Genomic DNA, 109,093 nt, shown 5'->3' on the forward strand with positions numbered 1-109,093 from the left:
AAGTCAATTGCTCTTCTGGTGAGCTTCCGTCGAACATCCGATGAACTCTTGGTAATGCTCCGGCGGACTCCCGGCAAGCTCCTGGACTTTATGACGATCTTCTTGGCAAGTTCCTACGAGCTTTTTTGGTAAGCTCCTGGACTTCTCGGTTGGTTATGGCAGAATTTTCGACGAACGTCCGGACTTCCGACGAACTCTCGAATTCCCAACGTTATCTCGATCTTGACTCCGGCACAATACCTGCTTTATGTCTTACTGCTATCGTAGTTAATCCTGCATAGATTAGATCAAACAAATTACAATTGATTTCATCGTCAAAATATGTGATTCAACACTTAGTATACGTGGGTCAAGCCTAAATCAAACCCTTAAAATTATATTATTGTTTATTTACTGTGTATTGAAATATAAGTCAAATTTTATGATTTGATAAGATTTTGGTTAAGGAATTTTAGTCAAATACTTGGATATGTTCTTATTATAAGATTTTGATTTGATATGTTTATATTATAATTGGAGTCGGAAGTCTTGAAGTAGCTCTTTTATATTTTTTAATATTCAACATCAGATTTTTCAACATGGTATCAAAGCTTTTTGATCTTTAATATGATATTAGAGCCTTTTTAATTTTCTAACTTGGTATCAAAAACTTATCTAAATCCTATTAAAAAGAGAAAATGATTTATTGAGAGAAACAACGCTTTTTAGAGAAAGAAATAGGATATTTAGAAATAGAAACTACATTATAGAGAGGAAAATAATGTTGTTTAGAGAAAGAAACCTACTCTTAGATAGAGAGAGAAAAATTGAGAAAAAAAAAACTATAGAGAGAAGAATTCTTGAAGTAGTGGTCATAATAATGTTAATAAGAAGATTATAGCTTCCTTCAATAATATAATTCAACATCAAATTTCTTGATTCACTAATAAGAACAATGACCATTGAAGTATCTAGATGAAGATATTTTTTAATTATCAAGATATTTTAGATATTATTGATAAAGGTCTTACATAGTTTAGTAAAAAAGAAGATTCATGCACCTCAAATCAAAAAGTCTAACTGAGATGTCACATAAAGAAAGATGAGGAAACTTTTATCCAGAAAAGATCTACACTGCTTAAACTTCACATGATACTTGATCCATCTTTCAAAGGATTTATCAAGGCATGACTAAGATGAAGAGATATATGTATAAGCACTAAAATCAAAGTTGAAAAGTTTGAAGATGAATCAAACTGAATCTATCTCAGATCATTTTTTTTTCTTACTTTTGCCATTACAAACTAGATAAAAAAACCCAATAGTAAAAAGATTAGTGACGTTAAAATTATGAAAAAAATTGAAATCATTAATATATAAATTTGAGCAAGTAATTTGTTTGGTTGATGAGTCCAAAGGTGTTAAGGAGATAGATATCGATGAACTGATGGATTCTTTGATAATCTATGAATAAAGAATCAATAAATATACATACTATGAGCAAGCTTTATACTCAAAAGAAGGGGTAGAGGCAAAGATAACAATCAAGGTAAAAGTATGGGCAGATTGAAAACCGAGAGGATAACAATCAAGGTAGAATCAGACTAGTCGGAATTGATCTTCTTCTTTCCCTTTTTTTGTTTCTTTTTTTCCTTCTTCCCTCTTCTACATCGCTGCACTTCTGCCATCTCTCATTTCGAAAAGCAAGTAGAGGAGGAGTAGGGGGACACGAACTAGTTAACTTAGGTGAATCAATTTAAAAAAGAATTTTTTTTAAAAAATATTGATTGAAATAAAGAATAAAATTGAGATTTACAACAAGGATGTCAATAAAAATTAATTAATGAAGATTTTTTAGATAAATTAAATATGAAATCCTTACTAATAATAATAATAACTTATCCTCCATCAAATGTTCTTTACCTATCATGCTTGTGAACGATGATGATGATGATGATTTGGTGTTGTCCATCAATTGCTATAGCTCGACGACGACGACGAAGGACTTGAAGACAGAAGGTGGAGTAATGTGCTCTCTAGCTTTGTTTACTAATCTTATCCGACACGAAGGTCAACTCTTCATTAATTTTGTTGAGCTTAAAACGACTTATCTAAAATGCTAAAGCTCAAGCTATAGACCTAACCGAGTCACTCATGGGATTAACATCATCATCATCATCATCATCAAGAATCCACACAATCCTAAGACATGTAAAATCTCCCCTAATTGTGTCTTCGCATCATGGCATGTTCTTTAATCAATGACCCACCAGGAGAAATGATCGAAAGAATTTCTATTCTTTTATCATTGTTCCTCATCAAAACTTTAAACGAATTTGGAACTTAATCTAACTTTCGTCAATTGGCATCTATGATCATATTTATCAGCCAATTCCCAGGAACGCAACAATCAATATTCACTGCTCATACAAGTCGTCACTACAGGAAACCAACGTTACATCCAAGGAAACCTCACTTTCATTTTCTTTCTTCCAAACACCACCATTTCCAGAATTCTATCCTGGTCATTTTTTGAACGCCACAAACCGATATCTTTTCCTATGTAGCTGATTCACTTTACCCACAATTGGTTTAAGCCTATTTTTAGGCCTCAAATTCTATCAAGAAAAGAAAGCAGAAGACAATTAACTTAAGATAGACTTTAACTAGTCATTTCACCAAAGGAAAAACGTGCGTCCAATAACAAACTACAATATGGCACTTTTGCATACGCAACACTATTCCCTAACCCAGACAAACGATGCATCATCAAAAGTTGGCCGTCCAGTTTAGGTGACCAACCTGGGGCTGCTGATAGGTTCCAACCTGTGGCCCTGGCCCTGGCCCCGGCGCCGCCACCCCAACCCCAACACCTCCACCGATGGCTGGTGCCACATTATGATGTACCAACTGATGTGGGGACGCCATGGAGGCTGGTTGACTGGGATGGTACAAACCAGGGTACTGCACATGTGAAATCTGTGCTGCAGGACCGAAAGAACCATGACCAGCATGTGGGGGCAAAAATGCTGCATGTGGTGCTTGCCCTGATAAGTTGTAATATGGTGCTGACTGCAAGCTTGGATGCTCTCTTTGTGTCTGAATCCAGATGTCCGATGTCTCCGCCTATAAAAAACATACAACAACTTGTTATTATAAAACAAAAATAGAATAAAGAACTGAGCACAACCATATTATGAAAAGGTTGAGGTTCTTTTTTAACTATTTTGAGCCTGAAGTTGTAGCATCCATCGGTGACACAGAACTAAACATGAATTCAGGGTATAAAAATTGGTACAGAGATTTTCAGAGACTAAGAAGGCAATAGACATCCTTCGTGTCACCCTCCATACTAATTTGGTGTTCGGAAAATATAACATGCAGACACCTATCTCAAAAAATAAGAGGTGATTTCAGCTGGTGCAACAAATAAATTAAACTACATTATGGTGTCCTACTCTTTGCTAAATCAGTTAGATGAAAAATGTTAAGCGCAAAGCCAATAACCTGTTGATTTGGCATATAGAGACCGTGGTCTTTATACTTGATTCTAGTGATGTCATCAGGGCCTGCTGTACTGCCAACAGCACCAGGGGGACTAATGGTGAATCCAGCTGAATTATTGTAGCTTGCATATGCTGTAGGGCTACCACCAGGTACTGGTTTATACTGTGCAGCTGCATACTTCATACTGGCAGCAGGTATCTGCGAGCTTCCGCCTGGCATCATAAGATAGTTGTTCCCATTTGAAGGGTGAGGATATGCAGGATTGCTAGAGTAGTTCGGCAACGCAATCGGTGGGACGTAAACTGGAGAAAAGATGTGACGATAAGGTACAAAATTTGGATAATGTGGGATGTGAACTTGTGGATACATCTGCGGAAGTGACTGCTGAGGCTGATGAGCTAGTTGTTGCTGTTGTGTGATACCATTGGAGGATAAAGGGCTGAAGCTGGAAGCAAGTGAGTTCAGGGCCTGCACCAAAAAGATACAGAATACAGGCAGAACCAAATTTGAGCAAAAACAAGTAAACCTTGGATAAGGGCAATATACTTCATCCACATAATTAATTGCAAAAAAAGGGCATCTTTGAGAACCTATCATGTATTCTTTCTTGAATGACTAGGCCTGAATAAACTGTTGCTACTAATAAAACATATCAGGTCTTGTAAGTAGAAGAGATTAATATAAGCAATAAACTTGCACAAAGAGCAAGATAATGCTGGAAAGAGAAGACACCTCAGATGCCGAAGTTAAGTCTTGTGTATGTACATTGTCTTCCAACACAGTTCTAAAAAATGGGACATCATAACCATTTTGGTTGTTATATGCCTGTTTCAAATAAACAATGCAGTTGTTATTAGGAGTCATTAATAAGAGCAGGTTAAAAATTCACCAACATTTGTCAACCAGAAGATCAAAAGTTTACTCAAATATCTAGGACTTCTATCACATGACTAGCCTCAAGTTCCCAATTTAAGACAAAAGCAGTCTGAATCCTGAGTTTCAGTGTGCATGTACGTTTTGACTCACCGAGAAGCTCGACAAGCTTTGTGGATTTTGCAACTGCTGTTCTTTTGAACTGTAAGGAGGACTGCTACTTTGGACCAACCCAATATCTGCATAACTACCAATATTTTGAGAACTTTGCGAATCATCAGTTGCAGTTGGTAGTTCCTCAGACTCTGAAACCGGTGCAGGGTAGTCAGATTGAGGGGTTCTACCTTGGACTACCAAAGTATCCTTATGGCCAGCAGCAAAGACATCCACGGTAGAGACAACCGGAACTGAAGCTGATGCACTACAATAACCAAACCTAATGAGACAATTCTTCCTACCTTGAATTGAAAAAAAACATAATCATATCTAAATCTCAAGATATAAGATTCAGATCTAATATTAATAAATGAGAAATTCAGTTTCCTATCTGTTCAGAAATGGCTTGCAGTAAAAAAACAAATGATGAATCTAGAATAAGTATTAATTTGTTTGAAAAAAAATTTCATAAAAATATGACAGGGAAGATGATGAAGTGGTAGTAGCACCTTACAGAAGGTTCATCAGTGAACTCATCTGCACTTTGAGATTGTTGATTAGCAGTTATAATTCCTTTTGAGTCAAAACCTGCCTCAAAACTGCCAAAAGTCAAGCATGTACGCTCCGACTCTGGCACTTGAAGATGTTGAGGTATGATCACGTGTTGATTTTCTGATATACTAGCTTTTGACAATTTCTCAGACAGTTCAGTAGCATCTACCAGCTTGGTGATACACAAATTATCAGCAGAAGATGGAGAGACTGAATCAGATACAACCACACCTGGTATGGCAATATTGGGTTTCTGAGTAGATTTTGGCTTCCATTCCATGTTGGTCTGCATGGCTGCAAAGAGAATATTTAAAGTGATGATAAAAGTAATAATACTATGTTATCTTCGTATGCGCCAACTAATAAAATACAAATTAGTAGAAATTTAAACAACTTATCAACAATCAAATTAACTTTTGTAGTTATCAAAAGAACTTTTAACACATCCAAGCAGAGATGCATATCTCCCAAATGATACTCCATGAATCCATCAAAGTCACAACTAAACAGTTTCCAGGAGAAAAGAGAGCAAACAATCTTTGATCCATCCATCCTATATGATGATCATGCTTTTATGCATATGCGAACCGCTGATGTAGGATGAGTTCATGACAAGGATGTCATTTTTTTCTTTTTCTTTTTTTTGTTTTGTTGAGAATGCAAGGAAGAGAAACAGAAAGTAAGAAAATAATAATAAATAATGGAAAAACGTTGAAACACCTCACACCTCCATATATTTTGCATACCATCAAGAAAAAGAAATGTTTTAAACCATTTACATATAATATGAGAAAAGAATTCATTCATTCATCGATTCCTTCAATGCACCAATTACAAATCATTTTCCTCTTCTATAAACCCCAAATAGAAGAAGAAATGCAAATACAGACATAAGAAAATATTACAGTTATGATAAATCATCTGCTACATCTTTCTTCAAAGAAGATATATTTGCAAATATAATATGCAGAATAATCTTCATTTCCGTGGATATATTTGACAAATAGTCTTTCCCTTGCAAGATGATGAGATGAAATATTCAATAGAGAGAAGCTTTAATTTATTTCATCTTTTCCTTCTCCTCGGACAATATAGGAAATTGAAGTAGAAATATTAGAAATGTTGTCATGCGACAACTTATGACACTTGTGAAAATATTCTCTAAAATAATAATATCTATTCAAATAAGAAATACATCAAAATGATCTACATAACCACCAACCGCATTCGTTGTTGTATATGCAGTTGATTTTATGTGGCTGTATATGCAGTAGCATATACATGTCCATGTGGACTTCATTAGCAAAGCCCACATCTGCAGTCAGCCATATATTGGGGCAACAAGTCCTACAGATACAGCAAATGACTGCATATGCATCTGCAATTGCATATGTATCCACATAGATTGCATTTCAAAACACTGAATAATCTTAAAAATTAAAGGAAAAACCAATTTAGACATATTTTAAGATTTCTCGTTGAGGCCGATACCACATGGTAGTTGATGGCAGAACATTTACGAATGCTGTACACTATTTACTTTCAACACACATGTAATATGCATGCAAAAACAAGATCAATGTTAACACTTAACAGGATATTTGGACACTAACATATTTCACTTACCACAAGATAATGATTATTTAGGATTGCACAAACATAAAACAACATTCAATAGGTGTATTCACCAATACCACGAAAATAAAGAAGCATTAGTGATAGCATGGTATTATTCCCAACCGTAATAGAACATAGAAGTGTATAACATAATAACAATTCTACAAGACTACAAATATGGAGAAAAATTAATAAATTCTACAAGACTACACATATAGAGAAAAATTAATAAAAACTAGAAAGATTAACCAGTACATGCACTTCATGAAGATAAAGGCTTCAGCAAGGTGATATCAATGAACAATTGGATTCATCCTGATCACGAAGCATGTACCTTTCTGATTACCCATAAACTGTTGGTGTTGCTTGCTATTGTGTTGGCCACTCAGAACTGATCTGCTCATGGATGTGCTAGGCAAATTACGCACCAGGGCAGATCCTTGGTTTAGATGATTGCTCTTAGATGTGGCATTTAGATGACCAGATGGTTCTGTCTGTGGAGAAACATCTTTTCCCAATGGAGGATTTGAAGAGAGATTAGAAACTGATGACTGAGAAACCCGACGATCAGAAGACCGTCTCTGAGCACCAACAGCTCCTATGTCACGCCGAATAGCCCCAACTATTCCAGCTGATCTGGAGTCAGCAGATGGTACATGAACTGGGTCTAGAGATGAAGAGTACACACCTATAATAGAATTGCCTGATGCCACTTTAGAATGAGCATGAGAACTATTTTGTAAATCCTGTGCTTTTGATGAAGAGACAGTTGCCTTTGTATCTTCATGCAGAAATGGTCTCTGACTGCCACTTGGGCCTGCATCTTTGGCATTATGAGATACAACAATAGACTTGCTTGAATCTGCTGATAGAAAGTATCCGTCTAAATTTGAGGCTACAGACAGCTCTTCATCAGATGGATCTCGGGCAGTGCTACAGTGAGAAACAACAAATGAGGCTGTGCATGAAGAGATCAACGCTTCTTTCTAATAAAAGTAATTACACACAAGATGAACACATTGTGAATGCATGGAATAACCACTGGCCTGATTGCAGCAAATATACTTAAGAACAAATCCAAATTTCATATAATTACAGCACTAACCTAACAAGCTACATAGAAAACATAGTAAATAATTTAAGCAGTAATGAAGCATGATTTATGAATATAAAGCTGACATGGAAGCATAAACTTGGAACATCATGCATTGTGAAGAAGCAGAAGTCATAACAAGATCAAAGAGAATAAATTAGACCAATATAACCACAGTTTGATGACTTCCTGGACACAAAATAGTGAGTGCTGTAAGAACTCTCGAAATAAGAGGACATTTTTAATGTTAATCTCGACATATAACATTTCATTCACACTATTATTGATCATCAGAGAATAGGGCTGAATCAAATTTGATGCTTTCCAATCAACAGTCAGATCAGAATAAAGTCAGGCCCATATGATTCCGTGGAACTAGTGCCCATAAGCTACTATATCTTCAAGAGAGGAAATATCTATTGAGCAGCTTGGATTATAGGACCTAGAAATCCTCATAAACCTACTATAGAAAAAAAAAAAAAACAGAATCCAAGAAGCTCACGTCACTGGACCAAGAAGCTCCTTGCATTGGCAGTACAAAAATCCTTTCATCTTATTTTATGGCACCGATAATTAGTCTTCTTTAGAAAGCCATGGCTTCTGATGTCTTATCCAAGATTGTCATGACAGCATTTCACTCTTGACACCCCAGATCACTCCGGCCGATTCTCTCAATTGCTGAAATAATTTCTCAAATGCAAATATTGATGCATTTAACCACCTACATTTTTCCCCCAATCTTTCTGATACTGACTTATGACCATCTTTGGCAACATTTGTTTTCTATATTTACTAATCACCATAAGTCTAAAAATGTGTCATTTAACTTTATTGCATCTCCGGAGATCTTTCAACCAATCTAATAAAATAATATGACAGATGACCGTGCCACTGATGATAGCAATACTCTCAGATGATGAAGTAAAGATAATCAATTCTGAACAATAGCAAAAAATAAGATAACCACACCTCTTCTTATGAATGTATGAAGAAGTTTGATGAAGTGTTTCTTGCTTGACATCCTCTTTTGCATTTTGATTTACTCTGTTGTCTCTCACAATACGAAATTGTCTGCTGATTCCTGCATGTTTGAACATAATTTATTGCACCAAAAATTGGTGTACACATGTTTTAAAAGAATTTTTCTAAGTAAAAACATAGGTCGCTAACAATAATACATAATAAATCGATCTTTGCAGAACATGAACAACTGCATTTCCAAAATATTGAAAAGAGTGACCTAGCGCACCAGATTCTTGCCAAGGTGAGTTCCATGTACACCACCTTATGCTTACAAGCAAAGAGACCATTTTTGTGACTCTTGAGCCCTAATCAACAGGGTCACAAAGAGGCAACCATACTGTGATGTCAAACCTTATGGCCCTTACCCTTTGAATTTCATAAGATTATTCAGTTTGGAACCAAAAAAAAGAAAATCAGAACCAAGAATATGCCAAAAAAGATGTTATAAAAAATTTCATGCTCACTTTCAGCCAGGAGTAGCAACAACCACTTAAACAAGATACTTGAAGCATAATAAAGTTTCAAATAGAACATATACTGATGATGTGCTATTTTTTAGATTTTGAACCTTGGCAGAGTTAAATGCTTTTTATCCTTGGACTCCCAAATGAAATCAAGATTCATGATAATTTGACTAGGTCATAACTCATAAGCATAGTGTAATTTAAGGATGTAGAAAAATAACAAAACAAATCAGAGAACTGTTGTGATGCAAGAGGCATAATCTAAGTCCCTACAGCAGCAGAGAGAAAGATTCAGCATAAGAAGAGGTTGCGGAGACAGAGTCGCAACAAGAGCAGAAGCAGCAGAAGTCCAATCTTAAGCATAAATCCTAGCTGAAATAGAGCTATTCAATCCAATGTGGTTCGCAGAAGGTCTGAATTCATGATTCTAAGCACAGCCAAAAGAATAGAGGGGGTTCTCACAAATTAAACAGGAACCCAAGAGACTCTCAAAGCCAGATGGTTAAGAGCCACTATAACTCTTGGGACAAGAAAGCCTAGTCAGAGCCATATTAGGACTCCATCAGCAGGCAACAACCCATTGCTATATAACAGCAGAGCTGGCCAAACCAAAAGCCTTATAAGGGTCTTCCTTTGAGGGGAAAAGTGGCTTACTCATCATTCTACGTGGATAATGATTGGGGCAATAGTAACCTAACAAAATAAAGTCATGTAATCCTCTCCTGAAGTATCAATAACAGCAATAATTCTACTTTCGATCTTCGGTGCTACTTCTCATCCACAAAGAAGGGAAGCACTGGCTTGGGTTTGTAATCCCTAATAAAAAAGGATTGAATTTAGGCTGGCTAAAGTAAAAAAATCTTTCAAATTACATAATAAAATTAAATTTAATCCACTCCAAATGGCATGATAACGACATGGAACATCTATCTCAAATCCTTGACTCTTAAAGATTTGAAATTATCTTATGTCCATGTAGGTTTCTTTTCTCTATACATCCATGATGTAGATTAGACATACACCATGTGCCACAGGCTTGAAGACCAAAATCAAATTACAGACAAATGAGAAACTAATTTATGAAATAATTTGCATGCACAGGAAAAATATGTGAAAATTATCTGACAAAAAGAGGACCAAAGAATCTGTTGGAGGCTCTTCTAATTTACTTCCAAGCATAAACAAGTGAAAAAAAAAAACATAAGCAAAAGCAATTACAAATGCTGGAAGGCAGTTGGTCAGCACCTGAACACATAAGAAGAGTGGTAACTATCAAAACACATCCTGACTGAGCCTAGAGAATGGAATAGGTTAAATTCCATGTTGAAAAAGGAAAAAAAGATTACACGTTAAAAAAGAATATGCATTGACAGGAGCCTCGTGCATTCAGCTGCACTTTTTTTTTTGGATTATCTTAGCAAGAAAACTTGACAGGCTCAGAAATTCATTCCTTCCAGAACAACACAGAAATGCACTTAAAAGTAGTAGAATAAGAGAATCTAATAGAGACTAGAAGACATTCTTACAAACAAGGTAGTGCTGGAAAAAGAGTTACCATTAGTATATTATGTGATAGAAAGAGATCAGATAGTAAATAAACAAACAGATTAGTACACAAGGCTCCTGCCAATGTCAGGTCTGAGGAGGATCGTCTGTCTAAAACCTTTTCCCTACATGTGAAGAGCCTATTTTCATCACTCAAATGTATCAAATTACACAGAAACAGATTTCCTGTGGTGCAAAGGCTCACCCTTAATGAAACATGGAACAAAAGAGAAACCCGGTAGAACCCTGATAATTTGTGAAAATAAACCTGTAATGATACCACCTAAATATGATACTGTTCTAGACTTTTCAGTTTCAGGATTCCAGTATCCCATATGTTACACAGTATCACCACTCGAAAAATCAAAAAGCAAATAGGATGAAGAAAAGACGGAAGCTGAGAAACTGAGATGTTGGATTACTAGGAACTGAATTTCGAGTATAATCTCCTTTGTGCATATTTTGATCCCATGATGTAAGAGGTTTCGCCCACTGTACATTAGGTTCCACATGCCTTCTTGTATCAGCTAAGCCCCTGTAACCTGTAGGCTGAGGTCATGACAAATGTCCTAATAAGTAAAAACATATAAATATACAAAGATCGACAAAGAAATTCCAATCTATGCCATATGCACATGAAGCCAAACAACTAAAAAGAGTTATATGATCACAGAACAGACCATTTGGATCATGATTCAGTGTCCTAAAAAAAGGGTTCAAACATAGAAAGCTTTGTACATGACACTACTCCAAATTGAGGGTTTTCTGTGACATGTTACATTCAATCAGTGGGAAGAGGGTAGAAAAAGGGATTGGACACGCAAAATCAAGCACCACAGATTACCTTTCCTCTTCATGGAGAAATTAGCATAATTACCTTATTCTAAAAGCACATCATCCTTAAGTCAAAATCACCATTAAAACAAAATCATCGGTAGAGGTTATAAAGCTTTAAATACGAAAGACTGCCTAAAAGCTTAAGCTATTTCAAAACAATTCTGTGCAAAAGAAAATGTTGGCAAATCTAATAATTGTGTGCATGGTTAAATTATTTTTTTAATATGACAAGAAAATTGTTAAAAGCAGTAGATTACACTGGGAAATGGAACAAAAAGCAGAAATGTCAATCTAGATACAAGATAGTTTATGTAAGCATAGAATACCTCTTTCTTCCTGTCCCTTTTCCTTTTTACCTCATGAAATGGATCTGTAAGGTACAAAGAGAAACAATATGCTTAAGCCAGATTGGAGAATAAAAAGTGAAATTAACAAATACTAATAGCACAAACATCAAACAGACATCATCAATATCATTTTCTTCTTCAGGGCCAAGAAAGGAGATATTCGATGATGGTCCATGACAATTTTCATCTCAACTCAACAGCCTTGTAAGGAACAAAAATGTATCAGTGGAAATTTCCAATTGAACCAGTTTGAGCAGCCAAAGCCCAAGCTTATTCAATTACTAATGTTACATCAATATGCCATTTGTGCAACTCTTTTAACTTTTTACGACAGGAATAACATACATCTACCAGAACAACTAGAGGCTGGTCTCCAGACTGTCTATGTTAAGTTAGGTAAATTTCTTGCCATGGCCCCCAGTTAAATCAAGGCACAGTTAATACGTGCCAGTCCACTTACATCTTAATAAGTTTCCACATAAAGTTGCAAAAATAATAGATATCCTATTAATGTTTACAAACTGTCAAGACTCCCAAAAAAGTATCCCTTCTAAAGTAAACTGCATAAATACCCTTATCAATTTTTTGCAAAGTGTCAGCACATAACAAAAAGATGGGTAAGTCTGAAAAAATTTGGAAATAATAAAGGTGACCATGACATTTGCAACTTTATAGGGTCATACAAGAAATTTTACATATTATAAGGGTAAGTCTTACACTTCAAACTCAAATAGACATCTGCCTCAATGTGCTCCATTCTTTTTAAAACAAGTGGTGATCTAGGGTAAATTATCATTAGCATAAATGAAATCTACATACTATAATTATTCTTAAAAATAATCCCATACTAATAAGCAATACTCTTCTTTAATCTCCCCTTGGGAAATAATAGCTCTACTAAAAAACTTTCCTTTTTCATACTTATCACCAATATTCTTTAACTGTATCATTGTAACTTCAGTCAGGTCTATTATGGTGGCAGAGTAAAAAGTTCCTTCTTATACCTGAATCTTCTAAAACTGACATATACAAAGGAGATATGAAGATCGTTTGGTTAAATAAGGTGTGTTTTTTAGGACTGGCACAAGAAGAGAAAAAAGGGAGACCTAGAAAATTTTATTTGTAAATAATATAGTACTGCTTTTAGTTCAACAGTGCTGGAAGGAGAAGAACCACATAGCCAACCCCAAGTAGTTGGGACATCATGAAACGTTGTACTCTAGATCCTGTAAGATGTACCATCTAGTTGCTATTATTCCAACAAAGACATTACCCTTACCAATACAATCAATTGATAAACATCTTTCTTGAAACACCCATTAAGTTCATATATTGCTAATGCCAACAGATGACGAAAATGACCAAAAGAGCAACTACAAAAAAAAAAAAAAAAAATCATTTATTCCACTCCTATTGTTCTCTTGCCAGCAATTGGTTCAACATGCATAACCTCACTACTTATTCTACAAGTAGAATAACCTCATTACTTATCATCCATAACCACATGTTAAGATCTAAGAATCAAGATGACTCAAATAATTCATTTGAGCATAAAGTACTCAAAATCAAATGGAATCAACAATCTAACAATCTAGTTTCTCTTCAAACTTTTGACAATCTCCCTCTACGACCCCCTCTCCAAACTCACAGAAAAAATAGTATTACTTTTGGAACCCTATACAAGTTAAGAACTCATTCTTCGTCTTCCTGCATCAACAGAATACAAAGGAACAAGTAAATTTATATTTTAATCTTTTTCATAATAAAAGCAGTAAATGCAAACTCATGAACACAATCAAACGAGATGAACAGTTACTGAACACGCACTTCCCTGTAGCACACCGACCGCATGAATAACCGAGTTTACCCATATCTGACGACTCCTAAAGAACAAATGGTTTGTAGACAACATTTACAACAGTTCGAATGTCATGAGATCACTCCAAAGTTGCACCAGATAAAAGCAACAACCAATAAGCAATATAATGTGCAACGATCAAATCAATTTCACAAACCACAAGCGTCGCAAATTAGAAGCAGAGCGAAATGAATGCGGGATAAAGGGCGACCTTGGTTGAGCAATTTCTGAGCGGTTTCGTTGGGATCCATGTTGGTCTCCTTGAGCACGGCGTAGATATCGGCGTCGGAGTGGTTCCCGACGATCTCTTTGATGGATTGGATGGTCTTCTGGATGCGCAAGGGGACAACCTGACCTCCGCCGTCGACACCCGAGCCCATGACCATCTCTGTCGAGATTGGCGGAGTGGGAAGCCAAGCACTGCGGACGCGGCAGCGAAATCCTAGCAAAGGCAATAGGTCAAAGGACCTCAATCGAGAGAGAGATTGGATTTGGGGGAGAGAAAGACAGCGTTCTGGGGAAACGAGGGTTTTGGAAGCGAAAGAGACTTGAAGCCCTAGAAATTGCGGAGTCGTCGCAATTAGTTGAAGTTGGTGGGGATATTTTTGGGAAGGAGGGAAGAGAAGAAGAAGTCGAGGTCGGTCCGACGTTTGGTGCCGTTAATTGTCAGCGTTTTGTGCGCATGATTACGCTAACGCCGTCTGTGGAGACCCAACGATGCAAGACCACGGTTCGCGTGCCACCATGTCATGTTCCGCTGAAGGAGCACCCTCGTTTTCGACCTGCCGGTTCAAGTCGCTTTTATTACTTTCCGCCGTCTCCCCGTCGCCTTAAGAGAGTGGGACCCGCATGGGACCCACCGTTTCAATCACAGGAAAGGTAGGAAGGACGGGTAAGAACTGACCGGCGGAAAATAGATATATATATTATTGAGGAAAAAACAAGTGCTTTGGTCGTATTGGAGTTCTGAATTTCTTTTTTTTTTTGGAAATATTATCTCAAAATTTCGTTAAACACGAAAAAAGAAAGGAAGTCTTTTAAATACTTGCAAGTGTAATGCATCATACTCATAAGAATCATATTTTAGTATCATCATATGTAATTTTCCTTTTTATGGATTGAGTTATTTGAACTAAGTTTGATCGGATGTGGTAGTGCTAATCTCCACTTAAATATTTTGGATCAATCATTCAAGTTCAATAAAATTAATAAATTAATTATCTCGTAAGACGAAACCGTGACAGAATATTTATGACGTGGGAAGATCTCTTCATCGAATTTATAATGCTACAGAAAATAAACCCACATCAGTCTAACAGCGAAAACTATGCAAGAACGGAGAACATGTTAACAACACCAGGATATGGGTCTTCTACAAAGACATCGACCATCAATATCGACATCTGCTTCTTGACAAATTAGTCCAAAGTGTACACTCGCTTATATCCCTCACTCATATGTCATTAGTCACACGACTGCAATGTAGCACGTTCTTACAAAGGGTGAGACCGAAAGGAACTAAAGCAACAGTGGCGTGAAGCTGATGGGTTCTGTAAGCAGTGATATGTTAGTGCACCACAGGCTTTCTGGAAACTGGAGGAAAGCAACCCGTTGTTAGTTCGTGCTGAGACAAAGAAAGGGGGTCTTGCTTTGGAGCAAAGTGCATGAAGAAGACACAAACACGCAGGTAGCATCGATCGTCCCATAGAAACAGCTAGTGCAATGATGCATGTTTGCTTGCTTCCGCATCAAAGATACTGCTCTTGTATCCTGGCACGGTTCTCCTCCCACCACAACCTTGCACGCATCTCTCCAAACCTCTCCCGGCTGCCAGACAAATGAGGGCAAGAAAAGCAGAATCAAGTAATGGAATAGAATCACACAACTGGAAGGGATTTCAATTTCCAAAAACAAAATGTCATCAAACTAGAGTCAACCTCTAGTATTATATCTAACAAAGGTGAACGAGTCACCCAGCAGATCATTGACCAAGCAGCAAGTAGACAAGGCCGTACTGAAAGAATCGAATAGCAACTAAATCCCAAGTTTATGGTCATAAACTGAATATGTTTGTCAGAACCCATCAGTAAGTGTCATGAATCAACAAGCCAGTCGCTAAGGAGCTAAAAAAGTGCTGAATTCAAAGATGACTGTAAGATTACCACCACGGATCTTACCATAGTGTAAAAGGCTAAGAATTTAGTTGAAAGCAAATAAATTCATCCATGGATTGGCCTGGAAAAGAAAAGGAATAGTCTGGCAAAGAAACATGAAAAGTAAAATAATCATCCTAAACTTGATTGAATCAGACGGATTTAGTGTTCATTTGAAGTTACAAATAATTGTTAATCTATCAAAATTGCTCCAATTTAGATAAGAATCAAGAATGTTCACTTTTCATTGGAACTCTACGACTATCAGCAGATTAAACAGATCAATTAAGAAGTGAGTTTATCAGAGATGGGCACAGTAAGATGTGAGGTTTTTACAATCTGTTATTACGTGAAGCTAAATCTGAAAAGCTAGAAAGTTACCTACTTATTAACATGTTGCACATGAAATTTCTAAAGTTGCGCAAAGCTCTCATTAAAATTGCAGCACACTTAAGTTGAGTTCAATGATTCAGTCGTTCCAACAATTAACTAAGTGCAATGTCACACGAACATGCCTAATCTCACAAGTTGTTCAGAAAATGTTTAATGAAACAGAAGTTGCAACCTGTACTCATGTTTGACAATAGTATCTTGTAACCAATTACAACATTGTAAAACTAGCATTCAAAGATCTGGTATTGAAAGGGAACATGCAGCTGAAAGAAGATGAATAAAGAGAAGTGAGACTAACCTGAATCGCACACGGCGGAGTTCCCTGATACCTCCGGGTAATTCACGAATCGTGATGTAGACACCAGGTTCATCTTCTTCCACCCATTCCCTCTCTAGATCACTAGCATTGCTAATTGACGCGGAAAGCTCTCCAGATTGGTCCACCTCCTCAGGTGATGAGCTTGTCCTCAATGAAGCATCCATCGATGACGTTTCTGTTTTTGCCCCACTGATACTAGATAACTTTGGAGTTGAAGTGAGGCCTCCAGAGTCATAATAATGGCGTGCGTGGTGTGGGTGGTGAAGGCCATGGCCTCTGTAGCTTGGATGTTGCTCGAGAGAATCTGATGAGGAATACCCCATCCCACCACCACCACCCATCAGTGGCCTGAGAACATTGCCAGGGAGACGCTCTTTGGTCAGTGGTGGTGTCACTGGGCTGTCATCCTTTGAGCTCTGGCAAAATTATTCAAGCAGCAATGAAAAAAGGCCTAAAGGAAACATGACCATGATGGATATTCTGCACAATTATAACTGGAAAGTATTGATATCAGGCAGTCTTCTTTCACCTCATCCTCAGACTTGGGAAGAGGCATGGCCTGCCGATTTAATCTCTGGACATTGTAGAGTTCCATGACCTTGTCATAGTTTTCAGCCCACCACCTCTGGGCTTGCCACTTGTTGAACATCTGCCGGCTACGATAGTCATAGACCACAAGGATTGCATTACAAGCATGTATAAAACTAATGAAAACAAATTTAATTATGAACTAGTAATTAACTATAAAGAATTAGATATCAAGATCTCAATTATGACCAAATAAGAAGATAAGCAATTAGGCATATCTTGATAGTACCCAGCACTTCAAGTAGGTTGAATTGTAAATGACAAAAGGAAAAACATAAGTGTTATCGGCAGGTTAGTTAGAAAGCCTATCAGATAATTTAAGTTCATATTGCAGTGTGACTGAACAATGTCCCTCAATACTACAACTTGCCGCAAATGCAGAGAAGGTTATATAAGCAACAAAGAAGTGTAACACACATTCCTCCATGTCATGCGCATTACTAGCATTTCCTCGGTCGAGCAATTTTGTAAGCAATTCTTTGGCTCATTTTGGTAGACCACAGCTTTCCCCTCTGATGTTTTCTGCTGCTGATCAATCAGCTCTTTAAGTAATACTTTTTCCTTTTCCAAAAAAAAAAAAACAAAGAAGTGTCATGTACAAGGCACACCGTGCAGCATAATCTGTACCGACCGCTGAATCATCTAATAATAAAAGGAAATAACCTACACAGTGATAGCACTTGCATGTATCAGCTTAACCAATGTGATCAAAACTATGTTGTAATGATCTTTTCAGATGAATGAATTCTAAACTTCTGAACCCTGAATCACTTCACAGATGCGCTAGCCCTCATGAACAAAACTCGGCATCTGCTTCATGATTAATTCATCAAAGACTTGATCCAAACTATACTGATTACGGTGTGCTCGTGTACTCATAATTAATCATACTTTCTGTTAGATGGAATGCAGCCTTTCAAACATCTACATTTGAAATTGAAGAATTTGCAGGTTTTTCATTTGTTTCCATGCATACGACATATGCATCACAAGACACAAAGTTGGTTGCTGTTTGGGGATCCGCCCGTATCCTACTTTTTCAAGTTGAGACAAATTAGATAACCAAACATCTGACTGTACTATGTTCTTCCGTAAACCAAATCTAAAGCAGACATACGAGCGGATCCAAATCCAGAGTTAGCATAAAGCCTTCGCCTGACCTGCTCCGCTACAGTTTATTTAAGCCGGTACAATGGGGAACTGAGTGGAGATCATGATGATGTTGCTGGGGCACGGGAGACCCACACGCGGCGTGCATGTGACTGACCCATGAACAGCTTCAAGGTCACGAGGAATCTCCAGCTCATTAAGAAAGCTCAACTGGCTGTCACGGCCTACAGAATTCACTCTAAGCCTTAAATAATGCCCGCAGAGCTGAGCGACAGCTCCATTGAAAGGCAAATTAACCACGGTGGGCCCCTATCAGCCCAAAAGAAACGCCTTTGGGTCATAAACAAAAGCGAAAAAAAAAAAAGAGAAAAAATTGTGACCCACTTGTTTGCTTTTTCGTTCTGATCCGAGTTTTTAGTTCTTTTCTCCTCGCGCCCCGAAGGAGGTGGTGGTGGGTCTTTTGTCGTCATTATAGATTTCCCTCGGCGCGTGAAGCCAGGCCCTCGCCACTAATTTACGAGACAAAAAGAGCTAAAGAACAAATTTGGAACCGCAAGGCACAGCCTCGAGACCAGGACCTGGTTGACCCCTGGGAAAGCATTCCAACCGGAATCCAATCTCCTCCGACTCTCTTATTAGCATTATCATTATTATTACAACTTCCTGTACCTTCACATTCCCATCTTTTTCTTGTGCAAAAAGAGTAGTCGAATGTCGAAAGATCACCGAACAAAAGACTCCAATTTGCACACGAGACTCAAACGGAAGAAATACATGAGATTAAAATCCCCGTTTTGCTCTTTCCGTGGAATTGGTTCATAAAATTTGCAGGAAAGTTAATTTGAAAAGTAGATCGTTTGTGAAAAGCCTTCGATCTCATAGAAAACACCGGTTTAGAAGCTATCTAATTGATTCGGCTCATGGGATCTTATTCCGTTCCTTGCTACTCTGGGAGTAGCGGAAAAGCGGAGTAGTTTACAGGAGGTAACTACTAGATCTCCGCCCGTCGGGGATGGAGGCGGTTACCGCACTCCCGGGTCCCACGGTAGCCGAGATCCACGCGAAACAACGAGGTGCGAAGGGAAGCGGAGTACCTGAACCGGATCCTCTTGAGGTCGTTGCCACCCTGGGGGAGTGAGAAGAAGGTGATCAGAACCCCAGGCTCCACCTGGGCCACCCATTCCTTGGGCTCCTCCTCCTCGCCGTCCTCCAGGAAAGCCGACGAGGCCTCCGTCCGACCGCTCACCGACGGCGTCCTCTCGCCACTGGAAAGCGCCTTGAGCCGCGCCTCCAGCTCCCGACCCATCGCCGCCGCCGTCGCTCGCGGCGTGGACGCCGCACTCCCTCCGGCCCGCCGGTACGCGTAGTGGAACCGATCCGACCCCGACGCTGCCTCCGAGTCCGCGTAGCTCCCGTGGTGATGAAGGTGATGGCGGCGTTCCCCCGCGGCCGCCCCGGCGCACGGCTTGCAGTGCCGGTACGCCCCCGACGCCTTCAACGCCATGTCCTTAATCTGATCCGAGTAAATAAACAGAGTTTACATCACATCCGTGGAAACAATTCAAGCAAAACCTTAAAAAGAAACCGAGATCAAGCGATCCGTGACCTGGGACGTGAGGGCTTTGATGGCCTGGCGGGTGCCGGGAGTGCCGGCACCGGCAGCTTCATCCTCATCGGGTTCACGGAACGGCGATCCACCGCCTCCCCCCCCGCCGAGCTGCTTCGAGCAGGCGATGCACGTTAGCATCTTCACGAAGCGGACGGAGCTACCGAGACTGCAAAACGCGAGTAATGTAGGAAGGGAGGGGCGGATCGGAATGCGCGAAACAGAGGATGAAGTTTCTCGGTGGCCTTCTAAGACACCGCAAGGTCGTCAACGGCGGCTTTGCTTGAGAAGATAAATAAGCCCAGAAGGTTTCAGATTCGAGCAGAGCCGAGCATAGTTTTGAGGGAGACGGAGATATAATGGTTTTGCAGTAATTTCCTTCAAAAAATAATAATAATAATAATAATAAAAGGGCAAAAGAAAGAAAACGGTCGTTTACCGGCTGGTGCGTAGTACGGCCGGTATCGGCAGTGGTTGGTGTGTGCTTTGGGTGGGGGGGCGAGGCAGGAAGCAAAGGACACGTGGCGGGTGGAGTTATTGCTTTCCGATGGATGGCTTACTTGGAGGAGGGAGAAGGATTAATTGGACTTGTTGTTATTGATAGATACATTCATTATTTTGCACATAAGACATGTTTAGTGTAATTAAATTTCAAATCTAAGAGGCTTTTTTTATATACATAACTTTAATGGGATGATAAATTTGATGGAGTGTGACGCCGTCGCTTAAAAGAAATAAAGGCTACATTTGAGAGTGCATTATTGATCGTCACCTATGTCTAATGACTCAGTGTCACATCGTGGAAACACATCCTACTCATAGGTGATTGTCTCCTATCGATTTAACGTATTTCCTACATATATTATTGAAGACTTGTCAGCTTATTAATTATCCCTAGAAACATGTAGTTATAAAAGATAAATATGAATTGGATATTTGCTAGACAAAGAAAATAATATTGATTTTATTATTTATTATACAAAACCAATAGAGAAAAGTTAGAGTTATGGTAAAAATAAAATCGGATGATTTTAGATATTTTTTATTATTTGAAATTAAAATCATCATTTTTTACTTTTTTTATATTTATTATTTTTAACTAATTTTAAGAAGTTAAATTATTATTTTTAAGTCCAATCTATTCATATTTAATTTGGAGAGATGAAATGATCACAAAAAAAAATCAAAAATCCTTAGGGACAAAACACAAAACTAGGCTATCAAAATATGTCGCATCCATGGCCATCTCGAGGTCTCCCTCGAAATTGACCTCTTGTACTTGAATTGGCCCACCTAACACTAGAAGGACATTGTTTAACTTGGAAGCATCCCCACATATGACCAATGAAATGGGTAGAGTCAAAGATATGTAGCACCCAAAACAAATGTGACCTACTATTCTCACTAATTAAGCATTGAAATTTACTTGACATTGACATGTATTATATTCTCTCTCTCTCTCTCTCTCTCTATTTTTAGCATTAGAAACCTGTTGGTAGAAGATTTTGAAACCAAATAAAAAATATCATATATCAATAAATAAATAATATCATATATCAATAAATAAAAAATATTTTTAGTAGTTTAAATATAATTATAATTTATAAAGTACTTATCAACTCTAACAAAAACATAAATGGTCCTCTTCCTCCGAAGGCTTATATTTTCAAATCCATCATTCACTCTACAAAGGTTACCATCAAAGTTTGGATTATCAATGATAAACTTAAAAGATAAATATAAAATCAATCATATCAATAATATAAATAATATATAATGTTTTATTCACATTTGACCCGACTCTTCCATCAATTTAAACTTATGTAGCAATTCTAATTTAATCAAAGTTCATTCAATTCTACTATAAGAGTATTCCTTTTACATATTACATCTCTTAATGTAAAATACATTAAACATATAAAATGTAAGTCAGCATTGCAGTATATATATATATATATATATATACATATATATATATATATATATATATATATATATATATATATATGTATGTATGTATGTATGTATGTATATATATGTATATGTATATGTATAAATATGTATATATATATATATGTATATATATATGTATATGTATATATATATATACATATACATATATATATATGTATATATATATATACATATATATATATATATACATATATATATATATATATATATATATACATATATATATATATATATATAAACACAAGATTCAATTTCGTGTTTATCTCTCAATGATATTGAAAAATATAGAATCTTTAAGGTGACAAACCCGATAAAATTGTATTCGAGACGTATTCAACAAAGTCTCTTTAATTCCTAAGTCAAATCAAGAAATAAGATATTAATAGAATGTTTAAGAGTATTAGAGATGATTAACCCAGAGATGATGTAAATATTACGTGTGGAGGAATACACCTCAGGAGACTTTTTGGCCATTTTAAAATATATTTATATTTTTAATATATAGTTGAATAAAGAGATTTGAGTGAATATGCAAGAATGGAATGTTCAGTAAATAATAGATAAAAAAATATATTTTGTGATAAATATTCAAAAGTTAATTGAGTATTTTGTGACAAATTTATCATTTAATATTTTTCGATATTTATTTAAAATAAATAAAAAATAAATGAATGTGTGCAATCTTATAAAAAATTTATATGATCCAAATATGCAATAAATAATTAATTAAAATTTAAAATAAAATAAAATGTTATCTTTAAAAAAATATAAATCATATTAGTTTCTCATTAAATCTCTTTGACAGAATTGTAATTTTAGATAAAATCACATGATTTCGAAACATAAAAAACTATATCATTTCATAAATATTGAAATATGATTTATATTTGAGCATTTTCAATCCAACATCAAAATCACAAGTGATTTTAAAAAAATACGAAACGCTAGTTTACATCTGAAAATATGTGTTAAATTCTTAGTACATATTTTAAATACGTTACCAAACATATTATTTATGGTGTGACTTTGGAATCATTATCCTCATATAGATCGTTAATTACGATGCAATTAATAACGTCCAAGAAACATTATCATATTATTTATAAATCATATAGTACATATTTTAAATACATTATCAAACATATTATTTATGATGTGACTTCTAAATCATTATACTCTTGATGAACGCTAATTATGATGCGATTAATAACGTTCAAGAAACAAGATCATATTATTTATAAATCATTAAGATGTCGATCCTGTGACACAGGTATCAATCATATATATAATACGTAGAATATAAAGCACGATGAATAACTAAATATGTCATTCTGGAACCTGTACACAAGGGGATGATCTAAAACTGTTCTTCAAGCCACAACACAACCGAGAGAGCAAGGAAAATAAATATATTAAGAAGAAGAAGAAGAAGAAGAAGTACGAGCTGGGCATCCAATCCATCGTCAGGTGTACATATTGTGGGCAAGCATGCAGTGTGGGAAGCGCATTAAATGTTCGTTACTTGAAGGATAAGCTTCAAAGGGTTCACGTGGGAAGCATTGAATTCCTACCATCAATTCTCTCGTCATGTCTCGCTGCCATCTCGCGTGCGCACCGTCCGCCCAGTGTAGTAGCAACGACGCAGACTCCATTTCTAGAGAAGTAATTACGAGAGAGAGAGAGAGAGAGAGAGAGAGAGATTATTCAATGTGTTGTTGATCATGAAGTCGGGTCAGTCCATTTTGTTGCAGGAAATGTGGGATCAGTAAATGGGATGATGACCGGTTGAGTACGAAGCACCTGATGTCAATACATCAACTCTATCGTTACCGATCCAACGATGAAATCGATTTTAATTTGTCGGGATTAACATTCGTCAGATCAAAATTTTATTATGTAACCTTTCGATTAATCATATAATAAATAAATAAGATTAAAATTAAATTATAAAAATATAATTATTAATTGTAATTTAAATATTTTAATCAATGATTTAGATCAAACGAAATTTATCGATCGATTAACCCATCAGAATCATGAATAAACTTAAAACTATAAATATTTTATATAATAAATAAAAATAAAATAAAATTTAGAAGAATTTTGAGATATACGATCGTCGTAAAATAATTGTGAAGTAACTCGAGTAACATCTTTTAATAAATTAAATATTAAATAGAGACATATAAATTATAAATCAGTGAGCCAATAAAAAATGTAATAATAATAATACGATTCAAGTATCTTTTTTATTTATTCTCTGTGTGATATGCTGTATTACGAAAGGTTTTCTTTTTTCTATCATTGTGATATGCATGGTTTTTTTTTTTGAATTGCCAATATTTGACCTTACATTTCCATGTTAAATAATTAGCATGATGCATCTCACAAACTTGGATGCACGTTGACAAAGTTCATCCTTTCTTCTTGTGTGAAGAAAAAATATATATATTAAAACCTATTTTAGATTTTATAATATTAATTAAAATAATGTTGTACTTAGAAAAAAAAAAAGAGGAGTCATGCATGAATGCATATATTTCGATATTTAACAAGTGACGATGGAATTAAGAAAAAAAAATTAATAGAATGTTATATAATCAACAAGGAAGAGCAAAATGTAATGGAAAATTCTAAAGAACAAAAGTATAATGGTAGTATCGTTGCCTATACATTATTTCATAAGTAAATAAAAATATTCTTACTGAAATATTTAATTAAAAATATATACTTAAGATTAAGAATAAAGATCATAAAAAACTCATAGACATGAATTATAATCGTAGAACATATTTCGAGAATAGATAAGGCTAATTTAAAAAAAATTAATGTTTTTCTCTAACAATATATACTATTATAAAAGTTTTCATATTATCGGGATATGCCGATATGCCTTCGGAGTATTTTAATTAGGGAAGCTATATAAAGACGATTAAAAGCAAGAAGAAATTACCATGTGTTTATCTTTCATTCGCCACCATTTTATTTTTTTTATAGTTGTTTGTGGAAAGACCGGTGGAAATAAATAAGACAGTTTTACTAAATCACTTTCCTTTCAAAAGAACATCTGTTCAAGATTCCTATTTGGTTTTATTGTTTATAATTCAAGAGAAAGTAACGAGAAGGAAGTCAAGGTTTATTACATTTGATCGTGTCATGGAGTGAGTGATTCATGTTATGAGTTAGTAATTAGTGTCATGTAGTTATTAGGGTAAGCGGGTCATGTTGTCTGTGGTATGATTTGTATTCTAAAGTATTGCGTTATCGAATGCTTATTGGTTGATATAGAAATTCTAAAACATGGATATTCGAATATAATATCGTCGGTTGGACGTCCATTCGATATTTTATGATTATAATTTTATAATTATAATGATTAATGATTTTGATGACTCATTGTATTAGAATAATGCTCGACAAGTCTGTAAAATCATTATTGTAAATTAATACTCCACCTAGTATTGATGATTAAAACTTAAGTTTGTTAAGTATGACATTGATTTAATCTTACAAAACTCCTATCGAGTCCTCATATTTTCTTATACATAATAAATGTTGACTCTATAACATGATACATCACATAACTAAATTATATTTTAATGCACGAACAAATTAAGGTAAAAAGTAACTTGCATGAGGGTTAAACGATGTGCAGTGACATATACTCGATGAAACATGCAGAGTAAGTGAGTGGGACATGCATATTTTAGAGAAGTATGAGAACGTGACGGATCTTGTATGAGTATCTTAATGAACAATCAACCTATTATACGAGAGGTATCATAATAATAATCATATTGAGTAGGTTTATTTAGTCTAAATTATGACTCGATATCGTGATATTAGTACGCGTTCAAGAAAAGATTGATTGATAATTAAAAAAATTCATGCAATGACTCATGAATATGTTCGATAACTCGGTATCATGCAAGAGTGTCAGTTGATGATTGATCATGACCAACCTACGGTGATTAGGAGCAAGAAACCTAATATCATTTAGCCCAATATATTTTATTTAATAAGAAAAAATATTTCAACGTGATTTGAGTTTCATAGAAGTTTTTGATCTTTACATAGATTTTGAAGGTGCAACATAGGATAATAACAATGAGAAGTACGAAGACTGTGTGATTTAGCAAGTACAATTGCAAGAGATAGAATCATCCGCAAACTTAACTTGATGAAAGATGCAGAGAATATTTCAAATTGATTTTAGATTTTTACCTCTTAATATTCCATAAGCGATCCACATTTTTATGCTCCATTTGACATTTACTTTTATTTATTTATATGGTGTGAGAATACCAACGGGTTGAAGTTGATGATAGTTGCTTCTCCTCGCTACTGCTCTCACGCGTTTACCTACCTCATGATTGGATGTTTCTATGGGGTCCACTAAGCTTGCCGGTTCGCAGAAACGGTGGCATTCGTCGTGTGACGACACCGTTGTGGTTTTCCTTGTAGGTATAACATAATAATAATAATAATATAAAAATGATGGGACCCAAACATCTCCCTTCTTTTGCTGCTCCGGATAAAACAGCTGATCCGAAGACTCGTCCGAACTGGTGCTTGCATCATTCCTGACACGACCGTCTGCTCAAGCTGTCGTTGACCTACCGCTGTGCGACACGGTGGCGATCAATGTACCTAAAGCGCGCCACGAAACATGAATACGTCAGCTGCCATTGGTTATGCGTCCATGGGCCCCACGTTTCCATGCCTTGGGAACTGACACTAGTCTCGTGTTTGCTCCCTCGGCCCGGACACGAGAGGCGCACCCACAGCCACGTGTCGCAAGGTGCAGGGCACCTGTCAGGTGGGTCGTGGTTCACGGCAAAGCCAACTCCGGGAATTCCATTAATCGTACCACGGTGGGTCCGGTTCTCTTTGGGACCCACAACAGAATGAATGTTTTGATTGGTGGGAATGGAGGGTTATGGTCGTCGCTGTTCACTGAATCCTCACCGTTGATCAGACTTCGTTCCCTGAGACCATAACGGGTTGCTATTTATTAGAAAAAGAAGGCTTTATATTCACCACTTTTTGCGGGCTGTTCCTCCTCCCGCGGCGGCCTCCTCCCTCGCTGCCGCCACAATCCTTCTCCCCCGCCGGATCTCTACGGAAACCTAGGGTTAGAGTTCGTCCGATCCTTCTGCCTTTGGATCGATCAGATGGCGATGCTCAGGCGGAGGAAGGGCCCTCCGGCTCCGCCGCCCCCGCCGCCGTCTGAAGACCACTCCTCCGCCTCCCCCGTCGCCAGCTCTCCCAAGGCGGAGGTCAATGAGACAGAGAAGGCCAAGGCGTCGGAGAAGGTCAGAAAGGAGCGGAAGGGGCGGTGGTCGTGCCTCGACAGCTGCTGCTGGTTCGTCGGGGTGATCTGCTCCGCGTGGTGGCTGCTGCTGTTCTCCTACAACGCGATGCCGGCGTCGTTCCCTCAGTACGTGACGGAAGCCATCACGGGCCCGCTTCCCGACCCGCCGGGAGTGAAGCTCCAGAAGGAGGGGCTCAAGGCAAATCACCCCGTGGTGTTCGTGCCCGGGATCGTCACCGGGGGGCTGGAGCTCTGGGAGGGGCACCAGTGCGCCGACGGACTCTTCCGCAAGCGCCTCTGGGGTGGAACCTTCGGAGAGGTCTACAAGAGGTAGCAAAGACAACCCCCTTTATCTACTTCTATTTATCTGCCTTAGGGTTTTCTTCCTATTTGGATTCCATCCAAAATTTGGATTTTCAAGATTCAAGATTGCTTCGAGAAGCTAGGAAGGAGTAATTTTTTACAGAACTGGAAATTGCCGTACGTGCTTTCGTAGTTGCTTATCTTTCAGAATTTGAGATTTTTTAGTAGATTGCATTAGTAAAAATAAGATATTCCGCATAAATGTAAACTTTGTTGGCTGCAGACAATTCATTAGTCCATAATTTTTCTGTCTCCTGTCTTGATTCGAAACTACAAGAAATATTGTAGCAAGACATTGTATAGACTCCATAAACACTGTCACTTCTTTTCTTTTTCTGATATTCTAAAGGACCTCTATTTAAATCTTTCGAATTGGATTTGTTATGGTTTTGTAGTATTTGACAAAGTTGAGCAAATTAAAATGTTAAATCAATAATACTTCAATCTATGCTTGATTTGTTGGATGCTCTGCTTTAGTTGAACTTCTTGTTCAGATCAAGTTGGATTTTTATGTGATGCTCCAATTTGGACAGTAAAGGACTTCTTTTTATGAATTTGGGAAAGGCCTTACTTCTCTTCTATAGAGTTTTTCTAGGACTCAGCATTGTCTTCTGTTTCCTTGTTTGAATATATGTACAACTAAGAAATATTTACTTGATACTATTACGTTTCTAAATAGGATTTCTTCTGTACTTGTATCTTATGTTTTGCTACTGGAATTTTTAATTATTGGTACTACTACCTGGTATTTATAAGTGTGCCCTTCAATTATAGTTTTAGCTTTGAGAACCTAACGTGTGTCATTCTAGTTTACTGTTTAAAATTTTGAATATTCTTCTTGGGAACAGTGTTCACTCGTAATAATCAAATTTCCTAAAATAATCTTGTATAAGATTGATTTCCTCAACATCTTTGTTGTATGTCCTAGCATTTTGTTTGATCTCCTCCTGCTTTTGCACAATCTTAAAGCCATTGGCTGGCTTCTAAGTTTTCTCCAACTGTTAATATGCTCCTTAAAAATTGCTTCAGTTCCGGTTTTATCTATTCCTAGTTGTTAGATATTAATAATGAGCATATTAATGCGCTCTCATGGCTACCTGTAGAGTCAAGTTTACATTATATATATCCTGTCATAAAACCATGGCAATTCTTACTGAAGAAGAGCCTAAAGTTGATGCAATCTGTAAACTACAACTATTTTTGACATTCATTTTATTGATTGCTTCTGTTCCTCTCAAGACAAGCAGTAAAGTTTTCCTATCTTCAGTAGTATTCCTGTTATACTCATCATTGTTTTTTGATATGCAAGTATAATCAACTTTACTGTTTTTTTTTTTTTTCTCCTTTTCTTGTTGCTTCTTGCTCAGCTAAGATACAACTTGCAGGTTGCCTCAATAAAATTATTGATAATCTCTAATGAGGTTCTTTATCCTTTTAACTATATTTTCTGATAATAAATGGTGATTTTTTATTTCTTATTCGGTGGTTCCACGGTCTCAGACCCTTATGTTGGGTGGAACATATGTCGCTGGATAATGAAACTGGATTGGACCCTCCAGGAATAAGAGTTAGGCCGGTTACTGGGCTTGTTGCCGCAGATTATTTTGCTCCTGGATACTTTGTATGGGCAGTTTTGATTGCTAATTTGGCTCGCATTGGTTATGAAGAGAAGACAATGTACATGGCTGCATATGATTGGAGAATGTCATTTCAGAACACAGAGGTTCTTACATTTCCTTAAACCATTATATTCATTATTTTGTTAGTGTCTGCTTTGTTGATCTCTTATGGACTCTTTTTTTCCTCCTGCGGATAATTTTGTTTCTTATATCCTATCTACCACAGTCTCTTGTCCAACCAATTACAATCTCTTTACCGTTTTCCATCTCAAAATTGGTTGTGCAGGTACGTGATAAAATGTTGAGCAGAATAAAAAGTAACATAGAACTCATGGTCTCTACGAATGGTGGAAGGAAGGTGGTAGTTATTCCACATTCCATGGGAGTCTTGTACTTTTTGCATTTTATGAAGTGGGTTGAGGCACCTGCTCCAATGGGGGGGGGTGGTGGTCCAAACTGGTGTGCAGACCATATAAAAGCAGTTATGAATATTGGAGGGCCATTTTTAGGTGTTCCAAAAGCAGTTGCAGGACTATTTTCAGCTGAAGCAAAAGATGTTGCTGTTGCAAGGTAGTTGTCATTTTAACTACCTGGATATTAGTTATTCAAAATAATTTCCATCGGTTATGGATTTTTTACTTGTGGCTGACTAGGGAATAATATATATTGTTTCAGAAGATATAAATGTTGTTCAGATAACTGAGTATTTTGTACATAACCACTGATGCATACTAGTTGTAGTAGCCTAGTTCCTGTTATGTGCCTACTATTAATGCTGCTGTTCTGTATAGTTTCTCTGAATCGTTATACTTCTGGTAGGATTGCTTCTGACATAAAGTATAGTTGGTTATAACCTCTTGGAAAGCAACTTTTTCTGTTACATTTGATCTTTAAATTTGTTAGTGCAATACTCATTTTTGTCAGAGTCAAGAATACCAATTAAGATGTGGTGTACAGAGTTAAGAGTAGGAAGATTCGATCCCAAATCGATCAATTGATGAAAAATGTAAGATTGACGGATCCAAAACACTAGAACTGTTAGAAAATTCTCTATCTAAACATAATAATTACAATGATTTATGACTCATATTAAATATTAAAAAGAAATATGCTTGTTTCATTACACTTCAAATTATTGTAAAAATTCGGTATGCTAAATCTTTAGGTTGTTTTTCTTAAGTGTAGAAACATATCCTCTTGTACTGGCTGAACTGGTCATTCTTGTGTCTGTTTACTCTGTTCTGCCATTTTATTGCTGCTAGGTAATATTTGTACCAACAATGCAATGATGGCTTCTAAAGCTCTATGACCATTACTCGTAGCATTCATCTTCCAAATTCCAGATGTGGTCCAGCCAACCTCATGAGGACAATCTTTGCCTCATCTTCTACTCCAGTGGTTATAGAAAGCACGAATAATAGTGACAGGAAGAAAGATGTAAGAGGAGAGCGCAATACTAGTACGAGAAAGTTGTGGATATGCCATCGTATAGAACACAGGGGTGAATGCTTACGGAAATTATTAACTATTTGTTTGAGATATCATTTATCGGAATAATTGGCTTATAATTATGCTGCAGCTATGTTTCTGGCAGCTCTCCTCGATGACTTCATTTGTGCCGAAGCATTGGAAGGAGATACCAGAATAAAACATTCCTTCTTAGAGGCCCGTTCTCATGGGTTTGTCATTACTTGAAAAACAATTACTTGTAACTTGTACGAAAAGTCCTACATAGCATGACTAGCTGTAGCTGATCAGAGACGAACTAAAGCTGTCAGATCTAGATGCATGTGAAATCATAAAATCATTAATGTGCTGAAGGAAGCTTAATGAGAAAAAGAAACAAAAAGGATGTAACATTTTGGCTTTTAATAGATGATTTGTTTGTTGAACGAAGGCTTGTCCTTCCTTTTAAGTTTATGTCCTTTTTCCAACTAACGAATACAATAACCTTATGATTCCTTTATGTTAGGGCCATCGCACCTGGTGTGTTGGATTCTGATTTTTTGGGGCTTCAGACTTTACGTCATGTTATGCGTATGACTCGCACATGGGATTCAACTATGTCCATGATTCCAAAAGGTGGTGATACCATTTGGGGTGGTTTTGATTGGTCGCCAGAAGGCGGCTATGAGTGTAGCCCCAAGAAGCATAAGAACAATGATTCTCATGCTTCCAAAGATGTTGATGGGACTTCCAAGCATAAGAATAATGATTCTCATGCTTCCAAAGATGTTAATGGGGCTTCCAAAGATGTTGATGGGGAGACGGTTAAATCTCAATCACAAAGTGTCAACTATGGCAGAATTGTTTCTTTTGGGAAACATGTTGCGGAGACACCTTCAGCCAAGATACAGCAAATTGATTTTCGGGTAATTATACACTGTAACTGGTTGGTCCTGTTTCCCAAGAAGGCATATGCATTAGCATGTAGGAATTTCATTATTGTTTCAGATTTAACATATGGCTACAATCAACCTGTTAATTTATATTTTCTTCTGGCAGCTGTTTATCTTGCTCATTGCAAATTATCATGAAACATTGCGTACACTGAGAGCTTCATGTTAATCCAAAATAATTGAAGAAACATTGTTCATCTAATGTTAAATTAGTCAGGTTTAGCATAAGCAAGTCACCACCTGAAATATCTTATAATTGAATAATGGCAAGTGCCTCCGCTGCTTGTTGGTCACCCACAATACCAATGTTCAATTTATCTCCTGTTTTTTTGTCAATTCAATATTTGATAATACTTGTAGTTATCACTATGATTCTGACTGTTGCAAACGCAAATGCTTGCAAATAGCAATTCAATTACAGCTATCTATGTGCCTGCATATATAGTTGCTAATTGCAAGTGCGATATAACACGGTTGTTTGGATAGCTGCAAGTGATGTGATATGGTGATTCTTTGATTTACCAGTTGAATTTTGGTTTTGGGAGGGAGAGGGAGGAGAAAAATTACCTCTCCCAACTATCACGAGGTTAATGTTTTTGTTTGTGCAACACTTATTTATCGCACTCATGCACAAAAGAAGTCAATTGTCTCAAACGTTTGCAAGAATGATTATCAGAGTCATGCACAAAAGAAGTCAATCTTCTCAAATGATTGCAAGAATGATTTTCACACATGCACAAAAAAAAATAATCTTCTCAAACAATTGCAAGAATGAAGGTCTTGGGCTACTCCACACGTGCATAATTTCTCAAAGGGGAGTTCAACACAAACTATAATAAATGTTGGGATTTTATTATAAGAAATAAAGCTTATAACATGATACAGTGCTGCAGTGGCCCTAAGAGCATGGATAGAGGACATCGTCACCCAAACATTGTGCAGGAGCGAAGTGGTCAATGTTTATGAATTTTGCTCTATTTCCTGGCCATTTGGTTGATACGATGGTGGTTCTTGTCTGTTTACTTTTCATTTATTGTTAGTTTCACTTGATTCAGGAATTACTACATCATGATCTTCTTAGTTGTCAAGAATTTGTCTTTGCATGTCATATTTTAGATATCCATCTCTTTAAATCTGATGAACTGTTTTATGGCTTGCATAAATTCGCAAGTTCTGTCATTGCTTGTGATCAAGCTAGTTGGATTAATAAAGTCATATTTTGTTAAAACTCATTCTACATGCTTTTACAATGATGTATTCTTCTGTAAATACAGGGTGCAGTTAAGGGAAACAATGTTGCCCATTCAAATGCTTCATGTCGGGAAATTTGGACGGAGTACCATGAATTGGGGTGGGCAGGAATCAAAGCGGTTGCTGACTATAAAGCATATACAGCTAGTTCCCTCTTGGATCTTCTCCATTTTGTTGCTCCAAAGATGATGCAGCGAGGAAGTCAACATTTTTCGTATGGAATTGCTGATAATCTAGATGACCCAAAGTATATGCACCATAAATATTGGTCAAATCCCTTGGAGACAAAGTAAGGCTCCACCTTAAAATAACCCAATATCCTTACATTTTGCTTGCTGTTTGGCCTATTCCTCATAAAAATTACTTTTAGTAATATAGTAATTTAATGAAACAAAGATCTCCCAGAAATTATCCAAAGTTACTCTAAAAGTCTATACCATTTACACAGTCTATACAGTGGGTTTAGTTCTTTATTTTTTATTTTAATTTTTAAAGAATTGGAAATGGATGGTTTACATTATGTATTCTGGCTGAATGCTGCTGCTCCACTAGTGCCCCAATTATTCTCCTTTGATACCTCATGTTTGTCCATTCTTCTGGGAATTCGATATTTTAGGACAAAATTAAATTGTCCATAACAACGAGAATACAACTAATATTTCTCACCAAAGTACCATTTATATACAACCTGTATATATCATAGAGGAACTTTATGATTGTACTGATAGCAAGATTATGCTCCTGATTTCTTTATGCTTGTACAAATCACCATGTTTAATCTTATCCTTTTCAGGTTACCAAATGCTCCCGATATGGAGATATATTCTCTTTATGGAGTGGGAATTCTTACAGAAAGAGCATATGTTTACAAGTTATCCCCTTCTGCTGAGTGCTACATTCCGTTTCAGATTGATACCTCAGCCAACGGTGGACATCAACAAAACTGCTTGCAGGGTGGTGTTTACTTGGCTGATGGTGACGAGACCGTGCCAGTGTTAAGTGCAGGTTACATGTGTGCAAAAGGATGGCGTGGAAAAACCCGGTTCAATCCCTCTGGTATAAAGACATACGTGAGGGAGTACAATCATGCTCCTCCAGCAAATCTCTTGGAAGGCCGGGGCACACAGAGTGGTGCCCATGTTGATATAATGGGCAACTTTGCTTTGATAGAGGATGTTATCAGAGTAGCAGCAGGAGCCACTGGAGAAGACTTGGGTGGTGGTGATCAAGTGTATTCTGATATATTTAAATGGTCAGAGAAGATCAACCTACGCCTATAAATTCAGACGATAATTCCCGTAAAGTGAAATACGCCTATAAATTCATATTTTGGTTGGAGCTAAACCTGGAGATAAATTTGAGAATAGCAGGAACACAATTTGACAGCAAATCGAAATTGACGTTCAAAAGCTTGTTGGAACCTTGTGACGCCATTGATGTTGGATTGAATTGGTTTACCCAACTTGTGGGACAACTCAATGGGGGAATCAGATTACTTTTGTATTCTTTTGACTCAAAATATTTGAGGACAGCTTAAATGGTTTTATGACAATGTACAGACTCTTGTTGATTATGAGCAACCAACGTGAAAAGAGTTGATGAGTTCTCGAAGAAGGAGATCCAAAATTGAACATGTGGAAGATGGATTAGATGACGATCTTATGACATTGTAGATATGAATGGGGAACCAAAAAGAATCATAAAATATTTTGCTGACGAAACAATTTACAATATAGCATGGATCATGAACTCATTGCTTAGCTAGCGAAAATGCTCAATGCAAAACTGACATAACGAAATAAATAGCTATTATCTATGACTCCAGGCCGGCATACAATCTCTCCTTTTTGGCTTTTAGCTTCTCGATCTCATTAATTTTCTCCATTATCGCTTCATGACTGCTGCCCAACAGCTGCTTCTCCAAAATCGCTATCTGCCTGTCGATGCTTTTGATCTGTCAATAAGATAAGAAGAATATAAGATAGTGAGCGAATTGATAGATGGGAATGGAGCGACGATCGAGTGAGAATTAACCTTTCGGCTAGGCCAGCGGGCCACTCCATTTCGACGGCAGGCGTGCTTGATTGCAGTGGAACAGAGCTTGAGCCTCTTTGCAGCGTCTGCTATGGGGAGGTGGAAGTAATCTGCCAATTCCTTCAGGCTCATGTTGTGTGCACGTTCTCTCTGTCTCACCACACCCACCCGAGTCAACATACGAGTAAGAGAAGCACTCCTATTCCCCACCAAAGCATGTTTAGATCGACGGATTACTATTACCTGCGCAGCGAGTCCAGTCTTGATCTTTGCCCTGGCCGAAGCAACCATGGGGGCTTGTGCTTCAATAGAAAGAGATGTGTTTTCCGTAGGAACAGTACCTGCTAACATAAGGGAAAAGTTCACACTGAAGCGAAAGCACGTACGTGTGCATGCATGCATAAGTGCCTCACCTGGAGCTTGCTCCGATGGCTGCAACCATGATTCCATGATACTGTAATCTGGCAATTCCGTCTTGACGCCACCACAGAGGGCGTTGTAATATGGTGTCGCTGTGTCCTGCATGATGACGGAGCCATCAGCATCCAACAACATAATGTACATCTTCAGAAACCCTTCAACCCACGCGCCCGTCTGCGTGCTAAGACTGCAAGAAATGAAACCACCATATCACCGTCGAGGCCATGAAGTGGGTTTGCACGAGGACAACGAAACCAAGTCTTACTTGATGTAGTAGAAATCCACAGTGCCATGCTGACCCATCTCGCCCTGATGTTCTATCTCAAATATCGCATGGGTGAAGAAGCCTGGACCTCCATGGACCACAACCTTCACATTCTGAAATCCTACAAGCATCACACACGGAGGATTACTAGAACGTAACTGCACCTTCCGCTCTCCTTTCCAAGAAGATGAAACGTAGGGTTCCGACATGCGTACCGTTGGAATGAACCAGTTCTCTTAATACGCAGCAGTTGGTGCAGTCCAACTGGCCCGGCTGGAACTGGACGAAGACGGGATCGACGACCTCGGTGTTCCTGGAACTACCCTCTCCGGAGTCGAAATCCTGCACACCCTGGAGAATGGACTCGTAGTTGAGACCCCACACGGGTGAATCATCGTACGCTGGTTCCGGAGTTTGGTCCAGCCGCGCAGGGTGGTGGTCATTGGGGAGCGGCGGCGGCGGCGGCGGCAGCGGGAGAGGTTCCGGGTCGGAGAAGTTGAGATAACGGAGGATGTCGTCCTCGGCGTCGGATCGATCAGGCTTGTCCATACCACAACCCGGCGTTCCGACACAACGGTGTGCTGTGGTGGCCGGGCCGGAGCGTGAAGGGGTGGACAAGGTGATCGACGTCAGTGTGTGGAGAATGAATGCGAGTAGGGCTCGGGGGTTAAATAAGGCGGGAAAAGTGACGGTTATGGGATCCTGTAAAAGGAAACCAACCAACACTGTGTTGTCGGAGACGGACGCGTCTCCTGAGACGCTCGTTTCGGGTTACTTCCTGCTGATCCGCAGCCTCTCCTCATCTTATCATTCTCTATCGCCTTAAGTGTGGTCGTGGTAAGAGCTGATTTGTCATTATATTATGGAATCGTTTAAGCAAAGAGACGGCCTACGGCTCACGAGGCCACACACCCAATGGAGCGGGGCCATGCCACGCGTCCAATCTTTATTGGGGTCTATAAGAAGGCCCATCAAGCCCTCGCGTCCGCATATAATATCCTGCTCTGTGGACGCGGCCGCATAGACTGTAGTACGAGAGGGTTCGCGCCACAATGCTCGTCTCATGAAATTAATTTGTATTGTTAGGAAAGTTGTGTTAATTAATGGATCCCTTCTTTTCTATCATCTATTCGAAGTCATTAATTATCTTACTCGTACTTGAACGACATAAATGAATCAAATAGTATTCCTCGACTAACATTTCATCTCTTTTCTTCACATCCTCGCTCTCAAGAATTGTTAATCGTAGCCAAAGTAATCAACTGATGAGTGTTTACCCACTTCACTATTATTATAATGAATTTTGTGGATATTGAATCTGATGGGAGAGTCTTAATATCCTTTTCAAATGGCTTCTTATTAATTAATTATATTGATTTATTATCCTTTTCAAATGATGATTTAATATAATAAATAATAATTAAATTAAAAAAAATTAATTTATTTAATCAAAAGTGATGATAAATTTTAAAAATTTATTATAATTAGTGACTATATAATATATGTTCAACTAATGTTATGATGAATTTTGATTATTTAGTGCATCAGAAATTCAAAATCAACTAATATCAAGACCTAACGCGTCTCGATGTTGGAAAGTAATTATTTTTTCTACAAAATTATATCAGTGTTAAAATTAGTAAGTAGTTTAGAAAGACTTAGAAAAAATTAAATATAATACTAATTAGAAAGAGTAAGAATCATCAATTTTGTGCATCTAAGATTTTTTATTTTATTTTTTTAGATCATTTGATTTAAAAAGTAATATGGTTATATGAAATCATCAAACGTTACTCAAACATAAATAGTCACTTGAACTAGTGAATATTATTATTAGTGTAATTACATATTCTATTCTTATGATGAGATGTTTAACGACGTATCCAAATTGATATAATAGATAATATGATAATTTATAGTCTAAGCATTAGGCTCCTTATAAAAAATACATTACAATGAGTTGAACATAACAATAAGAAACTAAAAATAATAAATCATACCTCATCTAACTCATCTAAATATTTCTTCTTCCTTTTGAGATATAGGTCCTAAAATCAACAAATGAAGCTCTCACAAGACATCTAACTCAATGATCGGAGCTAATTTACAATGATTCGTGAAGACCAGCTAAGTCAATTAATTAGCACGTAATAAACTCAACACTCTTCACTCAATTACTCTTTCATCTATAGTTTGGGGTCTTTCATTCTTTCTAATGGCATAAATTAATAATAATATAGAAACAAATCTTGACAGAAGCCCCAACTCTCTGCCTATTCCACTTCCCTATCATGCTGTATTCCTACGCTTCTGAGGGAGTGATGTGTGGAAGTAGCCGTCAAACAAAGGAGAGTGATCTAATTTTTGGTTGGATTTATAGTTGATTTGATTCAAATAATGTGTCATTATAATAATGGTGTCACATTTAAGAGTTAAATGACTAATATTTAGGATCTTTTATTAGGAGTTAACATATCAATTAAATAGTTTAAAATTTTAATCCATAACAAAATATAATGAGCTAATTATATATTACCTCATATAATTAGTTATTCTTAGTATTTTCGTTACTACACTTTCAAAAATTATATTGAGATTTTTTTTTAACTATATAAAATTATCTTTTAAACTCTGGGATCTTAATATTTTACTTTGATAAGTATAGAAATCTTAATGTATTTTTTGAAAGTATAAAGATTGAAATATTAAAAGAGACTAATTATAAAGGATGATTTATAATTTATCTAAATATATGATATTGATTAGTATTTTATTGTATCATTGAGCATCATATACGTCACTTAATCTAATGAATAACTCATTTGTGAACATTATATATATCATTTAATTTAATAAATTACTCGTGTGAGCGTCATACGACCTAATATATAACCTTAACATTGGTTTTGGAACTGTAAGTTTTTGTTTTGTCAAATTGATAATGGGAACCAAACGGTTCCAATCTTAACTCATATTTAAAAAAAAATTATAATTTTTAATTTTATAATGCCTCTCCAATTAGCTATTTATTTAATTATTGAAAAGACTAGATTCATCAATTGTAAGGGCATTTAGGGTATTTAGGTTTTTTTATAATAAGTTCAGAACTGAATTGGAGCTACTAATTCCAATTTCAAATTTCAAAAATCAGATTCCAACCATTACAATCGATTCTATTTCTGATCCAGAATAACCAAACTGTTAATCTAGTTTAATTTCAAGTTTTTGACCATTTCAGTTTCCATTCTAAACCAATATTAATCAAAGTCTAGTATTAAAAAAAATATCTAATTTAAAAATATAAAATATATAAAGATAAAAGGATAAATTCTTGGAAAAAAATCTTATGTTTTGATAAATTCTCGAGGAAAGCCCTTTTAAGTGAAAATATAATTTTGTCGATCTATCATCAGTTTGCCTCGTTCTATACCATAGCCCTTTCCTTCTTACATTATTCTTACCGTTGTCGACTCTACTGGTCCTTGTTTTCCTACGTTATCTCTACTTTTGTTACGTCGTTGGCTCTCATCGAAGCTACCCTTGCGTTTCTCACCCTTGTTGTCCTCACTTGTGGCATGAGTGGTTAGCACCGTTATCCTACCTTCCCTCACATCTGTATTGTTCGACTTGCCCTTACCTCCATGATCCTTGTTGGTACTCGTTGGACTCACACTTGTAGATCCCTATTGATAACTTTCAGACCTATCATTGTCTTCGTGGATCCTTGTTGGACCTTGCTAAATTCACATTTACCTTAGGGGAGGTGACCAGCAGATTAACCCTGTGTGCCTCGCCCATATCATTCTCGCCTACAGCATAGACGACTAGCAATGAAGACATAGGTGACCAGCAACCCATCCGTGAAGGTAGCTAATGACCCGTGTGCAGGCAAACAACGAAAGCATAAGTAAAGAAACCTACACAACAACTAAATAACAAAAATAACTAGTAATAGAAGCACAAATGGAGGCAATTAGGTGTAAAGCACAACAGTAAAATTATCATTTATAAACAAAAAATACTTTACGAAAATTAAAAAAAATGAGAGCCCTCTACAAGAATTTTTCTAAGGATTTTTTCTTAAATTCAACCAAGAAAAAAATTAAAATATTTTTTTATTAAATATGTGACGTGATTGATTGATCCATCATTTGACTATGAGGCTTCATTCATCCAATTTTTAATTATTTCAAAATTCATATAATCAATATTTTGCAACATGCTTCCTCCCATAAATGGAGGGCAAATATGGCTATCCACGGTCCATACCTTTTACATCCACTATATCTATGTCAACTATTTACATTGAGTACACAGTGTTCCAATGCCTCATCTCTTTGAAGATAACCCTATCATATTTACCTTTTGGTGAAATGTGTACTATCAGCTCGTGGATCAAATGGTGACACTATTGGGAACCCCTCGGCACGTGATCCCGGGTCCGGAACTCGGAGCCATCAACTCGTACGGCAAGACCCCGGCGCCGCACCGATTCCGCCTCGCCGGGTCGGCGTTCCGCCTCGCGATCTCCGACTCGGCCCGCCTGACCTCCGACGCGAATTCGTGGAACGCCTCCACCATCTCGCCGTCCCCGGTCCACGTGTAAGGGTCCGGTCGCTCCCCCAGGTACTCCTCGTCCACCGAGTGCGTCGACAGCGTGTCGATCACCGTCATGAACGTCGTCGCCTGAGTCAGGTTTGGCAGCGCGGACAAGAAGAACTTGGCCGGGTCAGACCGGAAGTGCTCGTACTCCGGGTCGCCCTCCACCGGGATGAGCCGGCGTAGCACCGGCGGCCGGTTCGGGATGTAGCCCCCGAGCGGGTACTGGCCGAAGTTGAGGGCCGCGTGCTGGGCCGAGCTGAGCCAGATGAGGGTGGTGAGGAAGGAGCTTAACGCGGCAGGACTCGACAGGCGCGGCCACCACGGTGCGTAGCGCTTGTCAGCGTGGCCGACATTGACGGCCTCAGCGTACCAGCTCTGGAGCTCGTAGTCGGACTGGATAGACTCGTCGTCCGGGTAGTAGGCGGCGACGTAGGTCTCGACCCACGACTGGATCGCCGACCAGAGGAGGAGGCCATCGGTCGCGTACGGGTAGTCTTCGATGACGAGCCTCAGGCCATGCGGTTGCGTCGGATCCTCCACCGCCATGCCTCTGCCATCAACACGACGACAAAGACAAGAAATCTTTAGCTAATGTTTCTTCTCTGTAGTTATTAGCGAGTTAATGAGTTCATTGTTGCTGAAGTAACGATGAAACGCTACACTTGCCTTCTGATGAGATCCGCAGGGAGTCCTTCCTGATCGAAGCGCCAATGGTTGCGGTACGCGGCAGCACTGATCTCCATGCAAACAGGACCAGGAGTGAAGCCGGACTCGATCACTCCGCCACCATTGATGAGGATTTGGCGAGCCAGGGCATTCACCTCCAATGTGTATCTCATGTGGGGCTTCAGTAGCTTGAAGATGGGATGCATCGCACTCAGTTGTCGATGAGCTGCCAATATGAATGGCTCTATGCACGCGTGTGTCTTCAACCTACAAGAAAAGCCACATGGCCGCATGTCATTCTCTGTCCATTGGGTATCCATCAAAGGCAATGATCAGCGACCGCAGACTTACCAATGATTGACGAGCTGGTGAACGCCGGCGTCGTTGGAGCAGACGTGTGCCTTGGCGAGCTGCCACAGCCAATTGCTTGTAGCATCGGTTGGCGGCGTAAGGACACGCTTCGCCCGAGCGTCGCCGGGTCTCACGGGCGGCAGACTCAGCTCGATGGCGATCGGCTTAAGAGTTCCCGACTCCGTGAGCAAGAAGATGGTGCGGGTGCCGTAGGCTTTTCGCCCATCTTGCGCATTGATCCGATCAAGGAAAGGGAGGTACACATCATGGAAGTCTAACATGAATAGCTTGTTCGCCTCCACTGCCTATTGCAGATGTTTCAGTACCCAAAGGATGACATTTTTGATTCAGCAACATTTGAACAAGTAGGAGATACCTGTTGCAGAGACATGCCATTAAGATGGCTGATGATGTGTTCTTCTTTGATGGCGGATTCAGGTGGACCATAGATAGCGGGGTCTAGCTTACTCACAGGAGGAAACACCTACAAGAATCATCGTTCACTGAGGATCTTTTCTCCACAGGTTTGCAGCATATAAATGGATGAAACCTTTGCCAAGGGATGCATGGGATTACCTGAAGCCTTTCTATGTTGACAGGGTTGATGCCTGCTACAACTTGACGGGCGAACTCGTCGTCGCGCAGCCATGCGAACTTGTCCTCTGTTGGTTGCGTGCCAAAGAGAGAACCAAGGATCAACAGATAGAACTAGAGAAGAAACAGTATTCATCATGGCGCTGAAGGCGTTGAGCGTGCTTACTTGTGATGATGTGGGGCGTATCGTATCGGAGGTGGCCCTCGGTGGACTCTTCAATCTTGGAAACGAGTGGGATCTTGTGGAAGAGCTGATCCTGCAAGGTCTGTTTCAAGCGAAGGCCTTCCTTGAAGAGGTTGTCCACCTCATGGAAGGCCTTGAAGTCATGGCTCTCCGGGGAGAAGGAAGCGACAAGCAGAGGCACGAGGTTGTGGAGCACTGCCTTTTGAGCCCCTGCTGTTAGCATCGCCTGCTTGCCCTCCTCGAACCGCTCATCACGGGGCACGTACATGGGCAGCGGATCCTCCACCCTGCTCTCGACGTGCCTATCTGCAAACGATAACGTCGAACACATACGAAATAAGTGATGTTCTCTTCACGCACTGTTTAGATTATTGAAGGAATCGCACGGCCAAACACTGAGGTTGGTGGTGACGAAGTTTCAGGACCAATGACAGGTTCAAATCCAGTTCAAGTTGTAATCAGAATTAATGGTGTCTGCACAGATTGGTACTGTTTCCAACTTTGAGCTTTTCTTAATTAATGGAGTACTACGGAGTTTACCTGTGCTTGTTGGGGGTCTCCCTGTCCTCAATCTCCTCGGGTAAGGCATCTGCTCGCCTCCAAGCGTTGGCCTGACAAAATCGATCCCTCTGTCGGGGTTGCCCAAGTCGTTGTACGTGTCGTAATCGTAGATTCTGTCGGTGAGCTTCCTCTCGCCCTTGCCATCCCCCCTCAGCTCCTTCAGCTCCCGCTGCCTCAGCTCCCGCAGCCCTGGCGGCGTCTGTGATGGCAGATAAGGCTAACATAAAGGAAACAGCCAAAAGATGCTGTCAGTAAGCACGTGTTGATGGTTGGAAGTGTTGTGTTCGACAAAGCCTTGCAATCATGGATGAATGGGGGGACCTTGTTGCTGAAGAAGACCCTCTTGTGGGGGTGGATTCTGGTGGGCTGGACCCAAGAATTGCACGGGAAGTGGACGGGGCCGCAGGCGAAGCCCTCGACGACGATGCTCTCCAAGAAGAACTCCCTCTGATGCCGGTTGAGCACCGTGATCGCTCCGGGCTCGCCGAAGCTGGAGTCCACCGTGAACTCCGCCGTGTAAACCACCCGCTCCGCCTTGGCCTTCTTCTTCTCGAACCATCCCCTCAGCGCCGCGCTGTTACTGGCCTTGGGCTTCCTCGTTCCTTTGGACATCAGATCGAATTAGATTCCAAAACGAACGAAACAATTCATTCAAACCGCCGGAAACAAGAGAAAGATGGAGTAGCCTACTCAAATCGATCTCGGCGCTGACGAGCTCCAACACCACATTCCTTCCGATCCTATCGGAGAAAGCATCGAGCTGGTTGGCGACCGTGGCCATAAGATCCTCCTTCTTCTTCCTCCTCACCGTTACCGCCGCCCGTACCTTAAACCTCACGGGCCTCTCTTCCGTCTCAACCCTCACGAACCTCTCCGTAAGTATCGCTGCAGACACCGGTTGTCGCACTACTCTCCCGGCCGCGCTACTCCTCTTCTTCAGAGGGAAGCAAGCCGGGGAGAGGAATAGCCTGCTCTGTTCGCCTCCTCGAAGCAGCGGCGACCTCGAAGAAGGAAGGAGAGGAGTCCTTTGGAGCAACGAAGAGGCCAAGATCTCCATGGAAGTCGCCATTTAATGTCTACCTTATCGACGGGAGCAGTGCAGGATTCGGCACTCCTTTTTATCTCTTTACCTCCTCTCCGTTTCTGTCAGAGACGCCTGAGGAAGGACAGGGGAGGTGAGAAGAGAACATTTATAAGGGGAGGAAAGGGTACAACAGGGAATTCAACGTAGTTTGCACGCTAGCGCGTCGCCCACATTATTCTGCGCTCACAATAAAGACGGGGAAATGGCAGCTTCGCGGCATCGTCGTCCGTTGAAATCGTTGGGAGCAACTGCTCATGCCCATCGAAATACCAATTTAGCCCCTACCATGAAAACAAAAGGAGGAAAACAATATCAGCATTGCATTTTCCACCGTCCATTCCATCAGTACAACCCCAAAACCAGCTTTATAATAAAAAAAAATTAGTCAAAAAATCATTTTTTTCACAGAAAAATAAATTTATTATTTCAAAATCTTAAAAAACCCTCCCTTTATCTACTAATTACTAGAGTGGAACATGGTTAATGAGGCTTCATCTATGTCTTGCCTGAAACATAGTGACTCACATTATTGCGACGTGCAAGATCTAGAATAATACTAAGAAAAATAATAATATCCCAATGATTGGGGAACAGTACATGTGGTGTGGCCGTGTTCTTCGCTGGCGGTCGTGCCTTGTATAATGGAAGAATTCGAAGCAAAATCTAGTGATGGCGATGGAGAGATTCCATGATTTTATGAGCTACCTTATCTATTAAATAGAAAATAATAAATTAATTAGCGGTAGAAAAATATCTAATGAAGTGTATGCTAACAACTTTAATATAATAATCGATGCTTGTCGAAGGAGAAGATGGCAATCTTTTATATCAAATGATCGCGAGGTGCTATGAAAGATTAGATATGATAGCGGATATTAAATTTATTTGATATGTTTAAATCAAGCTTAGTATCTGATTTGTTAAAAAAATATAATAAAATCAAATCCGGGCTTACATTTTAGTATTTGAGTAGTTGACGGAATATTAGTAGAGAGAAGTTGATAGGTATCTTTCCCTTGTTAAATAATAATGGATATATATTTTTAGGGACATCAGTAGTTGACTTGCTTGAGATTGGAATTGTACTTATATTTGGATATTGGTTTGTAGTGAGATTTGATTTTGAGTTTAGAGACATTTTTAATTAAATTCAAATCTTAATATGATCATAATTATGAAAAAAAAAATATTTGATCAACATATCTTAAAACTTTTATTAACATCATTGCATATTGTAAGTGTCCAATCCTAAACCACTTTAGAGAATACTTTTTGTTTGGTTCGTAAATGTCATAGATTTAATTGAAATTATTTAAAATGTAAATGACAGTAGTCCGCAAAGGATTAGTCAAATTATTATATGTGTATTTACAAGAAAGAATTTGAAAGAGAAAATATACCATCATAATTAGCAACGATCATTTAGTTGAGCGTCAAATCATTTGACAAGTAATTAGAAAACTAAAATATTAGTTATAACACATATAAAAGATTAAACTAAAAAATAAAACATGATTTATATGAATATGAGAAAATAAAATAAAAATAATTTAAATAAAATATTAGTTATATCTCATCTTATTTTTTTTTTTATCAATAACATAATTTATACTTTTACATCTTTAATAAAAATATGATGTTGATGATGAATATGCCTAAATTTACAGTCAGTGTGAAATTATTCCTGAGATATAAATGTGTTATCCCTTTAAATTCTAGACGAATTCATCTCTTACGAACCAAAGCATACTACCGACCATACTTTTGGGCCACGTGCCACGATTAACTCGTTCCTCACAACATGTTATTATTGGCCAACCAAATGTAAGAAAACGATTATATACAGTAGCTTTACAAGCACGTGGCGGCGGCGGTGTTCCATTCACACGTGCTGAGATGGTGGAAGGTTCGTCGCCAAATGGTTCGGATCGGCGGCGGCCGGTTTAACGCGTACAAACGGTTCGACACCGTGTTATCCGTTTTCGACGGAGATCCGCGTTGACCGGAATCCGCCGCACGTGGCCCCCTCCTCATCTTATTGAAATTAAATATTTTATAATTAATTTAGGTGCTGTTATTTTGATTAGTTAATTTCGCGTAAAAATATTTAAATATAATTATTTGTCTCATATATGTGTATGTATTTATACCACCCAGGCAGATCATAAGGCCAGCTGAAATGAAATCGGTGGAGCAAAAATAAGACAACAAGCTCTTCACTCTCGGTGTAATTTATTGAGAGCAAAAATACTTTATTGTAGCAATAAAGTATTTATACTACTTTATTGCTACAATAAAGTAGTTGATTGAGAGCTTTGTTCTCCACCCTTTTTGACTTACTAATCCTTCACTAGAACAGTAGATTTTTGGTCTACATCACAGGAATGGAGAAAACATCGAATTTTCTGGCTTTCTATCGTCTTTCCTCATCAGCATCCGACCCGTTGTTTAGAAGCAGAAGATGGAAGTACACAATTCTTTAAGTTGGGCGGTGGAGATAAGAAAGGAAGACCAAAACTTCGTGAGGCAGAAAGGAACAAAGAAGAAAAAGGAGGAGATTGCAGCACCGGCCTTCCTTTTCAAGGGCGAAAAAGTTGCAGACGAGGAGAAAAGAGCATCTTCGTCTCCGTCCTCACGTGGAGGAAGACGCAGCAGAAACCAGCTGCCATGGAAGAATAATGAGCAGCTTTTCCCTGAGATGTTTGGGAATTGACAAGCTGTAGACTTAGAACTCCACGATCTCACTGAACCTTCAAGTACAGCTTTCGTTCGCCATCGACGAGTAGCTGTGGACATGTGGGGATGCTTACTTTTGCAACGGTGACGTATTTTGACTACAAGGATTTCGGTGATGCGTGATGTTTCGGCTCCCTTTTTTATTCTTAAAGAGGCTGCAACGAGCAACACGAGCCTCCGAAAGATGAAGCAAGCATCGCTGTTACCTCAGCCTGAGAGCAACTCCAACTAGTCGTCAGGATGTTTGTCATATAGTATTAATTGTGATTAGCGCACAAGGTGAGGATGTAAAATGATGTCATGTTGACAAGAAACACGATAGTAGATAAAAACATTTATGATCAATCTCATCATTTTTAAGAGGGTAGAGTGTCCCATGAGATTATACTAAAAATATTATCAACTTGAATCTACGAATCCATTTCATGGAGAAACTTAAAAGGTTCAATCAATCAACAGCATCAAATGAATCACCTACGCAAGGTAGACTTGCCCTATTGTCTAACTAGAGTTCGACGCGATCGAAATTATTAGGGTTGTATGCTGTGAAACCAAACACGTCTCATCTAGGAAGACCACACATCTCATACACCCCACAAATAGGTGAAACATTGTAATCAACAGCAGCTTCTGCAGGGCACAAAGCCATCTGATGAGAACACATTATTGCTCGGTGCTACTCCTAATTAAGCAGACACCAAACCTTCATGATGTGGTGATCGATCGAGCCTTGTCATATATAGCCACCGTCTCCTTTCAGCTAACCATCTGTGTGGCACAGATCTCAGCTTTGTACATCAAGTTACACAGTGATCCGACCTTCCTTTTCATGGCCTGTCACATGGGCTGCAACAGTGACCTACGTGAGAGATGAGATGATGCGTGTGATCATGAGTCCTCTCTATGTGTATAGTTGTAGCAGCATGGATAGGTAACCTAATTTGTTTGAATTTTTGGAACCATATGGACTTGCATTTGTCCACTTGATACCATAACCAGTTGCTGATCGAAAATATCTCAGCAAGTATCATGCTTTGATTGAAGCTTGGGAGTACATAATTTCCATGGTAAAGTAGGTAAAGCAAAGGACTTTTAGGAGGATGGATTGCATGCTGTTCTCATTTACGGAAGAGAATGTGGAAGATGGACGACAATAGAAATGATACCTACATCTCAGCAGAAATCTAGAATTCATGGTTAGGATGTTAAATAGATGACTAGTGTTGCTGGAATGTCAACAAAGACGGAGGGATTAAATAGAGGAAGCCATTATTTGACTCGGAATAGTTTAGGATACCGATGCCTACTATGAAGCTTTGACCTTCATTGCCTTCGCGCGTGGTTGTTCTCAATCTTTTGATATGTTACGGACCACCTCTCCTTCAATCAATTCCACGATCTTAATGGTATGATGTTGCAGGTTTGACAATTACCCGCAGGTTTAGATCAGTCTAAAGAAAAGTGCTCAGGTCAACTGCACGATAATCTCTACGACTAATGTGACACGAGCGAGATCATGATCTGCACGTAAGCACCACAAAACATGCGGCGGCGGTCACGGCCACGCCATGGCTGACGTCCTCCTCGACGCCGTCGGTGCATGGACGCGCCTTCGACATGGATCGATGATGTGCGCAGCAGCTGCGCGGGGTCGTACGTCAACGCCATTGAATTTAATGTTCAAGCATGGGGCATGAGAAGAAATCTGCTGAAGGATGGGCCATTATTGCACTCACAGACCACACTCTTGATATTGAAGATTGACATTGATATTGAAAAATGACACTTGATAGTACCTTATTAATACCTCTGTGATTGATACATTGGCACCATATTAAAAGAGAACGGTTTGAATCGATGAAAGAACCATTAAACTAATTTCAGATGTTCGAATAAGAAATCCAATTAAATATGCAGTAATATTTGAAGAACTTAAGTTGTCATCTTGAACCTTCAACCTTGATTCTCACAAACACTCTCCTAGTTCTCATGATCATCTATCCCATTATATAATCTCTCAAGTATATGATCACAGACAATTCATTTTTTATCCATACAATTTCTTTTAAGATTCAACATTACTTGAATTTTCTGAATACTTAAACATCGAAAGAAATTTATCATGCACGCTCTCAATTTAGTCTTATAAAGTGGGTTGATGTTCTCATTCTTAATCAGCTAGCAACATTCTCAAGAAAAGACCATGGTTGAAGCATCCTTCAGACAACCAAAATATATCATGTTGCATGCTCTTACATGTATATTTGATGGACATAGGCAATAACTCATTGGATTATTTATACTTTTTGTCACGGTCAGAATTGATCCATGATGATCATAATGAGATAATTAATGAGATGAGGTATGTGAACACCCAAAGTGAATGATGATCCACTGACTAATTGTGATTTGGGATGAAATGAACACCACTTGTATCCTCATAGCTTACACCAAATCGATTGATGTTGAAGAATCAACTGATTAGCTATGATTGGGGACGAAATGCCTTTTACATTCACAGCTTACTGATCTTGCCGAGTAGCAGAAGTTGACTTGACTTATACACATAAAACACTGCTTCGTCAAGCATGAGATCAAAGCAAGTGCGAAGCCAAAACTCCAACGAGGACCAAAAATAAACCATAGTTCATGTGCTTTTTCAATCTCATGATAAGTTCGAGTTATTATTCATGATGTGGTGTTCTTGCTGGAATTTTAGGCACAGTTTTAATTAGCTTACATTCAGCAACCTAATATAAGTACTATATTCAGCAACAAATAGTAAAAGTGCCTGATAGATTTAAGTACATTCATATATGATATAGTACAAAGTATACTTTTACATGTGGGTTTTAGATATATGTCAAGAATCATCATAATAGAAGCCATCGGAATAACAAATAGATGTGGTTATGTTAATCACTACAGTAATAATAGATTATTTTTCTATGTTTAATAACTACAGTAATATATTGTGTTACACTATGAATTATAATCATAGTAATAAGTGGTTTCATCCTGCAAATGATAAATTCACTATTTATGTATTTTTTAGCTTACATTAAGCAATCCACAACCGTTCATCCTTATGAATCTTAATCGATTGCTCTAGCAAGGGCTGATGAAGCTCACATATATCTTCTTCTTGTTTGCAGTAAATGATCTCTCCGGCCTCGAATCAAAGCAATCTTTGTGAGTAATCTTTGCATCAGTGGCCGTAGTTACTGCGGTGACATGGGTAATAAGGATTGAATCATGTGTGCTTGAACGATCGTACTCATCTACAGAGCTGGAAGCAACCTGGCAAGCTTTTACATGCAATAAAAGCCGCACGTTCCGTCCATCGCTTCGCTCCCTCAGCTCCAATGATGACTGCTGCCGTCGCTTCGGGCATGACATCTGTTATCCATGTCCTCCTGCTCGCGGATCGGCAGCACAGCCTAACAAAGTTGCCGCTGCTACTCGTGCGAGAACCGAAGCCATCATCGGAGCCACAGACACAGTACGAGACGACAGGGTACGGCGCTAGTGCTTCCTTGGGGACGACGACGACGACGACAGCGCATGCTCGCACGTGGGCGGAGCACGCGTGGGGGACAGCGTCAGACATCGTCCAGTTTTTAGCTGTCCTAAGCATCATCATCGGAGATCTGTTTCCCATTTCTTCCGCTCGATCTTACTCCATTTCAGCCGAGGGGATTGGCGTTGATCGAGAAATTGGAGGACGAATGGGGTATGACATAATCACACTATAAAGCATCAATGAAGGCGTCTGAAACAACTCTTATCGTCTCGCATCTTTGCACCGCCGCATTGATTGCCATATTAATTTGATGGGTATGATTTTGATCGTCCGTTTAAAATGGATAAATTTGAAGGTATTACTTTATATCACAAAGACTTTAATAGTTCATCTTAAAAACATAAATTTAAAATTTATCTTTATTATTTATTTTTATATTAAAAAAATAATAATTTTATAGAATTAATTAAATTCTTTCATCGAAGTTGTCATTGTTAATAGATTCAGGCTGCATGACCCCACGAGAAAAAAATCTTGCTAAAAGACTATGAGGGAGAATAAAATTGAGGGAGAGAGCTCGATATGTTCTCAATCTATCATGATGATTCTTTTTTTATTAATTGAAAATTAGTTTTATGATATTTTGTATAGTGGTAAATGATATTATTTGTTTCGATATAAATAATATTGTTTGATTTCGTCTATAGTGAAAGCTCCATGGAGGCCCTTAAGGGTATTAATCAAAAGTCCTAGTTGGCATCTCTGAGTTAAAGTAGGTAATCAGGATAATTTATCATAAGATTCTGAGCTAGAATCTCTATCGATAGAGCATATTGTGATTAATGTAAAGGTGTTGATGCCTTATAAACTAATTTACCGATGTAAAAATATTGATATCTGCTAAATGTGATTCGATTTAATTTACGAAGATAGATGTGCTTGGTTGGCAAAATGAATATGTAAGATTGATAGATTTGTTTTGACTAACATTGGATATCCTACATCATTAGATTAGAATTGTAAGACTGATCGATTAATACAAATATAAATATGAATAACCATTTAGAATCAACACATTGACGTGAGTTATTCCACTCTGATTTCGTTGGAGCTCATTCACTTATGTCTACCAAAGCCATCCTTACAATAAAACCAGTATAATTTGTGTTTCATCGGGACAACATATGATTAAGATTTTTAATGTTATATGTACAAATTAGCCCGTATCTTATAACCACTTTAACAATTTAGAAAGATTTTAAATAATATGGACATAATATATGTAAGATGGATAATCTATTATTACGTATAATAATCATTAATGTTAGTGGTCAATGAACATTTACACCATGACGGAAGTGTCAACATAGTTTTGGTTTGATCTCAGATGCGTAAGGTTGCCTACACGGAAACTCGGGTGGCGGAAGTGAGCATCGAATCGAGTTGAGTTCGGGCCTTGTCGCTTGTTTCTTTATCGTTAGCTCTTGCACACAAGCCGAGGTCGGGAGAAAGATTTTTTTGACTCTGACACCTCCGAAGTTTAAGTTAGTGTTGGGTGGAGTAAGAGTGCATTGAATGCTCAAAGCCCCCCTTGGCATTGGTCAGAGAGTTGACTTTTATACCTGTGAAGGAGAGTCGATTGTATATAGTTCTTTAATGACTATTAACTCATCGAGAGGATGATTTGTACCATACGGACAAGCGTGGATCGACTTGTACAGACTCGCATCATGCGATGCCGTTCCGAGCTTTTCGGAATGGCTTTGCGGTATTCGACGCTGACTTATACGACATCGAACAACATGAGGGCATGTGATCACCTCGTTTAGGTCTAAGGTGTTGTGTCGTGTCAGCCCGAAGGTCATTTTTTGGCCTTGTCGTGGTTGTCGTCTGCTGCCACATGGATGGTGATGAAATGTATCATATAATTACTTATAATAGCTTTAATATTCTTCACTATAATTTAGTATTTTATCAATTATATCGATTTGTATAAAAACATAAGATCTTATATTTATTAAAATTAGTATATTTAATTTCGTATACAAATTCAAAATAAAAACCAATTTTCTAAAGTTTTGTCCTCGCAGAATGTCATGAAAATTTCACAAGACGCTGAGAATAATTTAAAATTTTTATATTCTTAATCTCAAACAGAGACTTATGAACATAAATCACTAAATATATATATATACCTCCTCCATTTACAACACTGAACACAGTTGGAGAGAGAACTCGTTCTCACAAGAAAACTCATGCATGCATGGCCGAGTTGCCTTCTCTCACAGTAGACTTCAACTGGCATCAGCTTCAAGAACAGACGGTTTCGATTTATTATTTAAAATTAAAATATATATTTCAATTTTTTTTATCTTAATTGTTTTAAAAATATCATTCTAATTAATCATTTATTAAGTTATTAGAATGGACAGATTCGTTATTTGGAGAGGTATTTGATCATTTAGATTTTTTAAATAATTTTCAGATCCGATTTGAACCAAAAAAGAATCACTAGATCTCGATTTTGATTTGCAACTATTGAATCATTAATCTGACTCGATTTTGATTTTTGATCGAGTTGTGGCTTCTTCGAGTACCAACCAAGAGAGAGCATAGTGACGTTGACAATAATGACTGCTCCATCCCTTCCTAAACACACCCACACTAGATAGGTACACGGACAAGTGCTTGTGTTCTGCCATCGATGTCTCGACCCAAAAGCCACGTACATTATCTCCTCCATTCATGACACCTTCTGGTAGGAGGGACCTTTCTCTCAAGAAAGGCAGTGGATAGAGGAAAGAGACAGTGCCTTGAGCTGTCTGAATCGCATTCAATTACTGTTCGCAGGATTGCCTGTCGGTTGTCTTGTTACAGTTAATGGTCCATGCAACACCAGCCAGTGTCCATGGCGGAGGTGATTACCGACAATGATTATTATTGCCTCTATTATTTATTTGGATACTACATATTATTTTTTGTTGTTATCGAGGGTATGAAATTAATATTTTTGATAGACTTAAGCAGGTAATATATTTTATTGGATGTAACATAAGAGAAATGTACCTCTCTCCCTCTCTCTCCCCGGGCGGCCATGCGGGTGCGTGCCTCATACGCCGCAGTCGTGTTCGGCCTCTTTGGAGCACTAAACCAAACAGTCGACATGGATGCGTGGCCCGGCAGCGGTGGCCGCGCTCACGTGCGGCGGTGGCTCCACCCCCGGGGCGCGGCTTTTGTGGCGAAGGCGAGAGGTACATGCATCACTGGGATCTCGAAGCCGATGGCGACGGTCCGTACCGCCATGCACGACAGGGAAATCTCCGGCCGTGCTGCCCTGCCTTATGATATGTAGCTGGCGTCGCGGCCTCATCTCAGCAAGTGCTTGTTGTGTCGCCATCTACGAATGAATTCGCGAGAGTGGCGATCATGTTGTCGTCGGATCCCCGTACATCATGATGGATGGATGGATCGAAATCTCGTCTTGGCACATCTATGTCGTGACTGAAATAATGATGCATTAAATGTATCACTGAAGTGTTAGGAAGTACTTTGGAGAAATAAAAGCGTAAGAAGTAATCAATTGAATGGATGAATGCCAAATTTAGTGGTCAGTGATGTGCTTTGAGATTAATCAAATGTCCATTTTTTTTCAATGAAAGTAATAAAAATGAGATTCAATTCTTCGATCTTGATATTAGTTTAAGTAGCTAAGCTAACTTCGTTGGCATTCTTATAAAATACTTCGATTGGGATTTTTAACCTTGAATATTTAGTGAATAAGTTTAATAAACTATTATTTGAATAATGTGTGGTAAGTGAGTCTAGTACATTATTGCATAATGATGTTATGGATGCTTTAGAGAATATTTTCTTTATTTGTCAACAAGTTTGAGTCTATATTGAGGATATGATAGGTTGCTAATTTATAAAATTTTATTGATAGATTGAAGGGGATTGATGCATGAAGGACCATAATGAGGCCAAAGAGCATAGATTTATCTAAAAAAAATTCTATTTATAATATTATGACCCTATCTACCTTCCACGCGGAGGGATATTCTTCATATCAAATTTGATTCGCATGATTCTTATTAAAATGTGATGTTGATATATGAGCATCATCGACTAATTTCTTAAGACTGTATTGATTTAGATTCACAAGTAAATTGAAGAAAAAAATTACTTAGAGGATAGGTGATGTTTGGTCATGCTCTAACTTGAATCTTAAGCATTCTATCGAACTTAATATAAGCAATAACTTTTCCACATGTCTTTCTCTCGTAAATAGAAATCTAGACTAAATTATAAGTGAGAGATCAAGATACGATGAAGTGAATTGTAGGAGTGGTGGATTAGTAGTCCATTTGCAAGCCCCACATTCCTAACACATTCTTATTTCGGTGCCAACTCAATTTGATTAGGTTTATCTCATTTATTACGTATTGATGTGTCAAGATCCATTTAGAGTTTGTGTTGAAAAAAGAAAAAATATCATAATTATGTCGGATAATATACATAGAAGGATAAATCTCATAATGGAATCATATTGAAACTCTAATGAGTAGGGTGGAATATATCCAATTATTAGTCAAGCTAATTTAACATCCTTTAACTTTTATATTTGCTTTGACATCCTTTAGCAAATGTCATATTTTTACACTTTATATCGTATTCGTGAGTGGTCTTTTCAGTTATCCATGATTATAATATGAATTTATTTAGATTTAGTCAATGTAAGTTTGAGAATTATAAGAAAATATCTTCTCTTGATCACTTAATTGCTTAAAACATTAATGTAACAATAATAACAATAATAAGATCATAAAGTTTCAACAATTTAGGATCGCATGAATCTTTTAGGGTTATTGAGATATGTAAATAGTCATATTTCTAGTAAAATAAAAAAATATTTCAATATTTATTAATAATTTTTATAAAAATATTTTTAGGTCTCATTCAATTTCTCTATATATCACTAATAATAGATCTTTCTAAGTACATATTTATTAATAAAATCTCTTAAAATTATTATAGCTTATTATTTAATTTGCCACTGCACAAATCCTATTGTGTATACGTTAATTATCAAGGTTAATAAGTCTAGATTTCCTTCTTATTGGGGAGGTACATGGAGAAACGAGTTAAGCATCATATTACATATTTGATAAATGATTTATGTGTGCTAACTGGTAAAGATTTTGACAGTTAATTGATCACAAGATCCTAAGTTTGAATTCCAATTTTACAATTTACCCCCTTACAAAAAACCTTATAAAATTAAAAAAATATTTTTTTTACAGATAAAATAAATAAAATTTGATATGGATATAATGACACATGATACACTATCATTACCTCACCATCATCTCATTGTTAATCAGATAACGCACTGTCGTTTCTATCCTATAGAGTTAATTACGTAAAAAAATAATTCAAGTAATCATTACTTGATATTTTCTTAGGTTTAATCAATTTAAATATACAACAGTTTTATATATTTAATCATGATCTCAAACATAATGGTTAAAAAATCTCAACAGTTTTTCAACAACTAAATTGGCTCGACTCATTTACTCCATTTTCAACAACTAAATCTCAGCTGTTTATGATGAAGGCAAGATTGGACTGTATTATTTTCTATTTTTAATATCGGAAATTATATTAAAAAAAAGGATAAACAGTAAAATAAAAATAAAATTCAATCTAAAAATATTATTATAAAGGACTCGCATTGACTTGTGAATTAGGATAATTGATTGACTTAATAAAATTTATCCCAATAGTTTAGGTTATAACAAATCATGTCAAATGATATAATAGTTAGCTTAATCACACAAGCACCATATCATTATTAGAGATTATGAGTCAAAATGTTCAAAATTAACATATATTACGTCACATATTAATCCAATCCAAAAGTTTAAATTATTTTATTGTGGGCCAACCCTAACCGGAATCTTTCAATTTTCTTAAGCTCCATCTCTTTTTAATCCATCTATCACACATGAATATTTTTGACAGTTTCCTCTATTCATATATAGATTGATTTTTTTTCTTTATTTATAAGGATTTAAATTTTCATTTGTGCACTTCAAATCATTTTCATTCAGTCAAACTATAGCTTGATTGGCTCAATTTTTTTAAAAAGGTTAATTTATATAGATTAAATTTTCATTTTGGAAATCAAATATTTATGAGGATAAATTAAATTGATCAAGATTAATATATATCAATTTAATCCAAAAATTTAAGATATTAGATTATATACCAATCTGACAGATAAATTTATTTATTTTTATTTCACACATATAAATACTTCAACCCGCTCAATCAAGTGTCTGTGGAGGATTATAGTCTCCACAGATGCCTGGATCTATCGATGGCTCTATGAAAGTGACTGTGCACATTACTATCATGGCCATGCTTCCATTGGGCCCTGCCAGGTTGCAAAGGATCCGATACCATTATTATTGCTATTATGTTGGTTCGAGCCGTGGGTGCGCGTGCCCGACCATGCTGCAGCTGCTTATTACCGAACCAAATCGAAATCATGGACAGGGTCGATGTAGCACAGCAGTAGATACATAAACCCAAACAGCCCGACTCTCTTCCACTACTACACACTTTTAATCTGTTGCATAACATAACATAAATTAAAAATTAAGTCACTCTATTTATTTAATTTGCCCTATTAATTATCATTCCATAACAAACATAACCTCTCTTACCAAGGAAAATAAATGTTCCTATGTAATTATTTCTTTTTCTCGTGGATTTTTTGGTTTTTAATTTTAGTGGCTTATTATTTTTCTCTAGTGGATCAAACCTTGAGAGATCGCCCGATTAGTGCTGACGTCGGTGGTCCCGTACACGGGTAGCTCATCACGGTACCCTCCTCCTCGCATCACCACCGTCAGATTCTCCAGCTCGAACAGATCCGAACTCGACTCGCTCCCCCCGTCCTCTCCTTCCTCTTCTGCCTCCGCATCCGCCCCCGCCGCCCTCAGTAGCTCCTCCACCCTCGCCGCCACCGGCGCCGCCGCACCCTCTGCGTCGTCCTGGAGTCGCTTGTGGCCGCAGGGGCGGGAGTCCTCGTCGACGATCACGCTCACTGGGTAGAACCGAACCGACCGCTTCCCCGCCTCGGCTCCCGACGCTCGCCGTCGGTCTGCCATCGCTGGTGCCTTGCTCAGGCAGGACCGCCTGCAGCTCGACGCTGACGACGAGCACGCCGAGTCCTCGCTGTCTCCGCAGCCTGCGGCCGCCGTCGTCGCGACTGCGAGAGTGGGGGTCTTGGGCTTCTTAGGGCTCCCGGCGGAGGCGAAGAGCGCGTTGAGGAAGCTAGCCAGCCGGGCACCCGGAGACGCTGGCGATGGCGCCGCCATCGATGCCGCGTCAGGCGTCCGGCTCTTCCTCAGACCCCTGAGCCCGCTACGGATCGAGCCGCACTTGGCCTTCTTCGTTTTCTTCTCCGGTGTAGGGTGATGGGGCCGAGGGATGCAGTCCGACCGAATGGACTCGGCATCGGACGATGAGGAGAAGCCGGTGGAACTACTAGTTCTGCTGGCAGCGGCGGCGGTCGTGGTTGACGAGGACGAAGAAGAGCAGGAAGTGAGAGTGAAGCTGCCTCTGGCGATGGAGCCATGGCGGCGGTAGTCGGTGAGGCTGGATCGGTTCGCCGCCCGCTCGCTCGCGGGGGACATCGTTCTGGACCGGCAGTGGCACCGGTCAATGCAGGGTACCGGCATGGGTTGCCCCTCTCGCTTCTTGTGGTTGGAGGAGAGGTCGGGCGCTCGAAGGTGGCCGTTGTTATCGGAGTGTTCTTCGTCGATGGATCGGTAGATGGCGTCGAGGAGAGAGGAGGAGAATGACGGGTTCTTCGATCGGCTTCGACGGTTCGGCGGTCTCTCCCATCGCTCCATCCGTCCCTCTTTCCGTATGTCAGTGGCTAACGGTTTCTTGTTCCTTTATAGGAGAGGGACTTTCGTACTGTTGTATCCCGTCACCTCTAGTAAGCTTACTCTAACGCCGACCTCGTCGCGCTTGAACGAATATATATATATATATATATATATATATATATATATATTAGATTCTAAGAAAATGGAGGTGATGATACCGGAGGTGAGATGAGGTAACAAAAGTATCCTTCTCTTGAAAGAGGCAGCTTACCACTTATCGGCAACTTCCCATTAGTCAATAAGTGGAAGAATCGCGACTGATAACGAAGTTTGAAAGAGATTGTTAGGTGTTAGAATTTATTTTGTTTGTTTTTTCCTACCAAGTGGAGGAATCGCGATTGCAAGTTATTATTATTTCTCACGTACTCAATTATGTGTAGTTTCTCATTGTAGTTTTTACTATTAGTATTAATATTGCCACTTAGCTGCTTCACCATCACATTCGTATAGGATAGTTAGGAAGCGACTCCGCATGGGTACGGGCTCAACCCAAGCCGGCCCAGTGATGCCGGCCCATCGGACCTGACGTAGACCAGCTCAAGAAGGCTGGACTTTGCGGTCCAGCCTATGCGAACCAGATTTGATCCGGTCCAAGCGGGCCAAATTTAGTTCGATCCAGCCCAAATTCACGTTTCTCGGTTCGAAAAGCTGGTCGAGTGGTTCTGAACCAAACGGGAACTAAGATCTGATGATTTGGTTTCAAACTAATCAAAAAATAAATAAATAATCAATCAAATATTAAAATGAAGAGTTTAAACATCCTCGTCGAGACCTAATATAACTCAAATCAAAATTTAACATGGTAAATGTAAGACCTAATATAACTCAAATAATTTTTTTTCTATTTACTCTTATAAGTCAATCTTAATATTATCCACTTTTGATGTACGATTAATTGAAAATATTATATTATATCTCAATAATTTATTTTATATTTTAGATAAATAGATAGATAGATACATAAAGAGAGTCATTGGATTTAGCATGTACCAACATGACGAGGAAGAGCCGGATGTTAGGTGGCTGCCATCCGAAGTATCCCAAAGTGCTTGCTTAAGGATGAAGGCATCATGCACATGAGAAAAAGAAGGAAACAGATGCAGTCGTTGGCATCAAGCTGAAATCTTTTGTAAGGGGATCCAAAAAGAGGGAGTCAGTGAGAAAGTTGACGACATAAATATTCTATAGCCATTAACTGGAGGCCAAACTTTGTTGAGAGCCGCAGCTTTTCTCGCCTCTCCTTTAAGAATCTCGTGTTCATTCCTGTAAGACCAAAACATTGCACCCCAAAGGCACCAAGAAAAAGCACCTGCATACAGTGAATTGATAGGGGGAATACAACACCATCCTGTGCCATTCGGTCATCTTAGACCCGTCTCTTGACACAACGAATTGATCGACTTATTCTAATTCCATGGCAGTATATAAATCTCAGCTTTTCTTTCTCTCTCTTATTCTATGCCAAGGGAAAAAAAATCTTGGAAATTATTATCATTACAATAATACTTCCCTTAGACTACACATCATCCACTGCGGCCTTATATAACCGTAGTTATAAATAATTTAAAAACAATGATTTTGTTGAATGTTCTATTAACTTGGACTTTTTATTATGAGTATAAAAAATTATATTAATAGAACAATCTAAGATCACAATTATATGAAAACCATGGAAATAAAATAAAATAAATATTCATCTTATTCAGGGGAAAATATCATTGACATTTTAGTCATGACGTGGTTCAGATCTGTATATACAGAGTTTTCCGATGTTCCTTCGACATCAAAAGACAAAGCTTGTGAGGTGTCATTTATGCGAAGATCGAGGTCAAGAGATGTTTTTCGACATGATCCCTTTGATACTCAGATTAGTGATTTGAGATATCCAAATATAAATTCGAGTAGTTCCAAAAAAGAAAAAGAACTTTCCTTTCATTTGAAATATGTTTTTATACCTTAAAAGATGAAAAGAAAGTTTGAGATTACCTTCATAATAAATGAGAAAGGAAACTTGTATTTTTCTAATTTGAATCTTGGTCCACGTAAACAAATGAGTGGAGGATGATTTGGATCGTGTGAGAACCATATATCGATTCACGTTAGATTTCCTATCAAGAGCTTTTCCTTTTTTATATATTTATTTTTTATTTCTCTATCCTTAAGAGTTGTGAGGATGTTATTTTATAAAAATTTCATATATCTTTATGTTTTAATGGAAGAAGTATGTAAGAAAATAAATATTATGAGCAAGATTCTTACAAGATGAGAGGAAAGATAACAAAATATTTTCAAAGTTTATGTGCAAAATTGTATAAGGTGATTTGTGCACGAGCTAATCAGGATTAACTCAAGAGAACTTATAGTTGATCTTACATAATGAAAATTTTTTTTAATAGACTTAGAGACTGAGTGTCACGTCACATAAATCTTATGTTTACTTTTCTAATATTATAATTTAATTATTGGTTATTCATATTATTCTTTTAGTATCAAGATGTGGTGGGCGGATAATGACAAAGAAGTTTAGTATATTGGATCAAGTGAAGAATTAAAGGACCACACTATGCTATTTAGGTGAATTCGTCCAAGAACATTTACAGTTCAAGTTCCAATAGGTTTCTTGTGCCTTAAGGACCAGCTTCTCCACTCCCCCACACGTCACCTTATATTATTCTTCTGAGGGCCAAGGCCCAATCACACACACACAAGTACAGTATCGTTCCCTGTTGAATTTGCCTTAATCATTGCTGCATTCGAAACCTTTTGGGTTGGTGATAGTCTTTTTGGTTTCTCTCTCTCGTGCCTATATAAGAGGGGTTGCAGTGAAGCAAAGTTGCAGCAAAGAAGACCGACCCGAAGTAAGGTATCTCAGAGAGAGAGAGAGAGAGAGAGAGATTGTTTTCCTTTCCAAGGAAGAACAAACACCAAGAGCTAAAAGCACCAGTATAAGCTCTTGGTCTGATTCATAGTTCTTCTCATAAACAATCTTGTCCCCTCTTCTTCTCTCCTTTCCTTCTTTTCTTTTATGATTGTCGAGGGTGTAGCTGCAAAGGAGCACCATGGGAGGCACCTTAGATTTCCTCTCCAGCTTGCTCGGCGGCGGCCACAGGTACAACAAGAGGAAGCAGTTTCAGACTGTGGAGCTCAGGGTCAGGATGGACTGCGAGGGCTGCGAGTTAAAAGTTAGGAATGCACTTTCTACCATGAAAGGTTCGACCTTCTCCTCCTGTACTAGTAGTCCGTCGAGCCATTGTTATACCAACTCCTGATCTACTTCACTTCCACCGGGTGATCTCCACAGGAGTTCGATCGGTGGACATCAGCAGAAAGCAGTACAAGGTGACTGTGACAGGCTATGTGGAGCCACACAAGGTGGTGAAGAGGGTCAAGTCCACCGGGAAGAAGGCTGAGATCTGGCCGTATGTTCCTTATAACGTCGTTGCTCGCCCGTATGCTGCTCAAACCTACGACAAGAAGGCACCTGCGGGGTACGTAAGGAACGTGGAGGCGATCAGAGTCTCCAGCCAAGTCGTCAAACCAGAGGACGAGCTTGCCGCCTTGTTCAGTGATGACAATCCAAATGCCTGCTCCATTATGTGACTCTACCCGTCTCAACTCTGCTTTGCGGAAGAGTTACTGCAGTGTAAGGAATTCACATAATAGATCATATTTATGTAGCAGTTCGATACTCCAGAGTTGGAAGTAGTAGCGATTATGTTTTCTAATAATAAAGAAATAAAAAAAGAAAACATGTGATGATAAAAATACAAAAAAAAAAAACTACCGGAGTCACTCCAGCTCCTTATCAAATCAAAATCAAAGACTCCATAAACTAGATTGGCCCGACATCAATACGTTTAAACAGCTTATAGTCAACGCTAAGAGGTTGACCTCCATAGAAGATCCTATACTCGATAGAGCCGAGCAATAACTTGTGCTTTTCAGGGCTGGGCATAAGTAGATGTAATATATTAAAAGACGCATCTCCATGAGACTTCACCGGGAGCCTATAACAATCCTCACGTATGGATGAGGATGGCTGTTCTGCTGTGACAAGGAATTAAATGGTCATAGAATATTATGCCGCCATCACAGCAATTTAGTTGGTTATAGAATACTATGTTGCAAACTTTGTAGTGCTAACAAGAGGATGTGCTGAATAAGCAATTGAGTATCGTAAATTTTGTTAGAGGATAGGCCTTCAATAAAGTTAAATAGCTTAATATAACAGGACAATAGGGAAAACCACAAGCAAAAGTACATCTAAGCGGATCAATTTATCATATATTTTTTAATATTTTTCACTTAATCAAACAACCGATAAAATATATCAATACCGTAGCTTTACCTTGTCATCGTTCACCACTTAATCTTCTCCTAGACATCAAACAAGAAAACAAACTGCTAACAAGAGGAGCAGACAGATAACCCGCAAGAATGACTGACTAGTTTTTTTAAAAGATGATCCAAGACAACCAACCACCAATGCCGCAGCAACAGTAGCCACTCAGAGAGAACAATTTCGACGGTAAATATTTTCAAAGACATAAACATTGATGAATCAAAGCCACAGCATCTTGCCATCCTGCTCAGGTGTCGTGTAACTTTCTTTTTTCTTAACATTGGAATTCTTTTTCTGTTCTCTTTCTTAGATTTCAGCAGGATCTACATGGCATCAAACACTTGGATCTGTGATCAGATAAAATGATCGTTTTTATAAAACATGTAGAAAAAACATAAGCAACCGTAATAATCTGGCATTCATAAGCAGCCATAATACATGACACATATTGAATCACATCAAGAAGAAAATATGGAACACTAGGAGAAAAAAATATAACATTTCCAGGTTTAGCTTAAAATACAGGAGTGATAGGAGATCAAGTCACCGAGACATTACTTTCTGTAAGCATGAAGCAGCACTAGGATGCTAAAAGCAAGAAGTTGAATTGTAGCTCGCTCACACATTTGTATCTGACTGGAAAATGTGCATCATAAGATGTTATAAGAACCTCGATAATTATAAAAATAAGCAGTCTTCGCCAAAGCTAGAATTTAGAACTCATGCGCCTTTCCGATGCTCTAATGGGAGCCATGGTCACCGCAAGTCTGCTTCCAAGAAATTCTCAACCTAACCAATACATTTAAGCAAAATACTTAACTTTTTAACAAATGCTGGATAGGAAAAGGAGATTCTTAAACAGAAATCCTCCAAATAATAGGGGAAAGAAGAAACAAGCACCTTTCATCTATATCAAAATTCAATTACATCCAGTTACACAAATGTGGAGTTTCCGGCAGCTGGAAGTGAAACAACTTTTCCCACTGCCACTGTTTTCCCTGTAAAAGCAGCTTACAAAGTAAACGACTGCCACAAGCTCGAGTCACATAATCAGTAGCTAGTAGCTGTCATTTTACCTTCAGTTCGAAGCGTGAATCTCCCAAGCTGGGCGAAATCAGAAAAATTCTCGATGCATATCAAGTTATTCACCTGAAAATCAAAATCATTCATAGTTAGAACTGTGGAAATGCATATGGTTGTCATCCTATTTTCGGTATTAAAAGGACTTGGACCTGAATGCGGCACACAACAACAGCACCATTCTTAACAAAAAGAGGTTTTCGTTTTGGCTTCCTCTTTTTGGGATCAGTATCCTTCTTTTTCTTTGTATCAATTTCTTCTATAAGTTCTACAATTTCACATTCCTCAACAATTGCATGGATGTGCAATACGGCCTTGTAGCCAGCAGTAAAGATAGCCTGACAAAATCAAGGTTGGTTTTGTTTTCTGAATAAGCCCAATAGCGACAGCCATCCAAAAGGGAAACACTTACATTGTCCAGCAACTCGAGAATCTGCAATTGAGCTTTAAATTCAAATACTGCACCTACTGGATTTGCTGCATGACATTATTTTAAAAAATCAGCAGTATTAGTATTGTAGATCTTCTGATTCAAGCAAATTAAAAATAAAAATATCCTTCAGTCAGATATACAAAAAACAGTGATGTCAGTAAGCCACATTAAACCCAATTCTTGCTGTGAGTGTGCTTTGATGTTTTGTGGGCTAACAGGTGTACGGATATCAATTCATAAGTGACCTACATTTCTGTTTTGGTTGTACTTCGATTTGGATTTTATTGGATCAACATTTAGAAAGCAATTTTAGTGTGTGGGGCTATGGTTAACCGGTGGTATGCTGCTAAATATTTTAAACATTAGGTACTTTGAGAATAGATTAAAAAAACCTTTAATAACTCATCTTGTCTTTGGTAAGCAGAAAGACTAATTAAGGCTTCTACTTTTCTCCAAAGTTCTGTTTCCAAGAAAATAAAGATCCTCAAATTGTAAGAATACAATTCATCGAATTCCAGTACAGATATAACCATAGTTAGCATATGATAACAAGAACGAGGATGAAGAATAATCTTCTACATCGAAGGAATCCAAGAGGACAAAAATAGACATCAAGAAGTGTCCTTGTGCATGATCCAGTTTTCTGGTCTGAGGTCTACCAAAAAGACACAATGCAAGCGAGATGTCCTAGAGAAAGAAATGAGAAATACATAAACCAACTAAAGCAGCAGCAAGTCCAACATCACGAATTTGTTTTCCTTCACACCTCAAGTATCCTTGGCAAGTGATACATGAAAATAATAGCAACAGGACCAAACCTATGCTTTACCACTTTGAAGGCGTGTTTATTAATTAAAATGATTTCAGTTCTAAAGTTCCAAGGCATTTAAGTCACTGATTCTGTTTGGTCAGAAGAAAGGTCCATGATACCGAGGATATCTAGGGTCTAAATTGAACTGCAGCTAGAAAGAGTAGATCAACATAAAAACTGCTTAGCAAAGGGTTAAACTAGCATACTTTGACAGGCCAGTGTTAAATATCACCATTAAGGCGAGCATAGAGGAAAAGAACGATCACAGGTGGAACTCGGGTTCATGGAGGAATAAGATGAGTTAACTCAAGGGAGAGAAGGCTGAGATTAAAACAGTGTGGAGAATTCAGAACTCCAATTTCAAATCACCCCCTGAGCTTGTGAAACTACCCAGTAAGTGGCTTGGAGGATATCAGGCCTACATAGCATCGGTGCACTAGACTATTAGAGAATTTGTGAGGCTTGCATGAAGCAGGAAGTAGCCTAAATATCTTGGAGATCACTTGCTCCATTTGTTGAACAACCAACAAAACCAATACTGATTGAGATTCTGACAGATCCAATCCAATAAATCAAGAGAATGGACAGACAAATGTTCAAATGGATCCATTTGATGCAGAAACTTTACCTCTAAAACATAACAGGACACTAAGAGAATCCAACGAACAACTAAAGGGTGATACCCTCATGGAAAGACACTGAAAAAAAAAGAAACAGAAGAAGTTAGGAGATGAGAAAGAAGAAGAGAGAGAAGGGAAGAAAAACAAAAAGAGAGACAAAGGTAAGAAAAGAAACGAATATAACTCACCCTAAATGCTTCAGAAGAAAACATGGAAGGGTAGGCCTTCCTTGGCAGTGAAGGGACATAATGAAATAAAGAAAAGAAAGGAGAGAAGATAAACAAGGGATGGGGAGGGGAAAGAAAATATAAGGGTAAAAGAAAGAAATCAATGCAAATACTCCATGCATATACAACTCCCGAATGCTTCAACTTCGACACACTAAAATAACATCACCAAAATCTAGAACCCACCACTGTGCTACACAACTCACCTCAAGCTACTTTAAAAGGAACCTTTCACAAAGTTTAGGTACTCTAGGCCATGGTATGCAATTTCGAATAGTACCGCCCGATACGGGCGGTACGTAATGGTCCGACGACATATCGATACGCGGACCGCTTGCTACCGGACAGAACGTGCTACAGTAAGAGGAAGAAATATTTAAAACTACTCGATACGCCCTGATGTACCACTTGGTATGCCCTGGTGTACTGCTCGGTACGCCCTAGTGTATCAAGCGGTACATGGTACCATACCATACCGTACCGTACCGAGCCAACCTCGAAACATCGGTACGGTACGATATTGCATACCTTGCTCTAGGCAATCATAGAAGAAAAAGACTAGTTTCAAGTATCTAGTTAAGAATCCCAAGTATGCTTAATAGTTAATACAAACATCAAATGCAACGTAGTTTTAAGTTGTGAATGCCATTTGCCCGTGCATTTAAGTCATAAGAAATGGAGCTAACAACTCCATGTATACATAAACCTGCATATACAAATAGACAGGTATATTTTGATAGGAAATTAGTTCTCATCCTAGTATAACCAGACTCGATAATCAATATCCCCTATCGACCTAAGACTTAATTCCCAGCACAACTTGAAATCCAGTTTAACTGATGGCCCTAAGTCAACAAAACACAAATTCATAGTTGAACCCCCAACATTATGCTGAGTGTACGAAGCTAGGTATCTTTAGTGGTCACAGCAATTGCAACTTTATATAAAATGATGATAACAACATATAGGAAAAACCTAAATAGTACCAAAAATACAGCGCAGTACATACAGTATTCAGGAGACATTACAGAAAAGTTAGACAGTAATTTTCTTTTTATCACTAAGAATATATTTTTCTTTTCAAACTCAGTCTGAACAGCCTAGATGCTGAACTGCAGGGTTCCTATTTTCAGCATGCACACATCAGGAGTGACAAGTAAACAACCCGAAAAACTACATAAAACAAGCAATTGTACTTGATGTTGCATTACTTTCTTCTTATTTTCTCTCCGTACTTCTGCATGTATCTTGTGTCATTTAGGTATTTCACCACAGGTTTACCTTGATTTTGTTCCCTCCTAGAAGATGTCACAACATATATGCCTCACAAATTAAATCTTACATTCATCTATATGAATACCTTACCGGGTGCTTCTGCCCTCTTCAAAATGACTATATTGATTAATACATGCCCATCCTGTTCTGCTCAAACATGTTTTGGCTTGTAAAAAAAACACAATAATATCAAACACAGATATGAGAAGTAATTTCACATAAAATGCAGCCACCTCAAGTGTATTTTGTTTAATTTAGTATATATGGTGTTGGGAATCTCACTTACAAATATTGCAACCATTCACTTGTCTATGTTAACCTATGAAAGTTGAAATAGTTGGTCAAGAATTGAATGCATGCTCATCTTTGAAGTGCTAATCAAGCAATTAAGCTAAATAAAATTACAAAGACTACCAATCCCAAAGTAGTGATACATACCGACACTTGAAAGGACAAAACCAGCCAAGATGTCCTCTTCTTCAATGCCTGATAATCTTACCCTGACATTCTCGCCAGGACCAGCGCGTTTTACTTTATTTTCATCGCAATATATAGCAAGAACTTTGACACTAGCCTATACAACAGCATATAAGAAAATTTAATTACTCCAAGTTCACTAACTGCAACTTGAAAATGGTACTTTTAGGCGGCTTGTAACAAAGAAACACATTATACCTTGTTAGGCATAACCAACAAACTATCACCTTCCCGGATACTTCCGGACTCCACTTTTCCCATCACTACAATTCCCATGTCCTTGTATTTATCAATAATTGGCAGTCTGCATATCAAGAATACTCAAATTTTACACGTCAAATATTGGGGACCAAAATTTCACAAAATGAAGGAAAAGAAGATGAAAGGATTGTTTACACCCACATGAAAAAGAAGTGAGACCAAAACTATGTGAAATAGAAGACAAATATAAGACAGTTAAAAGGATGAAGTGGTTACGGATATACATACATACATATATACACACATATACATACATACATATAGATACATATATATACATATATATATATAAAGCACCATCATAGTTTTTCTTTTTCCTTTTGAAGATACAAATTCTGGAAGTAATCAGAAATGCAAAGTGTCGAAGTTCATTGGAGACATCAAGTCATGGTTTAGAAAAGGCAGTAATTTTTGCAAACCTGAAAGGTCCATTAGGATCACGGGGTGGAACTTCAACAGAATTGAAAACTTCAAACAGGCACGGACCGTCCCACCAACCACAGATGCTTTTCTCAACTCTGGTCTTCATGTTGCTACCCACCAACCCAGATATAGGAAGGAATTGAACATCTGAATAAGGAGCATTAGCAACATAGAAATTTAATTAAGGTCTATTAAGTGAAGGAATCAGTTATTTTCTCAAATAATCAACAAGTTGCATCCTGCAACTGACATTGTTCAGCAAGGTTTCCATTCCAACCTTCTAACTTAATACACAGGTCTCCCTAGTTGACTTGCAGATTTTAGAAGATATCAATCAATTGCAAAATATCAGAGCAATCCAATAAAACATAAAGAACTATATTCATGATAAGCACAAACTAAGCAAATTAATACAAATGAAATCGTAACTCTTATTTTTTCATAAATATGCCTTAGACTTCATTAATACATGCTTGGTCATTTCCACATTGTACCATAACCTACATTTCCACTGACAAAACCAAACACAACAAAATTGGAAGGCTTGCAGATGTCAACAGTTTCCAATAATGTGTCAGGCATGCCCAAACCTCAGGTCTGGCAAGGTATGGCTTTTGTGGTGATTAAATTCATGTATTATAAAATTTGTTAACTATATATTTATGATGTATGGGCAATACATGTGTCGTCTAATTGTATCATAACCTACATTTCCACTGACAAAACCAAACAGAACAAAATTGGAAGGCTTGCAGATGTCAACAGTTTCCAATAATGCATCAGGCATGCCCAAACCTCAGGTCTGCTTGGTACATTTCCGTGTTTAGTGCTGTGACAATGGCACCTTACACGTTCATGTCAGTCACATGTCCAATCATGCCCCAAGTTTACCTATTTTCTAATTTAGCATAATAATCATTTTGGTAGTTATGCTGCACCACTAGCAAGGTATGCCTTTTGTGGTGATTAAATTCATGTATTATAAAATTTGTTAACTATATATCTATGATGTGTGGGCAATACATGTGTCGTCTAATTTTATGTACTTTTGGAAGTTCTTTATCAAACTAGGATACTAGGATCAGTTATCATTCATGGCCAACAAAATCAGTTCCAGTAAAAACATTGTTGATACAAGGAACTCTTGTCTAGCCCAATCTCAACTATCATCTCTCATCTCCTCAAATTCATCAACTGTCTTCGCATTGCCCTTCTCTTTCCACTTATAGTCTGGTGGATGAACTACTGCTATGTTATTTTAAATGGCATCAGTTGAATAATGTTACTTTGTCATTATAAACACACTATTACTGATCTCACATCAGGAATTCAGAGCTCATGATGATTAGAATTAAGTGGAGAAGTATCACCATCCTCGAATTACAAGCCAGCTGAGTGCAATCAGTGGCTTTTCACTTGCTATTCTGTAGGAATGATTGAGACTGATCGGTTGTTCAACGGGCCACGAATCTAAATCAGATAGCACGGTTCCAAGTGAGGTCCATGCCAGTCTGGCTTACACTTAAAAAGAGATTTACGAAATATACACATAGTTCCAGCTTAATTTAAAAAGTTGCAAACTTGCCACGAGAACTTTTAATATTAAGATATGCAAAAAATCTAATTCTAAGTGAAAATTAAGTAATAAACATGTTGGTAGAATTCAAATTTACTCTGACTGGAAAAAAACCAAACAAATCATGAAAGAATATTTAAAGAAGACCAGGTGAAAAAAAATAGTATTATCAACCTTTAAAGAAGATCAAATGCTAGAAAAAAAAAAAGAGTGATGATGTAATTCCGGTCTTTTGAAGCTTAAAACAACTCATGAAAGTAGAGAATATTTGAAAAATATTCTCAGGAGTCCACTGACAACAACCATTGGCATGAGTCTAATCATATTTCATCAGAATGCATAGAGCATAATTTCATGAAAGGGTAGGGGGTTTATCAGAGAAAATTACTGTAAGAAAAGCACAGCCTACAAGATTACACCTAATCATTTGCAAATGTATATATAATTTTTTTTATTTTGTCAATTCTAGAAATCTCATACATGCATGTCAACACTCTCAACTCAACTATCCTAACTTTTTGTATATATTATTTTTTCCAATTGTCCGATACTTTAATCCTTTTTTTTCGAAAACACTTTATTCCATTTTAAGAGCTACATTATGATCAAACAAAGCTCCCAATATCCCTCTCCACTTTAATCACTCTGTTTTTACTCTCTAGACAATGTTTTCATCAATCCGTCCTTTCTGCTGTAAAACAGATCCATACTTGTAAAGAATCCATAATAATTTATACAGGATTTAGGACATAGCTAGCAGCAAACTAATTCTCCAGAAAAATTAAACAAGATGTGATGAAACAAACAAAACCGACCCAGTCTTGTACCAACTCTCTTTGTTGTTCCATTTACAGTTGATACTTAGTTCAGCCAATTCACAAGACAGAAATGTCCATAAACCAGATGCTCAAGATGCCTCAAAGAGGAAGCCAAATGAACATAAAATAGTACCCAAAAACATTAAACATGCAATACAAAAGTTCGTTTATGTTACCTTTCTTTACATTGTAACCAGAAGACCGTAAAAAGGGAACAATCTTAGATTCGATCTCATCAAATCTGAAGCATAATAAACCAACAACAACATTTTACAATTTTAAAGGTAAAGCTCATTTGGACTGCAGCAAAATGTTATAAACAATAAATTGACCTTTCTTTTGACCATCCCACAGTAGGATCATCCATTTTGTTGACAACAACAATCAACTTAACAACACCCAATGTTTTCGCAAGTAGCACATGTTCACGGGTCTGCCCACCTTTTTCAAATCCAGTTTCAAACTCTCCCTTTCGAGCAGATATGACCTATTACCCAGAGAAAGGCCAAAGTATAGGACTCATAAAATTTAAAACTTCACACATGCTAAATAAATATGTTCATATACAAACTTACCAAGACGCCAATATCAGCTTGAGATGCACCACTGATCATGTTGGGCACATAGCTTTTATGACCCTGCAATAAAATTTGAACCTTGTGAATTGGCTACATAAGCAGTGAATTATACAATTATTCTAAAAGAGAATACATGAGTACTCAGAAAATGTCAAGAGGAGAGTCACAGCATGTTTCAAAACAAACGAGTATGAAAGTGAAAAACAGGCCCAATCAAGTAAAAGCATGCATAAACCATACCACAAATAATAGAAATGCTCGGGGACTGAACCGTCAAATAACAATAGCATTTGAAAATCAAGTTAAATGGACATTTCTGGTTTAACAACAAATTTTTTGGTAACTATATTTCTTTTTTTATCTTATTAGACTCCACAAGGGTACAAATCATAAGATGTCCTTCAATAGATACATTATTTATGAAAGAATAAGGCAACAGGAAAGTGAATTTTCTAAATAAAAGGAATTACCATGACTGGTTGCATTTCTTTTTCTTTTCATCTTAATTTAGCCAAATAATAGATAGCAGCATTTCCCTTGAAGAATATATCATGTATAGGAGAAAATGCCAACAGGCAACAAAATCTTCTAACTTTTCAATGCATTTCCATCTTTTTGAGATTCTAGTCAACATGTGTGTCACAACATCGTCGAATGAGAATGCAATAATTTGCATTATCAATAAATTTTAAGATTTTCAATCAAAAGACAGTCATGCACTTTCAGCAAGGTTTTTCATATTATAACCACTTAAAATTAGCTTGTGTTCAAAATTTGGTGTACAACTAATTCAACATGTCAATACTTGTTGATAAAATGTATACCAGCAAAACTAGTTCTTTTACTCTGGAAAGAAACCATCATAAAGATAAAAGTTGTGAAAACAAAACATATAAAGAGAACAAGATTTCTTCGTAAGCACATGTCAAAGAAACGAAAAACAAAGAAAATAAAAGAGGAAAGCTTCTGGCTAAAACAAATTGATTTCAGGTTTGCAGTGCAACAAAAAACCATAGGATTACAAGTGTAACAACTCACAAAATAAGAAAAAAGATTACTCAAACATGTACAAGAGAAGTTACCGGGGCATCTAAAATTGTGAATCTTGTACTTTCTGTCTCAAAGTGAGCTCTGCCAACTTCCACAGTTATTCCCTATAGACCATATGAAACAAGAAAAGGCAGAACAGCTCACTAATCAAATTATTTGCCAAGCAAAAAAGAAATGATTAATCATCTATATGTGATAGTATCTCCTTTACAAGGTCACCATTTCTAATATATCACAAACTATAATTTATAAAATTATTTATCCACATAGTTTGTCATTTCTTATTCACAAACCATTAACACCAGAGAAACCAAAGTCCTAAAGCATAGAAGAACTGAACTTAATAAATAGTGACAGATGATACACAAATCCAATAAGTACAATGGTAGAGAAATAAAGTCTTGGAATAGATTGAAAGCGAGCCAGATATGAGAATGCAGGTAATAATCAAACCTTTGTCCGCTCTTCCTCGTTTGTGTCCATAATGTAGGCCATGTACCTACAAGATCACGCAACAGGCCTTGTAATAAATCATTATTTCAGAATGATTCAATTGAATGCAGCTTGCAGACCATAATACAGTGGAAAGTTAATTAGTTCCACATGGTAAACAGAAAAGAAAAGGTTGGACTAGTTATACTAGGTGTTGGCTCATAACCTATAAGGTTAAATTTTTAACTGTACCAGTGTCTTATTACCATTTAATGCATGCACCAACTCCCATAAAGAGTTGTGCTAGCAAATCTGGCATCATAGCCCATATTTAGGTTCAGGCTTCGTGGATGTCATGCAGGCCAACTTCTTGCATGGTCAAAGCTAAACTAGTGCATGGTTAAATAAAAAATGGCATAGTCAACCGATGGATTAAGGGGTGTGGTTATGGGTTTCAGTAAACTCTCACATGAACAATAGATTATTAGGATATCACAAAGTTGATTGGTACAAGGAAAATATATATATAGTTGATTGCTCCCACATGGTTAAGGAATAAAAATACAAGGAGTCCCAAAAAGGTTCAATCATGTCATTTTGGCAAAACATTACCCACAAAAGGTCTCCAAATAGTTGAATTAATAGCCAAACTAACCATTCTGCTTCCGTATTTTTGTATTTTAAAAGTTGTGCAAAATGAAACATCTAATAATTTTAGAAATGGGAAAATTAGATATTTTCAAGTGTGGTAATGTGAAATCTATATATTAATGAGCTTCTCTCATATAAAATGCTGTAATACTTGAAAAGATACGAGGTAGCAATTCATAGCTATTCTAAGGATTGGGTTATTGATACAGAATGCAGAGAAGACACGAAAGGAATTAGTAACTACTAGATTTTAAATACCTAACAACTTCTAGGTAATTGAACATTGTTGATAAAAGCATAGATTATCTTCTACTTATAAAAGGAATTCAAATGACAAAGAATAAAAGCAAAGCCTGTAGCAATCACTTTAGGTAAAATGTTTTAGCTAAACTCAACACCTTAAATTCAGCTTCAGCTGAAACTGACAAATTTAGTTCAAATATTTTGAACCTAACACCTTTTGTTATTACTAAAAACACGAGGAATGAAGTTTGTGGGTTAAGAGAATACTTTTACGATACAATGAAATCCACAAAGGAAATAGTTTTATATTTATCAATCAAGGAAAGCATATTTTAATATGGAACTAAGGCTTGCATAAAATAACAGAAGACTCCATATTTATTGTGAACAGTACTATATAAAGAGGTGCAAAAAATATTTTTTGAAATTGGACTACTAGAGAACCTATGGTAGAACACTTATGTGGATAGGGGCCGTTGTATTTGTTAAAGTTTCTGACCCAAAATTGTTCAAACCAACAACATGACAAAACATGGCTTGATCTTAAAAATATGCGGTTTTCTAAAATGGTCTAAATTGTGCCAGTCATGATCCTTTTTGAGAAGAAAAACTAATTTTGGAGGTATACGTAAATGAAAATGAAGGAACAATACTTGAAGAGATTTCAAAGAGAACTAATCCAGAATACTTAAGCCACGGGATCTAGTTCAACAATATCAAGAATTGGCCTCCTGTCAAATGAATTAAGAAGGCCCGACATGCCACCTGCTCAAGGGCTACTTGATCCTTGCAACTCTACGCAGCAGATATGCACAACTGGACTACCTCATGCTAGCACTCCTACCTAGCCCCTACACACTGCTACCACTAAGTTGCTTCACAGTGAAACATTGACTGAGCTAAGCGGACAGACACCACTGCCCCTACCCTGCTGAGTCTCAAGTTCGATGTTCTCATGGCCTCCTTGTGTGCACACTGAGATTTTAGGGATGCAAGAACCAAGGCTGCAAGCTTGGAATCTTCATCAACATCAATTCGCTGACTCTCATACTCATTATAAACAATTATCTCAACTGTCCAAGTATTCATGTCCTTATGTTGCGCTTTTTGCTACAACATTAGAGCTTTTCGAGATGAAAGCTTGTCTGATCTGCTATAACACCTTTGTGCATCTGACAACATCAAAATATCCACCAGCCAAATAGTGTTTGAGACAGGTTATTCCTCCACCCAAACCAATGTTGTTTAGTGTAAGAATTACCATAATGGTGGTTATCCAAACGACAGGAATGATATCACGCCAAATTGGCACTCTATTGCTTTCCAAACTTAGATCTGCATGTATTTAGGCTATATCATTAAGGATCTAAGACAATCCACACAGATGCATGTCGGATCCACACAAATCCGCAAAGATTTTCGTAAGCTGCAAACAAATCCACAATATTTTTGTTCAGAATCATTCAAAAGTATATATAACATTCCTCTGTAAACTCGACAAGAACCCTAAAACTTATATCTAGATCCATAAAATGATGACATTATAGAGAAAGAATAACAAGAATACAACTCCATTTAAAATAAACTGAATAATTTCATATTTGAGATTTGGATTTCCTTATTTCAAACAAAATGAGATGATTTCTTGAGAATGAACCTTCAATTGCCTATGATAGTCCTCGAATTTGAGAAAAATCAAGTTTGGGAGAGAGTTTTTGGTGACGAAATGGGAGAAGAAAGATTTGAACTTGAGAGGTGAAGAAATGAGAGGAAGAGGGCTCAGTGGGTCTTTTTATTTGGGACAGGTTCACGCTGGATGTTTCAATCTAGTTAGACCAACAAATATTGCATCGGCATTTGAATCATTCATCTATCCAATATTCTTAATTTTTCACTGCTACTCCCTTGTTTTTTGTTTCCCAATTCTTCTTCCCACAAGGAGACATAATACTCATGATGGATTAGCAAATTCAACATGCTTTAAGAAAAAAAATCTACATGGTTTCTTTCTCCACATAATATTCAGTTTAAATTATCTATTATTGGTTTCAGAAAATACATAAGCAAAGAAGATCGTGGTTGTTTCAAGAACTAGCATCTCCCTATTTTTGCTTCTATTTCTCCTAGTTCCTCACCACTTCTCCATGGGCTAACTAGCAACCTCCATATAGTATGATACATATGCAAGATCCTACTCTGATTCCCTTCCCACCAAGGAGAGAAAAATACTCGGGGTGGACCAGCAAACTTTGCAAGCTTTATTAAAAGATTTTTGTAGCAGCAACAAACATCTTCAAATAAAAATATCAAGTATTGCTTGTTCTTTTACACCAAATTCAGTATAAATTATTTGTTATTACTTCCAATTAATAGTTAAGAAGATTCATTTTGTTGTTTAAAAAGCCAGCATATACTCCATGTCACAGGCATCGAACATAAGATGTAATGCAGCTTAATATTCATTGAAATATTTGGTCTTTATGTCAACCAGCCATGAAATTTTGTGCTCCCATCAGAAATTTCTCTTTGAAAATAATCAATATCTATTACTTAAATGAGTCTAGATATAATTTGGATAACCACTATATTTAGGTTGACTAAGAATATCTGAAACTAAATCAGATGAGAACAAAACAGGAGGAGTGCAACTGAGCACAAATCATGTTTAAAGCTGACTCTTAATAATGGCATCTGATTTGCTCAAGAAAGACCGTCCTCCATAACTGACCTATAATCACTAAGCTATTCAAGAAAAAATGTGAACTCAAACTTCTTGCCTGTTAGGCATCTGAAAAAGAAGATATTTTAGTTTCCTCAAAAATCATGAACAATACAAACACAAATAACGATCATGACAACACAATGGGATAACCCAGGAAGATAAGAATATTTGTTTACTGTGATTAGTAGTTAATACTGCTTAACTGCACTGGACTACATTTCTTGATGAAGCAGAAGTATATATCTCACGATGTAGAAAATGATGAAATCTATAAACATGTATCCGAATCTATTTTAAAATATGCTGAAACTAGTGACTAGTAGCAATTGTAACAAGCCAACTTCATTTGTCCCTAACACTGGGGAAATTATAAGTATATGATATGCAGATTAGAAGATCATTGTATGACCATACAATTATCCAACACTTTTTTCTGATGATTACATAGTAGTTCATTAACTCAGCAGCACCTTAATAAATAAATATCATAAATTTGGATTATAGCACTAGCATACCAGCTTTCTCGGCTTTTATCTTTAGCTTCCTTTTCATATTTCTGAATTGTTCGGTCGTCAACCTGACCACTCAGAAAAAGTATCTGTCCCCCAATTGTAGACTTCCCAGCATCTGCATCCATTAATATACAATATTGAGAAAGAAATTGTAAACAATTACTAGGTTTCAACTATATCTAGCTGAATAGTTCAGGAACATTATGCAGCAAATTTTGAACTAGATAAACCCAAATAGACATCACCCTTTTTAAATGGCATTGATATATCAACAAGTTTAACAGGTTTCAAAGAAATACAATGAACAAAGAACATGTGAAAATTCACCGATGAAGGATGCTGCCCAATTAGGACCAGGCCTTGAACAGGGGCTAAAGTGAAGCCAATTGCTGCTGGAAATGTATCATCAGCTGTTTATTGCTGTCCTGGACCTATCTCAACCTAGAATGTTTATAGGCCTGATCAGTCAGTTGATAGTATGGTTCTTGGAATGTGTGGCAGCATCATGCTGCTGGTGTCAACAATATTAGAGGCCCAGTAATATCTGACATAAGACCAGTAAACCCTCTTTTGGCTTCCAAAAATTTTATCAATGGTTTGCTGCTGTTCTAGTATTTCAACATTGTTGGCAGAGAACTTCTGCACGCCAAAAGATAACAAAAAAGATTTCACAAGGTTTAGAAATCAATAGATGCTAATCAGTTAAGCTGTAGCATTGTCATCCTCATTAAGTTGAGTGTTGCATCCTCCATACTCAAAAGGTCATTACAATACTTTTGGAGGTACTTGTTGGTTATGACACCGAAGAAAAAAAAGAGAAACCACATCCACACCTCTCATTATAGTGGAGCGGATGACAACATCAAATTCCTTACACAGATAAAGGTACCTTAATACACTTCCCTTGACACTTGAGACTCTCTACTACTCACAATGACCTTGAACATGCAGACAGATTCCGTCTTTATTCTGAGCTTCTTAGTCATACTCATGACTATAAAACAATAAGTTGATGAGCCCATGTCTCCCAAAACCAAATTAGATGTCTTTTTAATGGAAGAAGTAAACCTCATAGCTTTTGTCTTTTATGCCACTCCATATACAACAAATATAAATATCTCTGATTCAAAGTTAGGGACCAACAATGTTGTTCTGTATCTCCAAATTCTTCTCCAGTTGTTCAAGGTCTAGGAAAGCTTACTCTTCATTTTCCATGACTATAAGGTGGGAGGTGGTCCCCCACTTCAGGCCAAGAGTACTCTTCTCGTCTCAATAAAAGCATACAACTCAAAAGAGACCATGTTGCCAACAAGGGACCAAATGAGAATATTGCTAATAAAACATGCAAGGCCACCAAGGTAACAAGCTGAGCTGGCATCACTCGTCAAACTAAGATGTTAGGGTTAGACTGCAATTGAACCAGTCTAATCTGACTTATAACGGTAGTGAGAGTGAACTGTTGGTCCTCTCCTTCATCACCCTCGCCTCAAGAAAAGCTACAAGGTAGCAGACCCTTCTGCTAAAACCTCTGAGTGTAATCTCTCTTATATGCATCCAATGAACTACACAATCAACATATCTTTGTGAATGTAGTGCATCTTGTTGGCTTCTGAAATTCTTTCTGATATTTGAATATATAACCTCTTTGAGTAAGTTCATGCAGTGTGGCACTGTGATTCATCATGCAAGGTGACCAAAATCTTATCGAAAATGCCTAAGAATAAGTCCTCCAATATATACTTGCTCACCTGTAGAAAGTACCATTTGTACCACTGCATGGCTACATCAGAGTGTTAAAAGGTTCTAAACTAACCTTGGAGTCTTCCAAGTGTAACCATGCATCTAAAGAATTGCTTTGCCTAAAAGAAAGAACCAGTCTTGATGTCATTGATAAATGTAGGAAAACTGTTGATCCACCTAGACACACTATTGCTAAGACCCTAGTCCACTGGGCCATCGGACTAAGCTAGTAGCTAAAACTAGTGGTGTGCCAACTACCAAAGAAATGTTGTGATTCCTATTTCTCCTGCAACAAAACAATTAGTTGTGACCATTAACTCCCATAGAAAAGAAACTGCTACTAATCATGTCGTTGTTGAATGTTTGGTGGTGCCAAAGATGGTGAACCACATAATAATCATCCAGAAGCATTCATCAGTCATCATACAGGATACACACATTTGATGCACTGACTTGATCACCTCCAGATTGTGATGGAGAATTGCTTAACCATATCTTAACATCATCATGCCTTAAAGCTGTTGCTTGATCAGTAGTACTATCCCAACTCCTTGCCTAAAAGAACACCAAATTTATTGATGACAGCATTATTGAGGAGCACACCTTAATGCTTGAGACATGAAACTCTTGCCAGCCACTTCATGTGTAGTGTAGCACATGGCATGGTTGTCACATTGCACCTAACATCCCTAAAGTTCTTACCCATCATTGTAAAATCCTTGATAGTTGGGGATTTCATTGCTAACTAGCAGAAAACCTTCCAGTTACTACAGAATTTGTGTGACCATTTAAAATGGCTGTCAAAGCTTCGACAATATACATGTCATTACTAGAAGTCTTTATTAAGTTTTCTCCAATATACAGTCTCTTCAGTGATGGTCACCATCATAAAAGTTCATGAAGGCATTAATTGGACCTTGATCTAATACTGAACTGTCAGCATTTGTTCCCCCCGATTAGGTTTTCTCAAATTCAAAGAGAATAGTCTCCCAAGGACATTGAGCCACAGGGAATAAAGCTGTATTGCTGGAGAATCACAGGACATATCCTTACTACTAACAACATTAGACTAAAAGAACTTGAAGAACAAAAATATTATTAATATTTTTGTTCATATCAGCTTTCTTGACTCATAAGAGAGAGTAGGAACAGCCATCATTACAGTTGTGAGTCCTTATTGGACTGGGAAGTCCTATTCCAGCTGGGATCAGGCCTTTGACCCCTATTTAGCATCAATATGGTGTCAGCAATACAAAAAGCTTCAGTCCTTGTTTACTCGCCTAGGCCACTAGGACCATCTGGTCTAGATTGGCATGAAGAAGTGCCTGATGCCCATCTGCATGGGAATATTATGAGAGGGAAACATAAAAGAATACCTGACAAGATTTTCTTTGAATCAATAACAAAAAATTTCCTGGTTCTCAATTTTCCTAGTAAATTATTCAGCGTAGAGAAAAAACAATTTATCAAAAAGATTCATCTAAATTCTAGTTATGTGATTCCATTTAAGTTCCAAAGAATAATTTGCAAAATAAATCACAAAAAATTATGGATCCAATGGACCAACTTAATTAATCCTTAATAGCCCCATGAACTTGTATATCAATACATGATTCTCCAACATCAACTAATTTTTTTTCAGACAAAAAATTGTCAGCTTTCTTTTTACAGTTTGCAGAAAAATCATATTATTTTCTAATTTCAAGTGACCAAATTAATCATCAATACGACTACTAATTTTATGAGAAGTATGGAAAAACTAGTTTAGCAATGAAGTCAGTCAGTTTAGATAGCAAGAATGATATGGGTCGATGATCTTTATGAAAACCAGACCAAAAAAGATATGTTGACGCACCGACATGGCCGATGAAGACAACATTTAGGTGCCGTTTCTTGTCTTCCTCCTCATCAAGCTCATCAAGCTCCTCAAGTACCTCAGTTGTAACTGTCTCCTTTTCCTTCACTGAAATTACAATATGAAGCACTGAAATTAAGAAGAGAACATGATGGCAATTAAAAATAGTAGATACAAGAAACTTTGGTTTGAAGCTCATTTTGATGTTCAGCAAAAAGGAGAAAGACCCAGAGATCACTGGTAAAACTAGTACAATTATATCACTATAATAATAGACATAAAAAGAAAGAAAAAAACAGAAAAAAAAATTCATATGATCATGGTTAAAAAATCCAAATTAATATAAAAACTTTACATTCTTTGATGGACTGCCCCATTTGTATACGGAACATGAATTATTCAATAGCAAACAACTTTTTACCTCTTGCTTCCAGCTGCAAAGATTGAAGGTTTGAATTAATCTCTTCTTTGAGATCTGCGAGTAACAACGAAACCGTGTCTCCATCAGAATAAAATTAGATTAGACAATTATTAAGTAAAGAAAACAATAAGATGAAGGAGATACTACAATAAATGGCAAAAGAAATTCCTAAACAAATTCTCACTTGTTTTATGACTTGCACAACTTAATGGTTAACATCATCTATCTTAACCCAAATCACAAATAGATAACGGATGCGTGTCCTGCAAAGAAGGGTAAAAAATCTGACTCATTCCTCGACAAACCTTTAACTAGTAATAAAAAAATTTCCTATAAATGGCAAAAAATATCCCTGAACAATTTCTCGCTTGTTCTATGCCTTTCATAACTTAACACATATCATTATCTATCTTAACCCAAACGACAAATAGATAACAGACACATGTCCCACAATGAGGGGGGCAAAAATATAATTCATTTCTCAGCCATTCATTAACTAGGGATAAAAATATTTTTATATGAATATAGTTGTATATATTTAATTTTCTAAGCTCAGTATTATTTAAATAACTACTCTCTTATATTCTATACAATTGATTGCAAATTATGGTCTTTAAATAGTAGATAATGTTATTTTATAGGGAAAGAATCGAAGACTGAGTTTGTACGATAACAGGATACACTTGGAGGTTTCTATATAAAAGAGTCCTTCGACAGTATGTATTTAAACAGATATGAATCTCATAATTTAGGGTCAAAGTATAATTTGCTTGATCCGTTGCAGGCTTGATAGTGGGTTGTGACCTTTGGCTTGATAGTTGGTTGTGACATTGGGCTGCCCAAAGGTTTACAGCCTTTTAACATCTTTTTCTCTGTCATCTATTCTCATTCTTCTATAGCTATGCAGCACAGTCCAAAATGGCCTACAACGACAAGAAGGCACGAGTCTCCTTCTGTATGGTACATGGCAGACACACCTTAACTGTGTCCAATAGTGGCCAATAAGTCACATGGTGCAAACTTTTCAATATCGAAACTGATACTGCAAACGAATAAATAAACCACCAACCTTCTCTTTTATTTTAGAAATTACTAGACTTTTAAATACCATTTAAAAGCCAGGGGAAAAATCAACTATGATCACATAATCAAATGACTCTTAACATGGCATATTAAAACTCATCTGTAGACACATAAAGCAATCCTTTATTTAAGGATCAGTTCTTTTTAATCTCATCGAATTAAATAACCCAAGAACTAGGATTATTGATCAATGAAATGTTAAACTTATGAAGTTAGTACAAGAATAAGGATGAAAATCATACAAAATAGGAACCGAATACCTTGATGGATATGTTCGACCATAAACAAATTATTCAAACTAGATTCAATTTCAACCCAGTATACACCTTCCATCCATATCATTGAGTAAAAACATCTAATGTTATCAAAATAAGACATTATTATTATTCATCTGTTCAACAAATTCTGTTTCCCATGCTTGATATGATTTCGGTTTTGCTATCAATACTATAGTTACTAAACACTTCCTTTACTCCATCAAATTAGTCTCAAAACTAATTGTGGCTAATCCATATTACCTTGGCAACCATTAATATTGATTGTTGCATCACAAGAACCGAGAGTATAATACAAACTATAGCTTGAAAATATAAAGCAAACAGAAGCTAAATAGAAGGTATTAGCAAGCCCAAGTTTCCCATAGCATTGGAAAGAATACAAATGGAAGAGATAGATTATTGATCATTATATGGTGTCAACTAGGTAAGTCCATTGACCCACTGGAATATGAATGTCCATTCTTTTTGTGGATCTAAGGACAATTAAGCTTAATATTAGCTAACGTGGTGTAGCAATGAGCTACAACAGAACCTAACTGACAATTCTCTACTAAGAAAAGAAAATAGTTCAAGCTGTTATTTCTACTAACACAAAGCAAGGTAATCAAGTAAGAAAAATAAGCCAGGGAGAAAACGAGTTCGTGTAACCATGAATCTGTTTTACTTCCAAAACACGTGATTCGTAATCCTACATACTACAAGACGGACGGTAATCAACAACTGATGTCAGACTCCCCAAATAAGAGATCGATTGTACACCGGAAAATTTTCATCGACTTGTTGGACTTAAATCGCAATATCAAATTTAATCAAAGAATATCTTGCACCAAGGTAACGTGATTAAAAAATTAAAAATCAGGAAAAAATCTACAAATCCGGCAGAGCAGGAATTCCATTAGGCCACCGAGAAAACGGCAGAGTAAGTCCATCTGATGGAAAATCATCAGATCTCAACATACGAAGCAGATCCATCCGCATCCAAGGGACGGGAATCTAACCTTGTGACGGCGGATCGTCGGTCTTGTCAGCCACAGCCGGGGGCCGGTCCTCTTCGATCGGCTCGTCGTCCTCCTTGCTCCAATCGTCGGCCACAGCGGGCGGTTGTGACACGACCTCCGGCCTCGATTCTTCCTCCATCTTCCGCAGCGAAGTCGAACGAGTACCTTCGATCTCGCTCCGACCACTAGGGTTTCTGGGTCGTGTGAGGAAGAAATGCGGCGGCGCTGGGGCACGTTAAACACTGAGGTCGGCTCCCTCGGGATTAAGTTGGCCGCCGTGCTCCATAAGATATTAAACCCTGCACGTGCATAGCACCTGAGATATTACAACTTGCTGGCGTTCAAGTGCCGCTGAGAATGAAAACTCTCTAAATAAAATTCCCCCAAGAAAAATCTCCTATCAACATGTTTGTTTTAGATGGATTAAGATTTCGGTCATAGGAATAAATTCTAGAATTCACATAAAAAATAAAGTTTATAAAATATAAAAATAAATTTCAATGCAAATTATATACATATTCATTTCTTGACGTTAAATACAATAAAAAAATTATAAGAATTTGTATCATGATCCTTTTATAATATTTTTTTTATTTAGATACAATGTTTTCTTTATATGAACCAAAATAGTGTAATAATGTTTCAAAACACCAAAGTTAACTTTTTATGACTTGTTTTAAATATTTCAATGCAAATCATGTTCGTATCTATTTGTTGACATTATGAGCTATATATATATATATATATATATATATATATATATATATATATATATATATATATATATATATATATATATATATATATATATATATATCATGACCTATTTGCATTGTTTTTATGTTCAGATATAATATTTCCTATATATATGAATGAAAACACATTCCAAAATATTATAACTAACTTTTTATGACTTATATCAAATACCACAATACAAATTATGCTCATAACCATTTGTTTATATTGTACGAATTTGTATTATGACTCATATATTCAGATACAATATTTTTTTATTTATGAGCCAAAATATTATAATGACATTCCAAAATATTTTGTCTAATATTAAAAATTATTATATTAATTATTGTATTCCCTATTCAAAAGGGCTAAATGCAAGTTGATAATGTTTGCTTTTGTTGGGATGATGCTTTTTTGAATGATGGAAAATACAGTAATAATATTAAAAAATATTATAACTAAATGATATGAAATCAAAACATATATTGTTTTGCCTCTAGGCATTATAGTGTTTTGCTCCTAAATAAATTAACAAAAAATTATGGCTCACTTGAGGTTATAAGTTCAGAATAGTTTAGAGAAATGACACCTATTTCGAATTATAAATTATCGAAAAGTATTCGATAACTGAGAGAAAAACTAAACTCTTGTAGAAGATGAAAGTGGTTTATCTCCAAGTATTTACTAAACTATATATGATCATAAGAACGAATGAGACTATGCTCCTTGTGGAGAAAAGGTTGACAAGAAGAACTAACCAACGGAGGCTAGAGTACAAGAGGATAGAAAATAATCAATGAGTTTAGGGTTCTAGAGTGTAAGAGGAGAGGAAACATAAGAAAGAGCTGATAGGAGTTAAGACATGAGAGAAGAAAAAATAATTAGATTTAGGGCATGAGAAAAAATAAAATAATTATGAGAGTTTAGAATTTAGAGTTTAAAATAAAACAATTAACGAGGAGAGCAAAAAAGGCACAAGAGGAGAAGCATATGTGAAATGCAATAGATGGATGCACCATGTCCCCATGATGAGATAAGAGGAAAAGAAGAAAAATGGTGGAGATAAAAATATTTTATAAGAATAAATTTTATTACAATAAGCATCATGAACTCGTCATGTATTTTTGGAATTTATAATATAAATTTATATCAACTACATTTAATATCATATATATTTTTTGTTGGGAGAAGACCTTTCAAATCAAAAACGAATTGTACAGATCAATAATAATAAATATATTAATCTGACACTTCATATGTGCCAAATCATAAAAAAATATTAAATATTTTTACATATTTTACTCCACCAAACCTAGAAACATATAAGGTATTTATAATAATAAATTTTAATTTATTTATAGTAATAAATCTTAATTCCCTAAAGATTCATCCTTTTACTTGAATCTTTTAAGAAGTATGAATCGAACTAGGATTCATCCAAATAGTTTGAATCCTATTATAACTCTAAAAATTATTGTCAATCTCAATAATTTAATTACAAGGATGGATCTTTCTGAATGTAACCTTATTCATATTTTATCTTATTGAATTATAATTATCTAAGTGATATATAGTTATAATCATAAGAATTATAGTAATTGTTCTTTTCGAATGTTATTATAATAAAAAAACTAAATTTAGGATAAATTTAATTGTGTTGGGAAAAAAAAGACTATTTTTGTTGTTAGTTCACAAAGAAGTCCGTACATTTAATATTTGATTATTTTAACATGCTATCATGGTGTGATCCATCTCATCTACATCATCCAAATCAAGTGTCTTAAGTGGGCATGTAGGAAAATATATTTTACATTAGGTAAGCTTATATAGGCGCACACCGATGTATATGATATGATTGTTTAAACATCTTTTTGGTACGAACAATTTTTTTCTCATATTTTTCGATGATTTAAAAAAAGTTAATTGTAATTTAAAAATTAAAGTTTTTAACGTGTTTAAAAATCTAAAAATGCCATAGAGAATGAAAATGGTTTTTTTGATCAAAGTGAATTCGCTCTAACTTTTTATAATAAACCTGACATTCGACATTAAATACAATGTTATAGTCATCCCAACAAATTGGCATGATAGAAATAAAAAAAACTAACTACACTAAGGAACATGCTCGAAACAAATAATTAACTAAATGTATGTGGGATGAAGGATATAATTTTGTTAATATCTTGATGCCCGAATTGGGAGTCGGTATGACCAAATGAGGGCATGAGATCATCCAAGTGAGTATTCTCGAGGGAGGGACAAAGTCGTTGAGGTTGGAATGGGTTGGTGAGGGTGATTCCGAGGTTATCTAAGGTGAGATAGGAGTAGGTGTGATCTCCGTCGGGGACCTAGACAATCGACCGATGTCGGATGAGATTTTTGACTTGATCCCTCCGAAGTTTAGGTTAGCCACGAGGAATTGGATTTATGTCATGTAAGATTTTTTTTTTAGAGTGATCCCCTATTGAATAAGTGTTGGTGTTTGATTTTTATACCTACGGAGCTGACGAGAGGAAACTGCGATGGTAGGAGTTTCTCGTACCTCCTACAACGTATTCATGTGGACGATCGACTCGTATAGCTCATATAGCACAAGGCTGACGATGAATGACTGAGGGGGTGTCAATCGCCAGCTGTCTTTCCTACATCAAACAAATGTCACACTATCCTCAATGTGTTTGAGTATTCTTTATCAACTTTTTATTATTAACATATTAAGTTTAGCATAAAAATTTAGAGAACAAAATTTTAAGTAATGTATGAACTTGAATGAAATCAAACAAATCATATTTGAAAGTCCTTTTCTTATATTTGTTTATCATTTGCTTCTGATTATATATGATTAAAGTTGGAAAACAACTCTAGATTTATTTGTATTAGTTTATGATAAGTCAGTTTCTTATTGGCAAGATGAGATTTAAATTCAAGTCCACTTATAAACTTATCATAGATGGGGGTGCAAAAAAGGATTCAACAAATGACCTTTGCAAAAACTATATTAGGAACAAAGTATCTTTCGATACCTATGTTAATGGAGAATTTATATGATTCAAAAAATTATAAGAGTTTGAAATTTTTTTAGATCCAATAAAAGAATGGACAAGAGCGCTTTTATAGGATATTTGGTGATCATTGGGTAGAGGTAGAGATTACGGTATGATAAGGTGTGTCGATGGCATGAAAAAATCCTCTTTCTATTGATATTAAATTATCTACAAAGATATTATTTGAATTATTATATTATAAGTTAAACTTTAAGGTTAAGATAAATCAAATAATAAATATGATTATTATATATACCTAGTTCTATCAGTAAAAAGAATGATGAGACTCTATAGGTGTTGGATCAAGATTATTGATCATATGTATTTGTATATCAATATGATATGTTTGTTGGACTTAATCTTAAAAATTGTTTCATGACATATTATACCGATATATCATATGTCATTGGTGTATTAATATAATGATGGTCATTGCTTAATCATCATAAGTCATATGTGTCTGAGGTTTCTTGTGATGTAACTATGATTGTGGCACGTATTGGTGTAAAGGTTGGAGAACATTGAAACATTTACTTTTACCACTAATTGTTTAATATGAGACTAACCATACTTTAAAAAGAATAACTAATTATCATTGTATTATTATTTGCTATAAGATCTTCTATAATAGGATGGTTAGGATTATGATGTGCTACGTTCTATATCTATGTTGTATAGGTTCTATCGCATTTGTTCAAAATTATCCATTTTTTGGGACCATATATAAACTTCATTAGTACCTCATTGAGCTCCATAATTTGAATCTTGAAATAAATAATATGGGTCAAATCTTGAGAAAATCATCATTAAAATCATTAATCATAATATTAAAATCTTAATTAAAACCTAATTAAACCTCTTCTACATATAAATCACTCTAATATACATTAAATATAAAGATTTTACAAAATATATATCTAGTTTTAATTAATTAAGCATTAAGCACACTAATCATAATAATAAAAATCTTAATTATTTTATAATTAATCATATTCTACCATGATAAATATGTCAATCAATATAATAGTTATTAACCACATAAAATAGGGTTAATCATCTTATAAATTCATAAAAATCTAGAAATAAAATACATATCTCTAATCTGATCCTCCTCTCTCTAACTTAAGTGTTAATCCTCTTTGATCCAATCCATAAATCACGATTTTGCATGAGTCTAAAATAGTGAGGTTTTGCATGAATTTAAAAGAGTGAAAATATAAAAATGAGAGAGAAACTTATGAGTGAAAATGAGTTTAAGAGAATAAAAGAGATTTAAAAATATTTTGAACTTATTCCAACAATCAAATTCTCCATTCGAAACAGATAAATTTCAGCGCTTAATTGGTATTGGTTGAAATCCAAATGTTATCGATCGATCAAGTTTCGATCGTGCTTACTAGTTAGTCCCTATATCGCTTGATTTATGGTATATAATACATAATTACGTAAAACAAGAACTTTGATTCGATACTTGTCAATCGAATCGATATGTATTACTCATACGTGATTTTTTTTTTAATTTATTGATTCATCTGTGAATGAATTATAATATTCTAACCTTTTTTATAGATTCAAATATAAGAATATAATAAAATATAAAAATATTCGTATATTCTGATCCTTTTTATAGATTCAATACAAGAATAAAATAAAATTATAAAATTATAAAATTATATTCCTATAAAATCAAATATATGATGTATAATAATTTTGATTTTATTAAAAAAATAATATTTTTAACAGAAAAACTTTTACCTTTGTATAGATAAATAACTTCAGCCAAGAATATGATTTATTTTTTTAATATTTACTTTCTTTTTTTCTTTATTGAATAGATTTCGTTACGTGACAACTTATTACACATATAAAATATTAATAAAATAATTAAAATTATTTAAATAAAAATAAACTAAATTAGTTCCACATCACATGTCATGTATATTATTTGATTGTAAATGGAGATGTAAAAACCAATGAAAATTGTGGAACACAATTAATTTTTTTTTATCTTATTCTCCTACTACATATGATAGTTAAATACCTTGAAAAACAATGAATTCAAAAGAGATTAGAGACTTATGCCAATTTCATAAATGTCAATGTATGAAAAGATGAATATACGAAGAAATCATTTTAAGTTATATCAATTATGTTTGATAAGAACAAAGGAAAAGCGGTGAAACTATGGCGAAGGGAATACTAAATAATATTTTCTTAATAAATTATCACATAATATACACATCATACACCACTCATTTATCTATATAAAAATTAAAAAGATTACTATTTCTAATACTTTTATAATATATTATAATAATATTAATTTATTAAATATTTCTAAACTATCTATTTATAAATAGACATAAATATCCTTTTATTCTTCTTCCTCATCTATTTATAAATAGACATAAATATTAATTCTCCTCTCTTCGTCTTATTCCTCTATTTCTTCCGGAATGAAATATTAGGACTATAAATAGTAAAATAATATTTTTAAGGGATTATCAATATTAATAGAGTTATCAATAATAATGAGAGGATTATGAATAGTAATCTTCAAAAATTAATATGACAATTTCAAAATAAAAAAAAACATTTAGTATCATAACTTTTTATGGGATATCTCCTCCAGGAAGGTGTCCCATTCATACTCCATTTTACTAGGTTATATTTCTCAAACTATCTTATAATTTTCTAGATAACATAATATATTTAAATACAATAAAAAATATTAAATTAAAATTATATTGGACAAGAAAAACCTCCACTAATCAATTACTATAAAATGATATCCTTTATTGAGAAATTACCCATTCCTTTTTTTTTTGTTTAAATCTCACTCATATTCTAATCATTTTTTTAATTCACTAAACAGGTTTGGATCCATAAACTAGCTAAGGTGCCTCCTCCTCCCTTTCCTCTTCCTCCTCATGTTCCGTCTCTTTCACTCGTTCCCGTCAAAACGACGACCTAAGCGGCAGAGCATCACCAATGGCGTGACTGCTCTGTTTCGATTCCCCTTCTACGTTACCCTGTTTGTGGGAAGCAGGAACAGAGGAGCTGAACTACACACAAAATGTATGAGCAGTCATCAGCAGCTGTGAAAGGAGAAGAGCAGCAGCTATGGTTAAAGTATGTATTTACCGGGAGTCTGTCTTTGTTTAAGCCATGTAAGATTAAACAGTATGTTCTCTCACTGTCTGCCCTTCTTCTCCCTTCTTCTTCGCCTTTGTTCTCTTCTAATTGGTTTCAGGCACTGAAACGGGTCCAAGTGAGATCTGGAATCTGGCGCAACAACAGCGACAGAATCACAGCGATAAGCTTATCCTCCCAAGTCGCAACCAGAAGCCGCCACATGGGATCCGGTCGCTGACATGGCGGCTTGCATCCATTTCCAGCCTCTCGTCCACCTATCCCTTCTCACACCGCTACTTCTACTTCTGTTCCTCCCTTGTCCATCCGTTCTAAAAGCACGCCTCGGCTTCTTCTCTCCTCACCACCCTGCGATACTGCAAGCACAATCCGATGGCATCTGCTGTGGCGGCGCTCACCGTGGGCTTGGCCTCACCCTCCTCCGCAACCCAAAAGAGGGCCGTTTCAGGCTCCGATGCCTTCTTCCACTCCATGAGGACCCCCACGAAGGCCGGCAGGCAGACGCCGAGGCCCCAGCGCCGCTCCCTCCAGGTCCGCGCTTCCTCGTCGACTCCGCCGTCTGTGAAGGAGCAGGCGCTCGCGGGGTTGACGGCAGCGGCCTTGGCGGCGGCGTTGGTGATCCCGGACGTGGCTGAGGCCGCCCAGCCGGGCCTATCCCCGTCCCTCAAGAACTTCCTGCTCAGCATCGTCGCTGGTGGCGTCGTGCTGAGTGCTATTGGAGGGGCAGTCATCGCCGTCTCCAACTTTGATCCCGTCAAACGGAGCTGAAGCTGAAGCTAAAGCTGGAGAGCAGACGTTCTTTGTAATGCTTGAAGTATATGTTTTCTCTATCCTCCCTTCCTCCTTCCATGAATTCTCTTTAGTGCTTACTCGCTGTAATTTCTACTCTTGCTAATTCTAAGGTGTTCGTTAAATGGAACCTTTCCACCCATCTCTGTCTTTCCTCTGTTTTTTTGTTGTCCATCAAATCTCTTAAGGTTCTAATATTTTATCAATCACCAAAGTGTAGATCGAATCAAGTTAACAAATAAAAAAAGAAGATACGATCTTGACGATCATATAAAAATAGAGAGATCATAGTAAAAGAAACAGTTGACAATTAGTAGAAAGATTGATTCATGTTCAGAAAAGAAATGAAGGTATTATTTATGTATTTCCTTATTTATTTAGTGTCTCTTTGCTCAATGAAAGAGATTATTGGTTTTGATACATTAAGATTAAAGCTTTTTCTAGAATTAAAAGGATTGAAAGCTTTAGTTATGGGAGTCTTTAAAGATTTGGTAGTGATCAAGAGTTTTGAGGCACTGGTTTTTGCCTCTGTTACCTCTTTCTGTGAATTAGTACTCTCTATCACCTTTTGTGTTGTTCTCTCGAACAAGACAGTAAATTAGTGTATGCCTGTGTCCATTTCATAGGATAAGAAACAAGTCAAACACATCATCACAAATTCTTCTTTTGCTTTTACTTGAAAGAAGCAGTCTTCAACACCCAAACTTCTCTCTTTAAGACATCTTCTTCCTCCAAGCATCGACGACTGTGTAGCTCTTCAACCGCCAAGCGCTGCTAAGCGAAACAAGCCCTTCCATGTCCGTAGATAAATCTGGCGCTCTCCTCCGTGTAGATATGCGTTTCTTTCAAAAGGCTGCAGTGTTCGGATACCCAACACAATATTAGTCGGCCCGGAAACCATATCTACCAACACTTGCTTATCTTGGGATCACTCACGATGTGTAGACGCTCTTGTTCATTGTGGTGGAGGAGACAAGTGATTCCCCGTTCAGGTAAAGGAGTTCTCCGTTTATTCGTTTGCTGATCCTCTCATCGATCTGTTGGGCGTCCAGCATTATCGGCTGGTCCGATGCCTTGAGAGCACATCAAAGAGAGCAAGTTAATGAGAGTAGGATGACAGCAGCAGCATCTCAATCCAAAGCAACATAAATTCGCGAAGTTACCATGACCCATCCCCAGGTATCCGCAAAGGATGGCACATGAGCCGTGTACGCAAGCACATCTGCAGAAAGGAGCAAACTATGCAATGTTTCGGAAGCTAAAAAGGCACTAATACTGTGAACTTACGTTTAAAGACATGCTTCAAGGTGTTGTAGATGGAAGAGAAGACCTCCTTATGGGTCAGAACACCGGCTGGTCCAGCCTACTTGCAGAGAAAGAATTAGACAGTGGTCGATGCTTTATGGAAAAGCCTCTCTCTGAACTTGTAAAAGGATAAAGGTAGGAAGGATGCTATGATTCTTTTAGGATGGGCACCTGAGTAACAAAGATGCCATGATGGTGCAGCTTGGGCTTCAGAACTTGTTCATAGAAGGACTTGGTGTACAGCTGATAGCATGGTCCTCCTTCCACAGGATCAGCCAAGTCCCCCACTATAATGTCGTACTTCTCTTCCCTCTTCTCCAGCTCAGCCCTGCACTCATCAATTGTCAAGAACCAAAGTAGAGAGAACCAAAGTAGAGAGAACCGACGACGATTCTTCTCCGGTTCTTGCTTTACTGGGAACTGATACCTGTGCATGAATTTAATTGCATGGAAATGACAGCAGAACTTGTTGTCTCATATTTACTAACCTGGCATCGTTGATGACGAGGCAGAGCTTGTCGCTGGCGAATGCTTCGCAGTTGACCGTCAGATACCTTCGGCAGAAGTCGACCACCTCCTGCATGCCAGTTTCATCAGACAGAATTAATGTGCATGTGTTCATTACATGTCATGGATGTAAAAGAATAATTGCTGACTATAATTAGATCCTTCCCACATCCAACTTTAGGGTGTTGTATGCATTATACCTCGTCGATGTCGCACATGACCGCTCTCTGGATGGTTTTGTGCTTGAGGACTTCCCTCGCTGCAGACCCCTCGCCACCTCCCATAATAAACACAGTCTTAGGACTGCAAGCATGACAAAGCCAGTGGAAGTCAGTAGACAAGAGAACTCCTGAAAGCCATGCGGATTAGGGAAACAAGGACTGACTTGGGGTGGCAAAGAAGGGATGGATGGATCAAGCACTCGTGATAGATGAACTCGTCCATCTCCGCGCTCTGCATCTTTCCATCGATCACCAAAGCCTTGCCACATGCAGAATAAGTTGGTCGTAAGTAGACGAAGCAGAAAAGAAAGAAGAGAAATATTTGTAGAATATATATAGAAACCTTTCCGAAATGTTTAGTGTCAATAAGAGCTATGTCTTGAAACTTGCTTGTCCCTCGATGCAGCACACTATGAAGACGAAGATGAAGAACAAGAAAAATAGCATCAGTAGGTGGTGACTTGATCTCAGCATGCAGGTTATACTAACAAAGATGGGGAACAAGAGATATCTCACCTGTTCAAAGCGAAACACCACTTGAGATCATCATCGATCTCCTCTTCGTACCACTTGCACGCGTCTCCGCCATCTTTGGCTCGATGACAATCGCCATGGGCATTGGTGCCATACACATTTTCCACAGCCTCACCCATATCTTCTTCGAGGATAAGACACACACCAAAAGATGTGTGCCAGAAGTGGCAGCGGATGAGAGAGAGAGAGAGAGAGTTGAAGAGAGAAGAGAGGATGTTTGAGGACCTCAGAGTGGGAGGGTATATATAGAGAGGTGGGGTGGGGGAGCATGCGGGATTTGTATGGAAGGAAGGGGGTGGTGATGTTGGTGGGGGGGAAAGCCAAAGAAAAAAGGACAAGAAACGGCTGCACAATGGAGTGAGCATGAAGTGGAGTGCTGCACGCGAAGGGAAGTCATCCTTTTGTTTGTGTGGCAAATGCGTGAGTGCAGTCATTTATGTTGCTCCTCCATACTCGAAAAGAGGAATTAAATTTAGCTAGGAGGAGCACTAAGGCTGGGTGGAAGGGCCTGAAGCATCATGGAGACCATCACCACGCCACGCGTTCTCCATTGCCACGCTCACCCAGCCAAGGTGGCGTGTCTTCCCGGGAGCCGGCGAGAGCGACAGAGAGAGAGAGAGAGAGAGAGAGAGGATTAGTAACTTACTAAACTTTCTTTCTCTCTCCCTTGTCATTAGACTTTAAAGAACTCATTAATTACACTATAATTAAGTATGAGGTAAAAGCATTCCTTTATATATATATATATATATATATATATATATATATATATATAAGATGTAAGATGGCAGAATATATCTATGCTTGAAGTCCACTTGAGATTCTCTAAGATCTAGATTAATACCTACATAGATACGTAGCGTGAGCATGATAGCATCTCTACATTGACCAAGGATTTCATTTAGAAGAAAAGAAAATGTGAAAACTCTGAAATGAAAAATTCTAAATTGAGCTGAGAATAAAAGCTTGTGTTAATTTAGGTAGACTAAGCCACTCCTTAGAATTGTCAAAAGAGAGTGGTGATGAAAGAAACAAATAAAGGGATGGAAAATGGAAGAACAAAAATTATTATTAAAAAAACAAATGAGGACATTAACAAGAAAAAAATATATAAATGATACATTGGCACTTAAAAAAGGGTTGAATAATGTATTTTTTTTCAAAAACCCTAAAAAAAAATAGTAAGAGGATTCAAATTTAAGGCTAATATAATCGATTAGAATAATTGATGGTCCGATTCCTTTTTTATTATTATTATTAGACCATCAATAGATCCGGTTTTAATAAATTATATGCACTTAAAATGCTGTCTAATATGAAATGTTGAAAGATCAAAAGGTAGTTTGGGAACAATAGCTTCTAAAACCCAATTGTAACTTAAATCTCAAAGCTAATATCTAATTATCGACTCACTGAACTTAGCAAATAAACACATATATGGCATAATATCATGACAAGAAGTAAATAAACTTTACATGTATATTCATCTATTTGTAGAACATAACCAGAAAAATACAGAAATAATATAAACCGACACAATGAAGTAACCTATAAGTTTCACACTTACTACATAAAAACAACAATAGGAGTGCATATCTACTTTTAGAACTACACGATAATGCAACATAGGTAACAAGCCAACAATTAAAGATCACACACACACATGTATATTATCCTTCCAAAAGATATTGATCCTGATATTTCACATTCTAAATTTGAGTTTAACATGTATATTCTTGCAAAACTTATACATATATATTCCCATTAGTTGACTATGATCTAATGATGTTAAAATTTCAGTTGACATTAATATCATTTCAAAAACTATTGAAGTCTTTGCATCCTCTTCGATGATGTCATCCTTATGATATGTATTTTAGCTTTTAAGATTAGAGTCTGGTGCAGTGAGAAGGCAAAAATAAAAGGAAAGAACAACCTGAGATAAATAGAAAAGAAAGAAAGAAAACATGTAGTAGAAGCAAAACGAGAAAGGATGATGAGGCATTTGAAATGATCAGGATGATCTAGTAGAGTTCGAATCAAATTTTAATTTGGCTCGATTGAAGTTTGAATGGAACTTCAATTCGATCATGATAAAACCAAATAAAGACAAAGTTCAATTTGAGCTAAAATATTAGGATCAATAACCTTAGAATGTGAGATATGCATTCTAAAGTTTGCAAGAATATGCTTGTTAAACTCAAATTTAGAATGTGAAATATTAGGATAATATACATGCGTGTGTGATCCTTAATTGTTGGCTTGTTACCAATGTTGCATCATTGTGTGGTTCTATAAGTAGACATGCACTCCATTGTTGTGTGTTTGTAGTAAGTGTGAAACTTATAGGTTACTTCATTGTGTTGGTTTATATTAATTGTGTCTTTTTCTGGTTGTGTTCTACAAATAAATGAATATATATGTAAAGTTTATTTACTTCTTGTCATGATATTATGCCATATATGTTTTAATTTGCTAAGTTCAGTGAGTTGATAATTAGACATTAGTTTTGAGATTTAAGTTACAATTGGGTTTTAGAAACTATTGTTCCCAAATGTGTGTGTGTGTGTGTGTGTGTGAGAGAGAGAGAGAGAGAGAGAGAGAGAGAAGAGAGAATAGCATGCAGTATCTATCATAACGATGACGTGTGATGAAGGTGGAAAGAACACCTTGGTTCCTGATTCTCTTTCTCTCCTCTCCAATGCTCGTCGGATACGTGTGTGATGAAGATGCCACAGTGTTACGGGCACGACGTTCCTTGTTCGCTAGCTGAACTCCAAAGAAAGAGGAAACGGATCAACGAAGGCAAGCAGCCTGCGAACACACCATATGCATGCACGCACTCACGGCGCACGGCTCAGACGACGGAGGAAAGGGAGGAGGAGGAGGAGGAGGAGAACCGTCACGGACGGGGTTGCGGATGGGGGAGGAAGGAGCAGGTGGGGCCCGCACGTGCCTGGGCATCTGTCGAGCGTGGGGGAGTACTCCACCATCAGAAGTAAACTGGGAATGAGTGGAGGAGGCAGGGTTTTGTTGGCGTTTGTGGAGAGTCCACCTTCTCTCCCTCTACCTCTCTCTCTCTCTCTCTCTCTCTCTCTCTCTCTCTCTACCTCTCCTTCTCCTCCCCCTTCCCCCACACGCGCGTGCGTCAGTAGTCTCGCCTGCTCGTGCCCATTCTCATCGCCTTGTGCTTGCCAATTCGGCTCTCCTCCTCCTCTTCTTCTCCGTATCCTAAAGTAGTGAGCAAATGACGCACGTAATCTCCCTTCTTTAAATACCTATTTCCACAATCTCCATTACTGCCGCCACCATCCCTTGTCCTTCGAATCGCTATTTTGATTGTATTTTGTCGATTAATATATCCGATATCATGACTTCTCGTTTATTTTGATTGTATTTCAAGCTGTAGCTGTTGTTATGTCTTTTTCGTTCGTTTACTTTCTTGCTTTAATCTCATTCCTAAATGCCGAGTTTTGATTGAAAATACAGCATTAATGAGTTGATCATATTGCCTCAAGAAGCAGGCGGAGGACTTTTGATAGGTTGCTAGTTTTTCGAGGGACTTCTTCTTCCCACCTTCTTCAGGTTCTGAACCTGTCATAGGAAGTCATATCATGAACACTCTCGATCGCAGGGGCTGTGAACGATAAGCGTCTTTGGAATTCGTGAGACACGCCCTGAAATCTATCGTCTGTACTGATTGATACCGTCATACTTTCGTTGGTCGGAGAGTGAAATAGTCACGACCTAATAGATAGCCAAAGGGAACGGGAGATTCTCCAAAAGTCTTTTCGGATCCATCTCAAAGAAAAGGACAATTCTTGAGAGCTACTGTGAACCTTATCGGATAACATTCGTCGTAAGACTCAAAAAGGCTTTGCTGTCCAATTAGAAATTCCGATGGCGTTCTGATAAGATCATAGAACAGCCTCAGCTAATTATGACTAGTGTTGACCTCATCGCTTATAATATTTTGCATACTCAATTATTTTTGTTGGAAAGGAGAAGAAAAATGAAAGGGTTTCACGGTCAACGTAGGCGAGATAATGGAGGCCGTTTCTCCACAGACATTTCTTTCTCCATGAGCAGTTCTACTCGAACACGAAGCTCCCTCCCACTTTCGCAATTGGACATTAGTCTAAGCATATGACGATTTGTTCGTTGTTTGGAGTCAAGGGATAAAGAAAGGTTGGGATGAGTCACCGCAGCGAGTGATAGCCTCGAAAGCGTTGAATTTGGACAAAGGTCCATGGAACTTTGGGAGGCTCTATTCATGATGTCAAGTGGGTGGTGTAATCGAGTGTTGGAGATGATGGGATTAGTTGTGTTGTTTGGTGCCTAAAAGCTCCTCAATAACTTTGACATCCAATAGCGTGGAAGTATGTCGGCTTCCAGCCCATCACCACCTTCGAGTGGCATCAGCCTGCCTCTCTTTCTCTCTCTGTCTCCCTGTGACCACTGCTGGCCTATGCAACTCCTTATGACTCGAAGAAGACGAGGGATATCAATATCAAAATACCCTTATGAACAAATCTAGTACTCATTCGGGTTTAATTGCATGCATAATGGAAAATAAATAATGAGGATTGTAGTATTTGAGGTTGAGAACTCGAAATTTCATCACATCATCAAGCAAAATTTGGGTGTTTGATAATAAGATATAAGGATCGAAAAAAAAAATAGATTATGATAAAAAGGTCAAGAATTTTGTGCTTCGGTTCGAGTGCTTGGATCTTGGAGACCAAACACTTGCGCTTTGGCATGGACATGAGTTGTGTGCTAATGATATCGGATCAAATGAATGGACAAAGTAAAGTGGAAGGCGTGTTTCGATGGTAGTGGACTATATCATTCAAGCTCGCACCCTTATTAATGGAATCACCTTCATGCTGTGCCATTAGAGGAAATTTACCCCCCACTGACTTGATCACCTCTTCCGTTTCGTTGAATGTGCCTTTGCTTTTTGATGTAGTGTTTACGAGGACAGACCTTTGCTTATGACCCGCTATCGATTAATACTTTAACTGATTGAACATTTTTTTAAAAAATATTACTTGAAAATAATTTTTTTTTCTATTTAAACATAAAACATTCTAAATATTTATAAAAAAAATATTCTTTTTTATATTATTACTAACTAATATGATTGCTTTTAGTTTTGGATCTTTTTAATTATTTCGGCAGTAGATCTAGATTAATACAAAGTTGAATAACTCAAGATTTCGAATCAAAATAGAATCAATCATATTCTCCATTATATTATTGCTAACCAATATAATTGTTTTTGGTTTTGGAATTTTCAGCAGATCCAGACTAACACAAAGTTCCAAGGTTCAATAACTCAAATGTGACATTATGTGGATCCTAAAACAGTCTCAAAGTGGATCCAACGGCTCACGATTATGCTACAATTTTTTGGGTTTAGTTAATTAATCCAGAGGATGCACAAAAAATGATAGGACCAAAAAAATGAACAGGAATTTGGGAAAAAAAAATCTTAAACTTCCAAATAAGATATTCTTCGTAAGTTGACCAAGGAGGCACTCCAATATTAAGAGGATAACTACCAAGCAATGTGAAAAGAGCAATAATACTTCCCTGTAAAGTTATTAAACACCTCTTGGCATATACTATTGGGACGAGAGAATACATATGCATGGGAAAAAATTGCATCAGTAATTAAAGTTTGTAAAGACCTCTTGGTATAGAAATTTTCGGGAGAACGCAACCACAATGGCATGGTAAAAAATGACATCAGAACTAATGTATCCACTATCCAGCAAAAATTTCTCACACACGTGGAGTGAAGAGTTCAGTTGACGTCCACCAGCTCCACATCGAAGACAAGCCATGAATTCCCTGGTATTTTCCCCGCAGGACTAGCCCCATAACTGCATAAAGAGAGCAGCACACAGAAATTAGAGGACAAAAGGCTCTGTATGTGCAACAACTGAAGCACATATATTAGGATGAAATACACACCCCATAGATGGTGGAATGATGAGTCTCCTCTTGTCCCCAATTCGCATGCCTGGTAATCAATCAAATGCATCATTAGTTTCTGGCAACAGATTAGAACAATGTGTGCATAGTGTACTGGCATGTACCTGCAATGCCAACGTCCCATCCCTTAATGACATGCCCAACACCTGACAATTAAAATGAAAATTCTCACATTAGACATATAGAACATGTTTAAATGGAGGTTGTTAACCAACAAAAGACCAGCTTAATATAACCCTACCAAGACGGAATTTAAAGGGCCTTTTGCCAACATTGGAGTCGAAAATTTTTCCATTATTTAACTTGCCAATATAGTTAACAGAAACCTGAAGGGAAAAAACCAAAAGGATTACTAACCAAATATTAGATGAACAACAATAAAAGGATAAAGAATATGCTGACTCTGCTGACGGAGAAAAAGATGTGGGAGAACTAATTGATGAACTGTACACAAACAACCAATCTTTAAAGACACTTGGAGTAATGTAACAACGACATACTGGAAGATCTAAATGGTTGCATCTCTAGGTTCATGAATATACCCTACTCCCAGGAGAAGCTTTTTTTCCATCAGGCTTGCCCATAGATAGTTCCTCAATCCTCAAACCATTTGAAAATGTTCTTGTTTTTTGTGGTTCAGCTTTGTGTTCTGCCTCTAGTGGATTCAAAGATACCTCCTTTGAGGTTGAATCTTTATCATGGCTCTTGTCCTTCTTTGCCTTCTTCTTCTTCTTCTTCTTCTTCTTCTTGGCATCTTGTGCAAGACCATTGTCATCAGGAACACTGCATACGTTGCTTAACCATATAAAATTTTCACATAAACAACAATATAAATAACAGACCATTTTTACAAGAGTCCCATATCTTACCTATCTTTAGGTGGCTCTTCAACTGTGAGATTATCAGAGTGGTTATTATTTGCAGACTCTTGCATCTCAGTACCATCAGAATCCAACTTACTTTTTGTTCCATGCTGGCTTCCCTGTTGCAATTCTGCTTCGGCATCTGCACCAGCATTTTCATGAGCCTCATCAACCTTGGCCCTTTTCTTTTTGTTTTTCTTCTTTTTTCCACTAGCACTTCCATCACTGCAGGGCAGAACAAAAGGAAGACAACTAAAGATGAATAGGAAGAATGGACTTTGCAATATGCAGATAATTCAATAGATAGATTCAAAGGGTTATCAAGTCATTATGGTCATAAGTCTCACTGATCATAATGCAGCTTCTCAGCTTCAAGAGGAGGATTTTTCTCTAAGCTACTGGCATTGAAAACTTCATTCCCATCTCCGTTAAACCCTTCTTCTGTTCTCTCCATTGCATAATCATCACCTACATCAGATTTCTTATCCTTCTTGGTCTTCTCTTTCTTCTTTTTCTTCTTTCCATCACTTTCTGTCACATCCATTCTGAGTGCTATCATATGATTGTTCTCATTGGTCTCAGTTTTTGCCTCTGCAACATCTTCTCTTGTCCTCTTTTTCTTCTTTGAGATGCCATCAGTTTCAGGAACAACCACAGAAGCTACTGAAGAATCGCATGGCTGAGTAGCATCCCTGTTCAAACAGATCCAGACATGCCGCTGTAATACAATAAGAAAAAGAAGTTGCAACACATTCTGAAACAAGTCAAACCTTGTAGATTCATCACGTTGACTAATTGCATCAATCTTTATTTTCTTGTCGTCATTGACTGTACTACCTGATTTTTTATCTACCTCAAAATTATTAGCAGCATCTTTCTTTTTTACTGAAAAAGAGATTGGAAAGCCATCATCATCTTCACTTTCAAACACTTCAGTATTATTATTAGACTTGACAACTAGTTGAAGTTTAGTATCATCATCTCCACTATCACTTTCAACCAGTTGACTCTTTTTCTTTAAACGCCGACGAATGCCATTCCCATGTGCTGGCTTGTCATCATCTACAATCTCCTCAATTATGACTACATGTTTAAAAGAAAAGGGCAATACAATTAACAAGATCATGGAAACAGTATAAAACTAGTCAAATATCAACAAGAAAGCAATCATGAAATGATTAATGATCAAGATGAACTAATGGATAATCAATTATGACTAAATGTTTAAAAGAAAAGGATGACAATTTAACAAGGCCATGGGAACAACATAAAACTAGTCAAAGATAAAAAAGAAAGCAATCATGCAATGGCTAATGCATACTAAATACATTTATAAGGATGCGCCGATGGATAATCAACATCCATCGATGATAGTTGACAAAAAGCAAAACAGCAGGGGCCTTGAAAACCAATTATCTGAACAGAAAAGTATGGTTAAGCAAAGCAACCCATCTGATTTCAGTACAGGCCTTTCGATTCTTAAAGGTCAACATAAAGTTGAATTTACTAACCTTACCAACCAAACCACCTACTTATTTGGTTCATTTCAATTGGTTAGTGTATGTCTAGATTGTATAAACCTATATAATAGGTCAAATGCTGCCTGCAAATTTTGTATCAATATTTGTGTTCTCCTATTTTTGTCATACATGATGTATTAATGTCTTTACTTTTTTGTTTTGTATTTAATATTTTTTTATCAAACTATTTGTTTATATTGAACCTTATAAGTTGGCAAATATACTTATCTATATTCTATAAAATATTCCATGAAAAGCTCGTTGGTCAACCAAGAACCACATAACTAAACTCATCAAACCAACTAACTGATCAACCCATTAGTCAGTTCAACTGGTTCAATTCCAATTTGAGACACAGAAAATGTCATTGGTTAAACTCAATTATGAAAACTAGCTGTTCTTTTTAATAAAAAGATCAAGTCATTTTTTTTCTTATATTAGAAATTGATACAAACTCAAAATTCAGTCTGGCACAATTCCTGTTCAAAATAGAAACAAATAAAAAGACAAAGACTTCCAGCTAAAAGATTAGGCACTAATCAAGTTAAACCCAAGTAGCAACCTTTTACATTCAATTCATAGATGTAGATACTATCAAAACTATAGTCTTTTAACAATTCACAGAAGAAAACATGCACAATTAACTCTTAAAAATATGTATTAACATCTCACTATACATTTGCTTCGCCACCTCTCTTGTCCCCACTGCACCAAAAAGTGGAATCGTGGTGCCATATCATCATCATCAACTCTCTACACAACCATCACCTTGCAGTGGACTAGTTCTGGTCAGATATATGCAAATAAATGGTGAAGCTCGGATTTGAGGATACGAGGTAAGTGGTCAAACTCTCCAAAGAAAACAAGAGGAATTAGAATAAGAGTTTAATATGGAATTGGAGGGTGGTAGTATTCTCATAGTTCCCACTCTAGCGATTGTCAATAGCTTTTGAGAGTGATTAAGCCCTTCTCTCACTCTCATAATGCACAGCCATTGTGCCGACCTTGAATAAAAGACTGTCCAGAACCCCTCTGCAACCTTGCTGAGCCACCAATTCAAAAATAATATTTTCAATGCCAATAATCTTTATAAGCATCACAAAGTTCAATAGTTTCAACTTAGGTTTCCCCATTTTGCAGGCCGACCCATCCAACCCGATGGACCAACTAGACCCAAGCTCGACAGGTAGCCAACGTTGATGGCCCAAGCTAGACATCACATCGTTTTTGGTTATGAACTGAGCAATGGGGTTGACTCATTAGGTGACAGTTCACAAATAATAACCCAATCCAAACTTGCCCTAGTTTCAGCCCTACATACACCATATAGCATTTATTGTGGACAATAATACCAAGATAGTTTTGCAGGAATATAGGACAATAATTAAACTGCAACTAAAAATCCATAACTATTGCGATTCAAGCCTCTAAAACTTTTCACCTGAGAAAAATGATCCTCAACACTGTTAGTAAAAGCTATATCAAACAATCTTAGCTTGAAAAGATATTTATATATTGTAGCAGGAAAGACGTTAATCATGACACGAATTAGCAAATACCACAACACCAATAGACAAGATCATCACTATAATGTGACATAGATACATCACAAAGAACGAAAAATTGCCTTCCAAATCATGCTTCTGAAGTAACTTGGCAAACAATTCAATAAATCAATTAACATAATAAAATTACCACTGCTTTTTCGCCGAGGGGAAGAGGGGAACATTTCGATATCACCATCATCGATAAAGTCTGATTCATACTCATCCTCCTCAGTATCAAAGCTCCCGTAGCTCTCTGAATCCTCCTCGCCAATATCTTCACCATATGAATCACTAGAAGACCAACTCAAGGATAAAACCAGGAGAACAAAGAAAAGCATCTTAAAACACTAATTCTTGAAATTGATAAGGATACGTCTCATCTCCTCCGTCACCGTGGCCACGGCGGGCACCTGGATAGAAACCGCTGAGGTGCACGCTTCTCTGCCCGAGGACCGAAAAGACAACCTCGTTATCCTCCTCAAACTCGAGTTCCAAATGGCACGACTCAGCTTTATCAGGAACCAAGCTACAGAGCAAAATAGGGCTTTTCTTGCCAACATTGCACTGCACCACGCTCTTCGCCGTCGCCTTGCCATTCCCCAACGTCGCCTGTATTAACAGAAAACAAGAAGAATGAATTCTCTGTTAACAGAAAAGCCCTAATCCATCAATTACATCCAAGCGGCATCTTCGATTTGACGAGGAAAAGCACCGTAGTGATGCGAAGCCTTCCTCGAGCTTCGTCGTAGACATGAGTGTAGGGCTTCCCAGGCTTCACCTCGACGCCTGAGATGCAGAGGGACGCAAACAAAGCGAGTCAGAAAGAACAGATTCGGAGGTAGAAAGGTGGAACGAAAACTGCAATCGAGACGATTTCTGACCCCAAAACGCCATTGCAGGACGAGAGAGAGAGAAATCGAGGGCTTCGATTGCGAGTCGTGATTGCTTCGCGGTCAGCAAAACCCCAGTGAGTTTCGGATGCGGCGGAAGACTCTCAAACCCTAGCGGTCGCTTCCTTGGAAGAGCAGCGGTTCCGAACGCGCATTTAAATAGAAAGCTCACTATTCGTATTCTATTATGTGCGATTTAATTAGATTTTTTTTGTTTGTTTTATGAAAAAACAGAAATTTCTTTAATTATATAAAAAAAAATAAAAAAATTATTATTATTATTATTATTATTATTAAATCTATCATTTTCCGGACTAATAGATAATGAACGATATATTATATTAATAAGATACATATGACTCCTAATATCTATGCTGTGCTTCAACTCCTTTCTCATTAAAATTATCTATATTAATAAAATAATAAATACTCTTTCTGTCTGTAAAGATCAATATATGAAAACTTCTTGTGTGGGCTCGATAGCAAACCAATAATATTCATCTACTCGTCATCTTTTGTGGGCTCAATTAATAATCAACATTTACAATTAAATCTCACAAGCATATGTTAAGCGCCAATATTAAGCTTGAATGGGTCGGTTGATCAATAATGGAAATGCAAACTTTTAAGGCAAGAGATTCTCTCAGAGATAGGCAGTAAAAGCTATCTAATGTGCAAATGAAGCACTATTTCCTTTCAAGGATTTGTAAGTATAAGTATTTCCTTCTTTCTTTTCTTTCTAGTTGATTGATATTGAAGCTTTCTTTTTTGTGTTGGGATCTTATTCAAAGAGTTCAAATATTATTACCATACATACTTTAAATTCAAATTTCCACAAGTGAGTCTTAATAATAGGTAACTTTATGTAGGCGAAGGAGATAAGCTCAAAATTTAATAAAATGTTTAGCCTTTAATTTATTTTCATGATCATTTATAAAAAAATTATAAAAATGAAGAGGTTTTTTTATGACTCGAATCTTTTGTTATTGAGAAACAATTCCAAATTGAAGTTACTATTAAGATTTAAGGTATATATTTTAGAAGATTTTATATTATTATCTTTTAAATAAAATTAATTAGATAGAGTTTCAGTAATTATTATTCAACATCTATTTAATAAATACATGGTGTTGATCCATCTAAATCTGTGTTTAGATTTGGATATAATGCATATAAGTCTAATTAATGATTTTTTTTCAATCTTATTATTTTTTAACAGTAATGAAGCTCGTGAATATTGTCAATATGGCAAGATACACAAACAACTTTTTGATAGATCACATTTTTAAAGTATAAATTTTCCTCAGAGTTTATTCACAATCATCTATTTGTCCTACTCAAGCTTCATCTTATTTATGTTCAAATTATATATTTATCTTTATTGATAATTTTATAAGGTTTATTTGGGTTTACTATGTGAAGAAAAAAATAAAAAGTATTTTTAAAATCTTAAGTATTCAAGTTAATTGTTGAGAGTGCTATTGAAAGAAAAAATTAAAAAGTTATACAACAATAATGATGTGGAGTTCACTTTGATAAATTCTTCTTCTTTTGTAAAAAACATGATATAAAAAAAGAGAACTTATATATGTAAATATATCATAATAAAATGATATGACAGAACAAAAACTTATAAGTGTTAATTCGATGTAATGAAGTTACCTAGAGTTTTATGGGCAAAAGGTTTGATATATAATTTATGTTATTAATTGAACTTCTTTTATCTAATCAAGCTCATATTTGGTAAGAAATCAAATGTCAATCCGCAAACATATACGTATGTGGCATGAAATAAAGTTTCTTTCTTGTTATCATTCATAAGTTATTTTTTTAAAAAATATTAATTAAAAGTGATATATGTTTAAAATCATATTTTTTGTTATTTAGTGCTATTATGGATTTTGGCTCATCTTTTTTTCTCTATCCACTTCTATTATTTTCTTTATCACCAATGGTGGAGCAAAGTGATAAAGGGAGTACTGATATTCATGAAATAAGAATTACAACATTAAGAAAATATTAAAAAAATTATTTTTAAATTGAGACAATATATGCATATGTTAATTTTTTAAAAAAATCAATTGATAATATTAGGCTTACTTGTTTTGATGAAGCCATAGATGTTAAAGAGTGGAAAGATGCCACAGATGAAGAAATGAAAGCTCTTCATAAAAATGAAACTTAGGATCTTATGCTAAAACCTGTAAATATTGATCTAATTACTTACAAATAGGTTTATAAGGTGCAATATAAGTCAGATGAAATATTGATCTTTATAAGGTAAAACTTATAAAGAAGATTAAGAGAAATATTTTCTCAAAAATACGAAGAAGATTAAGAGAAAATATTTAGCCCTATAGCCAAGATGATTTCTGTCAGGTTGAAGATTGCTTTAGTAACTAATATTAAATAGAAGCTTTGTGAAGAATGCCTTCTTATATGATAAAATTGATAAGGATATTTATATAGAATAATTACTGGAATATTTAATACTTATATTTCAAACTAAATTATGCTTGTAAACTCAAGAAAACACTCTATGAGTTAAAGTAAGTTCACAGAGAATAAATTATTTAATACTTATATTTCTGTGATTATTATTCTTCTTTTTTAGATATAGCTTATTTATTAAAAAGTAAAAAAGTCTACATGTTATTGTCTGGATGATATGATTATCATTGATAATAACAAAATAGAGGTTTTATAATGATATTTCTCTAGTTTAAAATGAAAGTCTTATGGGAGCTTAATATTTTTCCTAGTTTAAATGTAATGAATGTAACAAAAAAGAAGAAGATATATTTATCTCTCAGATAAGCTATGCAAAAAAAAATTATTGAAATGTTTATAATTAATAAAAGTAAGTAGGTTTCTACTCCATTTGATATAATTATAAAGCTAAATTATAATAATAGTAAGGTTTCCTCAATATTTTCATGTTTTTATTGGTAATCTTATTTACTTGACAATTATAAGATCAAATATTATATTTTTAAGTGGTCTTGCAAGTCATTTCATGTAAACTCCAAAAAAAAATCACATCTTGAAGTAGCAAAGCAAGTTTTTAAATGTATGAGATAAATCTTGAATTTGAAGGACAAACATCATGAATTGTAAAATTATGCAAGGAGATGATTTGGATAATCATAGATTTATGATTATTTCTTTTAATATGATTTTGCTTGTATCTCACGGTATAATAAACAATAATAATTAATCTTTCTTTCCGAAGTAGAATACAAGATTTCTTCACTTGCTACTAAAAAATATATATGGTTAAGACATTTAATCAATGACGTTTACTATCAAATTAATAAATCAACTATTTTGCAATTTCAGAATCAAAATATATTGACATTAGCTATAAATCTAATTTTTCAAGCAATGAGTTATTAAAATTATCGAGATCAAAGCAAAGATAATATCCTTAATAAATCTCTCTCAAAAGGATTGCTTGAAGATCTTTAAAGAAAGCTAAGATTTATCTTCAAAAATATAATTTAAGGGGGAGTATTAAGATTTGAAGTATATCTTTAGGAAGATTTTAGTTTATTATTTTTTATCTTATCTTTTAAGTAAATTGATTAGATATACTTCTAAAGATAAGGATCTTTTGGTTTAAGTTGTTATTCTATACCTCTAAATAAATTAAATTTATATGTGTAGATCTATCTAAGTCTAAGTATTTAAGTCTATATGACACAAGTCTAAGAGTCGTTTAAGATCTTAAAAATATTTTTTTTAATTCAATATATATATATATATATATATTATTTATGTCTTAGGTTTTTTTCTATTTGATCTGATTTTAGGTTAGTAGTATCTTATTACTATTATTTTAAAAAGGACTACATTTAGATTTTAGAAAGGACTACGATTATCATATACATATGAACTTAAATTAAAGACATAATTTGACATCATATTAATTCTAATTACTTTTCTTGTTGATATATCTGAGTGACATTCCGCGAACAGGCAGCAGAAGCTAGCAGAGGTGCATCTGATACATACCGGAAGTGGGATCTCCCCATAAAAAGAGCTGTCCCTTTACCGCAACTATTTGTCTTGCGCTTCTTCTTCACAATCTATCAGATACGTCAATCTCTCAACCTCAGCGGCTACCTGTGATTCTGTGCAACTGTTACCATCGCTCAGATCCATCTGCATGGGGTCACAAAACCATAGCGAGTCATCGTCGGCATCTTCACGTGCGTAGCTGGCGTCTTCGCGGGCTTCGTCAACGCAGAGTTGCAGGAGGCCGTCCTCCTGGAAGCTCGACATGAACTCATCCATGTCGAAGTCGTCAAGGAAGCTTGCGGGATCGGCGTCTCGAGGCACCGACGACGAAAGGCTCTCGCCGTGAGTAAGCTCGGAACTGGGGCCCGTGGTCAGTGGATCATCTCGTGGCGATGGGAGGTAGACTTTGGTGCACCTTACGGCCTTGGTCTGAATCACATGGGCGGGAAGTTGCTCACCTGCTGCCTTCAACTCCTCCGACGACCCCACTTTCTTCTCCTCCTTTCCTTTCGATGACCCTTTGGTGCAAAGCGGAGGCGTCGTCTTCTTGCTTAGGTTTGTGTTCCAGTAGTTCTTGATTTCATTGTCTGTTCGCCCCGGCAATCTGCCTGCTATTAGGGACCATCTACAGACACACAGCAACATAAATCAAGTGAAGTGATCTGAGTTCTTGGAGATCATTCAAGTGTAAGAAACAACTACCTGTTCCCGAGAAGTGCATGGAGTTTGATGATGAGATCCTCTTCATCATGTGTGATGTTGCCTCTCTTGATGTCCGGCCTCAGGTAATTCAACCACCGCAGCCGGCAGCTCTTACCACACCTCTTCAACCCTAACTCCCGAAACATGCTTGCTTGATTAGAGGACGAACAGGAAGATCGATGAATGCTTCCGAGAGGAACTAAACCTTACCTGCTCTCTTGGGAAGGTCTCTCCATTTACCTTCGCCATGAGTTCTGATGTAGTCGACAAGGATATTGTCCTCACGAGCAGACCATGCTCCTCTGTTGAGTCCCTCCTTAGAACAACAAGGCCTTCTCCCCATCTCTCTCCTCTCTTTCTGATCACATCCACGTAAACATATATCTACCTCACGAAATCAACATCTAAGGCTATATAGACCAGGAAGAAC

The 109,093-nt window shown here is 36.9% G+C and overlaps 11 protein-coding genes across 12 annotated transcripts in view; 3 read left to right on the forward strand and 8 right to left on the reverse strand.

Moving 5' to 3' along the window:
* Positions 1–2,624: 2,624 nt before the first annotated feature.
* LOC135633713 (GBF-interacting protein 1-like) lies at positions 2,625–14,438 on the reverse strand. Its single transcript, XM_065143550.1, has 10 exons — positions 14,063–14,438; positions 11,973–12,016; positions 11,232–11,358; positions 8,747–8,858; positions 7,019–7,617; positions 5,025–5,361; positions 4,513–4,780; positions 4,219–4,311; positions 3,487–3,954; positions 2,625–3,105 (listed from the first exon to the last, which is right to left on the reverse strand). The coding sequence occupies exons 1-10, from the start codon at positions 14,235–14,237 to the stop codon at positions 2,749–2,751; spliced, it is 2,580 nt and encodes an 859-aa protein (XP_064999622.1). The 5' UTR covers positions 14,238–14,438; the 3' UTR covers positions 2,625–2,748.
* A 777-nt stretch (positions 14,439–15,215) lies between these two features.
* On the reverse strand, positions 15,216–20,350 carry LOC135632882 (protein Brevis radix-like 1). The gene is made up of 5 exons (XM_065141726.1): positions 20,021–20,350; positions 19,509–19,927; positions 17,246–17,372; positions 16,696–17,132; positions 15,216–15,678 (listed from the first exon to the last, which is right to left on the reverse strand). Exons 1-5 carry the CDS (start codon positions 20,159–20,161, stop codon positions 15,600–15,602), a joined length of 1,203 nt encoding a protein of 400 aa, XP_064997798.1. The 5' UTR covers positions 20,162–20,350; the 3' UTR covers positions 15,216–15,599.
* Positions 20,351–27,038: 6,688 nt separating this feature from the next.
* LOC135634177 (phospholipid:diacylglycerol acyltransferase 1-like) lies at positions 27,039–34,545 on the forward strand. The gene is made up of 6 exons (XM_065144456.1): positions 27,039–27,638; positions 29,172–29,394; positions 29,577–29,860; positions 31,263–31,662; positions 32,964–33,229; positions 33,734–34,545. The coding sequence occupies exons 1-6, from the start codon at positions 27,169–27,171 to the stop codon at positions 34,218–34,220; spliced, it is 2,130 nt and encodes a 709-aa protein (XP_065000528.1). The 5' UTR covers positions 27,039–27,168; the 3' UTR covers positions 34,221–34,545.
* A 5,296-nt stretch (positions 34,546–39,841) lies between these two features.
* On the reverse strand, positions 39,842–43,768 carry LOC103977612 (putative lipoxygenase 5). Its single transcript, XM_009393176.3, has 9 exons — positions 43,308–43,768; positions 42,939–43,219; positions 42,597–42,834; positions 42,039–42,362; positions 41,855–41,940; positions 41,655–41,762; positions 41,279–41,583; positions 40,928–41,194; positions 39,842–40,811 (listed from the first exon to the last, which is right to left on the reverse strand). Exons 1-9 carry the CDS (start codon positions 43,684–43,686, stop codon positions 40,055–40,057), a joined length of 2,745 nt encoding a protein of 914 aa, XP_009391451.2. The 5' UTR covers positions 43,687–43,768; the 3' UTR covers positions 39,842–40,054.
* A 12,766-nt stretch (positions 43,769–56,534) lies between these two features.
* On the reverse strand, positions 56,535–57,884 carry LOC135633067 (protein BIG GRAIN 1-like). Its single transcript, XM_065142131.1, has one exon. It carries the CDS (start codon positions 57,880–57,882, stop codon positions 56,773–56,775), a length of 1,110 nt encoding a protein of 369 aa, XP_064998203.1. The 5' UTR covers positions 57,883–57,884; the 3' UTR covers positions 56,535–56,772.
* A 2,858-nt stretch (positions 57,885–60,742) lies between these two features.
* LOC135632277 (heavy metal-associated isoprenylated plant protein 23-like) lies at positions 60,743–61,614 on the forward strand. The gene is made up of 2 exons (XM_065140707.1): positions 60,743–61,131; positions 61,223–61,614. The coding sequence occupies exons 1-2, from the start codon at positions 60,981–60,983 to the stop codon at positions 61,519–61,521; spliced, it is 450 nt and encodes a 149-aa protein (XP_064996779.1). The 5' UTR covers positions 60,743–60,980; the 3' UTR covers positions 61,522–61,614.
* A 997-nt stretch (positions 61,615–62,611) lies between these two features.
* On the reverse strand, positions 62,612–83,105 carry LOC103977614 (uncharacterized). The gene is made up of 17 exons (XM_009393178.3): positions 82,828–83,105; positions 80,469–80,522; positions 80,048–80,155; positions 76,456–76,567; positions 72,346–72,391; positions 71,925–71,996; positions 70,840–70,902; positions 70,597–70,751; positions 70,441–70,505; positions 67,867–68,017; positions 67,385–67,490; positions 67,148–67,283; positions 63,756–63,820; positions 63,496–63,681; positions 63,340–63,412; positions 63,164–63,261; positions 62,612–63,052 (listed from the first exon to the last, which is right to left on the reverse strand). The coding sequence occupies exons 1-16, from the start codon at positions 82,964–82,966 to the stop codon at positions 63,197–63,199; spliced, it is 1,596 nt and encodes a 531-aa protein (XP_009391453.2). The 5' UTR covers positions 82,967–83,105; the 3' UTR covers positions 62,612–63,052; positions 63,164–63,196.
* Positions 83,106–90,056: 6,951 nt separating this feature from the next.
* On the forward strand, positions 90,057–90,693 carry LOC135634199 (uncharacterized). The gene has a single exon (XM_065144509.1). The coding sequence runs from the start codon at positions 90,135–90,137 to the stop codon at positions 90,528–90,530; it is 396 nt and encodes a 131-aa protein (XP_065000581.1). The 5' UTR covers positions 90,057–90,134; the 3' UTR covers positions 90,531–90,693.
* Positions 90,694–91,149: 456 nt separating this feature from the next.
* Positions 91,150–93,337, reverse strand: LOC135634198 (thermospermine synthase ACAULIS5-like). The gene is made up of 10 exons (XM_065144508.1): positions 93,101–93,337; positions 92,928–92,994; positions 92,749–92,843; positions 92,564–92,666; positions 92,345–92,433; positions 92,028–92,184; positions 91,839–91,914; positions 91,715–91,773; positions 91,488–91,624; positions 91,150–91,404 (listed from the first exon to the last, which is right to left on the reverse strand). Exons 1-10 carry the CDS (start codon positions 93,235–93,237, stop codon positions 91,326–91,328), a joined length of 999 nt encoding a protein of 332 aa, XP_065000580.1. The 5' UTR covers positions 93,238–93,337; the 3' UTR covers positions 91,150–91,325.
* Positions 93,338–98,692: 5,355 nt separating this feature from the next.
* LOC135632298 (peptidyl-prolyl cis-trans isomerase FKBP53-like) lies at positions 98,693–104,083 on the reverse strand. Of its 2 annotated transcripts, XM_065140749.1 has the most exons (12): positions 103,933–104,083; positions 103,764–103,837; positions 103,425–103,660; positions 103,200–103,342; positions 100,755–101,067; positions 100,332–100,676; positions 99,991–100,209; positions 99,664–99,904; positions 99,363–99,447; positions 99,226–99,267; positions 99,101–99,149; positions 98,693–99,009 (listed from the first exon to the last, which is right to left on the reverse strand). In XM_065140749.1, exons 1-12 carry the CDS (start codon positions 103,943–103,945, stop codon positions 98,931–98,933), a joined length of 1,839 nt encoding a protein of 612 aa, XP_064996821.1. In that variant the 5' UTR covers positions 103,946–104,083; the 3' UTR covers positions 98,693–98,930. The 2 variants fall into 2 exon arrangements, with proteins under 2 accessions (XP_064996821.1, XP_064996822.1); XM_065140750.1 differs by lacking the exons at positions 98,693–99,009; positions 99,101–99,149; positions 99,226–99,267 and having other exon boundaries at positions 99,408–99,447; positions 99,622–99,904.
* A 3,735-nt stretch (positions 104,084–107,818) lies between these two features.
* Positions 107,819–109,093, reverse strand: part of LOC135632640 (transcription factor MYB1-like) — a 1,331-nt gene continuing 56 nt past the window's right edge. The window contains exons 1-3 of the mRNA XM_065141278.1: positions 108,874–109,093; positions 108,664–108,793; positions 107,819–108,586 (exon numbers count right to left, since the gene is read on the reverse strand). The exon at positions 108,874–109,093 is cut by the window's right edge and continues 56 nt beyond it. Of these exons, the coding sequence (XP_064997350.1) occupies positions 108,001–108,586; positions 108,664–108,793; positions 108,874–109,006 (849 nt within the window). The 5' untranslated portion in view covers positions 109,007–109,093 and the 3' untranslated portion in view covers positions 107,819–108,000. The remainder of the gene's footprint in view (positions 108,587–108,663; positions 108,794–108,873) is intronic.

The sequence above is a fragment of the Musa acuminata genome, chromosome BXJ3-3 (genome assembly GCF_036884655.1).
Source record: "Musa acuminata AAA Group cultivar baxijiao chromosome BXJ3-3, Cavendish_Baxijiao_AAA, whole genome shotgun sequence".
NCBI classification, from domain to species: Eukaryota; Viridiplantae; Streptophyta; class Magnoliopsida; order Zingiberales; family Musaceae; genus Musa; species Musa acuminata.

What these genes read in the sequence shown, in the direction of transcription:
- LOC135633713 (XM_065143550.1), bottom strand. Translation starts at nt 14,237, where the DNA reads ATGGTCATGGGCTCGGGTGTCGACGGCGGAGGTCAGGTTGTCCCCTTG. An exon ending in TACTCGAAATTCAGTTCCTA is followed by an intron (nt 8,859 to 11,231) that starts GTAATCCAACAT and finishes TCAAACATGCAG; the next exon opens with GAATCAGCAGACAATTTCGT. An exon ending in GTTTATGGGTAATCAGAAAG is followed by an intron (nt 5,362 to 7,018) that starts GTACATGCTTCG and finishes TTCTCTTTGCAG; the next exon opens with CCATGCAGACCAACATGGAA.
- LOC135632277 (XM_065140707.1), top strand. Translation starts at nt 60,981, where the DNA reads ATGGGAGGCACCTTAGATTTCCTCTCCAGCTTGCTCGGCGGCGGCCAC. An exon ending in TGCACTTTCTACCATGAAAG is followed by an intron (nt 61,132 to 61,222) that starts GTTCGACCTTCT and finishes TGATCTCCACAG; the next exon opens with GAGTTCGATCGGTGGACATC.
- LOC135633067 (XM_065142131.1), bottom strand. Translation starts at nt 57,882, where the DNA reads ATGGAGCGATGGGAGAGACCGCCGAACCGTCGAAGCCGATCGAAGAAC.
- LOC135634198 (XM_065144508.1), bottom strand. Translation starts at nt 93,237, where the DNA reads ATGGGTGAGGCTGTGGAAAATGTGTATGGCACCAATGCCCATGGCGAT. An exon ending in ACACTAAACATTTCGGAAAG is followed by an intron (nt 92,844 to 92,927) that starts GTTTCTATATAT and finishes GCATGTGGCAAG; the next exon opens with GCTTTGGTGATCGATGGAAA. An exon ending in AACAAGAGCGTCTACACATC is followed by an intron (nt 91,405 to 91,487) that starts GTGAGTGATCCC and finishes CGAACACTGCAG; the next exon opens with CCTTTTGAAAGAAACGCATA.
- LOC135634199 (XM_065144509.1), top strand. Translation starts at nt 90,135, where the DNA reads ATGGCATCTGCTGTGGCGGCGCTCACCGTGGGCTTGGCCTCACCCTCC.
- LOC103977614 (XM_009393178.3), bottom strand. Translation starts at nt 82,966, where the DNA reads ATGGAGGAAGAATCGAGGCCGGAGGTCGTGTCACAACCGCCCGCTGTG. An exon ending in TGGTTACAATGTAAAGAAAG is followed by an intron (nt 68,018 to 70,440) that starts GTAACATAAACG and finishes CTCCTTATTCAG; the next exon opens with ATGTTCAATTCCTTCCTATA. An exon ending in TTCTCGAGTTGCTGGACAAT is followed by an intron (nt 63,682 to 63,755) that starts GTAAGTGTTTCC and finishes TGATTTTGTCAG; the next exon opens with GCTATCTTTACTGCTGGCTA.
- LOC135634177 (XM_065144456.1), top strand. Translation starts at nt 27,169, where the DNA reads ATGGCGATGCTCAGGCGGAGGAAGGGCCCTCCGGCTCCGCCGCCCCCG. An exon ending in TTCGGAGAGGTCTACAAGAG is followed by an intron (nt 27,639 to 29,171) that starts GTAGCAAAGACA and finishes CCACGGTCTCAG; the next exon opens with ACCCTTATGTTGGGTGGAAC. An exon ending in TACAGCAAATTGATTTTCGG is followed by an intron (nt 31,663 to 32,963) that starts GTAATTATACAC and finishes CTGTAAATACAG; the next exon opens with GGTGCAGTTAAGGGAAACAA.
- LOC135632882 (XM_065141726.1), bottom strand. Translation starts at nt 20,161, where the DNA reads ATGCTAACGTGCATCGCCTGCTCGAAGCAGCTCGGCGGGGGGGGAGGC. An exon ending in CTCAAGAGGATCCGGTTCAG is followed by an intron (nt 17,373 to 19,508) that starts GTACTCCGCTTC and finishes TGACTATCGTAG; the next exon opens with CCGGCAGATGTTCAACAAGT. An exon ending in TTCCCAAGTCTGAGGATGAG is followed by an intron (nt 17,133 to 17,245) that starts GTGAAAGAAGAC and finishes TAATTTTGCCAG; the next exon opens with AGCTCAAAGGATGACAGCCC.
- LOC135632298 (XM_065140749.1), bottom strand. An exon ending in CCCTCGGCGAAAAAGCAGTG is followed by an intron (nt 101,068 to 103,199) that starts GTAATTTTATTA and finishes TTAAACATGTAG; the next exon opens with TCATAATTGAGGAGATTGTA. An exon ending in ATGGGACGTTGGCATTGCAG is followed by an intron (nt 99,150 to 99,225) that starts GTACATGCCAGT and finishes ATTGATTACCAG; the next exon opens with GCATGCGAATTGGGGACAAG.
- LOC103977612 (XM_009393176.3), bottom strand. Translation starts at nt 43,686, where the DNA reads ATGGCGACTTCCATGGAGATCTTGGCCTCTTCGTTGCTCCAAAGGACT. An exon ending in GGGTCTTCTTCAGCAACAAG is followed by an intron (nt 42,835 to 42,938) that starts GTCCCCCCATTC and finishes CCTTTATGTTAG; the next exon opens with CCTTATCTGCCATCACAGAC. An exon ending in CCTGCGGATCTCATCAGAAG is followed by an intron (nt 40,812 to 40,927) that starts GCAAGTGTAGCG and finishes TGTTGATGGCAG; the next exon opens with AGGCATGGCGGTGGAGGATC.